A 144,179-nucleotide genomic window follows, 5' to 3' on the forward strand; every position below is an offset into this window, starting at 1 on the left:
TTTGAGTTATGTTAATCTGGCACAATTCTTTTTGCTGTCTGCTTTTGGCTAGTTTTATCTGGATCCATCATATATTTTACTATTCTTCTGCAAGAAGCCTCAATAAATTGAAAAAGGGAGCCTGTCAGATGCAGTCTAACATGGTATATTAACACTCAATCCAAATTCAGGCAAATGTCACCCATTAATCATAGGCCAACATAACAAGCAAGAATTGTGATGATATTAACCAGGAAAAGGTTCAAGGATAACTCTGAAGCAGAACATCTGACCTACTCACCCAGGAGACGATCATACAAATTAATGTGCTAACATTAAAACTGGCATTGCTTCCAAAGCCCATCCAGGTTTGCCGTTCAGAGGACACTGGTAGGAAGACCCAGACATAATTTCATCTTTCAATCTTGACATTTCCAAGCTTTTAAAATTTTCTCTGCAAATTTTACTAGATGGAGTGTGGTAGAGATCATGTATCATTTACATGTTTAGACTCTAAATTGTGAAATAAACAAAAATCATTACTAATATTTTTATTAGTGTCTATGAACCTCTCCATAAGGCATAAAGTCTGTGAGTCATGCACCAGGAGAGAGAGAAAAAAAAGAAAATATCAAATCTTCCCCCACTTCCACCCCGAGAAATGCTTCTAGCCTCAAAAAGGAACTTAGTTCTCGGCAACTTTAGCCTAAAACGCTTCTTCAGCTTTTCTTAGACACTGGCCATCTCAAAATGCAAGTGAAGACAAAATTGGCCCATAAGATTAATTTTTGGTGATTGAACTTATATCTTAAAAACTAAGCTGTTTCACTTCCTTATGAAAAAAACAAATTTCTTGAAGATAGGTTTCCATTCCATGTTTGTAACCCATAAAGTGCCTAATTCTTTATGCGTGTTTTGTGGAATGAATGAGACTGTCCCGTGTCTTCACAAAAGCAAGATGCTGTTATTACTGGCACTGCCCGTAGTGAGGACAACACCCAGATGTGTGGGGCTCAAAACACGCGGCTTCTCCCCCTGCCGTTCCGGTTGGAGCTGCGCTCCTCTGGCAGGTTAACACGTCTCTGTGAACTTCGGTTTTCAGGGCTATAAAATGATGATACAAATTAACTTTTCTCCTGAGAGTACAAATTGTTTGGTGATCAAGGAAGATAAAATAATAGAACATGGTGCCACCCGATTAGTACATTTTAAACAAAAATTATTATTAATGGCATTATTATTTTGTTCAAGGTGTTATAGTTTTTCTTATGGAATTTCTTATTTCCCAGTGTTGAGGTTGGAATGGTGACCTAACTTAAGTCAATCCTCTTTGGATGTAATGTTTTGTCTTAAATTTTGTATCTAGAAATTTTATTTATATATGTATATATATATATTTATTTATTTATTTTACTGTATTTAATTCTTTTTTTCTCTTTCCTTTAAAAAAAAATGAAGGATAACAAAATTGCAGAAAAAGTGCTCAAATCCTAGGTGGAGAGGCCCATATAAACAGCATCTTTGCCCTGGCCGGTTTGCTAAGTGGTTAGAGCCTTGGCCAGTGGATCAGAGAGTCCTGGGTTTCATTCTGGCCAAGGGCACATATCTTGGTTGTGGTTCTTCCCAGGCTCCAGTTGAGGTTGTGCAGGAGGCAACCAATTGATGTGTTTCTCTCACATCGATGTTCCTCTCTCTCTCTCTCTCTCTCTCTCTCTCTCTCTCTCTCTCTCTCCCTCCCACTCTATCTGCAGATAAATAGAAAAATATCCTCAGGTGAGGATTACAAAAATAAATAAAAATAAACAGCATCCTTATCCAGGGGTCACACTCTTTCTAACCTGCTACCGAACTTTCCTGCCCCGAGGGCAGCAGGATCCTCGCTTCCAACACAATTACTTTGTCCCCGTGATGTTGTGCCAACAGGGGGTGGCATCGGGGCACCTGCTGAGCTGTGTGATGCAGGAGGTCGCTTGGAGCCTTGTGGTTTCAATTCTCATCTTTAAAAGTCAGGAGGCTGAACTTTTAAGGATCTTTTTTCCCGTCTCAACATTTAACGATTCTTCTAAAGGACACTCTATTTATCTAGGTTAGTCTTATTTTCGTACATCTTCTGTGGTTTGTTAGTTCAGGTGGAGCTCACTGAAGCTATGTTCTAGAAGAGAGGTGTCCAGTTGACTTTATCCTCTAACCCAAGCATGAAAACCTGCGACCTCACCAGCCATATAAACACAGTCCCAGGGGAGTTGGTGAGAGAGGACTGATGAGCTCCACCTCTCCCATGACCCTGGAAGAGTGACTTCAAAGCAATCCCCTTTGCTTGCTGCACTGAGCAGCATCACATCCCATGAGGAGTGGAAACTTCTCTGTGATTTGATTGTCTCCGATCCATCACTCAGTTGTGGGAAGGATATGGACTTCTGCCACTTAGCAATTGAAATACTGTTTGGGTAGCAATACCGACTACTTAAATGCTAGGACTGAAATATCCTTTCTGCCGTAGTGATCTATCTAGAAGGCACCTGCTGGTCTATGACTTCTGTCCTCAGCAACTGAGAGATGAGGAAGAACAAAATAGGATAACTTCCTCTAAAAGTCAACCCAGTAAGCGTTGGCACCTTCCTCCAGTCTTGTGCCACGTGCTCTGCCCCGGGTTGTTTTCCGCAGTTCTGGGGCATCTTAGCCTGAATGATTTATTTAGATGCTTTTATTTTATAACCTTTCTTGAATGATTTCTTCAAAGAAAAAGGTTCATTTTGACAGCAATCAAATAGATGAGTGAATGAGAACCTACTTTCCAGTCGGCCTGAAAAACCCAAGATACTATGCCCCCGATGGAAAGCGTACAAATTTCAGGACTCAGGGGACATATTACCCCAGTACTTCCTGTACCAGTCCCCAGCCAGGACACTGGCCTTTACCTGTGACCCAAAGTAATTTCTTCCCCAAGATGCTCTTGTGGTGAGGTAAGAACTCAAATTTCTTTTCCTTGAGAAATACTTGGTAGAACCACATGGCCCAAAGGAACAATAAGAACTTAATTGCTCCCAATCATAATGCGTCCACGCATATTTGCAGTTCATGGCCACGGCTGCCCAGGATAGGGAACGTGGCAAGCCACAGATTCACAGTATATATTGTGCCACATCTTGATTCAACTTTAGGAAAAGTGGGAGCCACATTTCCTCCTGCAGACTGTTTTGGAAAGTGCCGTTCAGCTCCTCCTGCAGGGGAAACCTGTGTTCTCCTGGAGATGGGCACTGTCCCCTCTGCAGCCTTGTTAGATCCGAAGAATACCTTCTGCTTACTTTTGTCAAAATTGGTTAAATACAGTTACTCCCAACAAGCATTTCCCCCAGCTCCTCCAATCTCAAACGAGAAACCCAACCCCCAAATCTAAACACCAGACAAGTAGCTTGAAAAATGAAAATAAATTTTCGAATCCAAAAGCTGTGTGCTTCTGTGATTGAAAATCTTTTTCTTAGCGAGTGGGAGTCACTTTCATCATTGCTGGTCATATGTTTTTGTTTTTCATTTCTGGTGGAGAAGTTTTCTAGGGTATTTTTCAAACTTTCCAGCTTAGCAAAGCGTTGGCTAAAATTGAAAAGAGAACTAGGCGTTGGGTTGGAGGCAGCATTAGGTTTGTTCTTGCGGGGGGTGCGGTGGGGGCAGGTTGCTGACACAGCGAAAATAAGACAAAACATTTGAAACTTCTGGCTTTGTACTTCTCAAATGCCTCTTTTAGAAATCGCTTAAGTCGTTATTAACATCCACCACCCACCTTCCCTTTTTGGTCCTGACATTGGGTAATAATAGATAATGTTGACATATGTTCCCTGCTGGTCCGAAATACTATACTTCTGTGAAAGGTAACATTTTCAAGCTATGACAAAATGTATTTTACTTGGACAGAACATTAGTTATTGGACTAATCTTCGAATGTGGGCTGTGGGGTAAAAGTTTTAACATTTTCGTTGTGGGAGAAAGTTTGTTGGGAGAGTAAAAGCATCAGTATGGGGTGTGTTTAGCTTTCACCATTTCTAGAGGTATTGGCTTCATGTCAAACTCTTATGTCCTTAGGAATGTGAAGGAAACATTCCCAGTATGTATGAAGAACAGCTGTCCATGGACACAGCAACTTTTAAAAATGATTGTACCCAACTTTACTGCAGTATGGATTATGAAATCAAAATATATTTTTCACTGTGTACCAAAGAATTCTGTTTTATGGGCCAGTTTTAAAGCTTTTAACTGCATGAGACATATGCCGCAGTTCTGTTGTTTGTTCTCCATGTGATGTAGTCTGAAATATGTTGGGGGGGGGGGGCAGAGAGAGAAGGCATGAAATTCTTCTGATCAAATGTGGTCCTCAAAACCACTTTTGAAACGAATTTAGGGGATGAATAAGGAAATACCTCAGCTGGCTTCCATGCTACTGAAGACTGAACAGCCTTCTGCAAAACTGGAAAAATTGATTTTGTTTTGAAGTCTCACACAGACTTCAGTGTTGTGAGAGTTGGACAGAATTTTTATTGAATCTGGTCCTTTGTGTTTTATGACAATCTGAATGGGTGTTAAGATTCCACGAATACAGCTCTTGCCGTTTCTGAAATTTCTGATATAAACATGGGCTCCATCAATTTGTTCTCTGCACAAATGTCTTTCAAAATGTTAACAAACATGGTGCGCTGATGGGTGGGCTGGCCAATGGGAGAGCAGTCTGCCTTACTTGGCAGGGCGTATGTATGATTTTTCTTTTGTTTCTCATTGAGCCATTGAGAACTAGGGCCTGCTGCGGGGAGGTGGTGGTGGTGAAGAATGAGATTCTATGGTAAAGAAGAGTCAGATCTAGACTATTGGGGAAGTATTTGTTGTTCATGGACTTCGATCAAAAGTCTGGCCAAAACACTACATCAAGGGGATTGTGGGTTGGTCCTCAGGAGATGAATGAATTATCTTGTTCAGTGTCTCAGGTGAATCACTGGGAGGAACATAGGTAGCATTGGCAAGAATATACTTTAAAAATATAGTCTCGCTACATTCCGTGTCAGTTTGTGATTTTGAGTGTCCTTTACATTCAAATGTCAAATTGATAATACCCTAAAATTAGTTTTTAACTAAATACTGTAATTTAAAGCAAGCAAGCCAAAAAAGTTTCCATTTTACGATAAAAAATTAGGTCACGCTCTATATCAACACTGTTGAAGGAGAATCGCGATTGTATTTCAGGAAATGTTATGTTCTGTGATTAATGGTACTGAAATGTTGCATATTGTAGAATTTGAAGTTTTCTACTGTACAGCTTTCATTCTGAATCTAGTATTGGGTTTTCATTTTGAAGCGCAAGTGGGCTAAATCTTCAGATATTTAATGCCCTGGTTGGAGTTGTGATGGCTCCATTTTATTTATTTATTTTTGAATCAACAAGAATTTATTTTGGGGTTAAACTTGCAAACAACATCCAGCTCTTTCCTTAGTTTATTCATTGCTGCCCTTCTAGAGCAGTTGTCTGGTATATGGAGCCGTTCCCAAGCTATATCGCCCCCTACACACTGCCCTTCATAGAGACTTGGTAAAGGACCTGAGTAGTCATTGTGGTTAAATTTATGTTCATGGTAAAATCAACAAGCTAACAGGGATGCTTCAAGGGAGATGTCAATACTCTGTTATCGGCATTCTACTTTTGGCCAGTTACTTGATGTGCTTCTCATTCTGGGACAAATTATGCTCTCTGTTTCTTCCTTGAGAATCCCACCGAAGTAGTAGTTACCAAGTGGAAGAAGCTGCAAGTGTTCGGCCAAATTCTGTCCGAAGTTGCTATCATGTAACTCCCAATGAAGTTCATTACAACTTAGTAAGAACCGGTGCTACAATGTCTTAAGGGCTTTGGAAGTCTGATTTGTCATCCAAGACACCAGGCCAACAGTCTGCCTTTAAATATCTCATTTTAAAAGGCGAATTGACTCCGGTGAAGGTAAGAAATGGCTATGCCAGTAACTACATATGCAATGGGGTTGAAAGAATCGATTTTAATAGCTTTGAACTTCAAAAAGTTTGATCTTTTTGCAGCTTCCCTTTTTGGGAGAGAGTCTTTTTCATAGAAACTGTAATTTTCTCTTGCACTAGAGGAGTCCATTGGTGTGAATTACCTCCTGTCCCATTCTCCCAGCATCTCTTTGCTATAATGATATGTAATTTTTATTTCCATTAATTGTAAAACATTTGTTTAAGTCATCACTGCTTAGCTATTATTTCCTGGAGCTAAACCATTATCTTCCTTAAATACAGATGTTTATATTATGCATAATATAATTTCTGTCATAAGAATTCATTATAACTTTTCAAAATACTTTGGCTCTCATTGAGCATATGTCTCAGTTTAGCCTTTTATTATTTTTTAATGGAAAAAAAAGGGTCTCGTGACCTATTGAATTTGTAGGCTTTTGTCATTTTGCAAATAGGGTAGAGGGGGCAGGCCCTTGCCCATGGTTTGATGTGAGCAGAACACATTGCTTTTGGGATGGTTTACTGGGTTGTCCCAGGTTAAGATTCCTCTGAACGTTGATATGTAGAGATGTCCAGCTTCCGGGAACTTCCGGTTTGTATCTGAGATGCTGCTGGCCCAGAGAGTAATTTGAGGTATGTATTAGAAACCAGGCAAGTCAGGGAAGATAGTTATGTATCCTGTGGGAGCTCAGAGATCAGCCTGGATTCATAGGAAACCCTTTCCATGTCAGAGCCCTGCAACAGTCGGCTCATCTTCACAGTAAACTGGGCTTCACAAGGACCGATCTTAACTGCCTTCAGGGTTGCCCAAGTTAAAAGCTGCCTTTCTGTATGTTGCTAAAAAGATATCAAGGCAAAAGGGGCAATGATAATTCATTTTCAGAATTAGAAGCATAGAATAGTAGGGTTAGAAGGAACTTCCTTCTTTCCTCCCTCTTTCTTCTTTTGCTTTCTTTTCCCCTTCCATCCTTCCTTACTCCCTCATATTTCCTTCTGAGTTTAAGCATTTATTGAACTTCTAGTATTTGACAGACATAATGACAACTGGGAATAAACAAGGAAAGCCACAGTTCCTGTTCAGGAGGAATTCACATTCTAGTTGGGATGCTGTTCAAGAAAAACAATGATCAAGGGTATTTTACTTATGTGAGCACTAAGGAGGGGTGCCCAGGGTGTGCCACTGAGAACATGATGTCACACGTACTCTTTTATAATTAAACATCAAAATAATGTGTAACATTAAAAGCAGTGCAATGAAGACCAGCAACATTTTGATTTTTTTCCCTGGGATAAATGTTTTGTTGCTTAAAAAAAAAAAAAACTAAAAAGATTTCAAACTAATATTTATTTCTCAGCTTTTGCCCCGCACCCCCTTCAGTGCCATTAGCATAATATGGATCTATTAGATCATCTAGCAAATGGACATTCCGGACCCAGGCTGGGTTTTCAAAGAAGACTTCCAAGAGTAGGTGATACTTGAGATGAATCTTGAAGAACTTGGAGTTATGTAGCTGATGGAATTGGTGAGGTGCTCTGGATGGGTGCAGGACAGGATTCTGAGGGTGATGTGTGTTATGGGCAGGTAGGTTCTCCATGAATATGCATTGAGAAAAAAATGGTGCCCATGGTTTGGTGTGGGTGGAGGTTTGTGGAATTAGGACATGTTACGACATGTTGAAGAATTTGGATGCCATCTGAAACATACGAGGACACACTGAGAATTTTCAGTAAAAGAACCATAGCTTCGTGCTTTAGAATGAATGACTCATGTGACAGTGTGGATTAAGTTTGGTGGTGAGAGACCATTTAGGAGGCTATTGTAATACTCCTGGCAAATAATGGAAGGGCTTAAAAAATATTTTAATGGTTGAATCATCAGGACATGTACACATTTAAATGCTGGAGATGAGAAAAGGGAAGCATCTCAGACTAACATTCATGTTTCTGGATTTTTTTTGACTTGGTGGACAGTTATTCATTAAGATTTTAAAATTAGAGTTAGAAACCTAAGGAAAAACAATGTATTTGCTTTCCCACACATTGGACTTGATGTCCTTTTGAGACACTGAACTAGCCTAAGAGAAAAACCCCGTACCAAGAGCCACAAAGTTGGGGCTGAAGATGGTTGTTAGGGCTTTGTCTGTTCCATAGTAAGGGATTTAAACTTTATTTTTGTTCTCTATTTAATTTATTCATGTTTAATTCAATTTACTCAGAGTTTACAAATCTCTACTAATACATGCGGTTTGTGTGTTAGCTAGTAAGAATCTCTATTAATCATGGAATATTCCTTTTCAGCTATGAACCAAGTCCTCTGCTCTCAGGTATACACAGAGAAACTCTGCCGTTTCCCGTCACTCATGGCCTGGTGGGTAGCAGCGCAGATGGGAGTGGGAGTGGGATTGATGGTGGAAACTGGATTAGCTGCCAAATGAATACCTTCCATTTCAGTGTTGGTCCCGCTCTGTGTAATCTCCACATGCTGGTCCTAGACAAATACTTTATTGATGGAAGAATAAGAATGTGGGAGTAGGCAAACAGACTCATTCTTAGATGAGGGCTGCTTAGCTGGGGTCCATGATCTACCAGAGCCAGACGTTCTTGTAAGGAATGGTTAGAAACATGCTCCTTGGGATCAGCCTAGGTTGGAGTCCCAGCTCAAAACCCAGCAGCTGTTAAAGAAAATTTCCTGCAATCATGTTTCCTCCTAAGTAAATAGGGATGAGAATATCTACCTCATAAGGCTATTGCTGGGATGAACGAGATAGAGCATCATACAGTGTTTAACAAAGTTTCTGGTAGTTGGCAGCAGGCAATGAAAAATTAGTTGTATGAAGGGATTTCAGGGAGTTTGTGAAGACTGGATATTGTATACATTGTTTTATGAGACTATGTGCAAGTACTATTATTTTTTTGGGAGGGAGAGAATATATAGCTGTTGTAGGAGTATCAAAGGGGTCATAACTTAAAAACAACAACAATAATGAAGATTAAAAACAAAACAAAACAAAACAAAAAAACCAAAGTAAAGATTAAAAAAGACTGTCCTAGACAAAGTTGTCAAACAGTTGCTTTAAAAAAAAAAAAAGAATTTATTTTTTAGGGCAGTTATAGGTTTACAGGAAAATTGAGTGAAAAGTACAGAGAGTTCCCATATACTTCTTGACTTCACACACTCAGCCTTCTCCACTATCAACATCCCACACCAGAGTGATACATTTGTTACGACCAATGAACCTACACTGGCACCTCTTTATCACCCTCAATCCACAGTTTACCTTAGGGTTCACTCTTGGTGTTGTGCGTTTTGAGGGTTTGGATAAAGGTATAATGGCACGTATCCACCATGGTAGTATCCTACAGAGTAGTTTCACTGCCCTGAAAGTCCTGTGTGTTCTGGCTATTCACCCTCCCCTCTCCCGACCCTGACAACCACGATCTTTGTACTGTCCCCATAGTTTTGCCTTTTCTACAATGCATATACTTGGAATCACACAGTGTGTAAACTTTCACATTGGCTTCTTTCACTTAGTAAAATGCATGTAAGGCTTCTCCATGTCTTTCATGGCTTAGGAGCTTGTTTCTTTTTGGTTTTGAACCATACTTAATTATCTGGATGCACCATAGTTTATCTGTTCACCTACTGAAGGACCTTTTGGTTGCTTCCATGTTTGACATTTATGATTTAAGATGCTGTAAACATCCTTGTGCAGGTTTTTGTGTAGACATAAGTTTTCAACTTTTTTGGGTAAACGGCAAGGAGGACCATGGCTGGAACACTTTTTTTTTAATCCTCACCTGAGGACATTTTTTGCATTTATCTTCAGATAGAGCAGGAGGGAAAGAAGGGGGAAGAGAGAGAGGAACATCGATGCGAGAGAGACACGTGGACTGGCTGCCACCCACATGACCCCAACCAGGTCCAGGGTTAAACTGCAACCAAGCTACATGCCCTTAGCGGGAACCGAACTGGGGACTCTGCGGTCTGCGGGCCGACGCTCTAACTGCTGAACCAAATCGGCCAGGGCTGGAACACTTTTTTCCCTTGTGTTTTATAATAACACTGTTCAAATCACCCTTTCCCCTCAAACGCTCCTGACAGTGCCCATCCAGTCCTCTCATTCTTTCATCTTGTCCCACCTCACCCAGGAGACAGAGCCATGTCATTATCCACAGCAGCCCGGTCTCTACCAGGAGTCGGTTTCCCTAAGAAGGATTCCACTCTGAATGCTTTTGCTCTTTTGTTCCCCACCTAACTCACTTTCCGCCCTGCAGCCTCTTCTCTGCGGTTCCAGGTGATTGTTAGGGAACTGAGCAATACATTCTTCCTAAGGAGTTGCTGGCTGGTATTGTCATTATACAAAGAATGATATTTACATTTTAATAGGTCAGACTTTTCAAGGGGTAGGAAGGTTAGAGTGGAGATTCAGGCCACCTGGGCCTACCGGTAATGGAGACATCTGGGGGTCTGAGGCCTTTATGGATTGCTGAGATCCCACATTTTGGATGACCGTGTCCTCTGTCTTGAATAAGAACCTCACCTGTGGATTTTCATTCTCCTGCAGCCACTAAGACTTTGTTAAACTTCAAGAAGGTAACAGATTTACTTGACCTCAGGCATTTTTTCGGCAAAATGGGAATAGCTTTAGACCCGCTGCCTAAGAATTGTTTATTGGTCGATTCTTTTATTTTCTCTTTTGTTGAAGGCACCTGGAAGATAGAAACTGCTAAGTGTTCCGATTTTAAGCATGAGATTTAAAGTACAAAATATCACTGCATAAGGACAGATCAGATTTTTCAAGATATCCCCTTGGGGAAGTTAAACTTCCATTTATACAGTGAAGGTAATATTTATCTTGCCCCTTAATGTTATTTTGTAAAATCTACCTTAAAATAACACAAATCGGCAAAACTTGCTTCCTTAAGAACGCTTTAAAGGGAGTGAAAACAGTTGTAACACTACTTTTTGTGTGGCATGTGAAAAGAAAATCCTGGAAACACATGTTTATTTTTTTCAGTTCCTGACCACTGTGTTTGGAAAAACTGCCAAGTGTGACTTAAAACTTGCAAATACAGTAACTTGCTTTGAATTTTGGACCCATAGTGTCGTGGGCTGTTTTTTTGCAGAAAAGCAATTGTTATGTTAACTTTGACTTCTGATCACTTTGTTTCCCTGAAATCAGTTGCATGCAGATTAACAGAATGGATTCCAATGAATGAATGCACTAAATGTAACTGACAATCCTTAATATACAAATACTGAACATGAGACATTATCAATTCTCCAAAGAAGTACTTTTTATGCTTTTATACAAGTACTTAAGAACAGACTTTAAAAAAGGATGTTGAAAACTTGCCAAACCTTCTTTGTATTTTGAAAGCCCACATCAAGAAGGGGTAGTAAATAGTCATTGAATATAGGAAAAAGGAAACTATTAGCATTGTTTTCTTTTAAAGATAAAAAGACAGTCCCAAGAAAAAGCTTCATAATCTTTGAAATATGAATATGTTGTTTAATCAGTTTGAAACAAATGTCAACTTAAAATTTATGTGTCTGTATAAATAGACAAAATATCTCATTACCTGCTAATTAAAAAAAAAGTAACTGACTGTTTTATTGAGGTCATATTTCAAGACCATTTTCTACTTTACACCTTTTGGCAAGTTGCAGTCAGAGTGAGACAGACATTCATTTTGAATTTTCAAAGCTAAAAATATACAAATTAAAAAAAATATTCTTAGCTCTGAAAAATGTGTGTGTGTGTATATATATATATATATAGTCTAAATATACCAAAATACATCTATGTTTCTTTCTCAAAATACAGTGGCCAATCTTCAAACTTTTTCTTCTCAGTTCCTCATTTTTATCTCATAGAAACTGGCCTGTTAAATGTTAACATTAAACATTTTTTATTTGATTTGCCAACAAACATCACTAATGCAAATTTAAAAAATAATTCTACAGAATTTTTATTCAGAAACTAAAAACAGAGATTTAATAAAAAAATTTTCAGTATCTTCTTATTTACTAATTTTCAAAAAATTTGCCTTGAATTTTTACCCATTTAAACCAACAGGATTTTCTTTCTTGTTTTTATTGTGGTATAACTGACATACAATATTATATTAGTTTCAGGTATACAATATAGTGATTTGATGTTTGTATATATTGTAAAGTGTTGACCGGAATACATCCAATTACCATCTGTCACTTTACAAAGTTAATACAATATTATTGACTATATTCCCCATGCTGTGCATTCCACACCCATGACTTACTTATTTTATAACTGTAAATTTGTACTTCATACCCTTCACCCATTTCATCCCTTCAATCCCCCCTCACTTTGGCAACCACTAATCTGTTCTCTGTATCGATGACTTGGGTTTTGTTTTGTTTTTAAGTTTTCACATATAAGTGAAATCATGCCGTATTTATCTTTCTCTGCCCATTTATTTCACTCCGCTTTATGCCCTCAAGGTTTATCCATGTTAACCCAAATGGCAAGATTTCATTCTTTTTAAATAACGGAGTAGTATTCCAGTGTGTGTATGTGTGTTTGTGTGTGTGTATACACATCTTCTTTATCCATTCTCCCATCCATGGACACTTAGATTGCTTTCATATCTTAACTATTATAAATAATGCTGCAATGAACATAGGGATGCATATATCTTTTCAGTTTAGTGTTTTCTTTTTATCCTTGGATAGATACTTGTAGTGAAGTGGCTAGATGATATAGTAGCTCTATTGTTAATTTTTTGAGGAACCTCCATATTGTTTTCTGTAGCATCAATTTACATTCCCACCAACAGTGTACAAGGGTTCCCTTCTCTCCACATCCTCACCAACACTTGCTATTTCTTATCTCTTTGATAATAACCATTCTGACAGATGTGAGGTGCTATCTCATATACCTCATAGTCATTTTGATTTGCATTCTTTCATGACTATTGATGTAGCTCATCTTTTCATGTGCCTGTTGGCCATCTGTATGTCTTCTTTGGAAAAATACTTCTTTAACTTCTCTGCTCATTATAAAATCAAATTGTTTGTATTACTACTGCACATTTTTGACCAGCATGAAAATATAAAAATATTTGTAAAATTTTCTGTGATCCAATAATAGCACAATATGCTGAACTTTGAGTTGCTGCTGATAAATGAGTTTTCTCTGAGTAACAAGAACACATTTTACAAAATAATTCTTTATAGTTTACCAAGGACTCTGATGTGTATTATCTCATTCAAGTTTAACCACAGCCCATACAGCATGTGTTATTACTCCCTTTTTATAGATGAAGAAAGAAGATAGAGAAATTAAGGGTGGAGGTAGAGATTTACCCCCCCCCATTCCTATTGTCTTTAAGAAGCAGCAAAGAAATGAACAAACAAGCTCATATTTTAAAATCATCACTTCTGTCTTCTCTTGGAAAAATTCAGAATAAAGAGGTTGCCCTTTCTCTTCATATTACTGGCATCTAACAATGGAAGGAAGTGGGTTTTGTCTGATTACTAATCTAAATCCAAGAACAGAGATCCCTGGTGGAGTTAATATGTGAAGGTTCATTTCACATGTGTTATTGAAATTTTTTGAATGTATATGGATCACCTAGGCATTTTCCGAAAATACTGGTTCCAATTCAAGAAGTCTAGAGTGATGCTTGCGTTCGCATTTCTAAGAAGCTTCCAGGTGCTGATGCTGCTGGCCCAAGGATCATGCTTTGGGTAGTGAGTTCCTAACGCGTCTTCTCTCCCTTTTCTACTGCTGCTCCCTGCAGGCAAACAGTGTTTCCCATTTTTGTGCTGTGGTGGAAGGGGCTTTGCTTTTCCAAGTCTCCTGCCTGCTGTAGTGAATGAGTTTGATTCAGGGGTTGGCACAGGGAAGATGTGGGGTTGCCGCGTTGTTTTGGATAGCAGCAGCAGTCTTCGTGCACTTCATCAAGAATAAAGTGATCAGCCGTGGCCAGTTTGGCTCAGCGGTTAGAGCGTCGGCCTGCGGTCCAGAGAGACCCGGGTTCGGTTGCCGCTAAGGGCACGTACCTCGGTTGCAGTTTGTCCCCGGCCCTGGTTGGTCGTGCGGGTGGCAGCCACTCGATGTGTCCCTTCACGTCGATGTTTCTCTCTCTCTCTCCCTTCCTCACTCTCCCTCCCACTCTATCTGTACAAAAAATGGAAAAATATCCTCGGGTGAGGAAAAAAAAAAAAAAAGAATAAAGTGATCATGTCAGAGCTCCTTCTGCCCTCCTATCTTATTTTCCAGTTGGTTCACAACTGGGAAGGAAAAGGATTGGGTTATCATGAGCAGACTAGTGGTACATTTTTAAAGACTCTGCTTTTGTGCCATTGGGCTATTACATTCTAGAAGAGAGAAACAAATAGTAAAAATACAAATAAATAAGATGTATTGTATATGATAGGGGGTTTTGATTTTAAAAAAATATATTTTTCTTTATTGATTTTTAGAGACAGAGGAAAGGAGAGGGAGAGAGATAGAAATGTTGAAGAGCAAACATTGATGAGTTGTCTTTTGCATGCCCATACTAGGGATCGCCTGAAACCTGGGCATATGCCCTGACCAGGAATTGAACTGGTGACCTCTTGGTCCATGGGTCAATTCTCTACCATTGAGCCACACAGGCTGGGCTGGGCTAATTTTGATTTTTTGACAGGGTGATCACAGAAAGTCTCACTGAACAAGGAATTGCTGAAGATTTAGATGATAAGATTGAAAGAGACTAGTTTAGGTGCTGAAAAATGATTCTTCTTCTTCCCTCTGCACAGCTGAAGGCATGGCCTGTATTTGTCTCTTGTGTTCAGGGCAGGGAAGAGCGTTTCCCTGTTGGTTGGAGCCCATATGTGCCTTGTCTCCTAAGTTATACCTTGGAGGTCCAATGGCAGTTGGAGAATCTTTAGTTGGGATGTTACCAGGTTCCCTGGCCTTTTAACTCCTTTATGACATGGAAAATTTCCATGAGAGTCTGTTGTAAGTGACTGATGACTATCCTCCTGAGGAAATTTACGTATTCCACTGAATAGTTAAAGGGAAAATGCATGAAAGTGTACTGTTAAGTCAGGAAACAGCTTCTAGTTCCTTTAGTAGTAGACATTCTCCTGGGCTCCTTAGGTGCCCTGAGTTGAGAGAATGAGTTCTAGAGATTCATGGAGTGCACAGCACAGTGCCTGGCACATGGAATCATTCTTTTTTGAAGAAATAAGAGAGTAGATGATTGAATGCTAAATAGGCACCATCTAATGAGCAAGGCATCTAAGATTCCTCTTTGATCCTGGGCCCGTCCAGTTAAGGACACTGTTCTAGAAAACGTGGTGGTGGTGGTGCTGAAAGTATGTTTCTGGTTAAAATGAGCGACGTGCAGTTATTGTTATGATCATCACTTACGCGTACTGGTTTGTTAGTATGTAACAAGTTTGGTTATAAGTGCAGACTCTGTTCTAGTTTTCTGTAGTTTGACAGTAAATTAAGCTTGTCACGCTTACACGGGAGTTTCATGGAAGTCATCAACTGGTCACCGAGGAACTTCCCTGGAAACCACTGTTAACAGCTATTTGTTTTAGGATTGACTCTTAGCTATTCGAATATGTCTTTCACTTTGTTTTCATTATAAATGTATTACACATATTTCTAGGTCAACATTAAAATAATCTGCAACGAACTGAGCTAATTTGCCACTCAGACACACAATGTGTTAAAATGAAAGTGCTCTGAATTCTGGATTTGTTGTTTCAGATTTGAGACGAGATCAACTGAGATTCTGTTGACTCCCTCTTTCCTTTCTTCATATGTAAACCGGGCATAGTGTTTTATTCCTACAGAGGAGGCTTTGACCATCAATTAGGTACTTGTTGTAAAGGGCTTTGATAACTTGAAAGAATGACCTTTTATAAAAACAGGATACATTGTATTTATCCTTACAGTATTTTCTTGATTCTAATTATAACTCTTTTTTTTCCCAACCATAGAAGGAGAACGGATAAGGGAAAATGTGAGCACAGAAAGTGGCACTGATTTCCATCACACAAAAAGATTCCACAAAGCTCTGAAGGAAAGTCACGCCACAGCATAGTCTGATCCTGGGTGGGTCTGGCGTTAGATTTAAATACTGCCTTGAAGTAAGTCAGTAGGGACTCCTTTTGAGTGCCCACTTCTGACTAAAAAATAACTAGATTAAAAAAATAAGGTTATTTTTTATTTGTAGACTTAAAAGTTTATAGGTTATCAAATTATAGGAGGCATGGTAGACCTTTTACTTTAACCTCAACCTTTCATAGGTGAGGAAATGCAGATTTAAAAAGTTTTCATAACTTACCCCAAACTACAGTAAATTGTTCTGATCTCAGTTCAGTGGTCTTTAGTTTGTGTGTGGCCGGGTGGCAGGATCCTACAAGCATCACTTTCAAAAGACCTAATAATACTGAGATGAACCCTGGCAAACCAAGCTGAGACTTTGGGACATATTTCATTGTGGCACATGAACATGACTTGTTTGATCTGAGCTTCTTTGAGTGTCTTTCAGGCTAAGTTATCAGTGCTTGGGGCCCTGGTACCTGTTAGCATTCTCGGGTTTCAGAAACGGACTCTGGCTAACTTGAATATAAATAAAGCAAAATAAATAACTAAAGTAAGGATATTGTTGGTAAGATGTGCTGTAGCCCAAAGACGAAAAGCAGCTGAACAATCGGGGCTCAGAAAGCTCCTGACCCGCATGGCTGTGGGAATCCATAGCAGCAGAGCCTACCAGAGGGTCGTCACAGCTCGGGGCCGACAGAGCATCTGCAGGCATTCCCCTTCCATCTTGTCAACCCAGGAAATACTCCTATCTCAGGGTCAGCAGATCTGACTAGTCTAGCTTGGGTTGTGCCTACACCTTGGCTGGGCTTGAGGTAGGGGGGTTGGGAATGACTGGGACATTTAGATGGTCAGATTGTTAAGACTGGATGCACAGGGAAGGGATAGTTCCCAAAAGGGGAACATTTTTTTGAACCATTGTTACCAAAAGAGGGACACTTTTAGGGCAACAGAAACATACATATGTCCTAGACCCTGTTTTATTACCATAGATAGAAAAGAATGCTACGTGTATATGTTTTTTACTTTGTAAAATGACCTCTAAAAGCTCAGATGTTGGCATTTAGTTATAGTTGATATTTCCACTTGTTTATTTCTTTAATTCCAATTATATTTATATTCTGAGATCCCATTTAATTCAACTAGAACAAATATTACGACTGTAATAAGGATTTTGTTCAGTTGGTTATAGGTAGTCATTTATTTGGTCAATTCATTTATTCAACATATCTATTTATTTTTATTAAATTTATTGGGGTGACATTAGTTAATAGGGTCATATAGGTTTCGAGTGTACAATTCTGTGATACATATATTGTGTGCCCATCACCCAAAGTCAAATCATCTTCCATCACCATATATTTGGCCCCCGTTACCCTTTACCATGAGTTTCTGTTTTATATCTCACATATGAGTGAAATCATATGGTGCTTAGCTTTTCCTGACTGGCTTGTTTCACTTACCATAATATTCTCAAGGTCTATCCGTGTTGTCACAAATGGCATTATATTTATAATAGACTTTGAAAATAAAGGATTCAGTTTGTGACACTGAATAGGCAGGAGGAAGAAACAAAGATTTTTTTTTTTTTATTAAACTACATCACACAGCAGACGAAACCCCTGGCTTTTAGGCAGCACTCTGGGGCGGCTGGAAATTCCCAGTGGCCTTTGTCAGGACGTGGGTAGAGAGCCAAGGGGCTGGGCGGCGGGCGTTCTGTGCCTCCACCTGTCCCCATTGCTATCACCTGGTCTCACCCAACCTCTCCACTTACTTCGACCAGAACAGTCCCCATGCTGTGTGTTGGGTATCCGAACAAGAATTACTAAACAGTATGTGTTACCATATTAACTGTTAGCATACTTATCTGAGTTATTAAACAAGTATCTTTCTAGTCCTAACCCCAAATGATAAAGAACATTATCTAAGCATGAAGAGCCCATCTTCTTAATTAAAACAACAACAACAAAAAAAATCCTTTGGACTTACTGGAATTAACAAATGAATAGAGAATACTCACAGTGGATGAGGCTGTATAATACACACTTTGGGGGACTAATAAGAGAAATAAAAGAAAGCTCCTTAGCTTAACTTACTTGGAAAGATAAAGCAAACACATAAAATTATAAAACCAGTGGAAGAAGAACTGATTTCAGGAGGTAGCACCTGGCAATCATACACTGGATTACTTCATCTCTACCTAGAGCCGTGGTCCTCAACCTTCCTCACTCCGCGACCCTTTCATACAGTTCCTCACGTTGTGGTGATCCCCAACCATAAAATTATTTTTGTTGCTACTTCATAACTGTAATTCTGCTACTGTTATGTCTTAGGAGACCCCGGTGAAAGGGTCATTCAACCCCCAAGAGGGTCGCGACCCCCAGGTTGAGAACCGCTGATCTAAAAGGACAGGACGTATGAAACAAAGTTTGTGGGTGCTCAGCCCTGGCAGAGTAGGCCTTTTCTATGATGTCATATTCTGTTTGGATTTAAAGTTCTGTGAGTCTAAGGATTTAAAATATACATCAGAAAGTCCTTCTTTAGTTATGGATTATTTTTGCATCTCCGAATTATCCGAATTCCTAAGTGCTTTATGGGTTCGGGTCAGATACAAAAACAATACTTAAAATAATCTCATCTTCTATGTCTTCATTTAATTTGATGTTGGGTCTGAAATGATAAACAATGTCACTTACTTTTATTTTTGCATGGGAAGTAAAATGTTTTTATTTGGACTATTAAAAAGGGACAATTAATGTTACATTAATAATAATAAAAACTGCACAGAAAATTGGAGTGTTTTGTAACTACAGATTTTATTTTGAATTGGATCTCTGTCATTGCTTGCCGGGTGATGTCTGACTCTACGGTTTTCCATTATGTTTGTGTTTGAAGGCTTGGTTCTGTTCTTCCTTTATTTAACATTCCTAAAGCCATTTTCCAGTGAAACCCCACCCCACGAATTGAGTCACATCAGAGGAATTCCAGAAATAAGAACAATCATGCCCTTTCTGTCATTGATGTAATGGCGTTTTTCAGCTACTTTAATAGTCATGAGCAATATTTTGGCAGGCAGCTGAAATAACCCTACATATTTGCCTGCATTACTGACTATTACCTTCCAAGAGTAGCTCAGTGGAAGGGACATTCATTTAGGGACATTCTTTATTTTTTAACTTGAGAATGTTATCTGTGAACAAAATAGATAAAAAATAAAACAAAAACAGACATGAAGTTTTTTAGTTTTCTTTTTACGTGTATCTGAGAAATAGATACTATATTTAACCCACCACGTTCTAAACATGCAGATTCCTGGTATACAAATTGTGATGACTCCTGGACTTGTCCTTTTAAAATAGCTTTAAATTGCGGCAGTATTAGAATGTTTACTAACCAAAATGACAACATTTTAAAAGAGTTTAGTTTATAATTCTATGCCTTCCTTTTATGTGATCTTTTTTTTTTCTCTAGAAATTATTCCTTCCTAAAAGCTTAGATAAAACTCTTAATTGTGTTTTTTTTTGTTTCATATAATATATAATTTGTAAAACTTTCCCTCTGTTTTGCATAGTTTGGAGTTCTCTCTAGGAACTTTGTGTGACCTAGAATTTCTTCCAGGTATTGTGAAATTGTGAGTAACCAAGGTTGTAAGTGCTCAGTGTGTTTGGTACAGTTCACCGAGTTTCTCTCCTCAGGTAAAAGCTCTTGCTCTTGATCTGACAGTTTGATAAGCTTCACACTTAGTCGGACCTGAGGTGAGTTTGAGCAAAAGCAGACTGTTTTGGTTAAAATAATCAGTGTGCCCTGTTCTACCTGGACCTCTGGGAGAATTGCCCAGAGAGTCTCCAACATTTCATTCAGAAGGCAGAGTCGATGAAACTATCAGTTTCTTTGAAGGCCAATTTGACTTTTCCATGGTTCTAACATTTTATTTATTTATTAAGAAATTAACTCTAGTCTTTTAGCATGACATTTTGTACTACTTTTATTTTAAAAAGCATCTTTTCTGAAAGGATTCTTTCCCTTAAAAAAATTTTTTAATTATGGTTTAATTGTAATTGATTAAAACTGTAAGTATACCCATTTTCGTTAGTGTCTAAGCCAAAGTGTTCTATATATTTTGTCAGCAATAAGAAATTAAAATACTTATCCCAGATAGAGGCAGTAAATATCTGACCAAGAGTTAAAAAATAGTAATTATCTGAATAGTAATTGCCGTCAGTGATGCTAAACTACCTGAAAATAATTCATTGTCTCAACCAAAAGTAAATTATAAGCTAACTCATGATAGGTCCTTGTTTCCATGGACCACAGTATTTAAAAGCAGAAACTCTGGAGGCAGAACAATCTGGATCACATCTGCCATTGCCCTCAACTGGCCATGTGATACCAAAATACTTATTTCAGCTCTTAAATACCTCAGTTTCTCATCTATAACACATTAGACTGATACCTACTTCACAGAGGAATTATTTAGCACAGTACTTGATTCAAATCAGAGTTCATTAAATGCCAGATCTTATAACTATATTGATTTTATTTTGCATCATCATCTAAATTTATTTCACTGTTTAAAAATCTTTTGTCACAAAAGTGTTTTGTCCATCCAATCACTTAAGAACGTGGTGGCCAATACAACTGACTATTTTGATATATTATGAGTTAAACATAAAATGACTTCTCATTCTACAATCGAAATTTGCTATTGTCTGAATGTTTGTGTCCCCCCCACCCCCCATTCATGCTCAATGTGATGGTATTGGGAGGTGGGACCTTTGGAAAATGATTACATTATGAGAGTGGACCCTGCATGAATGGAATTAGTTCCCTCATAAAAAGGGCCTCCCAGAATTCCCTAGCTTTTGCCCTGTGAGAACACAATGAGACGTCTGTGACCCAGAAGAGGGCCCTCACCTGACCATTCCAGCACCTTGATTTCAGACTTTGAACTTCCAGAAATGTGAGGAATAAGTTTCTGTTGTTCATAAATAACCTAGCCTATGGTGTTTCGTTATGTCAGCACAAGTGGGCTAAGACAGAATTAATCCCTACTAACATATTTGCAATTTTTCTTTTATTTTTCTATGAATGTATTATGTACTTACTGCTTGAAAAGTGAAACTTATAATATGTATCTGGCTTTTAGTTTTCAGACTTGTATTGTGAGAAATGTTCCTTCAAAAAAAGTACGTTTTTATTGATTTTTTAGAGAGAAAGGAAGGGAGAGAGAGATAGAAACATCTATGGGAGGGAGAAACATTAATCGGCTGCCTCCTGCATGCCCCATACCAGGGATCGAGCCCGCAACCCAGTCGTGTGCCATCACCGGGGATCGAACTGGGATCTCTCAGTCCATGGGATGATGCTCAATCCATTGAGCCACACCAGCCAGGCAAAAGAACTGTTTCTTTAGATGGTCTTCAAAAACACAATTTTAAGTGACTAAGTAATATTCTATTATACAGAATAATAAGAATATAACTTATTGAAATATTCCCCTATTGTTGAATATTTAGGTTGCTTGAGTTTTCATTCATTATAACAGTTTCATGAACATCCATCTACATATGTATTTAAAAGTATTATAGATACATTCAAATATATAAATATTTTAATGCATACAGTTAGCCCTTGAACAGGGATTTGAATTGTGTGGGTCAACTTATATGTGGATTTTTTTCAATAAATATACAGTCGGCATTTTGTGTCCCTGGGTTTTGCTTCTGTGAATTTAACCAAACACAGATCAAAAACAGTCCTTTCCACTGGTGGTTAGGAATCCCCATCTGAGGGTGGCTGACCGAAGTTATTCAAGAATTTTTGACTGCAGGGGGGTTGATTGCCCCTATTGAATTGTTCAAGGGTCAACAACATTCTAAGTGCTTTCCTGAAAATTTGTGCAATTTACCTGCCCGTCAGTCTTGTTTCATAGATTTGTGAACCCCAAATCAAGACTATCTTTTCTATTTTGACCTGTTACCCCTACATGAGAAATGGGCAATTTCTTGCCATTTTTCCCTGTAGTTAACACACATACAAAATCTGTCCTAGCTTATTATGACAGGTAGCTGCATATCTTGAATCATATTGAAGTTTCAGTCGTTAAAATTAATTTCTGAAGCAATGTTAAAAAATAACAGAAAATGAAAGGGATTAAAAAGAATTATGTCATTGGATATAAGAACTATATGGATTTAAATATGGCTAATTATTACAAAGAACAGAAAATCCAGGCAAAAATTATTTGTATTTTCTGCCCTCACTTCAAAAGCAAGAGGCAACTAAAATGAGTAACTGATCATTATTCCAATACTTGGTCCTTCATGTGAGCATTTCCTCTTTGAATCATTACCAACAATGACCTTTCCAGCTAAAATAGTTTACTGGACATCAGGTGTAATGTGGCCTGAGCTAGGATTAGTTCGTTAATTAATTTTTTTCACACATTCTTTAACTATTTATTGAAGACCAATTGCGTGTTGAGCCCCATTTTAAACACATCAGTGAGTCAAAAAAATGAAAACCCTTGACTTCTTGGAACCTATATGTCAGTGGGGGAAGATGTTAATAACACAAGAAATTCATTTGATAACACATTTGGAATTAATTAGTACAACAGAGTGAAATAAGGCAGGGGAGGGAATAGCTTGGGTAGGAGTAAAAGCCAACATTTAAGAATGGTTAGTCAGGTAAGACCTCTCTGACCAGATGACTTCTGAGTCAAAGTTGAAGGAGGTAAAAAAAATGAGCGATGCAGAACCCCTGGGGGTGCAGGCATATCTAGTCTAATTTGGAAAGAGGGTCCAAGAAATCAGAAAGATTACAGATCCTAAGGGAAGAAAGCTGCATGCATGATTAGCTTGACCCATGAGCCACTGAAGAGGAGGAGAAGAAAGATCTTATAAGTGGTTCATATTTAAATCTGGTTCTGGATATGGCTAGAAAGATCTTTGTTGCCCAAGCAACACTGAGTTAGCATCAAGTTTATCATAATAGGGGAAGACCCATCTCCTGTCCTCTACAGACATCAGAACAGAAAGAACTATGCCAGGAGAGCTGGAGAAGCTAAATTGTCAGAGTGGAAAGAATCCTAAGTTAGAGACCAAACAAGGCAGAGCACGGTAGACATGAAAAGAATGGAGTACACAGGAGACGCCTCTCGGGAAGTCCCAGGAATACGTGTGAGGGCTTTATAGGAGGGAGAGCTCTGGCACAGTAATTTATGTATGAAATTTATTTTAAGGTAATTTGTCCACACAGGCAAACATGTAGAGTACTGGATAATTTCTTAGCATTTTTTTCAGTGTTGAACCAAAGTCGTCCAACAGAAAGACATTTTCATTATTGTTTCTTTCCTTAGCCCAGTGACTTTGAAGACCAGCTCATCAAGTTGGTAGCAGGAAGGATCGACGGTAAAAGCCAGTATAAATCACCGTAGTGGGAAAGTGTGACCAACACCACAAATCTGTAGTTTAACAAACTCACCTAGAAAACCTGAATGTGAATGACTACAACTCTTACATACTGTTATTTTTCCTTGGTTATTTCAAGGTCAGGTCAGCAAGAGAGACTTCCATCGGAGATGCAGGATTTTCTTATTCACAGCTCAGCAAGCAGCGTGAGCAGCGGAACATCTGGCAGCCTAAACCCTGCATTCTTGCTTAGCTAGCCCACGGGATTCTACCCGCCTGTAGGTATGCAGTTAGTTTGTGGTATAGGATAGAAATCCTACACTTAGAGAATCTGAAAGTTTCATACTGGGCAACCAGCTTGCTGGCCCCTTGCTCGAGAGGGAGTCTATCTTCCATGACTGTTCACTATACGAATATCCTCGCCCAGATGGTGGAACAAAGGAAGTCAGTGCTTCTGCATGCAAGATAAGCAGAATATTGCCCTGGCCAGTTTTTCTCAGTGGTTAGAGCATCAGCCCACGAACCAATGAGTTGAGGGTTTGATTCTGGTCAAGGGCATGTACCTCGGTTGTGGTTTGTCCCTGGCTCTGGTCAGGTGGTGCAGGAGGCAACCAGTTGATGAGTCCCTTCCGCATCGATGTCTCTCTCTCTCTCCCTTCCTCCCACTATATCTGATGATAAACAAGAAAAATATCCTTGGGTGAGAATTTAAAAAAAAAAAAAAGTTATGCAGAATATGGAAGACCTACCGAGAACTGTCTCTCAACATCATTCACAATCGGTTTTAAGGAAATAAGCCCAAAAGTGAACAACAAGCCTAAAACTTTCTGCTTTTTGAATTATATCTGGAAAAACTCTGCCACAGTGAATACAGTCTCAAGTTGCTATGACCTTAGGACTGTTAGCCACATCATCTGTGGGCAGTGTGGCCTTTTCTTTTGTGCTACTGAAAAACATGCCTGTGGGCATATATCTCCTGTGTTCTTTAGCCTCAGTGGCTGTAGGTAAATAACCTGTAAAGAGTGGCCCCTCACTCACCATTTTCTTTCAGCTGTTCTGTCTCATGTTCTGCAGGAGTAATGGCGTTTGGTCCTAAATGGGAAGATCCAGCTATCTGGTTACTTAAGGTCCTGGGGTGAAGTCTGAGATGGAGAGGAGATTGCTGGAAAGCAAGCCTGACACAAGGGCCGGAGCATAAACCATAACTCCATTAGGTTCTCTTTTCATATTGACTAGGCCATGAAATTGTATTACCTGTCCCTACAATGAAAAGAAAGATCAATATATATGGTTCCTTCATGTAATGAATGTCCCTCTCTATCCACCTTGCTGTCCTTCCTCTCAGCAGTTTACATTAGCATGACAAGAACATTACAACGTGGGATGAGCCTATGTCTTTAGAAGGTGATTTCTCATATCAGTCAGTGAAAGTAGTTTTTAAACCAGCATTTGTCATTATGTCCTAGGATGTCGGGGAATTTTGGGTGAATGTGGGTTGTGTAATAGAAAAGTGCTAGACCTGAAATTCACTTCGGCTCCATGCAAATTAGTTATGCAGTCTTGATTAAGCCACGTAAATCTCTTATTTTCAGATGTTGATATTTCAAATGGGGAAAATAATCTCTGTTTTGTTCTCCTCACAGGTTCATAATGATGATTAAAATTAACAATGTACTATATGCGTATGAAGGTGCTTGGGTCAGATATAATTGTAAAATAGTCTTGCAATTATGGTAATATTCAAACTAAAGTAGAATCTTTTCACAATATTGACACTGAGGAACAGGATTAATGTTTCCTTGGTTTTAGTTTTTTGCACCATAGGGAGCATAATATGATTGATAACAGACAAAATCCACGTATTAATAAATGACATTCTAGAATATGTTAGGGCAATCTAAGTAACAACTTTCTGACATTGTTCTCACTTTTCACTAATATGTTTTTCTTAGTTGTACATTCCCAATATAACCAAGGGATAACCATGTAGTGTATTCAAACTTCCTGGAGTATCTTCTATGTTCTCTTTATCTCAACCTTTGGTGGTAACATCACCCTCAACTTATGACTTAATCATAATACTAATACTTTTTCTTTCTGACAACTGGAAAATTAAATAGGAATCAGCAAATATACTTGGGATGGGTAGTAGAAAAAAGGCTTTGTCTCTACATGTGACTATTTATATAAGCTGTGACTTTCAAAGCAACCTATAAAATATCTGCTTTTGTTTTAAATTTGAAAATAAAACATGGGTCCACAGTGATTTCCTGGATGTTAGCCACAACTGGGAGTCAATTCCCAAAAGTACTGACTTTTTAAAGTACATGTTCACTTACCACTAACTTCTGTAAGCTCTCATCTTGAAACTAGTGATGACTGACACGGAACTATCTCTAGGATCAAAACTGAAAGCAGCTAGGTGCCGTGGCTGTGTCGCTAAGAATATAAAATCTTCCTGAATTGAATAATATTGAGGTTGCTGAGATTTGGTTCATTGAACAGTTGGGTGAAATACCTATCGTAGTTCAATAGTTCAGATATGACTGCACACTTGGAATATCTTTTAGCAACCAAATAGGTGCACTGTGTGTGTGTGTGTGTGTGTGTGTGTGTAGGGGAGCTACTCAGTGTGGTTAGTTTAAACCTCAGGTGTTACTTCTTTCCTTGCATACCAAGAACCAGTGGTCTCACTGTAGTGGTAGCTAAATCAGAGGGAACAAGAGAGTGATGTAGAAGATAAAAGGAAGCCGAGTGAAGGAGTTGGGCTGAGTCCTGTTTCCTGGATGAACTTAGGTCAGTGAAAAGCGTTCCAGAATATCTGCCTGCTAATACCCAACTTGCACAGGTATGAGTCACCTTCTTGGACATGATCTAATGCTGAGACCAAGTATTCTTGAGGTCATCAACTTTCCTGAGCAACGAAAACTCATGATGGTATATGTCAATAGTTTAAATCGGTGGCTCTTAAATTTTAGCATGCATCAGAAACATCTGGAGAATCTTTAAAACACAGATTGCCTTGACCCATCCCAAGAGTTTCTGCTCCGAAGGTTGGGGCCAGAGCCTCAGAATTTGTATTTTTTAACAAGTTCCCAGGTGAGGCAGATAATGCTGGCACTTCCTCATCCACCGGAACTACCCTATTTCCATACATATGCTTTATAATAATCGAGTCAAAATCCATATTCAAATCACCGTGAGTGAGCTCCCACCCCTCAAACAATAAATGCCCATGAAGTCAAGGAAAGCTTTTGAAAGTGATCTGTGAAGAGTCATGGAAAGTAAGTGCATGCTCAGAGATGCTGCTCTTTTTAGTTGGTAAACTGACTGGCTCATTTTGAAATGAGGTGAATTCTAGTGCTTGTGGCAGAAACTATGAAACACAAGGTCCTTTAATCACAAAAATGATGGCAACTCATCCCTAGATGTTCGTCTCTTAAGTATTGTGGCATTGGGAAGACTCAGAGGAGGACTTAGAAGATCCTGGAGGAATAAGTGGAAAGCCCGGATGCCAAGGAGCTGCATATTCCCTCTCGCTCTGTAATAGACTCCAGAACTTCTTATTGAATCATTTACTCATCAAATCATACATCAAGTGGTTGTTGATTGCCTATTAAATGCCAGGAATTGACCTAGATGCAGGGATCACAACTGGTAACAAGATAGACATCGTTTTAGCTTTCCTGGGGCTTACCTCTTAGTGAGGGTAGGAGGAAGGAACAGGAGGGAGGAAGAGAGACAGAACATAAGCCAAGAAATACCGAAATCCATAAAAATATCACATAGCAATAACTGAAATGCAGAGAAATAAAACAGTGATTTGATAGCAAGTGACAGGTTACAGAGTGGCTATTTTGGGTCAGGTGGTCAGGGAAGGTCATTCTGAGATGACATTTAAGCTGTGATTTGAATGACAGAAAGGAGCCAGCCATGTGAAGGATCAAGGGCAGGAGCCTTCCAAGCAGAGGGAGCTGCAAGTGTAAAAAGCCTCAAGGTGGGAGAGTGCCGGGCAAGGTTAAGGAATGAAAGATCAGTGTGACTGGAGCATCAGCGGCCAGAGAGTGAGCGATACTAAATTAGGCTGAAGGAGAGACAGGGGCCACTTTGAGAGTCGTTGATGAGATTGAGCTGGAGGTGTGGTTAAAACACAAACCACTGTGGTGATGTGATCGGTATTATAAGGCTGCAGTGGAGATCCCATCCTGCAGGACAGAGACAAGCTAGAAGCAGGGGAATAGCTGGGAATCTATGATAGTACTACAAGGAAAGATAATTGTGGCATCGACCAGGTCTTGTGAGTCAGATTCTGGAGAAAAGTGGTTGAGGAAGCATTACTTTTTGAGTGTGTATGTGGGAATGAGCATTAAGGCACCAATAATTACCCCCCCAAATCCTTGCTATTCAATAATGTTGTTGGAGAAGCGGCAGCACCACATCATTTGGAACTTGTAAAAACATAGAACTGTGAGCCTTCACTCGGACTCAGCGCTGAAGACCACCCTGCTCCCAGTGATTCACATGCACGTTCACGTTTGAGAAGCCCTGTGCTAGATGATTGTCTTGATCTCCAAAGGAGAATAGTGCTACTTATCAAGATGAACCCTCAGCCAGGAGTCAGATGGGGTGGGGATAGTGAATCAAAAATTTCCTTTTAAGCCTATTGATTTATTTGACATATAACTGGAGACCTCAAGTAACAGTTGGTTAGATGAGCTTGGATTTCTGAGTAATGGTAAGGCTAGGGATAAAGATGTGGGATTCTTTAGCATTTGAATGGTGCTCACTATTCAATGAATGAATGAAGGGCTCCTAGATAGAGCAGAGGGCCAGGAATGAATGAGGCACAAGGTTTAGAAGTCTTAGGGTTGCATACACTTTTTTTTAAAAATTCTCCCTCAAGGACATTTATTTTGCCTTTATCTTCAGAATGGGAGGGGGAGAGGGGGAAGAGAGAGAGAAACATTGAGATGAGAGAGACACATCAACCAATCACACCCACAGGACCCCAATCAGGGCCAGGGACAAACTGCAACCGAGGGAGGTATGTGCCCTTAGTGGGAACTGAACCCAGGACTCTCTGGTCTACAGGCTGACGCTCTAACCACTGAGCAACCTGTCCAGGGCCATATACTCTTTCTGATTGGAGTTTCAGGCTTCTTGGAATATATTTTGAGAAATGGAATCACTCGGTCAAATGGGAGTTACATTTTTAGTTTTTTTTTTTATTAATCCTCACCTGAGGATATTTTTCCATTGATTTTTTAGATAGAGTGGAAGGAAAGGAAAGGGACAGAGAGAAAGAAATATTAATGTGAGAGAAACACATTGATTGGTTGCCTCATGCATGACCCCAACCAGGGCTGGGGCTCAAACCCCCAACCTAGGTATGTGCCCTTCACCAGGAATCAAACCTACCACCCTTCAGTCTATTTGACGGGCTGATGCTCTAACTGCTGAGCCAAAATGGCCAGGGCCCATTTTTAATTTTTTGAGGAAACACCATGTTGTTTTCCATAGCGGCTGCACCAGTCTGCATTCCCACCAGCAGTGTATTAGAGTCCCCTTTTCTCCACACCCTCGTCAACACTTGTTGTTTGATGAGTTGTTGATGGCGGCCATTCTGACAGGTATGAGGTGATACCTCATAGTTGTTTTATTTTGCATCTCTCTGATGATTAGTGATGTTGAGCATTTCTTCATATGTCTCTTGGCTATTTGTATGTCCTTTTTGGAGAGGTGTCTATTTAGGTCCTCTGCCCATTTTTAATTGGTTTTTTTGTCTTCCTTTTGTTGAGTTGTATGAGCACTCTATATATTTTGAAAGTTAACCCCTTATCTGATGTATCATTGGCAACTATGCTCTCCCATACAGTGCGAAAAAAAAAAGGAGGGACATATGCAATACTTTCAATAGTAAAGATTTAAAAATAAAAAAGAAAGAGTCAGCAAAGGAGATTGAACAGAAGAAAGCCATGACAGCATGGTATCAGAGAAGCCAAGAGAAGAAGTGTTTTAAGAAAAACACTGAGGTGAACTACTCAAAATGGTGCTGATAGTTTGAGTAAGAGAACAGAGAGTATTGGATTTGACAACATAGAGGTCAGTGATAATTTTGCCCAAAGCACTATCAAAGTCATGGGAATGGTTGCATTTTGGAGTACAGAGAATTTGAGATGATGGGTTGATGGGTTGAGACAATGCTTACAGATGACTTCAAGTTTCTGTTGGGGTGGGAAGGGATAACAAGGGGAAGGATAATATAGTTTATTTCATTTGTGGTCAACAAATGATGATGATTTATTGATTTATTCTTCTTCCATAGTCAAATTCTCAACTCTGTCCTTCCAGATATGTAAAATACAAAGCATACAAGATCCTAGCCATTGCTTTAGAGAAACTCACACTCGAGAGAGAGAGAGAGAGAGAGAGAGAGAGAGAGAGAGAGAGAGAGAGTTGCATATAAATAATACAATGTCCTGATAGCTCTGCATTAGAATTATAGAGGTTTAAGGCTTGGGAGAGAGTTAATATTTTTTGCTTGCATTATGCTATGCATATTGAATATATTATTTTATTTAATCCTCACATATTCCTCTGAGGTTATCCCAAATTACTAGTAGGGAAATGGAAAGTCAAAGAGGTTCAGGACTTGTTTTTATGTCAGAACTAGTAAATGAAGAAGCTAAAATTTGAATGCAGGTCTGCTCACTCCAGTGCTGTATTTTTGCAATACCATGTTACTTTTCATGGTGCAGGAAGGAACAACAACAACAAAATTCTGCTTAGCAAAACTGTGAGTGATCCTGCAGAAATCACAGTACAAGGATTCCTTACTGTATTATAACAGCAGTGTTACACCTTATACAGTGCTGAGGGATAAAATTCGAAATAAAATTTTAGGTGAAAATTATCCTAAAAATTCCACTGTATCCCTTATATGTCCCTGGGAAATACTCATATTATGGCAGCCATTTAGGATTTCAGCTCAGCTCAAGAAATGTCAGACTTGTATCTCCCTTCTCATTCAGGGAAACCCCATCACTGAGGGCACTCATCTGTACTGCTGTTCTTACTATTTGATGTGTACATATGGTTCTATTAACAAGTTAAATTCACATAGCATGCAGATGTAGTAGGAGTTGATATTAACTGCAAGCCTACTCTGTATGGTCAGTGTATTAGGAACATTTTGTGCATGGTATTATCCAAAATTCAATACCATGAGGTAGGTACTTTTATCTCTATTTTGCTGATGGGGAGACTGACGTTCGAAGGTCAGAGCTAGTAAGTTGGAGAGTTGTTTTCCCAGCTCCAAATGACTCTGATGTGAGCATGCCTTCCACCGTGCACATAGTCTTTGTGGCCTGCAATGTTCTGTAGCAACCAAGCCGATCCTTCCTTAGATAACTCGCAGGGCTCGCTGACCATGTGGCCTGCCTATTCACCTGTGATAGCTGCCCCCTTCCTCCCCATCCCACACTTGTATTCCTTTCTTGACTAAGGTTCCCGAAGGCTTGTTTTCCTTCTTAAATCCTTGCTGGAGCTCATTAGTATCTATGTATCATCTAGGGAATTTTCATAACTGAGTGTGTGAGTAGGAAACAAACTCTGTCTGAAGACAGAAACCATGTGACCTGATTTAATGTAAACACATTAAACATATTCCTGTCAAAGTAAAAATCAGTTTTTTTTGCCTTTCAAATTGTCAGAGCAACTGTCTTAAAAGTTTAGATGTTTGTAAGTGCCATCGGAAAGGCTCAATAAAGTACTGCTCAGCTCAATTCAGATATAATTTGATGTTTTTATTCACATAAGCCTCCTTTTGAAAGATTATTATGACTTTTGTTTTTTCAATTCTTTTTAATAGCCCTCTGGATAGTTTCTTATTTCTTAGCTAGCTAATGGACATTTGCCCTGGTGCCTGTTTGGGTAATGCAAACCTGAATTTTAGGGTTTTACCCAAGGGATTATTTTTCTCCCACTCTCTGACTCTGGCCTTTCTTTGGATATTAATTCTCTGTTTCTGGAAAATGCCATGAGCATTGTGAGCAGCCATTGTCTTCCAAGTGTCTTTCTTGGTGAAAAAGAGCAGCTCATGATGTAACTTAATTCACTTCCTTCAAGATCAAAGTATAATACACAGTGAGTAGTGAAATCAGAGCTCGGTGACTGGAGTGACTTTTGCATCTTCGTTTGTTCACTCTCTTGTACTTGATGCTGAAAGAAGGCAGTGATGACAACTATACATGATCTCCATCTCGTGAGGTTAGGCTTGGAAATTAATTCTGAGACACTGTTTTAGACCAGAAAGGCTAAGTAATGTTGAAGTTACAATTTAACAGCAAAATCTCAATGGTTAACCAAAAGAGTATTTTCCATCATGTGAACCTTCCGCTGGCCCAGGTGTCTCTCCAGGGGTTCTCCATGTGGGGACTAAACATTGCAGGCTACTTCTATCTCATGGCACCTTTCTCTTACTCTGACGCTTCAGGGTTTGTCTACGTTGAGAAAGAAAGCATTGGGGAGAGAAATTTGTCCTATCTTGAAGATATCCACCAATGTCTTTATCCATAAGCCTGGATGCTGAACTTCCAAACATTTGCTAGCATGCCATTTTGGCACAGAGACCATTAAAGAAAAACAGACTAATCTCCTTAGAGCCATGAGTAAATAAATACAGTTTTACGAGATATTTTATAAGGTTGTCAAGGGCTTTTAATTGAGGGCCTAGATCTGGATTCTCCTAGCTACAAAATAGGCAAGTGTGGATTTACATATTTTAAATTCTGTTCCCTCCAAGGTTTGTTGTAATAAAAATGAAAATAGAGTCCAGGTAGCAATGATGACTCGGAAAAAGGAATGCAGAAAGCTTGGGCACATATGCAATGTATAAACCATAAAGCTGACCTTCTCTGAAGGGCAGGAATGGGATCTTTCATTTAACACATCTTAGTTTGTTATCCTGGGAGCAAGTTTGATACGAGTTTCTTGTGGGAATTGTGATGAGGCCCCATTGCCTTACAAACATCATACATATGTGTATACAGTCTCACCTCGGAAATTTCAAGGTAATAGAAAGTAATCTAATTATGTGGATAATTAAAAACAACCAAAATGCAAGTTTAAAACTTGTACTTTTATGACTACAAAGCAGGCTGTCAAAGTGACAGGGCGTCTGGATGTGCTCGTTGCACGCACTCAGATTAAATGAGTGCATTAGTTGATTGTTTCTGGTACGAAGATAAGCATAGAAAAGTATAATAATGTTGGCATTTAAGTGGACCTAATTAGGCTTCAAGTTTAACACTCCATTAAGATGAATGGGAAAGGGTCACCCCCTGTTCGAGCTGTGGCATTGTCTTTGTGTGTCTGGATTTTGCCTCTGAAGACAACAGTCTGTCAGCATACGTTCTCACAGTCACCCCTGTAAAAGCAGACTGGAAATTTAATTCTTTTAAAATTAAATCTCAGGTTCTGGAGGCCACAGTAAAATCCATGGGGAGATCGTAAATCTTCACGTTCTGCAGCTGTGTAAGTCATAAATAACAACAATAATAATGATAATACTTTCCCTCGTCTATATGAACGTTCAAGTGCAGACTTCAGTGGTTCCTGAACAGGATCTGGTGAAACCCATGACCTCCAGTTTGCCACGAAAGGACCCTGTTCGTAGAAGGGTGAGTGGCTTGGGTAAAGTTACAGTGCATGTCACTGGTAAAGCCAGAAATAACATGGAAAGACTGCTCAGTTTTTGTTACAATAGTCTGTCGTCCATTAGGGGAAGGGAGTAAGGAGCAATGATCTTGTCTACCACACTAAGTGCACGTTCATTTGAAAGGAAACCCAGGAATCAAAGGGCAGCACAGCACAGTAGATATGTTTACAGGGAGATGACCGGGTACATTTGGCTCAGTGCTGTGCAAATAGGAAAAATTTAGACATGACAATGACACAGATCTGAATGGATGTGGTCTGAAAGTTATGAAAGTCTGGAACTCATTCACAATTGTCACACGAAGAGCCAAAGAGTCATCCTGTACCTTTTGGCCACTGGATTCAGAAACTAGATGTCTAAGGATTGGGTAAGGAGAAGCCAACATGGCTTGAATTGAATGGCTGAGGAATGATGGTCATGATTTTCTGATTCTTTCAAAGGTATGATGGCTATTTTTCCAATTGCTGTCTCAGGATTGGTAGCTTATAATTCTGCTTATGCTCTGGACTTGCTGCATGCCATTGGACACATAATTTTCTCTCGCTAATATTTAAAAAAATTATTATTAAGTTGAAATATGGCCTGCTGATCCAAATTCTAGGTTTTGTGTCTGTGTTACTCAGTAACATTGTGGAAAGAAAGTTTTAGTGTACAACTAGTGCCTGGACAGACCCACGACCATGTCCAACTCTTTTCTAAATGTGAAATTATAACTTTGAAACTGTTTAAATGGGTCCAATTATGTTAGAATAATGGTCGTATTTTTAAAATAAATCATTTATCTTAAGATTTTGGAGTTGGATGGAAGGAAATGTAGTTCTTTGAGCCAACTTTTAAAGAAATTCATTATTTCAAGTCCCTCACTCATGGTACTTCATTGCTTGAACATTTCAAATAATGGAGAGTAGAGAATGGGACATCCTTTTCCCAGGGTTGGTCATCTCGGGTTCTTCTCACTCTGCCTTGCAATACTCTATACCAACTGATACGAATCTTGTCTCTGAGAATACGTGTCTGTTCCTTTTGCAATTTGATAGCGTTCAGTTGTCTGAAGCAAGTGATTTTGTTAATTATGAAGCAAGTGATTTTGTTAATTACTTGGTTTTCTTTTTCTAATTCATTGTAGGGCATACAGAAGTTTTCAGAAACTTTATTTCTTGCAAGATTTCCCTCAAGCTTTAGTAGTACATGAGGATCCAGCCTATCTTACAAATGTCCTATGTCATATCATTAATGTTTGGTTATTCTCTCTCGGTGAGAACAATAGGTTAATATTTGTAAGGTATTCTTTTTCACAGTATATTTCATCTTTTATATTACTTTTGGTCTAGGGGAAATCAAATTAATTTAGGTTCATCCTAATTAATTTACAAATTTATTGATTTGTGACTTGCTTTGCTCCAGAATTAGTCATTAAATGCCATTTCCAGCAATGCACTGACAAGATAAAAAACATAAAAGTGGCAAAAGGGAATAAAAGGCAGAAAAATAAGTTAGAAATGGGGAAAGCTCATTATATAAAATACATTTATGTGGTTATTATATAGTTATTTGTGGTTAGTCCAAATGTGATTCTGAACTTGCTAGCAGCCAATTCAAAGACAAAAGTAAAAACAGTTATGAGATGAATAGCATCTAATGTTAAAAAGACAGTTGGGCCGTGGCCGGTTTTGCTCAGCGGTTAGAGCGTCGGCCTGCGGTCCGGAGAGACCCGGGTTCGGTTCCTGCTGGGGGCACATACTTCGGTTGCAGTTTGTCCCCGGCCCTGGTTGGTCGTGTGGGTGGCAGCCACTCGATGTGTCCCTTCACGTTGATGTTTCTCTCTCTCTCTCTCTTCCTCTCTCTCCCTCCCACTCTATCTGTACAAAAAATGGAAAAATATCCTTGGGTGAGGATAAAAAAAAAAAGACAGTTGGGAGGAACTCAATGATTCTTTACGCTGAGTCCTGAGAACACATTCTCCCAAGTTCTCATAGAGAGAACTCTATATGAGGAAGTAAAAATGCCGTTAATAACATTCCTATAGTGAATTCCACAACTTTCATAGGATTTTTATCACCATTGATAAAATTCCCAAGTGCAAATGCCTGGTACTCGATAAGTACTTATAATGGGTTGAATTGTTTCCCCTTGAAAGATGTTGAAATCCAAACCCCCAGCGCCTGTGAGAGTTATTTATTTGGAAGCAGTGTCTTTGCAGATGTAATCAGGATAAAATGAGGTCTTCCTGAATTAAGGTGGGCTCTAATGCAATGTGACTGATGTCGTTAAAAAGAGCAGAAGAGCCCTGGCCAGTTTGGCTCAGCGGTTAGAGCGTCGGCCTGCGGTCCGGAGAGACCCGGGTTTGGTTCCCGCTAAGGGCACGTACTTCGGTTGCAGTTTGTCCCCGGCCCTGGTTGGTCGTGCGGGTGGCAGCCACTCGATGTGTCCCTTCACATCGATGTTTCTCTCTCTCTCTCTCTTCCTCTCTCTCCCTCCCACTCTATCTGTACAAAAAATGGAAAAATATCCTCGGGTGAGGATAAAAAAAAAAAAAAGAGTAGAAGAGACACGGAGGGTGAAAGGCCATGTGAAGACAGAAGCAGAGGTTGGAGCTGGCTGCCATCTGCCAAGGAAAGCCTGGGGCTACCAGAAGCTGGAAGAGACAGGGACGCATCCTCCTGAGACGTTTCAGAGGGAGAGCATGGCCCTGCCAGGCCACTGATTTTGGATTTCTCGCCTCCAGAACTGTAACAGGACACATTTCTATTGTTTTAAGCCACTTGATTTGTAATGCTTTGTTACATACACAGCCTTATGGAACTAATACGGTGCTCAAAAAGTTTCTATTCAGAGTACAAATAAATTTTATGAACCAATTGACTGATGGAAAAAGGCTGCTCAGAAATTTAAAGATACTGCTATGATCAACTAAGAAAAATAATTGAAACAATCTCACCAGATATATTTTTACTAAGTTTCTATTTTTACTAATGTCAGTATTTCTGCAGAGGAGATTTATTTATTGTGGGTTTATAATGAATAACCTGTGTTCATGAGGTTTAATGTGTAGATTTGGCCACTACCAGGAGCCATTTTATTTCCTGTGATATACAACTCTTCTTAGAGCTTTGAGCACTATCAACCTTATAGTAAGTATTCAGATAAACTTTTAGAGAAATAAGATATATAGTAAATTCTACTGTTACATGATTAATAAGGAGGGTAGAGAAAGGTCCTGTTCCCAAATGCCATTAGTATAAAGGGGACATGCTACACTTATATATTTTAATTAGCTGGATCACAGGAGTCCTGTTATCTCCCCTTGTAAATTTTGCTATGTATGGGTGTTCCTGCTTCTTTTTCATTAGTCCTTTTTTCAAAACACATTCCCATGACTTCAATCCTTATCATCTCCAAGTATCTATAAGCAATCAAATAAATCAACGACTCCCTAAATGTGGAGAAGAAAAGAAGATGAAAAATGAGTCAAGAGGAAAAACAGTGTCCGGATTCTGATTGGAACACAATCTACCAAGGTTGTTGCAAGTCCAGCTTCATTCTCTCGGGGACTGGCTTCCCCTCCTACTCCATCCTCAAGGAAGTCGAATGTTGTGATAGGATAAAGGCAGCAACCACCACAAGTTATGAAAGCTCACAAACACAGATGAATATCATGCTTGATGAGCTAGTTTGGGGGGGGGAAAAGCACGTACTTTTCAATAACCTAATATTTTATTTGAAAAGACAAAGCTTTTGAGAATCATTGAACTCCTATGAATATAATACCTTCAATTGAAAAAGCAGAGATAAAATCTCTCAAATTATCAACACAAGAGGCATCATTCTGGACCTGAAAGAAAGGAGAACTCCCCCACCCCTCAAAACAAATTAAACATTTATAATAGTGTCAACAATAAAAATAAAGTCATATATATGTATGTATGTGTGTGTGTGTGTGTGTGTGTGTGTGTGTGTGTATGCAGTGGGCATCTCTAGTGGATCTACGGAAACATGGAGCGCTTGAGTGTTCACATGTTTGCAAAGTTCTCTTTTCTATTCATCTCTCCTGGGCCCATCCCACAGGCAGTCCCACCCCTGTTAGTAATGTAAAGGAACAATCTCGGAGCTGCCCTGTGTTAGTAACATTCGCAGGTTCTCTCTCCCCCCAGATTGGAGCTGAGGCACTTTTCCTTTCTAAAGAGCAGCATCTGGCCTCTCCGTGCGCTCATTTGCATGCCAATACTGGGTTGCCCTCCCAGCACACAGCTATTTAATAGTGGTACTGGTGTCCGAGCTCTGGGAACAAACCAAATGGTTTGGGTGTGCTTTTGTGTGCAGTGCGGGTCGTTGCTACAGTGTGCTTATTAAGAATAGTACACATTCATTATAACAAGATTGCTCTTTTGCTTAGGGGCCATCATGGCGCATTCTGTAAATGAATTAACAGTAGCATGCATTTGTGTATTATGGGCCCAGAAGATGCATTTGTTTATTAAATAAATCTGCAACATAGAAAGTATGGTTGAATAAAAAATCCTAGAAAATAATCAGAGTGCGCATGTACAGTAGCTATTTGTTTCTTTCTCTTTTTAAATTCTCAACGTCTTGGCGAGTTTTCCTCCTTTGTTTCTTTTAAATTACCAGAAATCACAGGCCACATGATAGACTAACAGCCTGCAACGAATGATGTAAAAAAATGTAGAAATCAAATTTGAGTCACAGAAGCACAATACATTTCCAGAAGTGGTATTGTAAATAGTCGTGTAACTTTAAAATTGTCTCTAAAAGTCGCTACTATTTTTAACTTAATTTTCATTTTTGGCTAAAATTTAGCTTGCATCAAATATGTAGATTTCCCCCTGAACTTTTTTTTCCTTTGAAAGATAAACTCTGCGTTTCGGCATTCAGCTAATATTGATACATGCATTTCCAACCTTTTGGTCCAGGTATAGCTCGTATATTAATAAACATGAGTCGTCCTGTTGGATTTTATTCCTGTTAATTAATGATTTTTGAAAAGCCACTGAGAACTCAGAATATGTTTTTAGATGTAGCTATTCTGTATCTCTCTCCATTTACATTTTTTACTTGCTGTTTTTACTGTGTGATCTAATATGTTGTGCACTTCAAGTAAAATGAAAAGAAAATGGAAATATTTTAAGATGACATGCAGAAAGACTCTGCAGCCCCAGCAGGGTTGGGAGGAAATCTATTAAAATGAGCTGAGGAAAAAAGAAAAGAAGAAACAGTCATATTCCCCAATTCTTGAAATTTGTATGCTATTTAAAGGGCAAATGTCTTTTAAAAAGATAAATGGAAGCCTTTCTACAAAATCCAGGGGTACTAAGTAAAATTTGCCAAAATATTTTAAAAGGGAAGGCTTGGTAATGGATTAGGCTTCATAGATTTTTAGCTTAGTAACAGATCTATGACACTATTAAAAAACATACCTGGCTAATTAGTATATCTGCAATATAAAAATTGTGTTTTGTAAGAAACATGGCAGGATTTAGGAAAGAGATTCCACATGCAGCAAACTACATACTGTTTGAAGCGGGATTACACTCTCCTCCCACAGGGAATCTTAAATACTTAGCATTTTGCTCTTAAAGGAGTAATATTCAGCTCTGTAATTTATTGGAGAAAAAAAGAACCAACCTACCACGGTAACAATTGATTTGATTATTATGAAAGGGAGAGGAAAATATTTGAAACCCAGTTTCCTTTCTTTCATCTTTTCTTTCTTTTTTTCCCCTTCTCTTTCTTATTATTTTGGTAAAAAGCTCTATTTTTCCAGAGCATTTTATTTATTCTGTTGCAGCTTTTAGCGAGGCCAGCCAATCAGAAAGTCTGTAAGGGCCCAGGCCCAGACTCAGTGCTGAGCTCCAAATGCGATTCCAGTCCTGACAGGGGGATTATAGGAAACAGATGACTTACGCTTCTAATTTGTGGCCTTAAATTGCAAACAGAATTTCAGGAGTCGAGCAGAGTAATAAATGGCAATAGAAAAAGCCACACACAGCCAAATCAGTATGTGGTGGTTGTAGGTTAAACTAAATGGGAAGAGACAGGTTATGATGGTTCAGTGTATTACAGAGAAGAAAGTCTTAAATTACCAGTGCTGAGAGGTATTGCTCCACGGCAGACAGCATTGCATTGTGCAGTCTACAGATATCCCAAGCAGAACAATAAAAAAGCAGGTTTAACATAGAACCTGTTGCTGGACGAATCATTCCCACCCCCCCTCTTTTAGAAATGGAAGTGGTGTTTTATGTTTGTTTTGACCTCTGCTGTATACTTGGCCCCTTAACATCTGTTTTCTACCGTTGCCGTTTTTCACACCAAATTAAATGTCGAGGAGTCAGATAAAATAAGTTCAAAATATGTCCAAATTATTTTTGTTGACTTCCAACAAATGTCTCAGTAACTCTTTTCACACGGAACGATACCATTTAAATGCCAACGTAGGAAATTATTTTCCTTGCAACATTTTAGGAGCTGAAGAAAGGACTTTTGAGGTGGACTTAAACTCGGGAAATATTGATTGCATTGGCCTTTTGGGTAACTTGTATGACTATTTCAGACTTGCTTTAAGGCTCTTCCGTCATAGAAAGTTATGTGCATTTGTTGGACAGAAATTCCAGGAAAATTGTTTAACAACAGCATATAAAAGAGCCATTCTTCAGAGCTGCTTCACACCATAAATATCAGTTAGAAATAAACGGGACCCACTGTTTATCATGTGGAAACCAACATATATTTGATTTCCATCACAATCTGTGTGTGTGTGTGTGTGTGTGTTTGTGTGTGCATGAGTGTAGGAGTAAGAGTTAAGACAGTAATGACATGAATTCCCACTGTCAAAAGAAGTCTGGCTGTCATATGTCTGTAGTATAAAATTTTAAAAAGCCCCTCATTTTGAACTTCTAATTCAATAAATATTTTAATAACACAGAGCTACCTTTCTTTGCAAAGAATACCATCCTTTAAGATTCAACGTATCTACACATCGGAGTTTGACAACTTATTCATAACAAAGATTGATTCAAAAATAATTATCCTATTCTATATTATTTATTGCCAATATATCAAAATCGTCGCTCCTGGTGAAGGACAGAAACGGGGTTCACTTTAGTTCACCATGCTGTGCTCGAAGTGGGGCCAAGTAGAATCAATAATTTTTCTTCCACTTTCCTTATGGACAAGAAATCTATCACACTAACATTTTGATCTTTTAACTACTATATTAACTTTAACCTCAAACCTTTTGTTTTACCTGCTGAAGAAAAGCTGTTATGTGACAGGTATCCTGGAGAAAAAGAAACTATTTTTGTTGAACTATTAAGCAAGTCTGTTGATAATCATTGGAGATGACTGGCTAAATAGATTTTGACTAATCACTTGCAAAAATTATGCTTGTTAGAAGCACTTTATATTCCGTGTCATGGTGATATCCATGTTGGTTATAGCTAGTTCATTGTAGATGGTGTTCTTTTTTTTTTTTAATCACCTGGCCAAAAGAGAAAACAAACCTCAGATGAAAGCTTTCGCCTCTGACAGAGAACTCTTTTCATGCCTGTCTTCTTCTTCTTTTTTAAAAATAAATGCTCAATTATTATTTGTGTCATAGTGGGAAGACGGGGTCTCTATAGGGCCTGAACCTTTTCAAACAGAAGATAGCTTTTGTTTTTGTCCCCCATCAACACCAATCACCTAATTAAATCTGATATCTCTGGCTGAAGCAAAATGATTTGTAATAGTTCTTTGGAGTTTACTTAATCAGTTTCAATGTCTTTTGTGTGGTGAATGTGGTGATATTTTACAAAATGGAGCTGAAAAAAGAGGAGGCACAATGCAGTCTCGCAAGGGCTGGGAGGGAGGGGAGGCGAGGCGGAGGGCAGACCAGTGTGACCAAACCGTGAAAGCAGGGTGTAGTCCAGCGAAGGGCTTGCCGACAAGTCATTCATTAGTTGAGATCATCAAGCAGATCTAACCTGGAAAAAGGCTTCCTGTCAAATGTAGGCCTGGGCATCTGACAGGGCCTCAGATTCTACACCTTGATCAGCCCAAGCTACTGACACTATTTTCCTTAACAAACACCAACAGCTTTTTTTTTCTCCTTCATTTCAACATCTCTCAGGGGTTGGATTCCCTTTCTTCTCCCGCTCTGTAGAGAGTAAAGGGAGCTTGTTAACTTGCTTAGATATTTTGACTGCGGATGCTCTTTGGCCACTTGCCTGTGGTAACAGTGTCAAACCCTAACTTGGTATAATTGCTGTATTTGCAGTCAGAAGAGTGTTCTGTCTTTATGTTCAAGCTGCTGAATAAAAAAGAAGTGTCATTTTGGAAAATCCTATAAATTATCCTCAAAGTTCTGTCAAAATACAATGTGTGACATACCTGGTATATTTTGTGTTCATTGCCCAGTTACAGAAGAGTAAAACAATGGGGTTTTAACTATGGCAATTAGAAGCTAGTAAATCCCTGTATTCCTTATGCTGAGATTGGAGAACAATAAAATAAAATGAAACTTAAAAAAAACGAAAGCAGCAGAACTGGGCGCTTTATCATTTAAAAAGTGACTGGAAAGCATTAAAAATTTTAATTATCCATTGTGTCACAGTTTTTCTACAGTATGGATTAGAAGTGACAATTTTTGATGGGCCTCCATTTAATAGAGGCGTGCATAATTTACATACATTAGCTATATCCATTCTGCAAGTGGAAATTAAGATTGTAATGGAACTTTATCTTATTGATACTTAATAACAGGTGGCAATCGAGAACCATATTTATAATAAAATGCACTTTCAAAATGGTAGAGTTTTATTCACTCTGTATTTTGTACGTTTTCAAAGACTCATTATAGTAGGGAAAACTGCAAAATTGGCTTTGTGTCCCCCCTTAATACATAACAATGTGAAATTGGAGGCAAATAGTAATGAATGGCAGAAAACTCCGGATGTCCTCCTGGCCTCCTCCACGCGGAATGCATGTGAGCGCATCTTCAGGGATGATCCTCGCAGAATGAGTACCAGCTGAACGTTACGTAACACCGGCAGGCGCAGGGCTGCCAACGCTGGCATTATTTAGTCAGAGAAAAATGATCCTTCCAGTTAAGTAGACCCTCCCTGTATCTCACAAACTGTACAAAACTGCATGCTGCTGGCAGGTAATGGCTTGTAATTAGCGTGGCAGGCAGGTAATGACTTGAAATCACCTGCCAATTGTTTCTGAGTGTTTGCTCTGTTTCAAAACTCTGGATGAGTGAGAAGATCATGGGGGGCTATAAGCATGCAAACAGAGAAAAGAGGAAGAACACAACCAGGGAATCTCATTCTGAATAGAATTTCTCCCCGTTTGTTGCTTATTTTACCCCCAGGTCCTCCCTCAGCAGCGCCAAAGAGGCATTGAGAATTGGCAGGTTGCTTTACCTGCCTGCTGCTCCGACTGGGAGAGATGGTGCCTGTTGAGAAATTCTTTCCTGCTTTGGAATCAAACCAACGTTCATAGCTGCAGCCTCTACACTGGAAAATTGGGATTAGGAGAGCAATGGCAGCTCAGCTTGTTTGAAAAGAAGCATGAATTACTCAGAGACAGACTTTACCTTCCTGCTGAAGCCTATTTCTTTCTTTTTCATCAGCTTCCCGGACTTGATGGAGAGCTGTTGGTATTGACGTGTGAAAGGCTGGGCAAGGAGTCTGTGCAAAGTCGAGGCTGGACCAGTTCTCTAAGGATCCCACAAATGCTTTGGACCAGCGCTTAACTCTCGAAAATGCGTATAGGTTCCAAGTGAGTAACGTAACTGAACATATTGAAATGTGGTGGGGAGGAAGGAAGTCATGGCAAGCAGGACAGTATGTGGCCTCTCTAAATTTGAGTGACATCCATTTTGCTCTAGCCAATTGTTAGACTATGGGTACCGGGTGGCCAGATTTCCCAAATTCTTAAGAGAAGCCAGAAATCTGGAGTTTAATGAAAAAATACCCACTTTTTAAAGCGTTGAAACGAAATTTAAAAAAACATAAACTTTTGTGTGGTTGAAACAAGATTTCAGGCCCCAGGCTACTAGTTGATGATCTCTGTTTTAAATTATATTTTTCTACTTGGTACCTTTTTTTTTTTTTTTCTTGTAATCTTGTTAGATTAGTAAACGGGAAAAAACAGAGGTGAATTTACACATGCAACTAGTTCTTTGGCTTTTAAATTTTTCTTGTGACTGTTATGTGTAAACACTTGGAAAAAGACCTCTTAGGAAATCTCCCCATTCAATGTCTGCTCATTTCGAGCTGTCCCCAAATGCAGAGGGCTTCCTTGGGCCAAGCCTGTGGGGCTCTTTCAAACCCCCATCTAGAGAAGAACGTCTCTGAGCCCTGACTGACTAGTTCCAATAAGTCATTATGAAGGAGAACCGACTGATCACACCCAGGCCAGCAGTCCAGTGGACTCCCAAGAACACACTTTAGGAGTCTTAAAGGCCTGAATTTAATCTGATCTGGGATCTGCCTACTTCACTGCTGTGACCTTGGGCAAGTCACTCCATGGACTCAGCCTTCATTTCCTCACTGGTCAAATAAGAGTGATGTACTTACCTGGTAGACGTGTGGTCAGGGTTAGAGAAAATTACTTAAATTGTTCCTTGTATTCATCTTTCATATGACAGATGACTAGATTATAGTCATTGGACTCAATAGCCAGATTCGTCCTTTACTCTAGTCAAAATCCAAATCAATAACACACTTTATATTTATTTGAAATCAAAGCCTTCTATACTTTTCCAGAATATTTAAAAAATATTAGTAGCCCTGCCCGGTTTGGCTCAGCAGTTAGAGTGTTGGCCTGTGGACCGAAGGGTTGGAGGTTTGAGTCCGGGTCCAGGGCACATACTTGAGTTTCAGTTTTAATCCCTGGCCCTGGTCGGTGTCCTGCAACCAATCAATGTGTCTCTCCTCCCTCCCTTCCACTCTATCTACAAATCAATGGAAAAACAGCCTTAGGTGAGGATTAACAAAACAATAAAATAGAGAATATTAGTAAACTTTCTTGATAAAGTTCATTTCTAGTTTGAGCAATATCAAACAAAATCATGTTCCAACATCCAGAACACTAGTGCAATTATACAGGTTTTTTTTTTTTTTAAGGGTCAAAAGTTAGAATAAAATAAATCTAGCTTTGCAGTATAAAATCTGAAGGGAGAAATTGCTTTGATTTGGGGGCCTTGGCCTAGTGAACAAATGATGAGAGTGATTAAAAAAAAAAATTAACCAGGTTATTGTTATTTTACATTCAAGTAAGAAATGCTCTAGTAGAGCAAGGTTAATGCACATTAGTCATACAGAGACAGACTTCATTAGGTCAGTGTGGGTGACAGCAGTAAGTCAGGCTGGTCCCGCTGAGTGTGCCAAGGAGCAGAAGAAAAGATCTTGCCTTACAGATGCCTTGTAGAAAGGACCAGATTTTGGAGCTGGCTTCAACACAATCTTAAAAGTCATCATGTCCACGCTGGCTTTTCTTTCTTTGCAGTTACTGTAATTTTAGAAGCGAGGTTTCCAGCTGTATTACCTCAAACTGTAAAATAGGTGCTTATTTGTTAGGTGAAGTCTTTTCTTTTTTATTTTTTTCAGGAGTTCCGAAAACTTTATTCTCAAACTGAAAATCTATATGAAGGCAAAAGTGCAATTGGCCTCATTGGTTCTTTTCCCCAAAGCTTTTTATAGATAGCTGACTAAGCAGTTCATGGACACCTCTATCCTCTTTCTAGCTGTCATTATTCGTACATAGTTTGTCTTTAAAAATAAAGATATTGCCCTGGCCAGTTTGGCTCAGTGGTTAGAGCGTCGGCCTAAGGTCCGGAGAGGCCCGGGTTCGGTACCCGCTAAGGGCATGTACCTTGGTTGCAGTTTGTCCCCGGCCCTGGTTGGTCGTGCGGGTGGCAGCCACTCGATGTGTTCCTTTCACATCGATGTTTCCCTCTCTCTCTCTTCCTCTCTCTCCCTCCCACTCTGTCTGTACAAAAAATGGAAAAATGTCCTCGGATGAGGATTAAAATAAATAAATAAATAAATAAATAAAGATATTAAAATCAGTCTTGCATTTAGCTACTAACTTAGAGTTTTTAGAATTTGATTGTTCAGTTGCATAGTAATTAAGATAAACTTCTAGCCCTAAAGTTCTTTGAAGTTTCTTTTCTCAGGTTAAAAAAAAAAAAAAATTGGCACCTAAATTGTTTAAAGATCTAGTTTAAGTATAGCAAAACCAAACCATATGTGTAGAGAACTATAAATATTATCTGGATATATTAGTTGAATTACATGGGCTATTTAAAGACAAGAGAGGATGTGTTTTTAAATACATTACTGTTATTTTTTCTAAATATCTGACTATAACAGAAGGGACTTAATAATAATATAGCATGATTTTTGCATAGTCTGATGGCAACTGACCCTGACATAGTTCTCATATTCCTCATCTGTTTGCTCTTATATGTGTTCCTCTTAATATTAAATAGAATACTAAGTGATAGTTTTAGTATTCCATGAAGTAGGACTCTAGTAGAATTTAAACAGAAATCCAAATACACATTATAAATGATTACATATAAAAATTTCAATACTTAGGTAGTTTATCAACGCACAAATGGAAACATAGCTCATCATAACTAGGTACAATCCCCTTAAAGACAGATGAATTGTTTTGCTAAATAACGAGAATTTTCTATTCTAATTTGTGAAAACTTAAAAACCAGAACTGATATCATGCGTACTTTCAAAAATTTAAATAATTTACACACAGATTTTTTCTGAGTCATTATCAGAGTTTGTGCATTTCCTCCAACTAAATTATGTTCTTTTAAAAAGCCAGCTTGTTGGGAGTGGGGTGGGAGGAGGAGGGTGGGGGGAGAGCTCAAGAGGCACATACAGAAATTGTCTTAATTTCTGAGAAATGTGGTTCTGACAATCACTTAAGACAATATAGTTGATACTGCTGTCAGGATGGACTCTTTTCAAAAGAATGTTTTTATAGAATAACATTGTGACACTGTGCTCAGATGGATGTCTTTAGCAGTATTTGATTAATGTAATGTAATAAAAGAGAAGCACACCGAACTGTCTGTACATGTCTTGTTAAGTATGTTTGATTCATTATATGTGGTTCTCAGTTCTCTCCTCTTTCTGCAGTTCATTTTTTATCATTTCAATAATATATCTATAAATATGAAAAAGTTGGCACTTTCAAAGTCTTTGACATATATGGCTATTAATTCATAACTCTAAAAAATTGTATCTTTCAACCTGTCATTTTAAAGCTTGTAGAGTTTATTACAGTGGTAACCGGTGTTAGAAATTAGATTCTGAACTTTAGCAAGAAGGAAAATAAGCTCATGGACCTAAAAGTTAAAGAAAATATACCTAGACTTAGTTCTAAGATACAATTACATAAACAGATACATTATTAAAGATTATCTTCTTAAATTCACTGATGATATCATTGAGGTTTATATTGGTTACTGGTTTCTAACTTACTTTGTTTTCCAACTCCAGATATCAAATATTGAGCAAACTTATAATGAACAAAGCTATCCAAATTCAATGTCATGATTATCTTTGTTGCCATGGGTTAATGGGTTAAACTTCATAGCATATATATTTATGAAATAGAATACTTACATGATTCATTGTAGGTATTCTGATGGCAAAATAATAATACCACTTACTTACTTACATATACATTCTAGGTATTATTGTTTTACTAAGAATAAGCCCTATAAGGCAGATACTATCTGATTTCCATTTACTGATGAGGAAGCTGAAGACGGGGCAATATGACCAAGATCACACATATGCTGAGGCAGAGCTGGGCTTGGAACTCGGGAGTCTGGCACTAGAGCCGTTGACCCCTTCTAGGGAAAGCTAACCGTGGAATGTTTTCTTCTTGGTGCCTTTGGTCTTGCTTCATATCCTTCAATGCCTAAGTAGCAACTTGGCCCCCTCATTTCCCAGGTTCCTTTCTTTGGTTCAATTAAGAAAATAATGTCCTAATATTAGGATAGTAACTCTGAAGTGTTCCATGTAATGAGCTCTGACTCATGGATGATTTGGGAGTTTTGGGTGCCAGGCGAGCACATCATGTGTGAATAAGCTTGTGGCAGGGGCTGAGGGTGAGGCCTGAGGACATGGTTTATGTTGGAGCCTCACTGTGTTCTGGGTGACTCATGTGCACTAAACAGCAGAGTCATGGACCATTTACACACACCCAATATCAGGTTCACTCCAAGGTTGTTCTCCCACAGCTATTTCACAGCTTTCTAAAAGCACAGGACTTATTTTGGCCTTTCCACTGGAGGATCATGAAAGAGAATTGGAGAGCAGATGGCCTTAAGGTCCTGACGGTCCCTTGCTGGGGAGATTGTTCTTCCTCTGATTTCTGAAAGACACCCAGATGGTCCTTTCCTCTCTCTTGTACTTATGGAAGGAGCGGGTTTGTGGTCAGTTGGTTGGTGGCCTAGCTGTTGGCAGTTCTCGCCACCTCTGAGACCTTGGGCAGGTCACTTGTTATTCTGGGGTATGCCATTTTTTGAAAACTGTAAAACTTAGAGAATTTGATGGAGAGTTGTTTTTATGCATTTATAGGATATCAATACAGACGAGATTTTAACATTATTTTCAGTGGTCACTTAGCCAGTTGCTTCAGCTCAAAAATGACCAATGCTAGAGCACTAATAAGAGATGTGAATTTTATTCATTTTTGTATCTGTTTATGAAAATGACTAAAATTAACTTTGTCAAGTGAGAGGAAGAGGTGGTTTTAAATGTGCACTAGTAATTTTTTTTTTTTTTACACAAGGCTTTTGAAACTATATATAAAGTCAAGAAACCTATACAAAGACTAAAAGAGGGTCAATACTGTAGGCTTAAAGCACAAGGGAACTTCCAGTCCTGGAGAAAGCATGGTCCACTCTGCGCTGATCACGGGACGGTCCGTCTGTGGCTCAGCAGCAGCTTCAGGCCTCTGAGCTCTTTTGCTGTCCTGGGATCTGCCCCTGCTCATCGTCACAAGGCTGGACAGAGGAGGCGGCCACAAGGGGGTCAACCATGCTGCTTAGGGTTGCATGTTTTGGGGACACATTGGCTAAAATGAATCATAAAATCATAGATCTGAGTGATCTTCTGTTCTTGGCGATAAAGAATTGGAGAGGAAAGCGATGTTTGTCATTTCAGAGTACCTAGGTCTGGTGCTTACTTTAGTTTGCATTTTGGGCAAGTCCACTCACTTTTCAGAGTCTAACTTACTGCCCTGCAGAGCTGAGGGGATTGGACGCAAGCATCTCTAAGGCTCCGTTTGAATGTGCATGCCACTGAACTTTTCTATATAAACACTAAGTAAACTTACAGTTACTACAGAGACGGGATGTGTTCTTGCTGATAATCGTAAATGTCCATGATGTCAAAATGCAGGATGGTAAAAAAGTGAAGTTGAAAAATGAGGAAGAGGTGTAACAGGGTGTAATCGAAATAATTTTGAAGGGTGTGCACTTTTTAGGCTGCCTAAGGTCACGGCTGAAGCGTATGTCTTCCAGCATATTCCAGAGTTGTCCGAACTATATTTTCGTTAAGAACTAACTTGTCCAGAAAAAAAAGAGGGTGATAATTAAAGAAAGATGAGCCCTGTGATTCAGATGATTCTTTTTTTCTGATGGAGGAAATCCTTGGTTTGTTATTTTTCTGTTGAGTCTTTAAAAGAGAACATTAGATTTAACAAAGGGCCAAAACCCTCACCGAAGGAGGCACAGAGGAAAGAGGGAAAGAGAAAAGACTTAAAAGACACTATTATATTAATAAATTATATCAACTTTATTATTGAAATTTATGTTTTAAACATATACAAAAATATAGTCAAGAGTATGATGAATCTCCTTGTTCTTAAGATTCAACAGTCAATTCATGGCCAATCTTATTTCATCTATATCTTCAATTAATCTTGTTTTACTGAGATTATTTTGAGACAAATCCCGCACATAATTTTATCTGTAAATATTTCCAAATATACCTCTAAAAGTTCAGGAGTCTTTTTTTTTTTTTTTTTTATCCTCACCCGAGGACATTTTTCCATTCTTTGTTCAGGTAGAGTGGGAGGGAGAGAGAGGAACAGAGAGAGAGAGAAACATCGGTGTGAAAGGGACACATCGAGTGGTTGCCACCCGCACAACCGACCAGGGCCGGGGACAAACTGCAACCGAGGTACGTGCCCTTAGCGGGAACCGAACCCGGGTCTCTCCAGACCGCAGGCCGATGCTCTAACCGCTGAGCCAAACCGGCCAGGGCGGAGTCTTTTTATTTAAAAGGTAATTGCAATAGTATTAACACTCCTAAAATTTTAACAAAATTTCTTAATATTTAAAAAAATAATACTTAGTATCAAGTCAGGATTCAGATTCTTCCAATTGTCTTATATATATTTTTAACAATTTGTTTGAATCTGGATCCTAATGGGTCAAAGATAGCTGCTGGTGAATATATTCTTATCTCCCTTAATCTGCAGGTTTCCTTCTCCCCTTCTCCCCCCAACACTCCCTAACTTCTATTTGGCGAAGAAACTGGGTCATTTTTCCGGAGACTTTTGTGATTTTAATGATTAAATTTCCATGTTATCTTTTGACATGTTCCCCAGTCTCTTCTGTTTCCTGTGAATTGATAGTTAAAGGCATTATTAGATTTGGGATTTTTTTTTTTTTTTTTGCAACTCTATTTCATAGATGTATTTCTATTAGGAGACAAATAATGTTTCGTAGCCTCCATTTTTGTGATACTAGTAGCCATTATTGATCATTGCCTAGATTTCTTAATTCATTATCCACTGCAATATATCAATTCTATTAAATAAACATATAAATATAGTTATTTAATAGAATTATATGTATATAATTCTCTCTCTATATAGAATTAATTTAGTTATATATAAATAAATATATATATTTTAAAACCTAGTAGCTGAAATATTTATTTCTATTAATAGAAACTTAACCTATTTGGTTACTCTCAGGAATTATATGTTCATTATTATTTGTATATAAAACTCAAGGTAAATACTGAATTTAACCTTTTACTTAACAGCTTCAGCTATTTTGTAGCATTCTTTATAGGTGGCAAATGAAAGCTGTCTCTGAGTTTAAATTGTATTATTTTGAACTCATGGATTTAAAAACATTTGGATTGTAAACTTCTAAGTCAGGTGGATGGATGTCAATTTGAGTCCTGATACCACCCTGCTATGCCAGGAAGCCTCTCCCCCTTTCTGTCCATGATTAAATCTTGGTAAGCCACTTTTAGCTTTCTCCTGCAATAATATTTTCTCTAATTTTCCTCACCAGGTTAAAACCTCCCAAATGCACAATTTGACACTCATTTGTGTTGATGTTTGTTTAGAGCCTGTTTTAGTTATTAGATTATAAGCTCCATGGGGGCATGAACCATGTTTTGCCACATTCTATCTATGCACAGTGCCTGGAAAACCGAGTTGTGCTTGTAAATATTTGCTAATTGAATGCTCAAAAATATATCTCTGGAGCTTCAGTTTTTTTCATCAGTAAAACAGGGGTAACGATACTGACACTATGACATTATTGTGACGATTAAATGAAACAAAGGTTGTGAGACACATGATTCATTGTAGGCATTCTCAAATGGTAGCTAGTTTTATTTACTGTTTCATATCTAATAACCTTGGACACTCGACTCCTGTTGTGATTTACTTTGCTGATATGGCTGTCTAAAAGTATTACCTGAGAAACAATTATGAAAATATAATTGTCTGCTTTGCTTATGAAATGCTAAGCCAGATGACAAATTAACAGCATTCACAGAGCTCTGAAATGTTCCGAAAGGGAGAAGAGAAAGAAACTGAATTCAAATCTCCTGCCTTCAAAGTGTTGTGGGGGAGAAGAGGTAATCATTGAGAATGATATCAGAAGAACCATAATTATAGGAAGCAAATAAATCTGAAGGGATGGATGGACTAAAGTTAGGAAAAGGTCTCCAGGTATGTTGGATTCTAAAAGAAAGAATATACTTTGGAGTAGTCTTTGAGAGTGGAAGAGAAATTCTGAAGTTAAGGCCGGTCTTGTTCTCAAAAAAGGAAGTTGCTGCTCTAAGAAGGCTGACTAGATATCTTCACAACACTCACTCGACTAAAAGTATCTCCGGTATTGGCTTTTCTGTCACTCAAATCCGATGTATCCTGATGCAAATGCTAGTACATTAGATTTTTTTTCCTGCTCATACTACACTTATCTCATCTCCAGAATTGTGCTTAGGCTGGTCCTTCTGGAATGCCCTTCTTGCTTTTTGTTTTTATATCATGTCAGGAGTCATTTCTTTAGGGTGTCTTTCTCAGGTCCTTCCCCAATCCACCAGGAGAGTTAGGAATGTGCACGTTATCAAACTAAATATGCTAACAGCGTGGAGACCAGAGATCAGTTGAAGTATCTACGGAACAGTGATGTCACAGTCCAGGTAAAGGATGATGCCCTGGACTAGGCAGTGGGTTTGGAGAAAAAAGAGCATATGAGAAACAGACTTAGTAGGTAGAAGTAATAGTATTTAGGTGCAGTGTTTTGTTTGAGCCTCTAAGCTTAGTGTACAAATAAATAAAAATGTTAGTCCATTAGTAGAATCCAGGCCTTCTTTTATAAATATTTTTAAATTACATTTTACATTCAATATTATTTTGTATTAGTTTTCAGTGTATAGCATAGTGGTTAGACAATCATATATTTGACAAAGTGTTTCCCCTGATATTTGCAGTATCCATCTGGCACTATACATTGTTGTTACATTATTGACTGTATTTCCCATGCAGTACTTTACATCCCTGTGGCTATTTTGTAACTACTATTAATTTGTACTTCTTAAACCTTTTCACCTTTTTCACCCAGACACCAAAACCTCTTACCTCTGGCAACTATCAGTTTGTTCTCTGTATCTATAAGGGTTTCTGTTTTATTTATTAGTTTATATCATTCTCTAGCTTCCACATACAAGTGAAATCATATGGTATTTGTCTTTCTCTGAATGACTTATTTCACTTAGCATAATGCTCTCTAGTTCCAGCCATGCTGTTGCAAATGGTAAGATTTCATTCTTTTTTATGGCTGAGTAATATTCCATTGTGTAAATGTATCATAGCTTTTTTATCTACTCATCTATTTATGGACACTTGGGTTAATTTCATATCTTGGCTTTTGTAAATAACACTGCAATGAACATAGGGGTACATATTTTTTTTTGATATAACCCTTGTAATATTTATGTACCCAACATAGAAGCACCTAAATATATAAAACAAATCTTTATGAACATAAAGAGAGAGATTGACAGAAAGACAGTCATAGTAGAGAATTTTAACACCCCATTGAGATCAATGGATAGATCTTCTAGACAGAAAAGTAACAAGCAAACAAGAGTTGTTTTGTTTTTTAATCCTCACCCAAGGATATTTTTCCATTGCTTTTCAGATAGAATGGAAAGGGGGGAGAAAGAAACAGATGTGAGAAAGATATACCAATTGGTTGCCTCCTGAACAATCTCAATCAGGGCCAGGGATTGAACCGCAACCAAGGTACATGCCCTTGATCAGAATCAAACCCATGACTCTTTGGTACATGGGCCATTGCTCCAACCACTGAGCCAAACTGGACAGGGTACACCAACAGTCTTAAATGACACACTAGACAAGATTGATTTAATTGATATTTTTAGATCATTTCACTCCAAAGCAGCAGAATATACATTCTTTTCAAGTGCACATACATTTTCTAGGATAGACCAGAGGCTAGGCCACAAAACAAGTGTTAATAAATTTAAGAAGATTGAAATCATATCAAGCATATTCTCTGCCACATTGTGATTGATCGAAACTAGAAAAAAACAAAAACAAAAACAAAAATGGAAAAACATACAAACACATGAGGCTAAATAACACATTAGTAAACAATCTCATTTTACGAGGGCAGCATTATCCTAATTCCTAAATCAGATAAAGACATTACAAGGAAAGAGAATTATAGGCCAATATCCCCGATGAACATAGATGTAAAAATCCTCAACAAAATATTAGCAAACCAAAGCCAGCAATACATTAAAAAGATCATACACCATGATCAAGAGGGAATTATTCCTGGGATGCAAGGTTGGTACAATATCTGCAAATTAATTAATGTGCTACACCGCATAAACAAAATGAAGGATAAAAATCCCATGATCATTAACAATAGATGCAGTAAAAGCATTTGACAAAAGCCAGCACCCATTTATGATAAAAACCCTCAGCAAAGTGGGAATAGAGGTAACATGATCTCAACATAACAAAGGCCACGTATGACAAACCCACAGCTAACATTGTACTCAATGGGAAACCACGGAAAGCATTTCCAGGCCTTCTGATGCTTAGACTGTTGTGTGATTAGAATTACCTCTGCTCCTATTCTTTTCCATAAAGCTATGTGAACTTGACTTTTCCCCTGTTTTTCTAGTACATCCTGTATATATCCCTATTACTGCATGTACCACACTGTTTATATCTGCTGACTTCACTGAACTCTGAGCACCTGGAGGGGAAGAACTCTTAGTCATATCTGTAACCTCAGCAGAATGCCCAGCACACATTTAGAGTTTAAGAAATAACAAATGGGCTATTGAGGTCTTATCTGGTGACTTGTACATTCAAATTTCAATAAGATATCTAGTTACTTGGAAGGATAGATCAGTAATGAGTTAACACAGGAACCTAAGTTATTTTATCTGATTGACCCCTTTTCAGGAGCAGGAACAGAGTGGTGGCGAGGTGGCGAGGCACAGCAAGCTGACTTGGGTGTAGGTCAGCGGTGGTGCCGACTTGCAGCTCTGGCTGAGCTTCAGGGAAAGAGCAAAAGTAACCTGCCTAGTTTGTAGTTTTTTCTTTTTTCTTAGCATGGCCCTTATGGGAAAGAGAAATGGGAGGAAGTAAGAAGTGTTTAGAAAATGACAGTCAGGTTTTAGTGTTTCTTGACTAGGTTGTAGAAACCGAGCAGAGGCCGACTGTGTAGAGGTTAGAGGGGGCTGGACAATTGTTGGTGAGCCTTCGACCGCGGACATGTGACTGGGTTGTATGCAGAACTGTCTACCGTAGAAATGCATAATAGTCTTTTCAGAAAAAGGCTGCCTTGTATTCCCAGTGTTTTGTATATTTGCACAGAGAACTTGCTCGTTCATGTAAGTTCTTAAAACACCCAGTTATCTGCCCAAGAGAGATGCTTTTGACATAAACAACTATCTACCTGGTGTCAGAATTTCTCAACAGATAAGACGCACTTGTGCTCAGGAAGGAACTTCTGCAGTTCGATAACACACCAAACTTTTATTGTTAATATGGGAAGAAAGGCATGCTTCAGAATAACAGGAAAACCCACTCCGGTGTATCTGAACCTGACGTGGGGGAGGGGCTGTCATTTTTATCTGGCACACTGAAAGCAGCAGTTTTTGCAACATGGACCGACCTAGATTCTATTGCCTCCTGAAATAGTACTATGGCAGAGATTAAATGAAATCTGGGATTTTTTCAGACAGGTTTAGAAATGAACAATAAAACGTTTATCATTAAGTATCAGACTGATCTTATTGAATTTTATAGGATTTAGCACTGTCTGTGTTTGTCTGATTAAATATCTCCATCCATGACATGTGTCCCTCCTCCCTCCCCCCCCCCACCCCAGTGAAAGGATGGCAGGAGTGGATCTTTTTCTATAATTTTTTTCTTCTATTATGTCTAAATATGTAAAATTTATAGCAATTTTTCAATAGTTCTGTAGTTACTAAATAAGGTTGTTTAAATACAAGTGACAATTTAACTTTTAATTTATATGGAATCTTAAGAAATTATATTAAATAAACTTTAAAAGTATACTGATTAGGAAGTCTGATAAAATTCTTCCCAAAAGAAAGTAAATATACATATATTTTCTCCAATTTTTATTATTTTATTTTTGTTACAGATGTTTCTCCTTTCTCCCCCTCCCCCCAGCATTGTCGTCTATGCCCATTGGTTATGCACACATGCATATAGGTTCTTCGGTTCATCACCTCCATCCTCCGCACCCCCCCTTCTCTGAGGGTTGTCAGTCTGAACCATACTCCTTTCTATGTCTCTGGGTCTATTTTGTTCATCAGCCCACCTTGTTCATTATATTCCACAAATAAGTAAGATCATGTGGTATTTGTCTTTCTCTGATTGGCTTATTTTGCTTAGCATAATATTTTTATTCTTCTATTTAAAAAAAAGGTATTTGACAGCACCTCAGCCTTATGGCAGTGAAGAGATTAAATAAAATGCCAGTTTGTAGTAACTTTTATATTTTTAAATTTCAAATCCTAATAATTAATACAGAGATAATTTCTGGGACACTTTATTCCCTGGTAAGTCAAAGGTTTACCATGTTTCTTATTATTTGCTTTTAAAACTGTCATGGACTTTATTTTTCTTTCATTTCTAAAGTTGACTGAACTGTTTAACCAAGTAGATCTTAATAGGGTTAAAAAGTCTTATTATATTCCTTGTTAAAATTATTTCTTAAGGACCAGCAGGAAGTCTTCCAGTATTCAGTGTGGTTTTCATCCTCCGTGAGATGGACAATTTACAGAATGCCAACTGGGGTTGAGACTACCATAGGCTTTTTCAAATATAATGGTTCTCACCTCCTTTCCATTTTTATGAAGTTTTGTTTGTTTCCTTATTATTGTCAAGCAGACTTCTCTTGAGAAATGTAGGTGGACAATTGAAGGGAGATGTGTTTTCAGAAAGACTTAGTGCCAACATTGGAAAGACGTCTTAGTGAAATATGGCAGAGGTCCCTGTAACACGGCCTTGAGTCTCACAACTCTGGAGGAAGAAGGTAGGATGTGGTGTTAGAGAAAGACACTGAGGTGTTTCTAACACAGGCACAGGAATATGTGGCAATGATAGAACATTACTAAAGTTTTCCTCTAGGATAAGTCATTGCCAAATATAATTTGAAGCTTTACGAAGACCGGAAAATACCAATATCTATGATATTTTATAAACTTGCACTTTAGAAAGGTAGTGAATAAACTTTCACAGTTGAAGTTCATATTATGGCTTCAATTTAGCTAGGTGTGATACCTAAGTTAGTGACATATGAATGTCTTTTCAACGGTCTGATTTGTTAGAAACAACATTGAAATAATTTGACAGATAGCTAAGCATTCTAGGCTTAACTTGGAGGCAAATTTTGCATTAGACAGTAGCTTGTCAAATGCAAATCAAGTATCTAACCACCCTAAAAAAACGAATTTTGTTGTGAAGCTGAAATGATTACATACTATATTTTCTAACTTAATTAGAGACAGATGTGCCTCTGGTCTAATAAGCTCCATATTGTTAAATGGCAATGCTAGCATTTTACTTGATCAGTGTTTTCCACAATTTATTCTTAATATTATTTTACTAAATCTGTACTGATACCTTTTTTTCTTTTTAGATGGTAGTCAGGGTGTGTGCGGGGGAGCATGTTCAGAAGGTTGGGAGCCAGTTTGTATGCATTTTCAAAGAATAACACCAAAATATTTGGTGGATTTATAACCAGAATTCTGTGTCCTCGACTTTTCATATCTGGGAAGCTTTGCTACTTTAAACAAAAATCAGAACAGAGAGACTGATATCTGTTCCCAGATGAATTATTTTCCTATAAGTACCAAGCATGATAAAGTGTGAAAAAAAAAAAAAAGCAAATTTTGAGATAGTTTTTTAGGAGCTTCATATTGTAGGTGGACATCTGTCAGGTTATTATACCAATTTAGTCTAAAAACTCTTACAATGCAATATAAAAGGCAGATAGGGAATCTTCTCCAAATAGCATAGGTAAATTATTCCTGGAAATGACAATCTGATATGGCCATACTTTGGCACTTTAGAGATATGTTGCTCTACAGACAAATCCAGTAATAGTGTATATTTTCCTTCTAAGCAATATGGTGGCCATGTTGCCTTCCCGCTAATGTTCAAATAAGATTGAATATTCTGTATATCAAATTTTGCATTTCTCAATCCTCTGAGCCCATGAAGACTTCTCAGCCTTTGCATCTCAACGGCCCCAAGATAATGCCGAAAAGGAGAAGTCCAGTTCCTTCCTCAGGCACGGCCAATGCCACCAGCAACCTTTGCCTTTTCCAGGGGCTCTGGCTGGTGTAGTTCGCAGGAGTTCATGGAAGAGTCCACCGTGTTCAAGTTCAACGCCGACTTAGCAGATTTAAAATACCACTTCCCCTCAGCCCAGGTCCACGTTCCCGCGATTTGTAGGGAGGCCTGACCTCCATTTAAAAAACAGAAAACAAAACCACAGGTCTGCGAAGGTCAAAGTGGAAGTTAGGAAAGCTGTCACGACTCAGACCGGACCCTGCTTGTTGACATTTCATTAGCCTCACTTGTCTTGAATCTCAGGTGAGCACTCTAATGACCTGTAATGTTGTTGGGTACTTTCGAAGGAGAGGAAAATGGCAGACATTGCAAAATGCATGAATAGTCAAAGCTGCAGTATTGCTAATTAGCTCAAGAAAATTAAAAATAGGAGTTAAGCTATCTGCTGGAAGCTTGAGTGCAAATTTAACAAGGCAAGGAAAATGAATTGGCCTCCAGCGAGAACTAGTTTAACATTTGAATTCAGAAAACTCCAGATTTCTTCCTTGTCGAGTCCTGTGAATAGAGAGTAAGAAAGAGAAGTAATTCACAAGTGGGGGTGGGGGTTGGTGAGTAAAGGGAAGATTTCCACGGAAATAGGCTGGGTTATTTTTTTTTTTATGACTCCCCCACCTTTTCTCTCCCCCCCACTTCTAAGCTATTGCTTTCAGTTTACTTCAATGCAGTCATTGAAGTAGCTTAGAAAGAAATCTTTGATATACCAGATCAACCAAAAAATTTAAAGTCCCCTTTCGTGCCTCCATTTATAATGCAAATAGTAAGCTGGCATTTTGGGTTCATTTCACCATCTTCTCTGAAGTGGGTGGACACAGATAGAGCTCAGAAGTGAAAGGAGTCCCACGAGAGAGAACATCTTTGATAGTTCAATAATAATAAAAAAAAAATGTATATAGGTCTTTTCTAAATACCTCTTGCCTTCTAAGAATATTTAAAAAATGGGAGGAAGAGATCTAAGAAGAATACATTGTGGTTGTCCTCTATGTTAGCTGAATGACTAAAGATATTACTCTATGAATTACCTACTACTTAAATATTCCTAAGTCTAGCCTTTATGAGCTCATAAAAAGACTTTGCTTATGTGTCTAGGAAAGGCAGTATCTTTATATACTGTCAGAACAGAACTAACATACTGTTTCAATATAAGTTTGAAAAGCAGCAGATATTTTGTTATATAAAGTAAGCGGGACAATCACCTTAAACCCATGTTTACGTTTTCGTTTTATCATACGTAAACATTCCCCAGCTGAAGTAGTTTTAAAACGTGGTAACTTAGGTTTGAGAATGATGGAAAAAGACTGAATTCTGGTTGAAACAGTATTGCCACTGTAGTGTTTTATTCATGAGAGAATCTCCAATCTTTCTTCAGATATACTAAAAAAGCCAAAATTAATTAATGTCAGAAACGCAAATGAGGGTTGTCAATGATCATACGTCCATGCTAGAAGGAGGGGATCCTGGGATCCTGTACAAACCCCACATTTCACTTTCCTGCTGAGCTCCTCTACAAAGGCTCTCATGCATTCTGAAGCCTCAGACTTTTTTCAGGGCAACTGATGTCAAAATACATTTTTCAGTAAGCCTCCCCACCCCTCCACTCCCCACCAAATGCGACCAGGAGCAACAATATTTGAGGGAGCTTCAGCTGAAGTGTGAGTAATAGCCATTGGATAAACAGAAGTTTTACCATCTTCTGTTTCATGATTGAGCTTTTCAAATGTAAACAATTTACAAGAAAAAAAGTGGGCCATGTCAGATTTGAGAAACAGAGAAAAACTTGACAGGAACAGCAGAGGTGTGCTTTGGCAAGAGAGGTAGTTATGATTCTAAATGGTTTGGATATATTCTCATCTTTGAAATAAAAATCATCATTCCCTCCTTTCCCCCGCCCTTCCCTACCCTCTGCTCTTGGGCTCTGGCTTTGGAATTCTGTTGCCTTTCTTTTCTCGGACTTGAGCTCACGTCTTCTTCACGCACCCCCTTTCTCCTCGTTCATCTCCCCATGATTGTTCTCCCGCTCTGGTTTGCTGAGGAACCCTTTCTCCCCAGGTACTCTCTTTATCTCAGCCTTGCTTGAGTCCCTCATATATATTTCTTGATGGTTATATTTCAGGAGACAAAAAGTCTCCCTGTAATCCCCTTTCTTTTGTTATCTGACTTGAATTAACTTTTACAGCTCTAATTAGAGACACATCTTTATTTTTTCACACTGCTACTCTTTCTGCTGTCTCATTTAACACAGCTTGTATGAAAGTGACCAAATGTTGAAACTCCTTAGCACATTAAGACCTATTTGCAGAAACGCTGATAAAATGCCATAAGAAGGCATGAGATATATACTCTGCAGTGGATGCTGTTGGTACATTGTCTACATCCCCCTTAGTGGCTGGTGCATGCTCCCCATCTGCTTTGAGGGTGGCTGGTAGGCTTACAGCTGCCTCCTCCTTTGGAGAATTGCCCTCTACCTGCTGAGTGACTGGGAAGGGGGGGAAGCAAGCCAAGGCCAGCCTCTCTGTGTCAAGGTGGACCTAATGCATCAAGGTGTGATCTGTATTCCAGAGCCTCTTTGTGAGATCAGCAGAAGCTAGTCTCCATCTGAGCCCATGTTCTTCTCCAACATTCTTTCCCTCTCTTTTCCATCCTCTCCTCAAACTTTTCTCCAAACAAATCAGTTGAACAAGAATTTCTCTTAATCTCTGTTTCTAGGGAATTTCACCTAAAACATACACCTTTAAGATGAAGAACAATCTTATGATTATTTAACCAAATTTTCAATACATATGAAATGACCAGTTTTGAGACAGACATTGATAGAGTAAAGCCTTCAGTTTAGGAAAATGAAATGAAAACTTGAGATATTTTCAGTTGTGGTAAAGCTTAAGAAGTATCGAGATATTATCTTTTGCCTCATAAAAAAGAGGAAATACTTTATAAGGAGTTGCAAATATTTAAAACGTTATTAGCCCAGAGAAATCCCAGGAGCGGGGCTGCAGCAGTCTCCTAAGTACTTACATTATGACTAACTTCAGAGTTTCCTAAGTAGTTTCAATTACATGACCTCAAGTCAATCTCATGATTGGCATGACGAACAGGCATAATTATTGGCCCCATTTTCTACATGTGATGACCGTGTCTCAGCGGGGTTAAATGCCTCGGCCATTATCCTACAGTTAGTTAATACCTGGCCCATAGCTGGTGCTCAAACCCAGGAGACTGTGAAACAGGAGTAAGATTTGTTTTTGTTTTTTTAAAGCAGGTTATAATGTTTATCAGAGGCCAGGCCTTCACAATTCTGTTAGTAAATCTGTTAGGGCTGCCTTAGTGATCCACCTGCTAACCTAGCGTTAATGCTGGGCAAAGGGGTCAAGTTCATATTAAAGGTGTATATTACTTATCCACTGATGTCTAACAAATTATCCTAAAAATCAGCAGTTTAAAACAACAAACGATGATTTCACAGTTTTTGTGGGTCAGAATCTGAGGGTTGCTTGAATACTTCTGTTTCAAAGACTCAAGCTACAGTCATCATGTGGGTCAGGGTGTGGTCTCATCTAAAGTTAGGTTTAGGGAGGATTAGACTCTAAGCTCACCTGGGTAGTCGTTGGCAGGCTTCAGTTCCTGGCAAACTATTGGTCTGAGGGCCCCATTTCCTCACTGGTTGTTGGCTGGAGACCTCCCTCAATTTCTTCTCACACGGCCCTTTGCATAAGACGCTCACAATAGGCCGCGGACATCCCTCAGAACGAGCAAGTGAGAGAGAGCAAGAAAGGACAAGCAAGATGGGAGCAGGGCTTTTGGGTAATAATCTTGGAATGGACATCCCTTCACTTTCATTGTTTTTCTGTTGGTTGGAAGGGAATCATGAGGTCCCGCTCATGTTCAGCGGGAGGGCATTGTACCAGGATGTGAATGTCTGGAGGCAGGAGCCATTCCAGAGGCTGCCTACCACAGTGGGACACTTGGCATTCACATGTCCGAGGCCCTGCAGCTTGACCCAGCCCCTTGTCCTCTCTGTGAAGAAGTGCTGGATTATTTTCAGTACGTTAATTTGATGGGTTTAGACATATGCTCTAGTTTAATGCTCTTCTCACTTGTTCTTCCTCCCACCCACTCTTCAATTTCTCTTCTCCTTTTGCTTTTCCTTTCTGGCTTCCTCTACCCTCCTGCTTCCATTTCTGCTCACTTCTCTTTTCAGACTCCCTGTTGTTCATTCTTCTCATCCTCGAAACAGCTGTCTTTCTTCAGAATCCAAGTCCTCGGTATTGTTCCTGCTACTGTGGCCCGTACTACTCCTCTGCTTATAGGAATCATGGACAACCAGCAATTTTAGATGCTGGCTTTTAAGTTACTAAAGTGTTTTATTCAACAATTGACTCTAGTCTTTCTTCCAAGTTCCTCTAAGAAGATGACACCATGATGAAGTGAGACAACATGCTTTTTATAGAACATCGAAAATCCCATTTGAGAGGGAGGCGTGTGAATCTTTTCTCTATTTCCCCAAGCATAATGTTAGGTTTCAATGGTCTCTGGTGTCTAGTCTTGAATGTTTTATGTTAAATTTTTAAAAACATAACATGATGATGATGATGCAGGCCCCAAACATCTATCTATCCAACATCTAAAATGACCTGTTTTATTCTTGAGGAAAAGGACTGCAAACTTTATCTCTATTTCCAGTATCTAACATTGTTTGAATGAATAAATGAATGCAGCACCACAGAACTACAGTATACTGGATAGGTTGGCTATTTCAGCTACAAAAGACAGGATAGAAAAACGGTTTTCCCAAATCGTATGTGAAATTACAGAAAAATGTGTTTAGTATCACCATTTCTATCTTTCAGCAATTGAGGATGCTCAAAGAAAAGAGTCTACGTGACTCAGCAGAGAGCATGTTTCACATGTGGGGGGGACACACAGTAGTTAGCCAGTTTTAGTCTAGGACGACAGATTCCGTGAATGGTTTTGTGATGTTAGGCAAAGATTCTTGGGGTAAAGTATGATTAGATGAAGGTCAACTCAGTGACATAGTATGTTTGTCAAGCTTGTTGGCACATAGCAACTAATTTCATTGCATGATCTACTGGCTAGAAACATCAAAAGTAGAAGTCACATCATTTGGAGAACAGTAATTCAATGAGTTAGAATGAATGAAGTCTTTAGTGAGTGCCAACATCAAATTTTGTCCTAGTTTGTTGCTTGTCATGCCCTATTCTCCATCTGGGATGCCCAAGGCACTCTTTTTCAGGACACTTGACCTACCAGTCATATTTTAGAAACTACCCATTTGGTGCTTGCTGATGGAGTTTAGACTCTGAGGAGTCTGGCTGCTGGATTACATACAGACTAATGACCCATCAGATGCTAAAGGCAAAAGCTTAAAGTGCACTAGTGAATTAAACCACAGTATTGTCAGAAAGGAAGAATTTATTATGTCATTAAACTTGATTTAATAAGTTTTGCTTCTTTAGATATACTGCATTAAGGAAGAAGTAAGAAATTAATTTTAAACAAGTGTTATCATCTTTTCCCACTTTCACAGGTAAAGGATATTCACATGCAAGTACGAAAAAGAGTATTTCATTGTGATTGAAGGGAAGCCATTAAAAGGAAAGATCAATTGTAAAAACTGGGCATGACTGCCTAGCCAGAGCTGTGCTTTGAAGATCAGAGACTATGTGCTCCAGTCAGTAAACAGAGAAAAACCAGCCTTGCCCAATTTAATGATAACTTGGGTGTGGTCTTGAGGGCTTTGGGTAAAAATCTCAGAGGCTCGTTGACACAAGGATGTCAGCAACAATGATGGTAAATGCTTAGAGTTTTATCTGAAAGTTAGAGTGGGCACATAATGAAAATGGAAAAATGTTTGTCTCAAATGTAGAAACTATTATAATAATATGAAGAAAAGGCTCTTAAAGATTACTATAAAACATAAAAATACAAAATATTTGGTGTTGAATTTTTGTACATATATCTCATGGTTGCTTTATAAGATTGAATGTTTATAAATTTTACCTAACCAGTAAGTGAGGAAATTGCTGAGCCTTTGTATCTTTTGTTGTTCATCAGTCAAAATGATCAGACAATCCTCCCAGGGATTCTAAAGGTTCTAAAACAAATCCAGCATTATAGAAGTAAATGTTAATAAAAATAAAATAAGACTTATCATATCTACAATGTCAATTCTAATAATAGAGAGACACTTTTGGTATTTGTGTTCCAGGTAATAAGGTATATTTTTTATTAGTAATTATTATGTAGTGGGATAAGAGAAAGAATTCATATCCTCAAAGAACAGATTCTGGTCATAATTTTAACTGAATAAATTCCAGAGCAGATGGCTTATGTCAAATAAATAAAAAAATCCTAAGAGGTAAGTCTGTGTCCAAGGAACTAAGCATTGTAATTTCACTAGAATTCTTCTCTATCCCAGGATATGTAATATTCCATGTTTAAGATGAACACAGAAATAATAACCAATGGAGTACTTTTTTTTTCCTTTTATTCATTCATTACTAAAGGTGATGGCTTAAAAAAAATTTTTTTTAAAGTAGGGTTTTAAAGCCAATCTGATTTGGAATATTCTTTATTTTTATTTTTATTTTTATTTTTTATCCTCACCCGAGGACATTTTTCCATTTTTTTGTACAGATAGAGTGGGAGGGAGAGAGAGGAAGAGAGAGAGAGGGAAACATCGATGTGGAAGGGACACATCGAGTGGCTGCCACCCACACGACCAACCAGGGCCGGGGACAAACTGCAACCGAGGTACATGCCCTTAGCGGGAACCGAACCCAGGTCTCTCCGGACCGCAGGCGGACGCTCTAACCGCTGAGCCAAACCGGCCAGGGCTGATTCTCAAATTTTAATGTTCACAGGAATCATGGGGGAATCTGTTAAAATGCCGATACTGGCTCAGTAGGTCTGGGATCCAGATGATATCAGTGATGCTGATCCACAGACCACATTTGAGTAGCAAAGATTTAGCTAGTGATCAATCTAGTTGTTTAGTTACAACTGTGACTATAGTCTGTGAGGTCTTAGTCCTGACCGGCTACGGTCATCTTCTACTGAGGATCTAGGAGTCTATGAGAAAGCAGTTACACAATATTTTTATATGTATTTTATGCCCACAAATTCTACTGAAATCTGAAGGAATATATGATGCATCATGGAAATAACTGTAACGTGTAATCCAGAATCTAAAGTCTAATCTGTAATCCCACCAGTCCTCCAGGTGACTCCCATGTGCACTTTGGAAACCACGAAGGTGTTTGGGAGGAATGGGTGTTCTGAGGGAGTAAAAGTTTGTTTTGTAAATTCAAAAACAGTTCTAGTTGAGACTAAAAAAAGTTTTCATGATGAAGCCTATGTGGTATATCTCTGGGAAGCCACTTAAGAATCTTATTCCAGGGAAGGTATTTAGTGAGATCCAGGTGCCCTTCATGATCAGTAACAGGTTGCTCCAGGAACATTGGTTGCACAGTTATTCATTCAGTTCTGAGGTTTAACCTACTGACCAGTGTTGCCTGTATCGTTATTTCAGGAATTTGGCTGTGAACATTATGCATGGGCTTTTTCTCTCTTGCCAACACGTTCATCCTTTTCTCCTTGCTTGTTATACACGTCCCTAGATAGCAGTAGAATCTTATCTTTGGGATTTATTATCTTTTCTGGTAGCGTGGTTTCTCTCCCACTTTAGCTCTAGCTGGATTGCGCTGGTTGCTCATATAGAGACAGACTAATTTGGAAACGCAAACAGGAAAATTGTGAAACAATAATATTTATTGGTCCGATCCTGAGTTTCTAATGATCAATGAATGTAATGAAAATCCAGTTAAGAATGAAGATTTGGCCCTGGCTGGTTTGGCTCAGTGGTTAGGGTGACGGCCTGCGGTCCAGAGAGACCCGGGTTCGGTTCCCGCTAAGGGCATGTATCTTGGTTGCAGTTTGTCCCCGGCCCTGGTTGGGTCGTGTGGGTGGCAGCCACTCGATGTGTCTCTTTCACGTTGATGTTTCTCTTCCTCTCTCTCCCTCCCACTCTATGTGAACAAAAAATGTCCTTGGGTGAGGATAAAAATAAAAGAATGAAGATTTGGGAATAATCACCTTCTAGAAACTGAAACGAGCATTGCAAAAACAAGCGGTGGTGGAGAGGGGAGCGAAACCACCCAGCAGCTCTACCACCTTATTTATGGAACAGTCTTAAATTTACTTTAACTATATTATTCTTTGACCAGTCCTTCTTACCAGTTAACTAGTTCAAATGACCATGGTAGGGATATAGATTTTTGTCTTACTTATGTATTTCACTCTATGGTAATAGCTCACCTATTGAAAAATGTGGATCAAATATATTCAGAAGTTTATCACAAATAATGAACTCTACAATGTATATCTGTCATAAATGTAATAAAATCATGTACCTTGTTCATTGACAACAGCATAGACCTTGACTCATGACCAGTTCAGTGTTTTAGCTCAGGTCTTTGGTTTCCTGGCTAATGTACTAGAAGCCAGTAGGTGGAAAGGAGTAGAGATTGCTCTAAGAGTTGCATGGCAGCTCATGAAAAGGAGAACAATTTTTTTTTTTTATCTTCACCCAAGGGCATTTTCCCATTTGTTGTTCAGGTAGAGTGGGAGGGAGAGAGAGGAAAAGGGAGAGAGAGAAACATTGTCGTGAAAGGGACACATCGAGTGGCTGCCACCTGCACGACCAACCAGGGCCAGGGACAAACTACAATCGAGGTACATGCCCTTAGCGGGAACCGAACCTGGGTCTCTCTGGACCGCAGGCCAACGCTCCAACCGCTGAGCCAAACCGGCCAGGGTGGAAGAACCAATTTTAAAGGTGTACAAAATCAGATACAAAAATGAAGAAATAAATTGTAATTTGAAGTATTTTCTCAGGGGGCAAACAGCCCTCTTCATATCAGAGCTGCATTATCACAGATTTCCATCATACATGGATATAATAGTGGCCCAGAGCAGTGAACTTGAACTGGTGTACCTAAGAATTGTTGAGACATGCAACACCTGACTACTTAGCCAGGGGCACTGACCTCTTTTCCCTTAGACTGCCAAATAAAAAAATGACAACAGCCAACACAACAATAGTTGTCCAGTGTGAATGAACCAAAATTATATCTACTTTTTGGCCAGATTGGCAGAAAATGTAACATTTTTTGGTGTGCCGCAGAATTTTAGTAATTATGTGTGCCATGAGATGAAAAAGATGGAAAATCCCTGGCCTAGAGTAATGAAGAAAGGTTAGACTCGTCTTTGGTGCACTGTGTTAGAAAACCAGAACATTTATTACACAATTTAAAAAGATTTCAATGAACATTATTTTTAATATTTGATAATGAAGTTTTAGCTCTTCAAGAAATACACCTTTTCCTGATTAGGGCAGGTAACTCAAGCATTAGTTTGACTCTGATTTTTTTTTTTAATGAATTAATTTATTTTTGTTACAGATGTTTCTCCTCCCCCCCCCACTGATTACCCCCTCCCCCTTCCTCCCCGCCCTGTCCCCAGCTTTGTTGTCCATGTCCACTGTTCATGCATACATGCATATAAGTTCTGTGGTTTATTTCTCCCCCACCATCCCCTCTTCTGGGAATTGTCAGTCTGGACCCCACTTTTTTTCCCCAATATAGAAAAGAGAATAAATTTTGCGTGAGAGAGGGTTAGAAGTTTACATTTCATGGGAGTTTTATACTTTTTACTTATCTGCAAACCTTGTGTGGAAAATTAAAACTTATTCTTGTTCTGGGAAATGAAGTAAAATGGAATTAGGGAGTAATTATGACTAAAACTGTGAGTTTACAAACTCCAAGTGCTACAAAACTGACGGACTCTGGAAGTTAATATTTATTCTGCACCTTGATACCTTCAGATGAAAAGTACTACACAAATATCAAGCACTGTGAACTCTGTGGAATTTTCAATCCTTACAATGTGTTAACAGCAAGCTATTCAGTGGCTTATTATGGAAGGTGATCCTTTTAAAGGACCACAGCAACACTGGTGTCTGAATTCATCGGTAACGTCACAGTTCTTTCCTGTTTTCTTTCTCAGACTCTTTCTGAATTTTATTATGACCGATGACATAGGCTCTTACTTTTAAGTTTAAAATATTTTGGCAGAAACCTTATGTCTGAATAGCAAGAGTGAAAAATGTATTTGAAGTCATGTCAGATGAGTTCTATATACAGAGTATATGCTGTCCTATGTTGGTTACATAAAACTTGAGGCTTGGCCTTGACATTGGTGCCCAGCTCTGGTGGTAGCTGCCTCTCAGAGGTGGCTCTCTAAAATGTGCACTGTAGGTTTTTTTTTGTTTTTGTTTTTTTAACTGTCAAGTACAGGCAGGGAAAGGCAGCTCAAAGTGGTCTTCTCTAGCTGGTATTATTGGAAATGACGTGTTGATTTATCTATATGTTTTGTTTAAGGAGAAGATAATCTATAATGTACAACATTGTTCTGACGGCAAAATGCTACACACAAAAATCTTTCTCACTTCCGGAACAGGTTCATTAGTTATATTCTAGTAGATAGCTTTGGAAATCCAGCGTTTTAATGGCCACAAATCTCCATGTAGAAAGCTGTTCAACAAACACTGAACCATTGAATTTTATTAAGCAGAATGAACTAATAACAGACTCTCACTCACCCACACACTCATGCACCGCCCCCCAGACACATGCACAATCCCCAAAACACTGGTTCTTGCTCTAAATACTTGAGTATTTTGCACTATGGTAATAGCTCACCTATGGAAGGATGTGAATCAAATATATTCAGATGTTTATCATTAATAACAAACTCTACAATATATATCTGTCATAAATGTAATAAAATCATGTACCTTATTTACTGGCAACAGCATAGACACTGACCCATGACCAGTTCAGTCTTTTAGCTCAGGTATCTGGTTTCCTAGCTAACATATTAGACTAAATACACAAACTTCACATAGAAAATGAAAGGTTAAAATTCTCATGGGAAATCACTAATTTTAAAGAAAAGTTGGATTTTGAATATAAGGAGCTGATAAATAATTGTCAGGTTGAAAGTGTTTGTATAGATAGCTTTAAAGACTAGACCAAAGTGTTAACCCCAGATTTCTACTGTATTTCTGTTCCAGCCACTCTATCTTTTCCCCGCCCCACCTCAGAAGCTGAATTATGTTCTCCCCTTGGACTAAAATAGTTTTTATACACATGGTCAATATCTAAGAAACAGATATTGAAAAGCACTGGAAAATTAGGAGAAATAATTGTTAAATTAGTAAGTAGAACAGTTAACCGAATGTATAAGGCCATATAATGGTGTCTCATTTTCCCCTTCCCGCCTGCCTTACACCATCCGCCACCCCACCTGGTGTCATCCACGCAAATTCACAGAATTTTTGTTGTCTTTGCATTAGAATATCCCCCAGATCATGATCTCTTCTGACTACAGCTTTCGAAATTGTTAGTTTTTCTTTCTTCCTGAAGAAGCTTTGAGAACACTGTTTAGAGCCGTTGATCTGCAGGCTGTACTCTGTATTTTTGTCTTTGAGTCTGTCGGACATTGTGATGCTAGTTGTTGAAGCTTGGAGCTATCCAGGTGGTAGTTATTAACTGCCGTGTCATGGTTCATGGTGAACAAGCTAGGTCAACAAACTTGTTTTTCATCACGGCTGGTTTTAATTTGAAAGGGAGCTTGTTACCTATTTGATAATGCTTCACTGAAGTTCACCTATTTCAGGTAGATTAATAGCTTGTTCAGGGATGAGAAGCCTAGGGGGGCCCGGTTGTAACTGTGCATTGTAGGTTCAAGGTTCAAACTTCACAAAGTATAAAAGTCCTTGTTTTTTTTTTTACCTGTTTGCCAGTGCATGCCTTAGTGAACTTTTATACTTGGTAATGCTTGAACAATCACAGGTTTGAGATCTTATAGTACTGTTAAGAGCTGTGTTATATAATTAAGAAAAAGATGTGCTACAGTAATACTTTCTGTATTAGAAGACTTTTCAATTTTGAAGAGCATGGATTTGGTGGAGATTTAAAAATACACGCATATCGTATCTGAACCATTTCCTAGGAAAAAGATAAAAAAATATCTCAAAAATGGAATATTAGATGTCATGCAAACCCAGGTATTGTAGGTAAGTGTTAGATTGAAATAAATAGATGAGAAAAGGCTGTTCCTGTTTGGACTTATTCATGATGGGGTCATATTATTAATTCCTTTAATTAATATCTACATAAATATATTTATAACACATTTTAGAATTGGTAGTAAATTATTCTTTTTATAAAGGGGAGTTTCACCACATTTGTTTTCTTTTTAGCTATTCATGAAATAGCTCATTGGACACAAAAGGTGTATCAGCTAGCTCTACTCATCTGGAGAAGAAAAAATTCCACCTTTACTTCCTTCGTGACATGATTCTTATGAATTTCAACGTAGCTGAAGTTCCCACTTAGATTTTACTCCTGAAGCGTTTACATTTAACACTGCTATTTGAAGAGTAAGTCACAATGGAAATATTAATGATGTCTTTGTACTAAAAACAGGTTGGCAATCTCTTAAATTGATAGATTTTTAAAGAAACTCTCCATTTCAAATAAGTATCTGATATTTGCATCTCCTAACCAGTTTGAAATATAGTTTAACTACATAGATTGGCTATCTAGGAGCTTGTAAACAAATTCATAAATTTGTCATGCTGATTACAGTGTTGGCAAACACAATGGCTGATCATGTTATAAATGTTTATCAACACCCGCACTCACCCACCTGCTAAGAGGTGCTACGCTTTAATGAAATTGTTTGAATATCAAGGCTGGTTGCTAAGATACAATGTTCTTGTTACTAGGGATGTGATGCTTGCAGATTTCTGTTATCAAATAATGATTAGAGATGTGCTAACCTCAAGGTGCTCAGTGCAGTGCAAGGTTTACCGAGCTACAAATTAGTAAACTGTCTGCTTGAGCAGGTACTGGCAGAAGAAACATGTGCCTCATCCATACACGACTGGCATTTTCAAAGAAGACAAGAGAGAACAGGGAGCACAGCCATAAACGACGGGTCCTTGAAAGTTTGCCATGGAAGGTTTATCTACTCTGTTGCCCAGCATGATATATCTTTAGCCAGCTGGGGAATTTGTTGAAATTCATTGCCAATAACTCATTCCTCTCTTATGAAAAAAACCATTCTTTACATTCATTTTAATTGGTTGATATAAAAGTATTAACATTAAGCACGTCACATATTTTTGTGAGAAATAAAAGTAAATAAAAGTGTAATCCTATAGCATGAAGATGTGTTTTAACATGAACACATTTTTAAGATACTGCCAGATTTAAAAGATTTATTGGTATAAGTGTCATTTACTATGATGAATTCTGCAAATAATAATGCAGCTTTTTACTATTGAGACTGAATCCTCCAGAATATTTAATATAATATAAAATACCATCATGTAAGTGTTGGGATGTTTCTCTTTACTTTCACCTTATTGAAAATAATGCGTTGGAGATTACCAAAGCCAGGTTGTCTACTTTAGTCTAATCTACATTTGTCTAATTGTTAATCTTGTAAAAACAGGACCTGAGTTGCAATACTGCATCTATGCTAAGGATACTTTGAATACAAAACTTTCACATTGAAAAAATTCTGTGATTTTATGATAGTCCCCGGGAATCCCAAGGGCTCTACTACTTATGACTAGTAGTATTTCAGAAACGTGTGGGCAACTATATTTCTGGTGTCATGTGTAATTTTTTCTCTTGTTACTTTATAAGAAATTTCAATTATTCGGATCACAGATCTGATGGATTTTAAATAGACTCTTGAAAGTTCCCTCGATAAAAATTGAAATTATTGATATATTTTAATAATGAAAGCGTTAAAATAAAAATATTTTCAGACGTAACTTCTGGCCTTCCATTAGGTTATGAATACCATGAGAGTGGAGACAGCCTATTTTTGCTCACCGTTCTATCACCACCGAACAGAAGACTCCCTGAACGAAGGACGCACCTTATGAATCAATGAATGATGCCTCATTTCAGGAAATTTTGCTAATATTCCTAACAGATACTTTAAAGCTTGTAAGGGAAATTTTCCTGCTTTTTGTTTAGAGTATAAAAAGAGCCAAAGGACAATAGGTCAATATTTTACCTTTGTGAAACAGATTTTACATACCCTAATTTTACAGATGAGGCAAAAAAAAATTTAGAGGAATAAGAAAATACATTTCTTAGTCATCATAACTAATGTGAGGCAAAGGTGGATCCAAAATCTAGGTCTAGTTCTGTTTTCAGAACCTCAGTTGCCTCTCTGATACCGTCAGAGCTGAGTGGAGAAGAAGGGGCTAACGGATCAGTATATGTGGAAGAGAACACATGTAAATGTAGCAAACATTATATGACTATTTTGTGCCAAACATACAGGTAGACAAGTGAAGGATAGAAAGAAATAATTTATAAAGTTCTTGACAATAAGAAGTTTTGAGGGTATTTGTTGAAATATGACATGCTCACTTTAAAGAACATGAGGACTAAATGTGAGTTCCAAGAAAGGCACACTTAGCCTGAGCATGGAGACGGATTCTCACTGAGGGTGAAGTTAGGAAAGGACACTAAAAGGGTGGGTGTTTGGTTATGAGATGTGGCTCTGTTACCACCAAGATCTGGGTTTGAATCCTTGTTTCAGCATATATTGCCTATATAAACTTGGGCAAATTTCTTAACCAGTGTATGTTTTCTTGGTTGTTATTATAATTTTCTTATGTGGATTAAATTAGTCTGGTAAGGTAATGGCCTTAGCATATACTAAGCATTCAATAAATGTTGTTTTAAGACATACTCATGAACTGTGCCCTGCAGAATAGAGCTATATTATACTATATTATACTTGTTCTAGTTCAAAATTTGTTACTGAAGCTTAATTTAACTCTTTAATGAGATACTCAACTTGTTTTTATACTGCCCAAAGGTTGATTCAATGAAAGGATTCATATTTATTGACAGATCCAGAAGAGGCATTGTAAAATTGTTTTGGGGGTCTTAAGACTTTTGTGCTTTGAATAGATTTATAAGCTAACACGTGGTTAATTATAGCTGCATAGAGACACATGGGAGTTTTGCTTGGGCAGGTGTGTGCTATCATGGTAAGAGTGACCAGCACTGGGTGTGCTCACTGGAAGAGATTTGTTCTCTTCCTACTCAAAGGGTTCTTATGAGGCTTGAGTGAGAAGCTAAATCTGATGTCAAATGTGGTATCCAAAGCCAAGGTAATTCAAATTAAAATGTTCCACCCTATTCCAAGGAGAAAACCTCAACAAGCCTCTTAATGTTCTCAGGGCTATAATGCTGGCCAATAATACCATAGGTCCTAATTTTTCCTTGGAAATTAACTGTTGTGATATTCAGCAACACATCTCTTCACTTTCTCCAACTTCTTGTTTTATCATAATTCAATGATGCTTTCTTTTTTTTTTCTGAGCCTTCTTAATGCCTGTACTTGCATTAAGTGTTTTATCTTTAGTCTAAAGAAGAATACTAAATATTTGGCCTACTGGCTCACAAGCCAGCTTGTCTAAGCCAAAAATTGTCTCTACTGTCGAATTTGTAAAGCTATATTTTAAAATGCTTCTTCTTCACCAGTTATTAAATTACAAAATGGACTATTAAAAAAACATGAGGTTTTTGCCACTTAGAGAATGTATTCTATGTACCCATACACCCATTGTTCATATTTAGAGATGCCCCTAAATATAGATGTACCGAACTACCTACATATAATTCACATCATGTTAAAGCACCAGCCCTTCCCAGGGTGGGGTAGTGTGGGAATTTTGTTATCTACAGCAGCTGTTGACTCTTTTTGAGGAGAAAAAAACCTACTCCTTTTAAAATTTATGTTACATTGAGCAAGTTGTATTGCTCGCGGTTATGTGTGGCTGAACTGTGTCACGTGGCATGACCTGCTATAACCTGACTTAATGCAATCCACATGGCATCCTGAAGGACACACTGAAACATTCCACTTCTCCATGGAACTGTGTGAGCAGGTGATTTCTCCAAATGGCAGACACTCCCATGCTTATATTTTAAACCTCCACCACTTTAGCTAAAAATATCTACAAAATCCCACCCCAAACATTTCCCTTGGTTATTTTTGCAAATTGTTGGGAGACTTACAAAGTGCAGGGAATGATACACAAGGGGAAGTTTTGAATTATTTACATAATTTGATAAGATGGTGCCTGCTTTAAAAAAATCCACTTGGTGGAGGTCATAAATGTATTTACTGCACATAATCAGAGTCCATGAGAGGGGACCTAATCATATGATTATTAGTTTGCTGCTTCTTGAATTCCAGCAGTTGATGCTTATATTTCTCATCAAACTAAACTTAAAGAAATTTATATGAGAATTACTATGTTCCAGCAGACAGCCCTCATAAGAATGCACACTATGTATTTTGACCAGACCATTTATTCCTCCTCTGTGAGAACAATAAGCACCATTGGAGCTGAGTTCAACCTGAAGTGTTTGGCCATCAGTGATAAAGTTTTACACTGGGCCATGCAGACATTTTCACGCGGTTGCCAGAATGAACAATGGAACACATTGGTAGTACATCTGGAGTAGAATTCTCCTTTTCATTAAGTGAACTGGACAAATGGAGATCTACTGTTTAGTCCTGGTTTCTCCAGCACCGTGCTCTAACCAAATGAGTCAATTAGCCAGGTGTACAGGTCAGAAAACAGATCCTTGGAACACAGGTCTGGTAATTGGACATACTTCCTGCACATGATAGCTGGGTGACCCAATGCAAGTCACTTAACGTCTCTGAGCCTTTCCTTCTTCTGTAAAATAACATGATAGTATTATGTATACTGTAGGATGATTATGAAGAGAAAATTAGCTAAATAATGTGAACTGACCTGTAATAACCTTGATATATAGGAAGCACTCAAAGCAAATGAACAGCCATTAGCTTTATTAAGTTCAATTAGAGAAAGATAAAACCAACAACTCCCCACAAGTAAACTGAGAATAATAAATCAACACATTTACAAGATACTCAAAGCTTAGCTTTGCTCCTTTTTCTAGAGATGTTTGGAGCTTCGTGCAAGTTAATTTTTCTGGGCACAAATATTCTGAGACATTTTGTTACAGGCTTTAGAGCTTCTTACTTTTCCATTTAACAATTAGGAAGACTTTATTTAAAGTATTTGAAAATATGAAAGATTATAAGACTAAATACCACACCAAAGGCAAGAAATAATGCCTTTGCTTACCTAAGACATTAATTTTCATGATGTAATGTATACATCTTTAACCTAGTGTTATCAAGATCTCCAACGTTGTTTGACTTGCTGAAGACAAAATGTCAGGTTAATTGAGCCTATCAAGAAAGGTAATGATTTCTCAGTAGAATACCTATTAATGATTGAATAATTTACTAGTTGTAAAGTGCATTTGTACCAAGATATGTACATTTTGGATAGAGCATAGGAGATAATACAGCAAAAACATAAATCTAGTAGGCTAGATTGGGTTGACATTTGACATGAAATAATTATTGAATAGGAAAATGTCTCTACTATATTGAAAAATTTACATTTTACCTGTAAAGAATAAGATATAAAGAACTTAACAGCTATGGTTATTTCTTTCAAATAGAGTATATGAGTAAAGTTGATATTGAGTGTTTTCAGTCATTCCTGAGTACATGACTTTACCCAATACAGTAACCATGATTTTCTTTTTATATGCAGATTAAGTTAATGTCTTCCCTACTCTTAGTTGTTTATTTTTTATTCTTTTATTTTTTAAAATTACCTTTATTAATTTGTTTTTGTTACAGATGTTTCTCCTTTTCCCCCATTGACACCCTTCTCCCCATCCCCAGCTTTGTTCTCTATGTCCATTGGTTATGCATATATGCATATAAGTTCTGTGGTTTATCTCTCCCCTCTAACAGCCCCTATTCTGAGGTTTGTCAGTCTGTACACTACCTCTATGTCTCTGAGTCAATTTTGTTCATCAGTTTGTTTAGTTCGTTATGTTCCACAAATAAGTGAGATCATGTGATATTTGTCTTTCTCTGCTTGGCTTAGCATAAACACTTAGCATAATACTTAGCACTTAGCATAATACTCTCCAGGTCCTTCCATGTCATCTCAAATGATAAGAGATCTTTCTTTCTAACAGCTGCATAGTATTCCATTGTGTACGTGTACCACGGCTTTTTTATTCACTCATCTACTGATGGACACTTGGGTTGTTTCCAGATATTAGCTATTGTAAATAATGCTGCTATAAACATGGGGGTACATATATTCTTTCTGATTGGTGTTTCAGGCTTCTTAGGGTATATTCCTAGAAGTGGGATCACTGGGTGAAATGGCAGTTCAATTTTTAACTTTTTGAGGTAACACCATAGTGTTTTTCATAGTGGCTGCACCAGTCTGCATTCCCACCAGCAGTGTATTAGAGTCCCCTTTTCTCCAACCCTCGCCAACACTTGTTGTTTGATGATTTGTTGATGGCAGCCATTCTGACAGGTGTGAAGTAATACCTCATTGTCGTTTTAATTTGCATCTCTCTGATGATTAATGACATTGAGCATTTTTTCATATATCTCTCTGCCATTTGTATGTCCTGTTTGGAGAGGTGCCAATTTGGTCCTCTGCCCATTTTTAAATTGAGTTTTTTGTCTTCCTTTTGTTGAGTTGTATGAGTACTCTATATATTTTGGAAATTAATCCCTTATCTGATGCATCATTGGCAATTATGGTCTCCCATATGGGGGGTTCCCTTTCCATTTTGATGGTTGTTTCTTTTGCTTTGCAGAAGCTTTTTAGTTTGGTATAGTCCCACTACAAAGAAAGAAAACTACAGGCCAATATCCCTGATGAACACAGATGCCAAAATCCTTAACAAAATATTAGCAAATTGGATCCAGCAATACATCAAAAAAATTATTCTTCATGACCAAGTGGAATTCATCCCAGAGATGCAAGGATGGTACAATAGTCACAAATCAATTAATGTGATACACCACATATACAAATGAAAGATAAAAACAATATGATCATATCAATAAATGCTGAAAAAGCATTTGACCAAATACAGCACCCATTTCTGATAAAAATGCTCAGCAATGTGGGAATAAAGAAATCATATCTCAACATAATAAAGGCCATGTATGAAAAACCTACAGCCAACATCATACTCAATGGGCAAAAACTGAAAATATTTCCCTTAAGAACGGGAACCAAACAGGGATGCCCACTTTTGCCACTCTTACTTAAAATAGTACTGGAAGTCTTAGCCACAGCAATTAGACATGAAGAAAAAATAAAAGGAATCCAAATTGGAAAGGAGGAAGTGAAACTGTCATTATTTGCAAATGACATGATATTATACAGAGAAAACCTTAAAGACTCCATCAAAAATCTACTAGAGTTAATAAATAAATTTGGCTAAGTAGCAGGATACAAAATTAACGTCAAGAAATCAACAGCATTCTTATACACCAATGATGAACCCACATAAAGAGAAACTAAAAAAAAAACAGTCCCATTTATCATCGCAGCAAAAAAAATTAGGGTACCTAGGAATAAACTTAACCAAAGAAGTAAAGGACCTCTTCACAGAAAACTACAGGTCATTGAAAAAAGCAATAGAGGAAGATATAAAAAAGTGAAAGCATATACCATGTTCATGGATTGGAAGAATTAACATCATTAAAATGTCCATACTACCCATAGCAATCTATAGATTCAATGCAATCCCCATCAAATTACCAATGACATATTTCATAGAATTAAAACAAACACTCCAAAAGTTTATATGGAACCAAAAAAGACCTCGAATAGCCACAGCAATCTTGAAAAAGAAAAACAAAGTAGGAGGGATTATATATATTTTTTTCTTTGTAAATGACTTCTGGAGGACTTTTTTGTATAACTTAAATATAAGCGTTTTCTGCTTTCCTTCTATAGTTAAATTTTCTTTTCTTTCTTTTTTTTTTTTTTTTTTGCATTTATCTTCAGATAGAGTGGGAGGAAGAGAGAGAGAGAAACATCGATGTGAGAGAGGCACATCGAGTGGTTGCCAACTGGGGCCAGGGGCAAACTGCAACCGTGGTACGTGCCCTTATCAGAAACTGAACCTGGGACTCTCTGGTCCACAGGCCTACTCTCTAACTGCTGAGCCAAACCGGCCAGGTTAAATTTTCTTTTCTTTTTTTTTTTTTAATCCTCACCCAAGGATATTTTTCCATTTTTTGTACAGATAGAGTGGGAGGGAGAGAGAGGAAGGGAGAGAGAGAGAGAAACATCGACCTGAAGGGACACATCGAGTGGCTGCCACCCGCACGACCAACCAGGGCCAGGGACAAACTGCAACCGAAGTACGTGCCCTTAGCAGGAACCGAACCCGGGTCTCTCCAGACCGCAGGCCGACGCTCTAACCGCTGAGCCAAACTGGCCAGGGCTAAATTTTCTTTATGTTGTTTATTTTTTGCATTTATATAGCACATTCTAGACACAAAATAATTTCTTGCACTTCATCTAATATCACAAAATTGAAACTGAGTAGCTGGATCAATTGCTGATTCATAGGAGATACTCAGTAACTTTATATTGAATGGAAGAATGAATGAATGGATGGGTAAATAAAACCATGAATAAAAGGAAGCAAATATAAAGAAAAAATGGTTTGTAATAAATGCTGTGTGCCATTTTAACTATTATATCTCTCACGATTATTATTTGTGTTGCTTTTTTTTTTTTTTTATAATATCCTCATCTGAGGACATTTTTTGATATTTTGTTCAGATAGAGTGGGAGGGAGAGAGAGAGAGAGAAACATCGATGTGAAAGGGACACATCGAGTGGTTGCCACCCACACAACCAAACCAGGACCGGGAACAAACTGCAACCGAGGTATGTGCCCTTAGCGGGAATCGAACCCAGGTCTCTCCAGAGCAGGCCAATGCTCTAACCGCTGAGCCAAACCGGCCAGGGCTATTTGTGTTGCTTTAATTAAAAGATTCACCTCTGACATATGATCTCACAATACATATAGGTATTTCCTATATTAATAGTAAACTTGTTGAAGCCTCTGGTTAAAAAGTTTGCATCCATCTACCACCTTGAAACATGTGGATGCCTTAAGTGACAGCTAAGGAAAAGCTACAGTGGAAAGAAAGACAATTCAGTTAGTGAGATGGAGCTCACTTTGACTCAACTCTTGCACATGAACCTATTATTTAACTCATAGAATATTATGCATAGGTGGAAGTTTGAGTTTCAAAACAGAGAACACTGATTTTTGCTCAGAAAACATATTTACTGAAACAGGTGTGTTTAATATATCTGGGTGAGTCTATGTGGGTTTACTTTGGGAAACTAGCTATATTTTGAAAAAAGCTTCTGTTAATGTCTGCATTTTTCATACTGCATCGGATGGACCTTATCAATGGAGTAGAAGATACTGGAAGGAGTATTATCTCTGGGTGGAGAAAAACTTGGATGAGCCTGGCTGCAAAAGTACATAGCCAGCATTATAACTTTTTCTCTTTAGAAACACAATTCAAAATATATAAGAATAAGCATTCTGTTTGGGTAACATCAAGTCTAAATTCTTTCTTTTACAGATGAAGAAACTGAGATGCACTAAAATTATATCAGTTGTCCCAAATGACACAACTAGTTTATTGCCTAGAATGTCAACTGAGGTCTCTTGACTCAGTCTAGTGCAACTTTTGTACATGACATCACCTCCTAATTTATTATAAAAAAGTCAAATGATAAAATTCATGAAGATGGAGACATAATTAGTATGGCATAGACTTAGCATTTTCAATAGCACTGAGCATTTGTACTATACTATGACATATCAACACCAAGGAGAAGAAGGAGAAGATGAACTGGGGAATTCAAGGAACACTAAAATACAAGAATTTATGTGACTGGGATTGAAATAATAGTGTACTTACAAAACAGTTCAAGAAAGGACATACCTCAAACTAATTTATGCTCACAGAAGCCGATTTATGCAATTCACCGAGAGAGGAATAGGCTGGTGGGGAAGTGAGACTTCATGTAGAAAATACTTTTGAAGGGAGAGTAAGGTTTGCAATGTTAGTGAGGGAGGAGGATTATCCAATCGGGGAAAAAAAAACCTGATGTGAAAGTGTGTACAGTGTACATGGGCCTGTTGCAATGAGATCCACTGTTGGTAGATAGTAGCCAAAGGTTTGAAAAAGAAAAAAATAGGTTTTAATGTGTAGTTATAGGTGAGAATAAACTACATGGTATGTTGGGAAGAGCATAGACTTTGGAGTCAGATAAACCTGAGTTTGAATGTAGCACATACTATTTAATAACTTGGCAACTCTGCACAAGTTACTAGAGTCTCTGAGCCTTGGCTTCCTCATCTGTATTATGGATGTAATATCCACAGGGTTGTGTCAAATGAGATAACATATAAAGTGTTCAAAGAGTCTTCCACATTATAGGTATGCAGTAAACATGTTGCTTTATCTTCTATTAGTTCATTTATAATGCATGACATATAATTCTAAGACAACTGATTAGTTCATTTAAGAAATATATATTAATTATATATGATGAATCACTAGATCGATGCTGGGAATATTCTAGAAACAATGCAGGGGACTGCCCAAGATCAGGACTGTTCTGTGGCAGCACTATAAAGAGTGACCATAGCTGAGCCACATAGGTAGAGAATATACCATCTTCATCAACTAGTATTCTACCCAAATGAGCTAAACAAGGTTTGATATTAATTTGTAGGAGATAAATATTTGATTGATCTTTTATTTTAGCCAAGAACTATCTGCAGAGCATGACATAAATACTACATTTTGCATCCAGAGGGTGATATTTAACAATTCCAGGTACATGGTTTACTTTTGTGGAATAGTTAGCTTTATGGGCATTTGAAGTCGATGAGGTACATCTATGAGTATTATTTGATTGATACAATCCCACCAAGTCTTGTTTTTGCTACTTGGAAAAGTGTGCATAAGGAGTTATGTGAAGGGTCCTATCTACGTTGGAAATTTTAGCTAAGGAACTTGGACAGAAAACATCAAATCAAATGAATTTTGGTAGTGAGAACCGATTGGATTGAATTTTAAGGTTTCCATAATTTCGCAGCTTAGCCCAGTCTCTCTCTTTAGACCAGTTAACATCAATCCATACTTTATTGTTGATGCTGCCTGTTCTATGGGACACACATGCATTGACTGCATCATAACTGGATGACAGTTTAAGGATCCGGATGACACCTGTAGATTGTAGTTGACGAAGTACATGGAATACTTTTCCTGTGGGTTTGGAAATACCCACTTCTAGGTATTTTCAGTTATTCTCATCTATGCTGTTGGACCTATGTTTTTGTAAACCAGGGCTTGTTATATAATCTTCCTCTTTTCTATTTAGAGTAGTGAAAATGTTAGAACCCAATATTATGAAATAGGTATTAACGCCATTCTGCCAGAAACTAATTTCTTATATAAAAGGCTAAAATTTAACAGAGGTGTAAATAAAACTTACTTTTAAAAATATGAGAATTAATTATTATAAGAAAGGTACATTAAAACAAATTCCAAGAATAATGTCAGTTTAGGAAACCTTAATAAGGCAAGTTTCCTTTGTTCTTATTATTCAATTTCCTGTAATTTAATGACATGAACCTTTTTCTGTAACACACCTGAGTGCCTGCAGGTGAGGCATACCTGTGTGGAGGTCTTTAGGCCCTGTTCTGTGTAAATATTAAGTGTTTTCCAGAAGTTACAATGTGATTCTGTGTTTATAATCTGGTGCAATAGGCATTGTTGTGGTAAAGATCTCACCCCTGATGGAAAGTAATGAGACCACATTTGTTCCTTTTTCACTTTTCATTTGGAGGCTGTGAATGCAGGTGGTGTTGGTTTTAGAAGGCTTTTCTCTCTGGCTCTGTATGTTAAAGAAGTCATATCGGATTTGAGAGCCACATTTTTCATTTTATGAAAAGATTTTGACATTCAGGCACATGACAGACAATTATATCTTGGTTTCCCAGAGTTTATTTTTAATTGGGGAAGGGACCAGCTGATGAGAAAAATATTTTAAAAATGCATTACTAAATTAAATATTCACCTTTATAATTTTGTTTTTAAGGTTGAGATTGAGTGTGTTGATAACTCCTTGATTTGAGCAGAGAGAAAAATTTCTCCAATTTTTTTAATTGGATACATTTTCCTTGCTTACTGGTATTTTGAAGGTATATTTTTCACATAATGATTGTCTTTCTTTTCTTCCAAGTCCTCTGTATGTATTTTTATTTCATTTTCTGATATCTTCTCTACTAGATATCATATGGTTACTTACTGGATGGTGGGCTGCTATATTCAACTTACCTTACTGCTACATCATCAAAATTAAGAGGAAAAGATTTAGAAATTGCCTGTGTCCAGGTAAAAGGGGGACCAATTAAGCTGTATTGCATAACATAACTCTTCAGAGTTCCAGTGGCTTATAGAACAAAGTTTTATTCTCACTCATGCTCCTTGTACATCACAAATCAGCAGGGGTGTCACCCGCATTCTTGAACATTTTTAGATGTAATACGAGAGGAAATAGAGAGAGGGCTCTGAAAGGTAGTGAAATAGACATTAAATATTCCAATATGCAAAATACAAATTCACTTATACCACAACACATCGAGCAGAACTTATCACAGGTTTATAACTGAAGGGGAGGAGGACTATAATCCTATTTTATGCCTGGAAGAGGTTGTACTGGAACTGCATTAAGTAAAGTTTGCCAGGCTGCCTTTGTTCCATGTTAAGGGTTATAGATCACAGATGGAGGGACAGAGAGGCTGGACAGTTGTGAAGATGATTGACATCTGACAATGTCGTCGGTTAAGTTGCACCGTACCTTGGACAGTCAACTTTGAACTCTGAACAATTGAGTGAAGGCAGTATGACCTAATGATGATAAACATGGGCTTTGGGGCTAGAGTCCTGGATTTGAATCCTAATATCTGTCATTTACTATCAATGTATTCACTGGAAAGTATTTAATTATCTGTATATTAGTTACTTCATCTTCAAACTGAGGATGATTATAATAATAATAATGAATAGGTTTAGTCCACCCCTTTACCCACTTGACTAGAATGTAAGCTCTATAAGGGCAGATATTTTTGTCTGTTTTTTTTCACATAATTTCTAAATTCTTAGAACATTGCCTGACACATAGAAGGTACATAATAAATCTATACTGAATGGATAAATGTATGTACAGGATTTTTATTAGCATCAAATGTGACCAGATATCTGAAATCCATTACACAGTGGCTGGTGCATATTTAGGGATCAATTAATAGTAGCTATTATTTTTATAATTCTGGAAGAAAATAAAGAAATAAATTGCAAATAATGGGGAAATATTTCATAGGTATGTTCGTAACAGAATGTACTTCAGGCTTGGAAAGTCCAACTTGATTCTTTTTTTTGTTGTTGTTAATCATCACCTGAGAATACTTTTCCGTCTCTCTTCAGACAGTGTGTGTGTGTGTGTGTGTGTGTGTGTGTGTGTGTGTGTGACTGGGGGGAGGAAGGGGGAGAGAAAGAGAGAGAGAAACATTGATGTGAGAGAGACACATGGATCAGTTGCCTCCTGAATGACCCTGTCCAGGGCTGGGACCAAACTGCAACCAAGACACCTGCCCTTGACCGGAATCAAACATGAGACTCCTTGGTCCACAGGCTGATGTTCTAACTGCTGAGCCAAACCTGCCAGGGCAGTTTTAAACTAAAGAAATTAACTTTTATCCTAGAGAACATCCAAAATGTGGAACATTCTTATAGCTGGCATTGTTTTATAACTCTCTGGCATTATTCTATAACTTTTCTTGGGGGACAAGTCAAACTGTTACAAATTTCATCTGTTAGGAGTTCTTGAAGGGCTGTGGGGTTGGCATTGTACTGTCAGAATTCATAATTCTCCATCCATCCATCCATCCATCCATCCATCCATCCATCCATCCATCCTTCCACCCACCCACCCATCCATCCTACCTCTTTATACCAGGGAATAAAACCTTTTCCTAGGAGTTTCTCTTATTACTACTTCATTTTCTGGTAGGTTAGCAGAGATTACAACTTCAATATTGCAAGTAATGGTAATTAAAGATCCTATAGTTTGGATAAAAACAGGACTCTTCCAGTAACCAGAGTGTCATGTTGTATGCTAGCACATTCTTGTCTACAGAATGAAGACATATATGGAACAGTTCTGTAGGCAAGCTAAATTAAACCAGAGAGTCAGCAAATATTATAGCAAAAATGGGATGATTATGATGCCAACTTTTCAGTTGGCATTACCTCTAGACAAAGGGCCCAACCTGATTACCCCCACCACTAAACTTTTGGTTCTAAGTGTAGCTAAATGCCATTTGAAGAGTTTAAACTCCAGGAATTTTAGAAACATATTTTTTCTTTTATTTTGAATATTTGTAGATGGTTTGGCACAAATACAAAAAAATTCTCCTCTGTATTTATTTATCATGCTTCTCTGTTGGGAAACAATATTCTTTCTGCTTCTTAATCTAAATTGAACTGCAGTATACCAATAAAACAAGTCACAACATACAAAGTAAATTTTCTCTGTATAAATAATTAACTCTTTAAGATTTATTGGCCTTTCTCTATTTCCCCTTTTCTCTGAGTGGTGTAATTCAAATAAAATGTTGCATTTATTCTCATTCGATAAAATATTCGTAAATTAAACCACTACCTTTGAACTTGGATGAAGAAAACATAGTTATGAATGTTGACCTTTCCCTAAGCATTACCTAGAGCCTTTTTGCTGAAAACACCCCTTTGCAATGAATCTCTTTTTACTTTACCTTCATTTTTGCTCATTGGTTCTTGTTAAAACTTTCATTGACTTTTATCTACTACATAATGCTTTTGACACAAACAGAAGTGAATGACTAGTTTGTATTTTCATCATGTAAATGCTTTGAAAAATGAGCCAGGACTTGGTTAGCAAATGTTTTTGGATGATCTGAGTGACTTTGGAAATAATGAGGGCAATCAGGACAGAAGGTTCCCTCTGTCCCAGCTGAGCAGATTTTGCTGCTGTCGAAGTAAGATTTAGGAGTATGATGTGGATCTTTCATGGTTATTTGTTGCTCTCTGCTATGAGAGATGAAATGTATCTGTATCAATCCTCAGATAAACTTGCTGCCATATGCCTTGGGTTTTCATATCCTGGACAGTAGGTATATCTTGATTTGGGCTGTCATCTAGGGAAGAGGATTCCAGCAAGACTAAAGGGATTCTGGTGGCCAGCTAGGAATCTGAGCTTACTATGTGATGAATACTAATAGTGAATATTTAAAACACCCCAGATTCACAATCATGGACAGTAGTGTTCTTGGAAGAGAGAGATCTCTGGTGCTTCTTTTACCCTCCAGAAGAGTTTTAGAATTAATTATCAAATAAACAATTACTTGATTGTTCTTTGGAGTACATCAGTTCTGGGGAACAAATAAATCTTTGTGCCTTGGCTCGTTTTATGATACATTCCTAACTAAGTTCAACTGTGAAGTCACCTTAGCCTCCGAGGGAAGCCTCCCAGAGTAATTAGCTGACTCAGGAGTTCCCAAATACCAATCCAAGCTTACCTCCGTTTGGTGATAACGTGTTCACTGGATGGTGTCACACGCGTGTTTGGGTGCGAGACTGACAAATTATTTTTCTTGAGAAGCTTACTGTTTTATTTTGTGATCATGCCCTTATTTCTTCATGTAAAAATGGGCTTTCTTTTATAAAATGATGGTGAGATGGTGAGCAAAATAAAGATTTTAGCTATGTTTGTCCCTTAATTTTTCCTTGCAATAGGCCAATTCATAAAATTTAAAAGTTTGGGAACGAATGAACAGAACAACTTTAGGTCTAGAAGGGGCCTCTGTATTCTAAGTGCAGTCTCTTCTAATTTCAGAGATCAGTTGCCCTGTTGTAACCCCGCCTAGCCAAATGATATTGAAAGGTTAGAGTTCATATTTAGTGTTTTTTTAAAAAAACAAGTTAAATGTGTCTAGAACAGCAAGCCCAAAGAGGATCTAAACCAACAGGAATGGACACAGCCTTTGCAGTTGAAGGGTCAGAATTTGGCTACCTTAGTGTGGGAGAAACACATTTTAATACTAGTGTCAGGGTTTTGAGTAAAATTCTTATTTTCTGACCTAATTGAGTCCTTGAGTTTTTCAAGATAATTTTTCTTTCTTTATTATATAGTGATTGAGTATTAATAGATGATGTTTTATTCTACTTAAGAAATGATTGCACCCAGTAGTTAGATTTCCTAAATCCTGAAGAAAGATGTAAAGTCCTGTGTATGTGTATATATTTTATATTTTTAATTATTTGTCTATTGAGAAAAATTTAGAAATAAGTGAATAAGAAAATGAAATGTATTTATATACTTATGGCCCAGAAATGACAACTGTTAACTTTTTGTAACGCACTCTTTTGGATATTTATTAATTTTGGATAATGCTGTATGCAAGATTTTATAATTTAATCTATTTTTTGCTATTTTACAGTATGCAGTGAGTATTTTCTTTATAATTTATCAGTCTTTAGCAACATGATTTTATTTGTAATCCTCACCAGAGGATATGTTTTTATTGATTTTCAGAGGGAGAGGCAGAAAGGGAGAGAGAAAGAAATGTCTATCAGTTGCCTCCCATATAAATCCAGACCTGGGATTGTACCCGCAACCTAGTTACATGCCCTGACCGGGAATTGAACCTGCATGTTTTCGGTGTATGGGACGATGTTCCAACCAACTGAGCCAATGGCCAGGGCCAGCAACGTGATTTTTAATAGCTGCATAATATTCTATTTTACAGTCTCATCTTGCCGGATATTTAGTTTGCTTCCAATGTTTCACACTTGAAAATAATACTTTGATGAGCACCCTGTATCTATTTTGATTATTAAAGGATGGCTTTTAAGAAGTAGAATTACTAGGTTAAAGGATATAAATGTTTTCAAGATCTGAAGAAAGATTTGAACATTTTCTGAGAGAGGATAATACAAGCCAGGTACTGTTTTTTGAGACATATAAATCATAAATCAGATTAAAAGTCTGCACAGTAAACATTCATATTTTCTGCTGGAGATCCTCAGAGTCTGAGAAAGGGAGAAGGTACGGACCAGACAAGAATGCAGCAGCACAGAAAAATATTGACCTGTTAGTCCTTACAATGATGTTGAAAAATGTTCACATAGATAATCACCTTTGGAGGTGACATTTATATTTACAGGATTAAGAACTACCGCAGAATAAATAGTCCAACAAAGTGAACCCAAGATCAGTTAGTTCCTGATTGCGGAACACTTAACTTGTATACACTTAAGAGATTTCAGTTTCTACCTGCTGAGTTTTTTTTGTGTGTCACATGAAATATGAACTACAGATTTGTGGTCCTGTGCACGGGGGGGAGTTGTTCAATCTGAGTTCGGTTGATGAAGAAGCGAGGCTTTAAGAGGTAATGGGAGATAAAATGCATGTCAAATATCAGGTTTCATGTAATTTATATCTTATTTTGTTGTGCTATTCTAACCTGCAGTTCTTCTCTCTACACCTTCACCGGTGAAACATGATAAGAGTGCAACATGCTGGGTAAGCATCACTCCACCGTCCACCACTCGATATGCAATCCGAGCACACCCCCGGATTTGAGCTGTGGCCATGGTTTTCAGTGAAATCACTAGACTGCCATAAATCTGATTTTGCACTGAATTTCATGTATTTTAATTACAAAACCACTATTTACCGATCCCTAATGAGAAGTCATCAAATAATTCAAACATCAGTACAGATACTTATATTTTAACTGTAGGTAGAGCCAAATTAAATGGAAGTACATCTTTATGAGAAAATTTGCACCAACATAGCACAAAAACATTCACTCTGTTGTATTCAATAAGCAAAAGGAAAAAGTTATCATGAATTTATTTTCAACACCTTTATTTGGGACATGTTTGAACTCCAAAACTAATTTTATAGCCTAGTTGACCTAAATTCTCCTCCAACAGCATCTCTTCTTAAAAGTTTCCTGGATCACCAGGAACAAATAGGCACTTACTTTTCCGTTCAGCCACAATACCCTATGCATGCTTTATCAGTCTTTATATTCCGGTTGCTTGTTTTTCCAGGTGTTTCTTTCCTTTTAGGCTGTGGACTGGTGAGATCTTGTTCGGAGTTCTAGTTACTTCTGTTTTCCAAGTTCCTGGTACAAACAGATGCTTGAAACATGCTTACTGAATGCATGGTGCACATGGAGGTTGGCAATGTTGTAAACTATAACCTAAATGCAACTGAACTCCAGAAATGTTCTGTGGCCAGTTACTTTTCTTTTTTCTCTTATCTATCTTCAAAGATGGCAGGTACAAAACTTTTCAAAATTTGAATGTTTTGCGCTACAATTTGCAGGTCCATGTACAGCAATGAGGGAGGAAAATAATGACTAGTACCATTAATATATACATATTGGAACCCTTTAAGGTACAGTACACCTCATTAAATCCTTAAAGATGAAGAGTCTAAAAGGAAAAAAAGTACGGCATTTCTCAATTTGCGTTAAAGAACTGTGCTGTTTTGCCCTGACCAGTGTGGTTCAGTGGTTAGACCATCGGCCTGCAGACCCAAGAGTCATGGGTTCAATTCTGGTCAAGGGCACATACCTTGGTTGTGGTTCATCCAGAGCCTGGTCGGGGTCGTGTGGGAGGCAACCAGTGGATGTGCCCCTCTCACACTGACTCTCTCTCTCTCTCCCTCCCACTCTATCTGAGGATAAATCCTCGAGTGAGGATTTTAAAAAGAAAAAAGAATTGTGCTGTTTTATCTGATAGCCACAACATCACCATCATGTCTTCCAGGGTTGCCAGGGCACAGAAAGGAGAGCCTAGGATACCAAACCCTTAGCTACCCTGTTCCATAAGTGATGCATGTCACAGTCACTCAGTGTATTGGTCAGAAGTAATTACGTGGCTTCAACCAGACTGCAAAGGAGAATGGGAAGTGATTCCATATGCCAAAGAAGAACAAGTCCTGGAATTTTTAAATATTAATAATCTCGAAGACTAAACTGTAAACATTTAAAAGATAAATTTAATTTTTTAATTTTAAAAAATGATAAATGAACAACAACAAAAAAATCCCAGTGGCATAAAAGAACACAAAGCGATTCACAAAATCCTTCCCTTAATCCAGATACCCCACTGTGTTAAGAGTGTTTGTATATCATTTTGGAAATTTTCCATTTTATTTATATATGTAGACATATTGTATATATATCATGTTATAGATGATACCAAAATAAGATTATACCATAGATCATAGGTGTTTTTTGTGGAACATTTTTTTATTCAAATAGTGTATTATGAGCATCTTCCTTTATGAGCATATATGGATCTATCATTATTTTTTAGATTTTTAACTGCAAGGTTTTCCCTGTTAAGACAAAACTGTAGATGGAGCCCTGGCCGGTTTGGCTCAGTGGTTAGAGCGTCAGCCTGCGGTCCAGAGAGACCCGGGTTCGGTTCCCACTAAGGGTACGTACCTTGGTTGCAGTTTGTCCCCGGCCCTGGTTGGTCATGTGGGTGGCAGCCACTAGACATGTCCCTTTCACGTCGATGTTTCTCTTTCTCTCTCTCCTTCCCACTCGATCTGAACAAAAAATGGAAAAATGTACTCGGGTGAGGATAAAACAAAACAACAACAACAAAAAACTGTAGATGGAGAATGTGTGGTCTAATGAGATAGTGATGGTGATGGGGAACTGGAGGAGGAAGAGAAGGCACCTGGTAATATCTGGTATTAGTCAGTGCTATTACAATGGGTCAGGCTTTAGGCTAAGCATTATATAGGCAGAATCCCTTTTAATCCTCAAAATGTTAGGCAGTGTCAGGTAGGTTGTGCTGTTATTATCACCTTTTCACACATGAGGCATAGTGACGTTAAGAAACGTGCCTACAAGAACAGGTATATAGACCAGTGGACAGAACAGAGAACCCAGAAATGGACCCAAGGCAATATGCTCAATTAATATTTGACAAAGGTGGCAAAAGCATACAGTGGAGTAAGGACAGCCTCTTTAATAAATGGTGCTGGGAAAATTGGACAGCTACTTGCAGAAAAATGAAACTAGACCATCAACTTATACCCCACACGAGAATAAACTCAAAATGGATAAAAGACTTAAATGTGACTCATGAATCCATAAAAATCCTAGAAGAGACTGTGGGCAACAAAATTTCAGACATCATACGCAGCAGAATTTTCACTGATACATCACCTAAAGCAAGAGAAACAAAGGAGAAAATGAACACATGGGACTACATCAAACTCAAAAGCTTCTGCACAGCGAAAGATACAATCATCAAAACGGAAAGGCTACCCACTGTACGGGAGAGCATAATTGCCAATGATATATCAGATAAGGTGTTAATTTCCAATACATATAGAGTGCTCATACAACTCCACAAAAGGAAGACAAAGAATCCAATTAAAAAATGGGCAGAGGAACTAAATCGACACCTCTCCAAACAGGATACACAAATAGCTAAGAAACATATGAAGAAATGCTCATCATCACTAATCATCAGAGAGATGCAAATTAAAACAACAATGAGGTATTACCGCACACCTGTCAGAATGGCTGCCATCAACAAATCATCAAACAACAAGTGTTGGCGAGGGTGTGGAGAAAAGGGGACTCTAGTGCACTGCTGGTGGGAATGCAGACTGGTGCAGCCACTATGGAAAACAATATGGTGTTACCTCAAAAATTAAAAATTGAACTTCCATTTGACCCAGTGATCCCACTTCTAGGAATATACCCTAAGAAGCCTGAAAAACCAATCAGAAAGAATATATGTACCCCCATGTTTGTAGCAGTACTATTTACAATCGCTAAGATCTGGAAACAACCCAAGTGTCCATCAGTAGACAAATGGATAAAAAAGCAGTGGTACATATACACAATGGAGTACTATGCAGCTGTAAGAAATAAAGATCTCTTATCCTTTGAGACTACATGGAGGGACCTCAAAAGTATCATCCTAAGTGAAACAAGCCAAACAGAGAAAGACAAGTTTCATATGATCTCACTTATTTGTGGAATATAATGAATATTAACAGTCTGAGGAATGGGGTAGTCCCAGAGATGCGGAAGTGGGGTACAGACTGACAATCCCCTAAAGAGGGGGGTGGTGGGGGAGAGATAAACCACAGAACTTATATGCATGTGTGCATGAACAGTGGACATGGACACTGTTCTGGGGAAAGGGCAGGGAGGGAGGGAGGGGGGAATCAGTGGGGGAAAAAGGAGAAACAACTGTAACAAAAATTAATTAATAAAAATAAATAAATAAATAAATAAATAAATAAATACAGATAGGAAACTGAGGGCCAAGTGTAAAGTAACTTGCCCAAGGTAACAAAGGAAATAAAGAAGCTGGATTTGAAAAAAAAGAAAAGAAAAGAAACGTGCCTAAAATCACATGGCAAGGAAATGACAGAATAATAATATGATTCAGTTTTTTCTGGACCCAGAGCTGGTGCTGATAACTACTGGGATTTAGTGCCTCTCCAGGGTATGAGACTTTAAATTTTGATGGATATTTCAAAAATACTTCCTGAGCCCTGGCTGGTTTGGCTCAGCAGTTAGAGGTCAGCCTGCGGTCCAGAGAGACCTGGGTTCGGTTCCCGCTAAGGGCATGTACCTCGGTTGCAGTTCGTCCCCGGCCCTGGTTGGGTTGTGCGGGTGGCAGCCACTCGATGTGTCCCTTTCACGTCGATGTTCCTCTCTCTTCCTCCCACTCTATCTGAACAAAAAATAGAAAAATCTCCTCGGGTGAGGATTAAAAAAAACAAAAAACTTCCTGATATTTTAACACCATATTAGATCCCAGCAATAGCAGAGTGCTTATTTCCCCACATGTTCACCAACCTTCAGCTGGTTTAAAGTTTGCTATCCTGACACATGAAAAATTCTCATGTTAAATACTGTGTTGGTTTATGAGGACTTCCAGAGCTATGAATTGGAGCATAAAAAGAAGCAAATGTCCATCAGTAGATGAGTGGATAAAGAAGCTGTGGTACATATACACGATGGAACACTGCAGTTGTAAGAAAGAAAGATCTCTTACCCTTTGAGACGACATGGAGGGACCTGGAGAGTATTATGCTAAGTGAAAGAAGCCAATCAGAGAAAAACAAATGCCACATGATCTCACTTATTTGTGGAATATAATGAACAGAAAAAGCTGATGAACAAAATAGATCCAGAGACATAGAAAGGAGTACAGTTCAGACTGACAAACCTCAGAGGAGAGGGGCAGGGGGAGGGATGAAATAAACCACAGAACTTATACACATGGATGCATAACCAATGGACATAGACAACAATGCTGGGGGGCAGGGTAGAGAGGAGCATGTCTGGCGGGAAAAAGGAGAAATATCTGTAACAAAAATAAATTAATAAAAAATAAGTAAATACAAAGAACCAAGAAAGATGCTAGACACGTCTTGGAAATGATACTTGTTTTTCGGGAATCTATCAAATTTGTTGGAGCAGAGGATTTGACGTGATTTTCACTTACCTAATTGTGCATTTGCTGCTCATCTGAAGCTGAGTTCCTTTCCAGTGTCTGCATCAACCCAATCTTCAACCATTCAGTTACATTTTGTTTGGGGGTTTTAGGACAAGGAATGAGAGGAAGTACTTCCTTGGTTGCTAAAGGGAGTTAATTATGAGACTGGATATTCAAGAGTACAGGTTGTACGGTATGGCTATGTTCTGGAAGTCACATCACAGGGGTGTACACATGTTCTGTAATTACCCTTAGGAGATCTAATGGAAGACAGGTCAGATAGTGTGTGTGTGTGTGTGTGTGTGTGTGTGTGCGCACGTGCATTGTATGAAGGGAGGCTCTAGAGAATGGGATCACAGCAAAGGCCCATCTTACCAGGTCTAAGGGCAGTACTATATACAACAATCGTTTATTAAGAACTTATTATATGCCACACCCCATGCTGAGCACTAGAAGTACAATGAGATTCAAAAGAGGTACTGTTCCTATTCTCATAGAACATGTATAGCTTTCAGGAGAGACAAAGAATTAAATTGTACAACCAAATATCAACTGAGTTGAGGTGCAAGCTAGAGTAGTACATGATACTATAAGAATATCTGAATAGTCATGAATGTCTTTCCAGAGGAACTAATGCTTGAGTTAATGTCTGAATGATGAGACAACAAAGAATTTTCTTTCAGAAAGGATCACATTGCACCCTTAGGAGATCTAATGGAAGACAGGTCAGATAGTGCTGGGAGCCTTGATGTCATTGTCCAGAAAGAGACAATGATGGTTGAGGTTCAGGTATTGGTGGTGAAGATGAAGAGAAGACACATTCAATATATGTTTGCTAGAGAACGTCAATAGGATTTTTTGATGGCTTTGATTTGGATGATAAGGGAAAAAGCAGTATTACAAATGATACCAGATTTCTGGCTTACATTCTTGGCGGTGTCATTTTCAGCTGTGGGAGTCACTGAGGGAGAACAAAGTTTGGGAGAAGTGCATTATGAGTCTGGTTTTGGACAGATTGAACACTCAGTACCCTTGAGACAGCATGAAGACAGGGATCTTTCTTATTCCCTGTTGTACTCCCAGTGCCTAGAGAGGTCCTAAATTAAAATAGGCACTAAATAAATTTTTTTTTTTTTTTTTAGTTATTTCATGAAGACTGCTCTTTTTGATAAAGTTACTTTACCATTTAAAAATAATATTTTATTCATGTAGCCTTTATACAATTATTAATATTCTTTTTTTTCATGTTTCATCTGTTTCGTTACTATAGTTAACAAGATCCACCTCCCATGATAATCTCTAATGGCTTATAATTTTTGAATAAAAGAATGTTATTTACTTTTTATTTTTTAATACTTATTCATTTTATTTTTGTTACAGATGTTTCTCCTTTTTTACCCCATTGACACCCTCCTCCCCATTCCCTCCACCCCATCCCCGGCTTTGTTGTCTGTGTCCATTGGTTATGCATACATGCATATAAGTTCTGTGGTTTATCTCTTCCCTCCCCCCACCACCCTCTCTTCTGAGGGTTGTCAGTCTGTACCCTACTTCCTCGTCTCTGGGTCTACCCTATTTCTCAGACTGTTATGTTCATTATATTCCACAAATAAGTGAGATCATGTGGTATTTGTCTTTTACTGCTTGGCTTGTTTTGCTTAGGATAATACTTTCCAGGTCTCTCCATGTTGTCTCCAAGGATAAGAGATCTTTCTTTCTTACAGCTGCATAGTACTCCATTGTGTATATGTACCACTGCTTTTTTATCCATTTGTCTACTGATGGACACTTAGGCTGTTTCCAGATCTTAGCTATTATAAATAGTGCTGCTATGAAAATGGGGGTACATATATTCTTTCTGATTGGTGTTTCAGGCTTTTTAGGGTATATTCCTAGAAGTGGGATCACTGGGTCAAATAGCAATTCAATTTTTAATTTTTTGAGGTAACACCATAGTGTTTTCCATAGTGGCTGCACCAGTCTGCATTCCCACCAGCAGTGTACTAGAGTCCCCTTTTTCTTCACACCCTCACCAACACTTGTTGCTTGATGATTTGTTGATGGCGCCATTCTGACAGGTGTGAGGTGATACCTCATTGTTGTTTTAATTTGCATCTCTCTGATGATACTTTTTAAATTAATGTATCCAGCCACTATTAATTCTCAGATTTTTATAATGATTTTTTCAATAAATTCTCTGAGTTCTTTCACTTATAAATTTTACTACTTGAAAATAAAGATAATCTTGCCTCCTATTAGTTCTTACTAAAAATACTTTTAAGCGGATATTATCTCATTCAATCCTTCTCATGACCTAAATCAAAAATTCTCATGAGCTCCTTTTTTTTTCCTGTAAACCAGTATACAACTTTACAGTATATCAGTTATATTCTATTTTTAATGGATTAATCTTAAAAAGATAAGTTTAAAAACATTGCTTCTTCCAAAATTTATAATTTTGATTATAAGAATCATTAAGAAAAATCAAACATTAATGATAAGACTGTAGATCCTGTAAATGAAACCAATGCCTGGAGTCATTCATTCATGAATAGTTACTGAAAACCAAGTACCTATCAGGAACAATTCTATGCTCTAGGGATACAGAAGTTAAAAAAATAATAAAGGTAAAAATTCCTGCCATGATGGAACTTTTATTCTAGTGGAGATAATAGAGAATAACTAGGACACATACAGAAAATATATGGTTTATTATGTAGTGAAAGTGCTAAAGATAAAAATATAGTAGAGGAAAATATAAGGTATCAAGGAGGGATAATGAACTTTTAAATAAGCTGTCTAAGGAAGGCCTCACTGAAAAGATCCAGTTTAGACAAGAAAAAAATGAGAGGTGCGTCATTTGGCCATCTGAGAGTTAAATTTCAGTCAAAGGGGCATGTTTAATGCAATGGCAGGACTGGTCTATTCTGGAAACAAAGCTATGGCCAATGTTCCTGGAACAGAGAGATGAGGGAGTAATCAGAGAGTTCAGAGAGGTAACAGGTGTGGGTGGTAGGCTAGAGGCAGTTAGCATTGGGTCTTGTAGGTAACAGTAAGGATTTTGGATTCTCCTCTGAGCAATATCAAAAGCTATAGGTGGATTCAGATAGAAGGAATGACAGGATAAATTTATGACTGAAGGGGGTCCCTCTGTCTGCTTTGTTAAAACCTAACTACAGGTAGGCAAGGAGACCTGTTAAGACCTATTTCAGCAATCCACAAAAGACATAATGGTGGCTTGGACAAGGTGGCGGCAGTGGAGGTGATGAGAAATGTTTGGATTATGGACATACTTTGAAGGTAGGATCAACAGGATTTCCTAATTAATTATATATGGGGTATGAGGAACAGAGAACTGTTATTATACATCACGGTGTAGTTTGAATAACTAAGGATGGAATCACCCTTACCTGAGATGGGTAGACAGTGCAGGGAGCAGTGTTTTATTTTGGAGAGATTTGGTTACTAGAAGCTCTGCATTGCTGTTTGAGCCCTAGAATTTTAGGGCTAGGCAGAGGGGTCTGACAGAGGTTTGCCACTCCGTTTCTTCCACAGTTCTGACTCTTAAGCCTTCAACCATGGCAGTCTACTGATGAATAGGTGTCATTCAGGATGAAGAAAAGTGGGGAGAGAAAAGATGAGACCAATCTCAAAATGAGCAGGGGGTGGGGGGGAGAAAGAAATGGAAACCTGGCACCTGTTCCTATGTTCAGAGTTTTAAACATATTTACTTGCCATGTAGTGTTTGTTACTGAATTACAGAATGCATTCTTATTCATAGATATACCCTTTATAAGGAGCACTATGTATCTGCAATTTTATTTATTTAACAAATACTTATCAACCATCTTATATGTACCAATTTCTGTGCCAGGAGTTGGGGCTACAGGGAAATATTAGGTTTGGTCCTTGCCCTAAAGCAGCTCACAGCCTTGAGGGCAGATACACATAAATATACAATGAGAGATCTTATTATAGAAGGGTGATCCCAAACTAAGAGATTAGGAAATAGGGGTGATGAACTGTCAGGTGAGCTGGGCTGTGTATTTCTCCTCTGCTACTTTATTCCATTCTTTTGTTATTTTTATCTTCCTTTATGAATCAGGAGTTTAACTAAGAGATTACAGGGTAATGGATCACAAGACTCTTCGTTGCCTGAACTGAATTTCCTTCAGGACTTGCAAAATCTTGGGTCATGAGATTCCAACCTAAGATTAAGAAAAAAAAAGCCCAAGTTTCTGTTCCTTGTTTGCAATTCTCCTAAACACGATTATCTAACTTCTTCTCCAAGTGCCGTGACAAAGCAAAGTTTTTCAATAGGGGTACCTGTGTGCAAATTGAATGTGTTGCTCAAGGTCTTCGTAATCAGGTGCTTGAGAAAAAGCAAGACTCATAATATGCAAGACTGAACAGTTCAAGGAGAATTTTTATTGACGGCGGAGAGTTGAAGACACCTAAGTATGTTGTACTTTTATTATTCACCTATTTGAAAGGGCTCTATGAGCACCGTCATTCATTCCTTGGAACATGTATTTATTTCCCATAGAAATGTCCTTTTCTATCTTTGCTGTAGACCAGTGATCCAATGAGATTTGACTATTGGTTGCTGTAAGATGGTTACAATCCCTTCAGTTTCTGTAGCAAGCTATTACTTGAAAGAAACAATCCACTGAATAGAATGGGAAAGAGCCAGATTAAGAAATAAGGTATTATATATACTTATTTCTGACTACCAACGAACCTTAAGTATATGCAGTTATGGCCAATGTGTTTAATTCACAAAGGACAGCTTGTACAACTGTCTTTGGAGCCTAAGATGGTCTCATCTTTGAGTTATTTTATTTTCAGCATCTTCTTATTTCTATCATCAGTGGATAGAGAAAAGCAGAAAAAATGGGGAAAAATAAAATGATGATTAAGTGGTATTTGTTCATTTATCTGCATCACAGTTGCTTTCTAAGTTCCCAGTACATATGGGAGTCATTTTGTATGGTTGATTTGTGAGAGCCAACCATTAGGCTTGTGCCTGAGGCAGGTTAAGAGATTTCACCCCCTGTGTTTGTGTTTGGGGAAGTGTGACTTTACTTCAGTGTTCCACCACCCTTATGGAGCCCACACCCCTGCAGCTACCAAGAATTTTAGAGGTAGTGGGTTTATGTTCTTCCTATGCAGTTCTCCTCCCACCATCGCCCCATCTGGCAGCTAATTTCTGACTTCTGCTCTACTTTCACTCAATCTACCTACCTAGGCTAGAGTAACCTGCTTACAGTGTGTTTGTGATTACTTCTAATGAAATCATGGTGCACTGATAACAAATAAACTTCTTAAAACACTGAATAGGATAGGAAAGAGCCAGATTAAGAAATAAGGTATTATATATATATATTTCTGACTACCAACGAACCTGGGATATATTTTAAACTAAACTGAATCATGTTGCCCCAGGATTATTTTTACAATAAACTTGATTTAAAATCTTCTACTTTTTGTCTCCAATTTTTACATTTTAGGTATATTTAGAAGAATGTATTCAGCCTAGTTCAATAAACAATTTTCAAGCCCTACTATGTGTCAGACACTATGCTGGATGCTGAGTAACAAACAAGAGTGATACATGATAATTGCTTTTCAGGAGCTCATGCTCTAGTGGGGAACATTTGTATGTAATAATAAACATCACAAAAGTCCCTGTGTTTGATGCATCTATAGTGTGCCAAGTATTCTGAAATTTTTCTTATATTAAATACTTATGATACTCATGCAAGGCATATATTTTCCATGTTTAACAGGTGAGAAAATGGAAGCTCACTGAGGTCTAGGCACTTGCTCAAGGTGACAGCCAGCCAGTAATAATTTAGGGTTTCATATCTGGATTATCATATTTCAGGACATGCTCTTACCATTATGACACATGGCTTTCTTTGTAGTGCAAAAAAATCCACACCTTTACAGCAGTGTGAAATGGGTTGATGTGCTCGTGTCTAATGAGGCAAACAATTTCTACAGGGTAGCCTTACTTAATTTTTTTTAAAGGGAAAAATAAATTAACTTGAGGGCTCTGTTTTCTAGAAAAACCAAGATGTGAGGGGAAAATAATATATCACTTTAGCAAGCATACAAAATTTACAAAGGAATGTTGTCTTCTCCAGGGAAGTCATGTTCAGTAGACGACATTTAATCCAGTGGTATTTGCAATTGTTCAAAATGTTTTGCACCTTCTTTTTTTTTGAAATTTTCTTCAGATTCATATCTCTGTTCCTCACAACAAGTTAATTTTATTATCTAATGATCACATTTGTTTTTATTTAAAAAAAAAGACTTGATCAATTTATCAGCAGACTTGGCTCTGGTTAAGCTTTGGTTGTTTGCAAAAATCAAACCTACCTTTTAAAGGGGGCAATTTTGCCACATTTAACATTCAAAACAATATAAGGAGCTTTGGATGGCAACTCCACACACATTTCCTAAGCAACCAATAGAATCAATGTAGAGTTTGCCAACTTGTCTACTTGAAAGTGGACAATACTTCTTGCTTTGAGTTCTATTTTTAATGAGTGATAACTTCATAGTTACATATTATCCAGGTAGATTCACAGGAATGAAGTAATGTCTTGAAGAGTCTGCTTAATGAATGTGATTGTTTTAGCTTCACCTCTCCTCCTTGTCCATGAAGAAGAGAACAGCCATTTCAGGCAGCATCTTCCAAAGGATAAGAATTCAATTAAAAAACAAAAAGAAACAGGGAGGCAGTATGAACAAGAGCAAAAGAGGGAGAGAGAGAAATTATCAAAATGAGGAAGTGATTCCTCTAGTTATCAGAAAAAGGAGCAAAGTAACAATGGCTGAAATTCACCTCCCCACGGGGGAATGAATCATCAAAATAACCGGTGGAAAACAAGGTTGTGCAACCTTGACCAGCATGTGTCACCGGCTGGTGGAATTTTTAGAAAGGCAGCAGTTTGGGTTCATCACTGCGGTTCGTGATTGCACACACCTGTTTGGGGTATGGATTTTGCAACCCCCCAAAAAGGGGAAACTGAACTCACTGCTCCTCCCGAGCTGTGCAAAAAAGCAGAAAACCACAGCTGCTCGAGCAGTTAACAGATATCAGTAAAATACCCATGTTACATAATTAAGGATAACGTTCTTGAAGCATATGGGCCGGAGGTATTATACTCTCATTAAAACTTTAGGTAGGAAACAATTTAGCATATTCCCACACATTTCTAGGGTTGAATTCTATAATAAATGTTTGTAATTAGGCATGCTCTAAACAGTTTATTAAATAATACATGAAGAAAGTGGTTGATGAAATATAGAGGGCTCTGCATTTTGTGTACAATGACACAGAGGCATCAAGACAAGACATAAAAGATTTCTTCTCATTGACATGATAACTAGTCACTGAGACGCTTAAGTAAGACTGGAAGAGGTTTCATTCATCAGAGCAGTCTGTCTGTAATCTTAAAGAAATAGGAATGGATGCCTCTGGGTTTTTTTCCCCCCTTTTCTTTTTAAATACATTAAATGTAGCAGTCTTCTTTGAACTGCTACTCTTGAATAGAAAGAAGTGCTTTTGACGAGAGAAATGCAAAAAATCTCATGCAATTTATTCTGGCAAGAATAGACCAGCCTGATAGGGAATAATAGGGATGGAGAGAGCCAAAAGGACCTAAATGAACATTTAAAAAATTATACCTTGGCCAACAGGTGCTGTTTTTATAAACTGGAAAGGAATAGGGAAGAAGTCTCTTGAGATTGCTGAGGCAGGTGTTTGGTCCCTGGGGAAGTGGGAGGAAACCGGCCTCTGAGATGATATTAGATTCAGGAAAGGCATTCTTTCAGTTCTGCAGCCCCGTTTGATATTTGAGCCAGGTGATTAATGGTCAACAATTCTTATTCGAATGCAAGCGTGTGTGATCTATGGAGAGTGAGCTTGGATGGTCTCGAGAAGTCCTCAAGGGAAGGATGCCCGCTTTCTGATTTCATTAAGGCCAACTAGATACTTTGTTTTTCTAATGCAGAGAAATAAGAAATCTGGTAATGGAATAAACATGAGATTTGGAAGGCCTTCCACAATATACTTGTGGAACCTCGGCAAGGTGGACATCGCTGTTACTGATTTGTCTGCTTAGTAGGTAAATGGGGCTGCCAGTCTGGCAGTTGGCACTGGCAATAAATCACCACTAGACATTTTATTTAAAAATTGGCACTGGCTTGGGGGAGGTAAGGGATTGTCAATTTGCTTTTATTTTTAGGCCAGGCACAATCATAACACACGCAGGCCACCTGGAAACTTCAGCCACATGGAGAAGCATGGCTCAGGTCTCGATGGCTGCATTTTTGCAGGCTTGCCGAGTGCAGGGCTAAATCAGAGTCTCCGGATTCTGACCAGAAAGATCCCGGCCGTCTGGCACAGCCTCGGGACATTTCTTTTGGAAACTGAGTTGATTCTAGAACTAGGATGTAGGAAAGATATCATAGATTTGATATAGGAGAGAAAATTTGGTGTTTTTTTTCTTTTACTGGTGGTGGTTGGGAATGTGGGGGACCCACAAAGCCCATGCAAAGCACGCACTAGTGCATTCCAAAAATCACTCCAGTTTTAAAGAATAGGGTAGCTCTCTATTTATTTACTTTTCTGCCTATTTTGCTTAGAAGCTTACCTTTTAAATTTGTGATATATCGAGTTATAGTTTTGAGAGAAAAAAATATACAGAAAGCATCATGCAACTAATCTCATGTGCATAATGATAGGTCTCCTTTCTTTAAAAATCAGTGCAATCGAAAGATGGTAAAATGGAGAGGAGGGACGGTCACACTGGACTCTACTAACTGCTCTAATAGAGGTAGTTGAGGAGGATGTCCTTCCTTTTGTCTGTGTCCAGATTCCCTGAATATTCTTCAGAGCTTCACAACACCCCTGCACAAAGTACTTGGATTTCAGTGTATCAATTTTGAAAATATGAAAGCTAGTGTTTCAGGACAATCATACTACAAATACACTGATTTACCAAATTACCAATCTTTCTTCTCTGTTTACATGTAGTATTTATAAATCTTAATTGTCCTGCACATTTTATACTGTGAACACTATTAGAAAGGATCTGGTTGCCCTGGCCGGTTTGGCCCAGCGGTTGGAGCATTGGCCTGCGGACCAGAGAGTCCAGGGTTCGGTTCCTGCTAGGGGCACGTACCAAAAAAAGAGAAAGGATCTGGTTAAGGTAGAGATGTATTGGCGTACATTTGGCCTCATGAATAATTCAGTTGGTTCACTTACTGGAAATACCCAGTTGCTGTTGATGCTACAAATATTTGGATTGGATTCAACTTACCCATCAGAGATTCTTTTCCCTCTCTCCTGGATTTCATACATGTAATGCATGACACCATCTAACAAAAAGTAAGAAAAATATACATTCTTGCTTCTGCTTGGTAGAGTCATTCAAAGTGACATGAAATGTCAAGAGTACACAGGGAAATCGCTCCAGTGAAATGCTGAAGCAATCAGCAGTTTTCCTGGGACATGGGAATATTTGGGACATGGGAGTATTTAAAGTTTGTGGCCTTAATTATTCATCAACACTGGAAGCATCAAATATCTGACCTGGCAGGGCTTTTCTTTGTGTTAAAATGCATAATATTAGATCCATTACCAAATATTTACAAACGTTCTGTTATAAATGCATTGAGTCGGTATAATTTAGATCACAGTGTTCCACAAACTGCCTGCTAGGCAATGCTACATTCATTAAATGGAAATGGAAAAGAAAGGAAGAAAAATGAGAAATTCCCCAAAGCAGTCACTTATTTAAAAAATTCTGCAATTCTTTCAGTATTCAATGTTTGCATTAAATGTCATGCCAGCAAATCCTCACTCAAAAAGATCAAGAGCCCTGGTTTGTTTGGCTCAGCAGTTGGAGTGTCGGATCTAGGACCAAAGAGTCGTGGGTTTGACTCCGGTTAAGGGGACATACCTTGGTTGCAGTTCCTGGCCCTGGTTGGAGTTGTGCAGGGGGCCTCTCTCACATCAATGTTTCTCTCTCTCTCCTTCCCATTTCCATTCTATCTGAAGATAAATGGAAAAGTGTTCTCAGGTGAGGATTCAAAAAAATAAATAAATAAAAAGATCAAGGTACTGCCTATATAAGACTAAGGAAGAAATAATGTGTTAACAGTCTTTGGGCAGCCTCCAAAATGATGCAGGTAATTAGCAGGTGTTTTTATTTTTTATTTTGATTTGCCCACAGGTATTCATTTCACACTATGTTTCGGAGATCGTCATGTAAAGGTTTTTATCTTGGCATGTGCTTCTACCATTTGTTTGAATTTAATGTACACATTAATTTGGAGTGAAATTTTCTGATCTAGATTTATCATATTTGGGGGCCCTAAAAGATGATATGTTCATATTTGCAGTGTCCCGGAGTTTTCTAGCTAACCTGTTAATTTCAGGGTAGTTAAGCTTCAGTGTGTTTACCTTTACTTTTTCTCCTTTTGTTTGAGAGTTATTATGGGACACAAATTGTGTGTATGTGTGTGTGTGTGAGTGTGTGTGTATGTTTCGTTTGTGAAGAAAATGCTAACTCACTTTGTGGAGATCATAGTTCTAATTGTATTTTCACTGTTTTGTTAAAAGAAAAAGCCCTTTCTTCTTTTATCCTAAAGTTTTGAAGTAGATAGCATAGTATTTTTTCTATAACATTATTAAAATATGAGCTCTATTGGAGATAACAATGATTCAGGGGAAGAGAATATATTTTTAAAGGTGTTTTATTCTCCACGAAAATAAAATGTCATTAGCGTTCACTGAGTTCTTGAAACACAAAGCCACTCACATGCAAGTTCGCTCTCTCTCTCACTTGCTAGCCAACTCGAGCAAAAACAGTCTCCGAGGGAAGAACTGCAAGGCTTGTGCCAACTTCCCCAACATACCCAAGCATTTCTTTATTTAGAACCTCCCTTGTGCTATTTTTTTTTTTTAATCTCTGGAATCTTAGGGATTTTCCCATCCCTCTACATGCTTGAGACGTTTCAGAGCATGGTAACCCCCTCTCGGAATCCTCTAACTCTTCTGTTTTATTTTTAAAATGTGGGTAGCATTAATATACAGGGAAGTGACAGTTCCTATGACAAAGGAGGGTGAGATTCCCAGTGTGCATAGCAACACTTCTGAAGATCATTGTTGGGTAGGGAAGTCCATACTACGAGCCACCAAGGCCTTTTTGAAGGGGCCCTTAAAAATCATGAGATTTTAAATCAAGAGTGTTATTTAGGAGAAGACACAAAGAGCCCTGAATTACAGAGTTGATAAAACACTGTGTACCTCCTGATTGTGCGTTAGGTCACAGTCATCTTTGCCCAAATCTCAAGATATCATGCGTGTCTAGTCTTTCATTTTCAAATTTTAATAGACTTAGAGGACCTGAGATTTGGTAATCCATTTGCTTTCAACACAAGTATGGCAACTTGGCCCTCTTTGGACCAGACTGTGATAATCTCTGAAGCAATTATTCTGGTATTTTCCCCTTGCACTGGATGGGTGAAACTATTAACATACATTTAAAAATCATACCATCTATGAGTATTGTGGTTCTGATATAAACACACTACTGCCTTTACAATAAAGCACAATGTGCCATTGCAGAAAACTCCATGTCACTTATGAACGTCTGCGTCTGAGATTCACACAAACCACACTTTTGTTTGACTCCAAGATGTGGGTGCCAAATGAATCTACTGCACTAGGCTTATGAACACTACTGCAACTGTGCAGCCACCATCTCTCTATTGGGAGAATTGTTTCGGCAGATAAACCATCTGGCTTGAAACACAGCCCTCTTTGAAAATATTCCCCATTATGTTAGCTCTGAAACAATGTGTACAACTATGCTCTAGTGGAGGACATGTTAGCAGAAATTCAATGTCAAACAATATCTGCTCTGTAACCTTTTGCTAAATGTAAAAAAGGTAATAAAAATGCAAGATTTTTATTCTTTAAAGAGTCATTGTGAATGTGGCATAAGAGGAAGAAAATTCAGAAAAATATTTAGTAAGAAGCTATAATAGAGGAATGTTTAACAGAGTGACTTTTTCCTTTAAGGCTCACCCATAGAAAACGTGGCTCTTTTTGTTGAAATATCATGAAGATGGCACATAAACACTTTGGGCTCATTCATTTTCTTCTTACTAAGTGTTTCCAAACACGGATTGATTACACAGAGTGGGAGTCTTGTTGAAGCTGGTATTCACAGCTAGAAATCCTGAAGTGAACTCGGGTGACTCAATGTAATTTATGAGTCAGGAAAACCATGGAAAAACTAAAACCAACGATACCAGGTAGAGAAAATTAGTATGCAGTGGGAACAGGCAACATTGACAAGCAGCTAGAGGAAATTTGATAGAAGTTTTAAGAATCCAAACCAACAATGTTATTGATGGAAGAAAATTAGAGGGAAACAAGAAAACTAGAGGGAAACTATATATATATATATATATATATATATATATATATATATATATATATAATCTAGGTTTGAAACTATTTAGGATGACATAAAAAAAGTTGAATGAAGTTATAAGATAAAATGTTGAGCACATCTGAATCTATGAGACCAAAAAAGATCAACGGTAGACATGGTTGGTCATCGGTAGGGGTGGATGTAAGAGCAGTCAGCGTATGCTAAAATGAAGTGCAACTGAACTCAGTTGTAGGAATTTATAAAACTTGTATAAAATGGGAGAAAGTCTTAAGGAACATAGTTATCTGGTCAAATGATGAAAAGACTAATGTTATATGATGGTAATTCCCATGAGGCTAAAATGAAATGGTACCTGGATGGGAAACACTGATATTTTTTCACTCTTCTCATCACAAAGTTGCCTGAATTTAAAAAATATCAAGTTTAAACATTTTTACTAAATAGAATTTAGTCCTGGTTACTTTGTCCTTTTCCCCAGGTCCTTTCTTTGTCCTTCCTTCTATGTTCTTCTTTCTATATTCTTCCTTTACTAGGAAGGTTTTAGCTATGCAAACAAATGTCTCAACAAAAATCTCAACTTCAGACTAATTAGGAGCCATGCTGTTTATTTTTTTTCAGGTACTTTTACAGATGAGAGAACTGAAATCTGTAAAGTTCAAAATACTTTTTTCTTTTATTATTTTATTGTACTGGATAACCAAGAACTTGTATTAATCAAAGGCTTCATTACACATGCTCTGCTTCCAAGGTGACTTCTGAGTAATGGTTTCCAACAAAGAGGCCTAGTGACTCATGAGTTGACTAAAGGACCCAGAGGGATCCTCACGGAGGACTAATCTATGAGCTATTGTAAATAGAAGAACAGAGGTCTGTCCCTAAGTGGGAGTATGGCTCTTCTGAGGGTTAGGATGGTGACCATGGGATTTACTTATTTCTCACAATCATCTTAGAAAAACCTACAACTTTCTGCCACATGGGAGCCAATATCAGTGATCTAGAAATAAATAAATAAATAAATAAAATGGACAGAAACTTTAGGCCAGGCCCAATTCTACCCTTTTTCTTGCTGAAGAGGAGGGGTGTATAATAAATTGCCTCTGTGTGCTGGGGAATATACTAAGCAGTCCTAAAAGTGCTGGGATTTTCTGTCCATTCATAGCCATTAGCTGGAACGGGCACTCTGTTAAGTTATATTGTTTCAATGTTTATGACTAGGAAGTGAACTCTGTCAGGAAAAGAACAATCAGCAAATTAATGTATTGGACGACTATAAAGTCTTCTTTGGTAAAGGTTAATTATCACTCTAACACTCTAAGGTCTGCTGCCTCGAGGAGTGTACTTAGCACATGAGTTTCTGTTTGCATTTCTCATGTTTTTCTTACCAGTAGTGGAGACACACTGTCACGTGTAAGGACACATCTTTGTTGGAGAGAACCTGAGGCATGGTTAAACATCAACAGACCGTTAGATATTGGGGGGGAGCTCCTAATACTTCTATAATTTTATAGATTATCTGTGGGGTGTGTGTGTGTGTGTGTGTGTGTGTGTGTGTGTGTGTATTAAATTGCCAAATCTCTGGCAAGTTTTAAAGGTTCACCAGAAACATTCAGAAGTTGATATAGAATAAATGTTTAAATTTTTAAAAAAATCTCATCTGAGGACATTTTTCCATTTTTTTGTTCAGATAGAGTGGGAGGGAGAGAGAGCGAGCGAAACATCGATGTGAAAGGGACACATTGAGTGGCTGCCACCCGCACAACCCAACCAGGGCCGGGGACCCTGCAACTGAGGTATGTGCCCTTAGCGGGAACCGAACCCGGGTCTCTCTGGACCACAGGCCGACGCTCTAACCGCTGAGCCAAACCGGCCAGGGCTAAATGTTTAATTTTTAAAAGATAAATGCGAGTAAGTTCTATTAGAAAAGTGAGAGAATGTGACTTATCTAAGGGATTATCAGAATTCTATGAGAGCATGCATAATATATATGTACATGACATCATCTTCTCCATGGTCTTGGTTAGTATTTTAGGTGAAGAATTTTAGATCTGAAAAAGCAGTTATGCCCAATGATCGCAGTCCTAATAAGGGGATTCTGAGGACATCTGAGGAATTCTTGTCCCCACAGGACTAGTAAGAGGACAATGGTGAATGACTGCTTTGCTGCCTTGCGCAGTTGGTCAGGTGGACAGTGTCTCCTGACCCTTGTCAACTTGACAAAGGAATACAGTGAAACAGATCCAGGTAGGTTCCCTCTGTTGCAGATGAAAAAAGGAAAAGTAACCCAGCCATCCAAAGCAGGGTTTATAATTGGATGGTCATCACCGTTTACCCAAGTAAATGAAGCAATAGTTGAGGTTTAAAAAAAAACCAGAAATGAAAACCAGCCCACCAACTGCACTGAGGTGGGCGAGCTGTGCTCAGGGCAGGTAAGCAGATTAATCACAGGCCACTCCTAAGCAGGGTCAGGCTCTCTCTGTCAGAGGGCAGTAATTAATGATCAAATGTTAATGGAGATACTGGGCTGTTGATGTCGTTAATTCAGCTCAGTGGAGCCAGTTCTGCCCAGGACCTGCCACAGCTGTCACTGATTTGCTTAATTATTCAATGCCTTCGGGCTCTTTTTATTTCATTTTTCCCCCTCGATCCTTTCCCCCCCACCACTAACTATAGGACATTATGTTTTCACTGACGCAGGATCCTGCTCTCCGGGCAGTGCCAGGCCGAACATACGTGAAAACCCAGAGGCAACAAAGGAGGCCGTAACTTTTCACTGCGATGAGAAGATGGAAAATGCCGAAGAAAGGCCATCTTTAAATAGCCTGATTATGCTGATATAATTTTGGGGTTCTTTAAGGATTCGGAGGTCGAAAGTGAACTCTGAGCTGTCTAAAATGTCAAAGTGCTCACCCTCTCCCACAATCGAACAAAGAGAATATACAACAAGTGGCTGCGGCGTGTTGGTGAAACATAAGGTCACGCAGTCAGTCATCCAAGAGGCAACCAGAAAGTGAGCTCTGCGGGCCATCGAGGCAAGGGAAACCCTGGCGAGGGAGATGCCGCAAGGATTAGAATTCAGCCGTGGGAGGACATGAATACGCCTGCTGTGCTTGCGGGACCTTCCTGCATTTCTTTAGCTTGGTGTCGCTTTCATCTGCCACGTTGCCTGGAGTTGAAGGGAAACCATTTTTGTAACCACAGTTTGGATCTTTCTCCCTGGCCTGGTAATCACCGCGTTTCTCACTTGACTGTTTCCTAATTGGAAGGGGGTGTTTCCTCGGGTTTTTAAAGACCCCACCTTTCAAACTGTGTAATTGAATAATAATAATAAAAAAAGTAGTTCCTTGGCTTTTAGGTGGGGATGAGTGTTGTGATGTCAAACCAGGACAATGTGTCTCGTGTCTCTGTCGGAATGCTGCTTGACTCCTTTCCAAACTGAAGCACTTAAAAAAATGCGAAGCGCTACAACAATCTCAAATCTCTCTCTGAGCTGCACATGGTGATTGAAAATAATTGAAGCTCTTAACATTTTTATATGCCCTCAAATTTGGAGGTGATGGTTTCTGAGCATGTGCAGTACACAACGCTTTCATGCTACTGGAATCTCTCAAATTTATTGTATTTCAGCTTGAGAGTGAGAGGGGAACCTGGACTTCAGCAGTTAAAAGTGATTTAAAATGATCATCACACTCAAATGTTATAGGGGTGGTTGGAATTCTGGACACTTGTACGTTGCTTTTTTTTAACTCATTGTTAAAATGACTCATTTTTTTTTTAGACTCAAAAGATATTATTAATTAGCCCAGCAGAAGAAGCATTTAAATAAGCCACTTACAATGCACCATAACACACGTTTTCTTAGCCCCCTTTGATGACCTGATATGATGATGACTATAAAACCAAATGTTCAAATTGGGCAAGGAAAACAACTGTTCTTTTCTAGCACATGCTCTGAAAAGAAATGTACTCAATAAAAGCACCTGATGCGATATGGTCATGACAAGGAGAGTCTGTAGTTGATCTTTATAAATTATACTGTTTTTGCTTTAAATAACAAGGGGCTTTCTGAACTGTTGCATAAATTATTACTCCTAATGCATGATCACATTTGTTTTTTATTTTTCTATTTCAAACTAAGTGCTTTTATGAAAGAATATTGTACATGGTCAAGTTTGCTTTTTATTTGAATATTTCAAATAAAGTGCTTTTATTAAACATTATTTAACTTAAATATTTATATTATATCATCTCTGAGATGAAATATATGCATTCACTTTTAATCCTTTTATTTGCTTTGGATATTTGAATAGTGAACCAAATGCAAAGGTAGGTAATTATGAAATGTACAAGATGGAATCCTCACATGATTTACTTGGTCACTTGATGGCTATTAAACATTCCTCAGATCTTTTACCAAAGGATATTCTCTAAGCGGGAACATTGAAACTTTTTCTGAGTGCTCAGTGCCAAGATTCAAGGATGTAGGGTAGATTTATGGTTCAAAAGTTAATAATATATAAGAAGAAATCCAGTCATTAAGGAGTCAGCGAAAATTCTTTACATGTTTTATTTGTACCTTTGAAAGCCACATGGACGTTCTCTGACTTGATTTAAATGGAAGTGACAAAGGTGAAATTCCAGCATGTTTCTCAGTCACTTCCCTTCCTCAGTAAATGTTTTCATTTTGATAAAAATAAGGATAAGTTGATTATAGATTTGAATTTTTAAAAACCCAAACCTGGAATTGGAGTTTGAAATATTCTGGCACATGAAAACTTTTTGATCTTATAAAACAGCTTCATGAATCTCTGTATTTTTATGACAGCATAAATTTAACAGGATTAGAAATAGAAAATTCTAATAATAGAAAATATGTTGTATTTGGGATTTCGGTAACTCTAGGGATTTAGGGCCCTGAACTATGCAAAGTCCTTCATTTCGTATAGTAGTCAACTTTGCCCTCAAATTTATTATTAGTTTTTAAAGTTTGAAAATTTTCTTGTTTTGATATATATTTTTAGTTTCCACTATTACATTTCTCTTTTGTGCTTAATTTTGACAGGCAGAAAAAAGCTAAGGAAGTTTGTTTCATTATTTGTGGCTGTGCTAAATTAAGAACGAGTCAGTGGACTGGTGTTATGCTATTAAAGAATTGAATTAAGCCTTATTTAGGTCACAGGTAGAATGAGCACAATTATAACAAGAAAGAGTTTGTTGAGCACGTAAGAATGTGTAGAAATTGTTTCGTTACAAAGCATGGTTATATGAAGTACGAAGTTCTTCCTTTTAGCTCTCTCAGTTTGGGTGTCCTTGGGAAATGGAAGGTTATTTGGAAAAACTAAAGTACTGTTTGTGCTCAAACTCTAAATCTTTCAGTAGTGTTAGCTCAGCAAACCAATTCAAATAAATATCTGATATGTATTGATGCATCTCTTAAAATAACAAGTGCTATTATCCCATATTTTAGTATTGCCTGCAGGGACAGCTGGTATTTTTTTCAGAAATAATAAGGACTTTAGTTACCATTTCAAAAATAACATACAGTAAACATCTCTTGGCCTTGAGAGATTGGTAAGGAATTTTCTCAGGTTAAAACTCACTGTCCTTTTAAACTTTTTTTTTTTTGCACTTTTAGAGAAAGATCAGTTTAGTAAATCCTTTTTCATCACATACAAAATAAATTCCAGAGATAATTAAAAAAATCGAAACTTAAAAAACACTTAAAAAAGAATGATATAAATTAAATGTGTTCGTTCTGAAGATGTAAAAGGACTTTTAAAGAAAGTCTAAACTGAGCACTCAATTTGAAATAAAAATGAAAATATCAAAGTTGAAATACAGATAAGTAAGGAATATTTTTATAGATATCAGAGATGGCATTTTATCTATAATATAAAAACACTATATCCAAATTTATGAAAACAAGTAAAGTCTCAGTAGACATACAGGAAAGTTTAAAAATGGATAGTGAAAATAAAGAAATTATAAATGGTTAATAAATGTATGAAAATAAAATTTAATGAGACAAATTATATTTAATATATTATCCAATAAAATAAATAGGTTGAAATATAAGATAGAATTTCCTAATTATAAACCACAGCCATTAAACAATCCAGCTGTTCATCTGATACATGTTTGTGAATGTCTGCAGGGCACTGTAGCAGTCCTAGGGATGTAGTTATGAACAAGATGGAAACAGTCAGGAGGCTGGTAACCCTGAGTGGATTACATAAAGTTAACAGGCAAAAGCAGAGTGGTGTGGCCATCACCCTGCCGTCTGAAGAGCAGGGCGGTGGAGTATCATCTACTCCAGAGTTGGGGAGTCAGGGAAATCCTCTCAAGAGATTGAGGCTCAGGCCTAAACATTAGTGTCATTCTTGTCTCTACTTTTCCTCACAACCCTCATCCAAATCCCTCAGCAAACTCTCATTTCTACATTCAAAATAGACTGAGAATATGACCACTTCTTGCCCTCCCCATTCCTATCACACTGGACCAAGCTGCCCTCACCCCTTCCCCATAATATTGTAATAGTTTCCCAATTGCCCTCCTGGTTTCCACCCTCCCACCATACATTTCTATTTTCTGCGGAGTTTCACAATTCATTCACAATAAGACCCAAACACTTCAATGACCTCCCAGCCCTACATCATCTGTCCCAGGAGCTTGGCTGGCCTTAATTCCTCCATTTACCCCATTGCTGCCTGAACTTCAGCCCTTTCATTCTCCTCTTCCTCCAAAACACGAAGTGTTCCATCTCCTCATGGAGGTTTACACTTGCTATTCTCTATTCTAGGAATATGTTTCTCTCAAATACATATAGGACATTAGTTCCTCACTTCATTCAGGCTTCCAACGAAAGATTGTATTGTCAGAATTCTTCCTTGGCACTTTCCTTAAGATGGCCATCTCTGTCTCCTCTGTGCCTTTACCTTACTAAACTTCTCTTCATATTATTTATCACCTCTTGGTATGTTTGCTTGTTCATTATCTGTCTCCTCCCGCTAGAATGTAAGACTACTGAAGTCAGGGACTGTATCAGACAAAGCTCAACCAAAGAAGCAGAGCAAGTGGGAGATTATCTATCATCTATGTATCTATCTGTGTAGCTTGATAGCTATCATAAGGACTTGGGTCAGGTGATTGTGGTAGCTGGCTAAAATAGTTTTAAATCCATAATGCAGGCCTTCAGAAAGGATCTTGTTCAGGATACTTACAAGCACAGGCCTAAGCTGCTGTCCATAGGCAGAATTCCCACTCCACCCCCCAGCTTTATTGGTGTATAACTGGAAAATAAAAATTATATATATATATATTTAAGGCGTACAACATAATGATTTAATATATGTATACATTGTGAAATGATGACCACAATCAAGCTAATTATCACATCCATCACCTCATATAGTTACCATTTGTAATTGTGTGTGTGTGTGTGTATATCTTTGTTCAGAACACTTAAGATTTACTCTTGTAGCAAATTGCATGTATAAAATGTAGTATTATTAAATATAGTCACTACTCCGTACATTAGGTTCCCAGAAGTTGTTAATCTTACACTGAAAGTGAATCCCCTTTTACCAACATCATCTCATTTCCCTCACTCCATCCCCATTCTACTCTCTGCTTCTGGGAGATCATACTATATTGTCTTTGTGTATAGTCTTATTTCACTTAGCATAATGTTCTCCAGGTTTATCCATGTTTCTACAAATGACAGGGCAAAGAACTTGAATAGACTTTTCCAAAGAAGATACAAATGGCCAACCGTTTTGTGTAAAGGTGCTAAACATCATTCATCATTAGGGAAATGCTTATCATAACCACAGTGAGATACCACTTCATATCTAATAGTATATCTATTATCAAATAGATAAGAGATAACAAATGCTGTGGTATGTGGGAAACAGGCAAAACTTATACACTGTAGGTAGGAACTGGTACAATCATTATGGAAAACAGTATGAAGAGTCTTCAAATAAATAAAATATAGAAATACCATATGGTCCAACAATCTCACTCTGGGTGTATATTTCAAGGAAATAAAATTACTATCTCAAAGAGATATCCACACTTCCATGATCATTGCTGTATTATTCATAATAGCCAAGATATGGAAACAACCTAAATTGTTAATGGGTGGATGGATAGCAAAAGTGTATAACTATACAATGGAATGTTATTCATTCATAAAGAGGAGGCCACTCTGCCACTGGTGACAATAGAATTTCTTCTTTTTCAGGGAAGCATCTACCTTACTTTTAAGGCCTTCTAATAGATTGAATCAGCCCATCCAGATTATCCAGGATACTCTTCCTTAAGTTAAGTGATTATAAATTTTATTTAAATCTTCAAATTTATTTACATCAACAACTAAATTAATGTTTGCTTAGATGACTGAGAACAGCATCCTAGCCAAATTGGCACATCAGAAAAGCCATCACATTGAGAAGATCTCATCTGGGTATAAAAGGGACCCCAGACACAAAGGGAGCATTTTTGCATGGGCTTATCTGCTGAGTCCTCATGAGAAAAATTGGGAAGAGGGAGGAAGACTGGAGAGAGTCCCCTTCAATGGTTTAGGTGTGACTGGCTGCTTGCGGGGTGGTGCAGAAGGCCCAACTCTGATTTCTTGAGTCCTTCTTTCCTATGATGGGAAAGCCTGGCCAAGAAGGGATGGCAAATCCTCTTTTCAAGGTACAAGTATTGCTTCTGTGAGATAAATAGAAGCAAAACTTGTCTGTTTTTGTAGGAAACAATCTCTTAAGAACAAAGCAAAAATCATTTGTTATTGGAGAATGTGGAAGCAAAAAGTGCCTACTCCGAGGGGAGCAGCAGAAATCCATCTTGGACCCAGAGTCCTATATTCATAACAAGTAGAGATCTGCTACTTCTGGGGGAAAATTCCATCTAAGTGCAATGGCAGACACAAAGCAGAGTTTCGTTGCCATGGGTGGGAGGGACAGGAATGCTGAGAAGGCTCAGACATAGAGAGCCTGCTTAAGATGAGGCTGGACCAGGACAAAGGAGAACTTTCCTACCTTCTCCAACAGACTAAAGCTGAATAATTAGCAAAAGCAATCTACTACTAAAGGAGGGACAGGGCATGGAAGGAAATCCCAGTGTGATGTAGTCCTTGTGATAGACCAGAAGTTGATAGGAGAGCAGGAACACTGAGAAGAACCATGTAGCACTCTAGCCACCACTCTGAACCCAACATGACATCGGTCTATTGCTAGAGGAATGTGAAACTGAGGTGTACTGAAGTTATGACTAGCTAGCCATAGCAAAACCTAAACTCAGCTGAATTCCTGACTGGACTTTTTCAAAACACTATTCTAATCACTTTATAGCAGAAGATGGATGTCCAGTTCCAAGCATAAACCCTACTTACTCCAGCCTCTATTATTCTTCTACATGATGTCTAACATTCAACTCTAAGAAAATTACAGAACATACACAAAAATAATGAGAATAAGCAACCCATTCATTGTCAAGAGATAAAATAGTCAGCACAATAAGATATGACACAGATGTTCAAACTATCAGAAAAGGATTTAAAAATAATGTTTATTGTGTTAGAAAACTGGTAGAAAATTTGGACAATATGCATAAATAGTTGGAGAACTTAGCAGTGCACAAAAACTATAAAAAAGGTCAAATGGGAAGGCTGAAGGGAAAACATATCAGAGGTAAAGAACTAATATGAAGGACTCATAATTAGCCTGGACACAGCTGAAGGAAGATATACTGAAGTTGAAAACAGGACAACAGAAATTATCCCAAATTAAAGAGAAAGAAAAAAAGAATAATAAACATAACTGAGCATTGAAAGTCTGTACAACATTTTGAAGTGGTCTAATGTATGTGTAATTATCATTCCAATGAGAAAACAGATAATGGGGCAGACAATATTTTAAAGAGATAATGGCCAAGAATTCCCTCATCTCCCAAAAGAAGATGTCAGACCACAAATCAAAAAAACTAAAAAAAAAAAAATGGCAACAAAGATAAATATCAAAATACAACAAAACTAAACCACAGCTAATAGACATGTCATAGTGAAAGTACTGAAAATCAAAGGCAAAGAGAAAATCTTTAAAGACATGAGAGAAAACAAGAGAAACATTACACACAGAGGAAGAAAGATAAAGATAACACCAGAATATTTGTCAGAGACTATGAAAGCCTAAAACCAGTGGATTAATATCTTTATTTAAAGAAAAACAACAACAAAAACCTGTTATAGTATTCTATAACCAGAGAAGATATATTTCAAAAGAAAGTGAAATAAAAATACCTTTGGCCAAGAAAAAGCGTAGAAAATTTACTGCCAACATGCTAACACTGCAAGAGACACAGGGGAGGTTCTCTAGGATTATAATACCAAATGGAAACTTGCATCCACACATAAAAATTAAAAGCAGAGGTAATAAAGAAAACTAAACTAAGTTTAGAAGATTTAAAAATATTTAATAATTTTAGAAGAAAATAGACAACCTAACCCCAAAATAATAAAAATGTTTTGTAGGATGTATAAAATAAGTAAAATAGATGTTTGACAAAAATAACACATAGGATGAGGAAAGATTTGGGAGTATATTACTGTACAGTTGGCCCTCGTTTATCGTTTATTGCGGTTAATCAGTTCCAGACTCTACCGTGATAAATGAATTTCTGCAAAGTAGGATTCTTTATTTATAAATCAAATATTTTCACCATTGGAACATAGAAAACCTGTTTACTACCTTCTAAATATGTTTTTTAACATTATTATAGCCCTCGAGACATGAAATATCACCCTTTAGTTATCATTACACTCATATTACCCAATATATTAGACAAAATAAGAGAAAATAAGACATATTAGATGTTACAGATATCATATTTTTATTATTGTACATTTAATTACACACACACAGTTCTTACACACAACCACTAACCTATGAAAATAGTGCAACTTGTTCGATGATGAAGCGATGAAAATGAAGAGGTGAAATGCACAGCAAAGAAGAGCAAGGTTATTGCTCCTCTGAAGGCACGACCTCAGTAGGAGAGTCTTCAGGTGGTGCAGTATCTTCAGCAGGTGCATCGTCACCTTCCGCTAAAGGAGTACCAGGAGTGGGCAGTGGGTGTCTGGGTGTGTGGCTGAAGAACATCATGCTAGGCAGTTGCTGACGCTGTCTTTTCATATGCATGCGGAGGGTTTCACAGGGTTCTTGTGCTCCATCAAGTGCATTCCGAAACTGCAATGCACGCATCTTTTGTGGGTCCCATTCACCAATCATGTCCTGTACTACCTTAATAGTTCTCACGACTTGTGAGAGATGCTCAAGTGTAAGGCCAACTTCTTCTTCCTGACCCCCAGGAACCTCTGGCTGCTCTTCCTCCTCCACACTCACAGGCTTAGTCATCTCCACCAGATCCTCATCAGTTAAGAGATCCAAATATGTCTCCAGCAGCTCATCCACATCATTGCAGGTCATATCCGTGAAACCTTCTCCTCCCAGCATCCGAGCTAGCCTAACTGCCTTATCCAGCCGAGTTGCTTATATCCTCTGGGGTGAATCCTCTGTAGTTGTGGACAATTTCAGGCCACAACAGCTTCCAGCTGGCCTTCATGGTCTCCGTCTTTATGTTGTTCAATGCAGCCTGGATGTTTTTCAGACAGGTCGGGAGGGTATACTGCTGCCAGTACTCCTTCAGCAGGAAGTTCTCCTCAAGGTCCTGCCCTCCACAAGGTGCTGCAGGGTGTTTTGTGTGCAGAGTGCCTTGAATGCACAAATAACACCTTGATCCATGGGCTGGATCAGCGAAGTGGTGTTGGGAGGAAGGAACTCGATCCGCACACCGTTGTAGGATAGGTCTTATGCATGACCTCCAGCATTGTTCATGAGGAGAATGACATTAAATTTGAGTCCCTTTTCTATGAGATACAGCTTGACTTGGGGGATGAAGCACTCGTGGAACCAGTCCGATGACAGCTGCTTCATGATCCAGCCCATGCCATGCATCCAATGCACAGGCAGCAGGTTCTTGTTTTTATTCTTCAAGGCCCTAGTGTTCTTGGCCTTGTAGATAAGGGCAGGCTTGAGCAAAAATCCCTCAGCATTTCCACACATAATGATAGTCACATGATCCTTATATGCCTTGAAGCCACGGACCTTGGCCTCATGCTTGAAAATGAATGTCCAGGAAGGCATTCTTTTTCAGAACAGTCCTGTTTCGTCCATATTGAACACATGTTCTGGATGATACTTGCCCTCCTCAAGGATCTCCTGGACCATGTTGTTCACGTAGTCCCCTGCTGCAGGCTGGTCAGCAGAGGCAGCTTCTCCATGGAGAACGACACTCTTCAGATGATACCTCTTCTGGAACTTCTCGAACCAACCCTTGCTTGCTGTGAAGTCCATGAAGGTTGCAGAAGAGGGTCCTGGTTGAGGTTCGTTTGCCGTAAAGCACTGATGGAGCTTCCTCGCCTTCTCCGGGTTGACCAGCGAATCCAACAGAATGTTTTTCTTGTGGCTGTTGCTGATCCAAACGGCTAGGGCAGACTGCGTTTTCACTATGAACTTACTACGACTTGTCACGACACGCTTTGCTTCCTTGTTGAAAGAGATAGTAGCCATTGCACGGATGTTCTTTTCATTTTTACGGATGGAGCGAAGAATAGACTCTTTCAAGTTGTAATGGTGGGCAACCTCCATGATTTTCTTGCCATCTTTCATCATATCCAAGCATGTCACCTTTCCCTGAATGGTAAGCATCTTCCTCCGGGCGCTTAGTTTCATCATCAGAAGGCTTAGAAGAAGCAGCATGTTTAGGAGCCATCGTGGGGCTTAGATAAAAGTTCTCAGAAATCGCAAACACTTACAAGAGCCAAGATGCTTTCGATGCGTAGAGATGTAGAAGCGTGTATGAGAGAAACAAACTTGCATGAAGCTGAGTCAATCAGTGGCCAGGATAGGAAGGGGATAGGATAGCCAATCAGTGAACAGCACGCTCTGATTGTCTTAGTTTCGCCACACCCAATTTTTTGGAAAAAAAGTTATTGCCCACACACAAGGAGTGGTCGAGCAGTTGCATGTGGCATTGAAGGATTTGCTGGGGTGCTCAAATACATAGGCCTACAGTCCATATGTACAGTAATTTTAATTTTAATTGTAATGCAGGGGTGTAGAATTGACTCAGACAACCCAGCGCATGCTGTGTCATTTTCACTCTTGATCCACTTTTTAATGAATATATTTCAAAAAACTGCACTAGAGTGAAGCCGCAAAAGTCAAAGCACAAAGTGGTGAGGGATGACTGTAATATTTTATACTAACTCTGAAATGGTATAAAAATTACTTTAAGATAGATTATGATAACCTATCAAATTAAAAACAGGCAGATGATTTGAACTATTCACCAAATAAGCAATACGAATGGCAAACAAACATCTGGATAGATGTTCAGCAACATCAGTCAATAGGGAAATGCAAAATAAAACTACAATGAGATACCAACGTTTAAAACAAAAAAATATAATACCAACTGCTGACAAGGATGTGGAGCAACTGGAACTCTCACAAAATGGTACAACTATTTTGGAAAACAGTTTTTATTTTCTTACAATATCAAATGTATACTTGTTATTTGATTTAAATATCCCACTTAAAGTATATACCCAAGAGAAATAAAAACATACGTCTAGTCCTGGCCGGTTTGGCTCAGTGATTGGAGCGTTGGTCTGTGGACCAGAGAGTGCCGGTTTGGTTCCCACTAGGAGCACGTACCAAAAAAAAAAAAAAAACCCAAAAAACAAAAACATACGTCTACACAAAGGTTATGTGAATATTTATAGTCACTTTATTCATACTCTCCAAAAACTGTAAATAACCCTAACGTCCATCAACTGCTGAAAGTATAAACAGTAATACAACCATGCAATAAAATATTACACAGCAAAAACAAAACAAAACAAAACAACAAACTACTAATTCATGCAACAACATGAATGAATGTCAAAAGCATTATGTCAAATGCAAAGAGTCAGATACAAAATAAAGTATACTGCCTTATTCCATTTACATGATATTCAGAAAAAGAAAATCTACTGGGACAGATACAGAGAGTGGCTGCCTAGGGTTGGGAATAGGTGAAGAGAATGATTGTGTGAGGGGCACAAGGGACTTAATGGGGTGTTAGAAACATTCTATATTTTGATTCTGTTGATGGTTACAAAACTGTAACTCATAAAATTGCATACCTAGAACTTGATGTTAAAAAATACAATTAAGCCCTGGCCGGTTTAGCTCAGCAGTTGGAGCATCGGCCTGCGGTACAGGGAGACCCAGGTTCGGTTCCTGCTAAGGGGACATACCTCGGTTGCAGTTTGTCCCCGGCCCTGGTTGGTCGTGCGGGTGGCAGCCACTCGATGTTTCCCTTCATGTCGATGTTTCTCTCTCTCTCTCTCTCCCTCCTGCTCTACCTGAACAAAAAATGGAAAAATGTCCTCGGGTGAGGATAAAAAAAAAAATACAATTAAAAATGTTAAAAGCTACATGAAGCTAAGAAATGGTCTAGGGTACTTTTCTATACATAATAATTTCTTCTGTTTGATCTATTCCTTTAAGTTCATTTGAAAATGAACTGCCGGTTTTTGTGATAGAGGTGTTGAATAAAGCTTAGAATACTCTCCAAGGAATGGTATTTTAAGCTGGTGTCTAGACTTCAAATTATTTAAGATGAGAAATTTGCTTGTGCTGGTAAGGGTGGATGAAGGAAAAGTTTTATAGCAGATGACCTGTTTCTATAATTCTAGCATCCAGGCCTAGATGCTGTGGCACATAGGGGCCATTTAAATTTTAGCATTGGTGTTTTGGATACTAACAGACCTAGAGGTGTAGCTGTGTGCATTTCAGGTGGAAGTATACATCTGTACTATGAGCTGTTGAAGGTTTTTCCACCCACAAAATGGGAAACAAGGACTCTCTAACAGCAAAGATGAGCTTGAACTTGGCTTTTCTAGCAGTTTAGTGTTGTTATATGGTCCAGAGCTTACTTACATGAAAACAGAGTTTAGCTATAGTAAAACAACAACAAAAAATGCAGCATCTATTATCTTTATACAAAATACATAAAACACTCAGCAAGAATACCTGAAGTTCTTGAAGCAAAACTAATCAATATTAGAAATTGAGTTTTCTTCATTTGTCAATGTCCAGATGTTCCTGAAATTGCAACTGTTGGTTCATCCTGCCAAGTTCTCACTTGCTTTGAAGCCATTGGTTTGGAAAGAGTAGTGGCAAGAAACTAACTTATCCTTTTGATGATTGAATGTGTTTATCAAATGGGACCCTATGCTTCAACTCTTTCCACTGGAGTGTATCTGTTAGCATCAGCGAGAGGATCATTAAAGACATTTCTGGTCATGACTAGAAATTACAAAATACAAATATTCTACATTTTCTTATTCTATGGTCTCTTAATAACAACTACTATTGATTTATTTCTTGCCAGGTGCTTTATATGCATTCTGTCATTAATTTCTTACAACTTGGCATGGTGGGTATTTTTATACCTGTTTATAGATGAGGAAACAAAGCTTTTGATGGGATTATGTGACTCAAATATGGTCACATAGTTAATAAATAATAAAAATTCAAATTCAATTCACAGTCCATGCTTTTCCCATTTACCATGCAGGGCTTTCGAGTAATTGACTATGTTGGCCTTTGACACCTTGGAGATGTTTCTTGCTCCATTGGCTTTGGTGACTCCCAGCAAACCATCTTAGTTCCTAATCACCCATGTTTGTAGTTCTGCAATAACATACTCGTTCATTATCCTTCTTCCACTGTCTCTTCAATCCATTCTACACACTTGTACCTCTACACCAATAATTCTAAAACATTCATTGCATTATGACATTTTTCAAGTCAAAACCTGTAATCTTTCTCCTGATGCAGCACATCTTTCCTTTTCTTATACAGTTTTATGCAGTCTTTTTACATTTTCCTTACCCTGTATTTCAGTTTTCTCCATATAATTCCTCACTCTAATCAGGTTCATCTCTCTTTCCTCAGCAGGCACAGTCTTTTGCATGAAGTCTTGTTCTTTGCCCTTTGCACTGTGTCTTACTTTCTTTTTCATCTTTTTACCTCTTCTGATCTTATCCGTTTCTCAAAGTCTATTTCAAGTCTTATCTCTTCCAGTATACTTCTTCCAGGTATATTGACCCCTTTCTTCATGAACTCCAAATGCATTTGGCATTTGTTTTGGGAATGGACAGGAAGTTGTTCCAAATGATTTTAATTGTATTAAATTAGGTAAAATGCCAAATTATTCCTTAAGGGTTGTTACAAAGCAATTGTATATCTTCTGACCTACAAAGTGTTTTTGGTGGATGGAAAATTTAATATCCAAGTATATTCTAAGTGATAGATTGTATTCTCAGTCATTGATATTGGGAAATTATTATATGTTATTGGTTATTATTATTTTTTTAAAGCAGTTTTTCTTTAACAAACTCCTTGGACCTTACCCTTAAGAAAACAGTGCCCACTATAACCAGCATTTTGTAGAATCTGATTGACACAGAGATAGGCAAGAGTTCATGGACCTTTGTTTTTGTATCACTATTTTTAAATGCCTTGAACTATTTCCCAATGATTATAGGTTATTCTAGCAGAATAAGTACATTTAAGATCAATCCCACCTCCAGAGAAAGAATTTTACTTGGATTATTTATCTAAAGTTCAAGTAATTTCTCTCATACTAATGATTTCTAAGAGCAAGTCAACTCATGAGAACTCTATTATTATGATGTTTTTGCTATGATCCTCTCCTGCCATCTTTTGTATTCCCAGGATATCCTATAGTTAAGGACAATGTGGTCCATGGCTGGCTCCAGGGTGCTTTCTTGAAGGAGACTAATTCTGACACTAGAACTGAGGAATGTATACCCACCAGGCTCTAGTAATAAAAAGTTTGTTAATCCAAAAGGAGGATGTGCCAACACACCCACGTTTTAAGCTCATTAAACATCTCCAGTTATTTTAACAATGGCTTGTTTTCAATAAAATCCCAAATGCTTTCTATCCCAAGTATTTCCTTCCCTTAATTATTTTAAAATGATGTCAAGGAAATCTCATCCATATGTACTTGTTTTCAACATATTTATTGAGTCAACTATTATTTGTAAAGATCGATATACTGTTGTCTCCTTTCAAAAGCGGAGCCCCAGATATGCTTTTAAAATGGGTTTCCCCTGTTATTTAGTAATCTATTTTTTGTTCAGGCAATCTTGCTTGTGACCAAAGGTTTGGGTTCTGAATCAGCTTTGAATTTCTTCATCATTCCTCTTTGTCACTTCCACGCAAAAATGCATGAAGTATACAACTAGAAACATTTTCAGATTAGGAATAACCTTAAGTAACCCACGCCTATTTTACCCTCCCAATCAAAAGATACAAGGTCAATTGTAACTAGAGTTAACATTGCTCCTCACAGACTAAAAGTACCGTGGATTACTTTTTTCTCTAAATTTAAGTTTCTTGGAAATTCCTATGCACATTTAGACATTTAGGCAAAAGTACAGAATTCACCAGCAACACGTGAATGAATGATAAATAAATTATTTGATGTTGCCACTCTAGACTTACAACTTTTTTGTTGTTGTTGTTAATCTTCACCCAAGGATATTTTTTCCTTTGTTTCTTTTTTTTTTTTTTAAAGAGAGTGAAAGGGAAGCGGGGTGGGGGTGGGGAGAAAGAGAAAAAACGAAGATATGAGACATATCAATTGGTTGCCTCCCACACAAGCCCTGACCATGGCCGGGATCGAACCTGCAACCCAGGTACATGTCCTTGACCAAGAATCAAACCCGAGACTCTCCAGTGCATGGGCCAAATCTCTTAACCACTGAGCAACGCCATCCAGGGCATGAAAATATTTTTATATTTAAAATGTTATGCCATAAATTTTATGAAGTTATCTTGTGAAATGCAAAAAGGGAAAGTTTTTTGCTGTGAAATGTATACATTTTGAAATGATAAATTTACTTTATTCTATTATTATTATTATTATTTTTCTTTTGCTAATCCTCACCTGAGGATATTTTTTTCATTGATTTTTAGAGGGAGTTGAAGGGAGGGAGGGGAAGAAAGTGAGAGATCAAGAAACATTGATGTGAGAGAGACACATTAATTGGTTGCCTTCCGCACATGCCTCAGCTGGAGCCCTGGGAACACACCAGCACCCCAGGTATGTGCCCTGACCAGGAATTGAACCCTTGATCCTTCGGTGCTTGGGCCAACACTCTAACCACTGAGTGACACCATCTGACCAGGTCAAGTTTACTTTATTTTAATATATTAACAAAGAAACAGTTAAAAGGTTCATGTACATGCTAGATAAGGTTTAGTTATCTATTTAAATTATTCCAGAGAAATAAAATCATCTCATCTCTTCAATCTTTTATAAATGATTTAAAATGCATTTTTCTGTTGACATTTATGCTAATATAATGAAGGACCTGAAATTATGCCTGTAGTGGTTTTGCATTTCAAGGTTGTGAAACTTGTCAAACATGGTCAAAATCTGTTCTTTAAGCTCTATCAGGAGTAGGAAATCTTTTTCTGCCAAGGGCTAGTTGGATATTTATAACATCATTCGTGGGCCATACAAAATTATCAACTTAAGAATTAGCCTGCTATATATGGTCAGGCTAAGTTGGTGAGGTGTGTGATGTTTGCTGGTATTGACTTTTCGGGCCTTATACGGCCCTCGGGCTGGACGCTCCCCAGCCCTGCAAGCTATCCAGAAGACACAGCTGATGAGCGGTGTGCAGAGCAACCTGCTGGTTTAAAACTGCTCCAGGGAACACAAAGTCCCAAATGATTTGCCACAGATGAAAGAGCTGCCGAGTGACCAGATATTATGAAAAACTGGAGAACGTCTATCAATGCTAAACATGATGGTGGATCACTGAAGGTATATCTTATTTTTAAATTGCAGGTTGATTTCTGTCTGCTCAGAGGAAGAGCTACACATAAAGACTTCTGTTGTGTCCCGGACTGCTAATTTTCAAGATATGTTCTATATATTTATACACAGACTATAATTGCCCTGGTGAAATTATTATCATTTATGAAGTAAATAGTATACTGACAATATCCAATTTGTATTTTAAAGGTGATTTGAATAGGCCCAAATAAAATAACTATAGTGAGTTAGATCAATGTGTTTCAAAGTCCGTGACAAGCATTTCCATAACCTGCATTTTAAAAAGTCCACACGTAAGTCTTTACACATCTTTAGAACCTTTGCCGTCTATCATGCCATCTCCTTTACACTTTCATGAGAAACTTCTTCCATTAAAAAAAAAACCAAAAAAAAAAACCTGTTATAAAAAGAAATTAACAACTTTTAAATAAAACTCTTAGAGAAAATCTCCAAAGCAGGGAAACTCTAAGTGAAGGCTAACACTTAATTCCTCACGTCTCCTGCTTGTTGCGATGTGTTGGAGGCTCTCAGATCAGTATGGTGGGAGCCATATGTGCTGCAATAACAAGATACAATGGGACGAGTTACGGATGGAGTGTCAGCTCGGTACGCCCTCCCCAAACTCCTCCCTTTCTCCTCTTTAGGGCAAACACGGAAGAAAAACACTTCTGAGGTGTATAACTATTCTACTTTTTGGTGCATTATAGTTCTAATGGCCTTGGTCATTGGATCAGATGACTTAAAAAATCTCTATCTAGAAAACGAAATAAAGCTCATCTGGGGAGTGAGCATGTGATTGCACTACCTGGTGAAACATGTTCAGCTGAATTATTAATTTTCTGTCTTGTTAAGTATTGGATTCATGGCTGGAAGTGAAAATGCATGCAATGTAAAAATATGCTGGAAAACAGTTGCAAAACCATCATTAGGTCTCCGTAGTGCATGACTTCTTGTGAGACAGAGTGACACGTTTCCTAAAAAGGATCAGCTGTCATTTTCGCAGGTTTCTTCTAATAGTTTATATGGTAAATTATATATTCTAAAAATTTAGATGACAGAAGGTTCACACAAGATCGTTTGTATACAACGAACGCTGGGAAGATAGGGGGAAATTGTACCTATGTGGGAAAGCTTACTTGATATTATCATGGACTGTTGGTCTGTGTTGGAGGAAACTCTTCTGACTCGTAGAGAGCTTAGCAACCGTTAGCATTAACTTTATAGTAGCCAAATCATGGCTTCAGGTGATTAGTACCTATTCAGCCTCACTGTTCGGTAGTAACCATTGAAAGTAACAAGAGGTCTATGGATGTGAGCGTACAAGAAAAGAATAATTATTTGTTGCTATTGTTTGTTTGTTTCTTTGGTACATTCTGTATGATTGCAGGATGTTTCTTAGTTACATTTTTACAGGTTATTTTGGAATAAAAAATATAAAAACATTCATTAGAGACATGTAAAATTGAGTCATAATACATTTACCTTTTCTTTCTAGAAGATCTATTATTAAAGTTTATACAGTCTTACTTTCTACACCAGGAAAAAAGTTTCTTTTTTAATATTGTAAAATGTGAAACTTAAAAAAAAAAAAACTTTAGCAAGAAGTTACTCAGGTTTTTAGAGAGAACACTGTGGTAAGAAAAAAGAAATTCTTGTCAACCCACTACTTAGCTTTCTGGACATAATACTCCAAATACTTTTTTTTCAATACTGAAGAACAGAGTTTCACTTACTGATGATGAACAACAGTGTACGTAAATTATTGGAAATGTGTGTGAATAAGCTCATTTTTAAAGGTCACCGATTTCCCCGTAGGGTACAAATATACAAAGTTCAGTATTATTGGATTTAAAAAGGAATTAGAAATACTCTCTTACCTCACAGATAAAAATAACATACTTGAGAGGGTCATCAAATTTTAATGATAGTAATTGGATAAACCACCAGTGTCCTCATAAAGAGGGGACAAGGATATTTACTTTTAGGGTTATGATGAGGATTATATAGGTACTTTGTCCATGTGCCAGATAAAAGTCATTGATACCAGCTAACAGCACCATTACTATTAGCATTATCATTGTCACCATCTTCATTTTAATTATTATCAACCAGATTAGCCTTACTGCTTGTGAATGTCAGGTTCTGCGGTCACTTATGTAGTGTTTTAGCTGATCAATATTTTAAGGAGTTTAATAAAAGTTTTCTAATTACATAATTCATTAATTTATTCATTCTACAAATATTGAGTCAGCACCTACACCATGCTGGAGCAGAGAACACCAAGCTCTGCACTGCCTGTGGAGTTTCCTGCTTATATATACATCTAGTGATCACACAGATAACTTTCACATTGGGATTGCAATAAGTGCCACAAAGAAGAGGTTTAAGTATGTTGTGACCAGGGCATATCGAGGGGAATTTGTCCTAGTCAGGGAAGCGGCATTGAAGCTGAGATCTGCAGGAGGAATCTACAGCGGCAGTAGGGAGTGTTCCGCAGAGGGAACCTCAGGTGATGCCAGAGGAAACAAAGCATGTTAAGGGAAGTTAAAGAAAGAAAGGGTAGGTGTGCAGATAGAATGGGAGGGAGAGTATAGGACATATGCTAATAAGGTGTGCAAAGGAGAAACAATTAAGAGCCTTGGTCTTGACCTAATAACACTTAGAGACTATGAAGGTGTTTTATGCACTGAATGATTTAGTCAAAATTTTTTATTTATTTACTTCAGTTACTCTGGCTTTAGTTTGAACAGAGCAAGAGTAGACATGGAAAGCCCAGGTATGAGACTACCTTCGTGGTCCAGCTAAGATACAATGGTAGCTTGAATGATGAATTCAATGAAAAATCAGGAGGGCATTTTATAGGAGTTTCTGATGATCGGTTATGCAGGGAAGAATTAATGAGAAGAGTTGCTGAAGATGACTCCCAGGGTTCTGGCTTTCACAGCTGGGTCAGTGCTGGTGTCCACAGGAAGCACTTGGAGAAAATCAAATGTACAGTAGAGAACTGCTGTGAGGTCAGAGCTGAACAATGTAAGTATGTGAATCTATCGGAGAGCTGAGTGGACATGTCGAGGCAGTAGGTTACCTGAAATGGGAGGTCTAGACTGAAGAATAAGTTTGTGATTTATCTGCATTAAAAATGCATGAGTTTCAAAGAGATTGTGTAGGGAGTTTGCACTGAAAAGAGAGCATGGCATAATACCAACACTCATATCCAAAGAGGAGAGAACGGGCCTGCTGAGAAGAATAGCCAGAGTGAAAGGGAACCCAGAATGACATGTCATGGAAGCCACGTGAAGTGAGTGTTCTACGAAAAGACAGCTAACAGTAGCTTACGACTGACTTAAGACAAGTACCACACGATCTCACTTAGTTGTGGAATGCTATGAACAAAATACACTGACGATCAAAATAGATCCAGAGATATGGAAGTAAGGAACAGACTGATAAACCTCAGAGAGAAGGGGGGTAGGGAGGTGGGTGGAAACAAATAAAGCAAAGAACTTATATGCATATATGTGTAACCAATGGACACAGACAACAGTGTGGGGAAGGCAGGGAACAGGGGACTGGAGCAGGGTGGAGGGTGTCAATGGGGACAAAAGGAGGGACAACTGTAATAAAAAAAAATCAATAAATTAATTAAAAAATTAAAAATTATAAAAAAGAGTAGCTTATGTATTTTTAGAGGCTAAACAAGATGAAGATAATGATAATTAGATTTGATAATTTTATTATTAATGTTAATTAAATCTGTACCATTGGTAACTTCAGGGGAAGCTGCTTCCACCTAGTGTGTGTGCTGTGTGTATATTTGGGGGAAGGAGTGGCAAAAAATAGAGTGAGCTGGATTAATGCTGAGGGGAGGTGAAAAAAAGGAATAACTATTTTATAGAACTGTTCAGAGAAACTTGGGGCTGCTTTCAAGGTATATATGTTTTGTTTCTTTACTACGGAGATTTTTTAAAAATCTGGGAGGTGGAATTTGATTAGTTTTTTCTCTTTAAGAAGATTCCCACAGTGAAGGCCACTCTGATAATTTGGCAGGGTTTTAATTTTTAAAAAATTTTAATCATCTCTGATAATAGATATGTCTCTAGGATTTACACAGCTGGGTCATTGCTGTGCAGACTAAACTTTTTATTTCTTCATATTAATAGCCAATCCCAGTTTATGATTAGATCAACTATATTTTAGTGTAATTAACAATTCCGTTTATGAGGCTAGCTGGTCACTTTTATATTAGGGACATAAGCTCTATGTCCTGGTAACTCGCAGTACCAGCACAAAAGTCACAGGCTGATCACTTAGAATTGGTCAGATCTATTTTTATTGGGCACTAACTTTTAGACTTACCCGATGGACTTCTCTTACATGTGATGTATTTTTTTATAGTATATTTTCAAAAAAAGAAAAAAGGAAAAAAAAAAAGCAAATACAGAATCACCTGAAATGAGTGATGAATATTTTTTAAAACTTCTGTAAATCTTTTTTTTTTTTTTCCAAATTTAGGGTTTTATAAAATTGAGATTTTTATATTTTCAGGTTCATAACCCCTGCCACAAATGGAATAATTGTTTTTCAAGATAAAATTGACTTAAAAATAGGATTCTTTCTTGATTAAATAGAAACCTAGATCATATAAACAATTCAAGCTCTCTTTTAAAAGTAATTCTGTCCCTGCTTCTGGGTCTACCAGGCTTATTAGGTAAAATACAACAACAAGGATTTGTGGCTGCTCAAAACTTCTGTACCCAGAGCAAACAGAATGAAAGAGTTTGAACTTCTAAAAGTTGAATCGATTTTGGTTGTTTTTTTTCAGTGCCTACTCCAAAGCATTACAGAAACAATATTGCCATCCCTAGCACCGTTAAATCAGCAGGGATATTGGTAACTAATGGCTATGTCTTTCTACTCTATAGTTTGAATAAATGACTGGGCTGTGCTATCAGTTCTTTTTAAAAAATTTTTTTTCTTTATTGATTTTAGAGAGAGATAGAAACACCGATGAGAGAGAACATCGATTAGCCGCCTCCTGCATGCCCCTCAATGGGGATCAGGCCACAACCTGGGCATGTGCCCTGACCGGGAATTGAACCGGCAACCTCTTGGTGCATGGGTCAATGCTCAACCACTGAGCCACACTGACTGGGCTGTGCTATCAGTTCTAATGACTTTGGAAAAGAGAGCCAGGCTCCTGGTCCCCTTATGAAGCCTTATATTGGATCGCACCATCTGAAACAACTGTCTTGATCCCTGATTCAAACCATGACAATGCATGCCTGCAAAATTCCAGTGAACACCAGTATCCCACATATTATGGCAAATTTCCCATAATGTCCTGCAGGCTGCCACAGAGTTCGTGGGAACAGTAGGAGGAAACGATTTTCCTGCATGGGGATAGCTCATGTGGGAAGGCTAATCACAGGTTCCCACAAGAATGGAGAAATACATCTGGTACATTTTTGAAGCACATCATAGAATCATTATTTTTTCCCTCAATGTTACACTTTGGGGAAGTATTTGGAATGAATAAATTTCTAATGGATGCTCTAGACTATGTGTTTATACATTGCACCTTCTTGCAATTAAGAAATTTGTCTCCCAAAAGAATGGTTGTAGCCCTAGCAATACTTACTTATGGACATTTCCCCTAACTGGAGGTTCGTTTTATTAAAAAAAAAAAAATTAATTTATTTTAAGTATTAATTTATCTTTATTGTTGAAAATAATACAGATGCCTCCCCTTTTCTTTCCATTGATCCCCTCCCCCTGCTCGCCCCAGGCCTTCATGAAAGCAGTTAGCATTGACTTCACAAGTACATGATGAGCTAGTCCTAAAGGCATCAGCTTTTAAAAGGGCGTTTCCCAACAACTTAATTGGTGAAAGTATTAGTTATAAATTAAAACATGTGGGGAGACAGTGTGTTTGTACTTTGTTCCTAGGCAATAGGACAATAAAATATGTTAGTGAGTAAATGAATTTTCTATTGTCCACTTTTACTATTCTGTTTCCTTCTGTACATGATAGAAGTTAGGTTTCTAACGGCAGTTTTATTCCTCTGACTGCAAAAACTTTGTGATTCCCCAAGTAGGATATATTTGCTAAGTAAATTATCCTTTTTTTGTGCTTGTTCCTTCCGAACAAGGGCAACTGCTCTCTACTGAACACTTTTACCCTCCCAAGCTGAGTTTGACATAATTACCATACTGGAGCTAAAATTCACAATCTGGTTGCCAATGTCAATGGAAATGAAGGCTTTCATGAAAAACAAAACCTGTTAAGTATACTCAAGGCTCAGCATCAATCCCACTCATGAGCAATTAACATACCAATTTATGATGCATTTGTCTTTTACTGGTAAATCTTAAAATCCTATGGATTTTTTTTTTTTTTTTTGTTCTTCAGACATAGATGTTTTAAGAAGAATGAACTCTAAGGACAGTTGCACAGATTCAGAGTTTGGATTAGGATTTCATTCCACAAACAACATTTTAAAGTGCCTGTTATATGTGAGAAAGGCTAAGATAAACTGAAATAGTTTTTTTCGTCTTCAAGATTTCCTTAACCCCAAATAAGAAAGAATCTTGGTTGTTTAAAGTGGTTGAATTTCCTGTTAATTTTTTTTTTTTTTTGCTTGTATCTGGCACTATGGTTCAAGATTAATCCTGAGGCAGGGGGAAAGCTACAATGTTTTGTGTACTTCTTATGCCCTAAACTCTTTGCTACTAGCTTTATTTATTCCATGCACCAATACTCTGAAGCAGGTATTCTTATCTTCATTAAAACAGAGGCTCATATGCATGGAGTTACTTTCCTAAGGCCACACAGTCATTCAAAGATAGAATGGGGTACACAGGAGAGCTCAGAGAAAGAAGTGCAATGCCAGGTTGCAGAGGAAACAGTGTGTACATCAGAGTTTCAGGACCTTACAAGTGGTATCAGTAGGAGTCTGTGTGTTATATGTAAGAACAGCTTCTAAGAGTATTTAACCAAGGAGGAAAAACACCATACTTGATTGGGTCAAGTCTATATAGTTGCTTATTCCTAGATTGTGGGGCTTAATCTGTAGGCTCCACCACCTGGGAATGATGTAAATATGGTAAATTAAAGTTAGATTCAAGGGCATGAACCTCCGTTGCAGTTCGTCCCCGGCCCAGGTTGGGGTCGTACAGGTGGCAACCAATCAATGTGTCTCTCTTGCATTGATGTTTCTCTCCCTCTCTTTTCCTCCCTCTCTCCTTCCCGCTCTATCTGAAGGTAAATGCAAAAATGTCTTCAGGTGAGAATAAAAAATAAAACTAAACTAGATTCAATGGTGGTCTAGCTTCAGTGAGGAGCAAACGCTGGTTCTCTTCTGGAATATTGTAGTGGAGGGCTCAGCGTGGTGTTAATGTTGGGATGAGTCTATTACACGCAAATCACTCAGTCACCTTCTTACATGTCTCCCAAAAGAAACTCTCTTCTTTTGAATATTCAGGTATATACTGGGAAGGAAAAACATTAGCCTCGGTGGTGGCTGTGCTTTGCAGGGTGGAGATGGGTGCATTGGCACTGGACTCCCAGATTTCAGTGGAAAAAATGGAATCACAGAGAGAAGCCACAGGTCAGCGCTTAGCTAGCAGAAACAAGATGAATGTAGTTTTTTAATAAGCTACCAGGATAGAGTGGTAATCAGAGTGCTTGCCCCACAGGGACTCGTGACAATGCTTCATCTGTCATGGAATCCCTAGGTATAAAATGATGTGCAGCTACTGAGGTGTTGCTTCTCACAAGTGGAAAAAGCCTGGTGGGCAGAACTTTGGCTCAGGTCGCTCAGATGAGCATTCATGGTCTTGCATTCAATTTCTAGACCTACTCCAGCTCACGGACCTGGAACCACTAGGTTGGTGGCAATTTGTTCCAGCAACAATAGGAAACTCATGCAGTGGCCAAATGTAAAAGTATAGGAAAAAAAAAATTAGGTGAAAGATCTTGTTTGGCTGTGAAAGTTCACATTAAAGTGAATGATGACCAATTACTTTCACTGGAGACCATTACAGGGCATGTATATAATTGAAAACAACAAGATCTCTTCTTTTAAGTAGAAGTTTGGGCATTGGGTTATAATTAAAGCTAGGAATGTGAGAATTGCTTTATGAACATTTCTCTGAAAGATGTGATGTAGTTGTTTTAAACAGCTAAGAAAATGCTGGGTCAATTCATGGAGAAGGGTATAGCCCTCTAGGGGAAAAATGTTCCTTTTGTTGCTTTTATAATAATCCTTGCTTCTCCCAAAGAAATAACGAGGTTTAGGAATCCAAGACTGATCCTAAGGAGGGGCTGGAGAGTCAGACCTGAGACCACCCCTGGTCCCGTCTCTCTCCTTCATCTTCTTGCTCCCACCTTTGCAGATGCTTTTACTCCCTTTCTTTGGAACCTTTCTTCTCTTCCCACAAGGCAGATAGGCTTCAGGCTTTTGTCTTGGCCTAGAAATACCGGGGTGGATGGCTTAAGTTTCGGGACCAATATTCTCACCGAAATTCCTTTCAAAAAGGAGGGTTGGTTTCAAAACCAGCCCATGTTGCAATTAGTGGTAAAATCTGAGACTTCAGTGTGGGCTTAGGAGAAATTGTAGGTCACTCAGTGTGCTTTCACGTCTGCCTCTATTTTACTGGTAATTAGGAGAAAGTTTTCCATTGGTCCAGCCCAGATGACTAAAGTTGAGGTGCTGCTTAGGCACTGGGAGCAAAATGCAAGTTAATAATGAAGGTTAATTTGCCTAGCCCTGCCATTTTTATTCATGCGTGCATTTACATGGAGACTTCATAGGCATAAGAGGTAGCTGGAACAAAGACAAGACGGAGATATTTCTGGCTTTCTACATTGAAAGCATCCCTTGAGCCAAGCAGTGAGAGTGTTAGCCTGAGGACCGAAGGGTCTCGGGTTTGAGTCCCAGCCTGGGTGGGGGTGTTGCGGGGGGGAGCCAATTGATATGTCTCTCTCACATCAGTGTTTCTCTCTCTCTCTTTCCCTCCCTCCCTCCCTCCCTTGCACTTTATTGAAGAAAAAAAAAAACAATGGAAAAATATCCTCTGGTAAGGATTAACAAAAAATAAATAAAAACATCCCTTGAAAGCCTCCCTTTCTATACCATCTAAAGAAGATATAGAAACTGTCAATTTTACTTTATCCTTAGTAAATGTCAAGCTCTGGAGTAGCATAGATTTTATTCTGATTTGTCCATTTTAAGGATACAATAGAACAGAAAAAATGTATATATATAAAAAAAGTGTTGAATTTACCAACTGAGTCATTTATTCAGAATAGTCTCAAAGACATGAATAGTGCTATCATCAGTTTATCATCAATTTACCATTTAATTATGCCTTTAAGATGAAAACAACCCGCAATGAATAGAGCTTTCTAATATTTATTTATTTTATACAAAATTATATAATGAGATGTAAATGTATGAACACTTTGAAAGATTTGATATGTTCTCATTCATAATTTAGTTAAAAATTTTCTTTTTTTTATTAAAATATATATTTTTTTCTTTATTGATTTTAGAGAAAGAAGAGAGAAGGAGAGAGAGATAGAAACATCGATGAAAGAGAACATTGGTTGGCCACCTCCTGCATGCCCCCCACTGGGGATCGGGCCCACAACTTGGGCATGTGCCCTGACCAGGAATCTAACCGGTGACCTCTTGGTGCATGGGTTGATGCTCAACCATTGAGCCACACTATCTAGGCTGAAAAATTTTAAAAAGTTAAAACTTACTCTCAGCCTATGGCAATTAATTGGTAAAATTTGGGATATTTTTAAAAATTGTGCATGCAAGCTCTCCCTCAAGGTTATATTATGTTTTACCCTTCATTTAGTAACTCCTGGTCATTTATTATTTATTTATTTTTTTGGTACATGCCCCTAGCCGTTAGGGCCTAGTGGGAACTGAACCCGGGACTCTCTGGTCCACAGGCCGATGCTCCAACCGCTGAGCCAAACCGGCCAGGGCAATTTATTTCTTGAACACTTTTTTAAGGAAGGCTTTTCTCATCTTAACCCACCAAATTTTCAGACTAAGCATTAAATTAAAAATTATTTGTATTTAAAAAAATATTAAGTGGCATTTCTACCCCACTTGGTGGCAAACATTACATGATGAAGAGTATAACTTCTTCTGCACGTACATTTAGGGAAACTGACTTTCTCACAATGGTCTCTTTTCCAGACAAAAGAAGTGATTTGTCATATCTTAAAGAAGTTGCCTTTATCTCCCTGTAATCAGGTGTTTGAGATGAATGTTTTTATTTTAATATATATATATTTTTTAATAAGCTGATTTTTAGAGACAGAAGAAGGGAGATAGAGAAAAAGAGAGAAACATTGATCCATTGCCTCCAGCGTGTACCCCTACTGGGGATCGAGTCCCAGCCTGGGCATGTGCCCTGAACAGGAGTTGAACTGGCGATCTTTGGTGCATGGGGCATGCTCAACCAACTGAGCCACACTGGCCGGGGCACTGTATATTTAGTCATTCCTCTTGCCTTCTTGGTTTTCTCTCCCTTTCTTCCTCCTTCACTCCTCTCTTCTTCCTTCCCTCCCTTTCTTCCTTCTTTCTTTCCTTTCTTCCTCCACCCCCTTTAAAATTTCTCCACAGATAAGATTTTTATATAAACTAATTTTAAAGTAGCAATAATTTTCCTAAGATTAACTTAAAAGCAACCACTCAGGGGTTACGTTCTGGGTAACATGGAGAAAGCACACTCCAACCCGCCACTCACAAAGAATGCAACTATAAACTCTGGATAGAATGCACGGAACAGCTATTTGAGAATCTTACTCCTCAAATTTGAAGTATCGCTGAACCAACAGTGACTTCACCATTTCTTCCCCTCCAGTACACCCACGGCTGAATTCAGATAGTCCAAGACATGGGAGGAAGCATCAGACTGAGAGAGGCCTTGGATGAAGCTCCCTAGTTCTGGATCCAGGGGCAGCAAAGAGATATCACAGCAACAGTGGTGGCTACAAGGGCCCAGGAGTGCTTCAAACCTTAAGGGATGAAAACATTCCTTTTTTGTTCCTTTTTCTGTCCTCCTTTTGCTTGACCCTTTATGCAGGTACAGTCACAGAAAGTTTGTGTCATGGTGGGTAACTAAAGCTCAAGACTTTCGGGGAACTGAAAAGAGAACCCCAGGAAAGCAGAGAGCATCAGAGAGATCATGGGTGTATAGGGATTGGGGAAGCAATGCCAGAGAATTGTTTGTGAACCCTGGGACTCACTTGAGCTGCACATGCATGGATCTCATTTTAGACAATATGACACATACTTTGAGAATGGAACAAAGAGGTGGACAACTGCCTAGGTCCTAGATTGGCCACTGGGTGGCAAACACACAAGACAGAAGTGAGTAACACTGCAAAGGCATTGAAAACAGGAATGTATGTAGAAATCACAAACCACCGAAGGCTGGTCAGAACATGGGGCCTGAACCCAACTGGATTGATTGCCTACTAGAACAAAATACCAACATTTTCCATGGGATTCAGAGAAGATTCAGAGACTCATAGATAATATTCAAAGTGTCTCAAATATAATTAATAATTAATTGGCAGAAATGAACCCAGGAAAACCCAACTGACATGAGAAAAGACAAAGAACAGGCACCAATGTTGAGGTGATTAAGATGTTGGAATTATCTGACAAAGAGTATAAAGCAGCAATTATAAAAGTGCTCAAAGAAATAAGGATGAACACTTTCTAAATAATGTTGCAGCAAAACAACAAAACAAAACACCAAAAGATATAAAGAAGTACCAAATGAAAATTTTAGAACTAAAAATATGTATAATAACCCAGACACCACAGAAATAAGCAAACAAATTTAAAAAACCCCAAATAAACAACAACAACAAAATAAAAACCCTCTCTGTAAGGGTGCAATAGTCAATTGAAAATGAAAGAAGAAATAGTGAATTTGAGATGAATCAATAGATATTATGCAATCTAAGGAAAAAGAGAGAAAAAAGGGAAAAATAAACAGAGCCTCAGGATGATATGACCAGGTCTAACATTCCTGTACAGAGTCCCACAAAGTGAGGGCAAGTAGTGCGGAAAAAAGTTGTTTGAAGAGCTAATAGCTGAAAACTTCCCAAATATGTTTAAAAGCAGAAATCTAAAAATTCAAGGAGTTCAGTAAACCTCAAACGTGCTGAACTCAAAGAAATTCAAACCCAGCAACATCATAAGTAAACTGCTAAACATTAACAACAACAACAACAACAAAAATTTCTTAAAAGCAGCCAGAGATAAATGAAGTTTTTCTTACAGGAGATGTACATGATTTCATCTTAAATCATGGAGACCAGAAATAAGTGGAAGAACATTTTTATAAGTAACGTTTAATGCTAAAAGAAAAGCACTATCAATTCAGAATTTGATATCTAGGAAAGATATAGTCTATGAATGAAGGTGAAATAAAGGCGTTCTCATATGAAGAATTTAGTAGGATGAAGTAATAGTATTTAGATGGTTTATTTAGAAGGACAAGACTGTCCTTCTCCACTTCATCCTTGTCTTAGTCCATCGGGTCTGCTATAACAAAATACTCTGGACTGGGTAGTTTATAAAATATATAATTCACGGTTGTGGAGTATGGGAAGTCTGAGATGCAGGCTCTGGCAGGTTCAGTGTCCAGTGAGGGTCTGCTTTCTTGTCATAGACAGCGCTTTCTTGTTGTGACCTCACGTGGTGGAGGGCGCTAGGGAGCTCTGTGGTATCTCTTCCACGCGAACACTAATCTCATACCCAGGCTCCACCCTCACGACCTAAGTACCTCCTAAAGGCCCCATCTTCTTATGCCATCATCTCTGGAGGTTAGGATTTTAACATATTAAATTTTTGAATTTGGGCGGGGGCACAAACATTCACACCGTCGAATTTCTAATATAGTCACAATTCTGTCTTTGTCATTTATGTGATTTCAAACAACATAGTAAACCTTAACATCTCGTTGCATCATAAGTAGATAGTACCATTTGCCCTCATTCTGTAAGACAGTGGCACTCTGTCTTTTTCTCTTACTGCTCCTCACCTTCTGCTGTCTTTGATTCTATCAGCCTTACACTCACTGGAAAGATATTTATTTATTCATATTAGTATAAATTTATGGATTCTTATTTTGTTTAATGAGTTCTAATCCACTATTATTATTTTGATGCTCAAATTTAGCCAATGGAAGCCCCTTAAGCTGTCTTTAAAAAAAAAAAATATATATATATATATATATATATATATTCTCATCATTCCCGAGGACTTCTTATTTTCTACCATGGCAAAATGTTCCAAGCTCATCTTATACGTTTTCTGATGCAGTTTTAAATCAACTTCGTATTCTTGAAGAGTGATATTTGGAAATCTAGTTCAGGGTACTCAGTTCATTGTTCCTGTTGTGTTATACACATATGCATATATATAAGCACGTGTATTTATTTTAATATACATATGCAAATATGTATATATGTATTCTTATATAGAGATAAAATATATACATACACATTAGAAATATAACATATATAACATAATTATTAACACATACAATATAACATATATAATTATCAATTATACATGATAATTATATATATATACCTACAACTTCAATTCAATACTATAGATGTTACCTTCACTTTTAGATTTTTGCACTTTATAACATATGCTTTCCATTTTGTAATGTTCCTAACAGAAGTCTTCTGTGATTTGTACATTTGTTGATTCTAAAAGTGGGAAAACAATGAACACATTTTGGATTGTTATGGTAGCTTAATTATTCATTGTGGAGACACATAGTGCTTGATGGGATTGTTTTTACTCTTCACATTTACATATCCAACACAGCTCTCTCTCTCTACTGTTCAAAGGAAAATGTTCTCAGGGATAAATTAAAATTTTTTTCTTTTATGCTTTCCACCAACTAACTTTATTAAATCTTCAGGTTCTCTCTCATCCGTAATAGTACTGGTTACCTGCCCACATTCTCTCGCCCTCATTTCCCTGTGAGTATCCAGTTTTCTGAGCTCCAGTTTTGCCTGGGAGTGCACATCACTGCTCTTTGGAATTAAATCCACGGTTTCCTGGATCCTTCAGGTTGCTTTTTTCTTTCATTTCGCTAAATATACGCCCTAAGAAGGGTCTATATATTTCTGAATGTTTAAATGTTGGGGAAGTGTCTTTATTCTGTCCTATGATAAATTGAGCTATTATAGATGGTTATAAAAATGAGTACAAATACTCTTCCATTGTCTTTTAGCAACTTATAATGCCAGTGTCTGATACTAATCTGATCCTTATGTCTTTTTAAGTGACTCTGAACATATTTAGGATCAAATCTTTCCTGTTAGTGTTTTAAGTGTTCATCCTAGTGAATCTAAATATGATTAACTTTTTATTCATTGTGCTGGACAGATGGTAGGCAGTTTCAGTCTTAGTCTTGACAGCTCTAAGTTTTTTTCCTGTTATTTCTTTCATAATGTCCTTCTCTTTTCTTTTATCCTCCCTCTGATTCATGTTAATCAGATGTTGGAATTCTTGGGTTGATCCTTTATATCTGCTTTCCTCTCTTACATTAAATATGAGAAAATTATTTTGCTTTAAATTTCTCTAATTTTTTGCTAAACATTCTATGAACATTTTAAAATTTGACAAAGATTAAACAATTATTTTTAAAGATCTCTAATTATTCAGTTGTTTCTTTTGTTTATATATAATTCTATTCTTTAGTTATTGTTCTAACACACCCTCCTTTTCCACAGAGATCATCCATTCTCTTTTAAAAAGAACTGTGTTTCTTCATTTACTTGTTTTGCCTGGGTGATGAAAATGCCTACTGCAGTAAATTCTGTGTATGATTTTTTGGGAAGAGTCATTCATCAGGGCCCCTGCTTCCTAGTCCATCCTGCCTGCAGTGTCTGAGTTCAGACTTACTGGAATTCTGTCCTGCAGACTGTTTTTCCTCCATTACAGTTCCTTTTGCACATATTCTAGGATGTGATTTTTGTCCACATGGCTAGTCTCCTATTTTGTTATTGCAGGTATATATATTGCATTTTGTTGATATTTAGATGTACATGTCCACCACATTTTGACATCTCTTAAATCACAGTATGTCTCATAATTTATGACATTTTAGAACAGATTAAACACATATATTGCTTTTACTTTTAAATGGGGTCTCAGATAAATAGGTAATGAACTCACATGCTCTATCTTGTATACTATCTTGAATCAAGTTCCTTTGGCTTCTATGTTTTGCAGTTCCTAGCAAAAAGGTAGCTAAGTATTACAGCATGGTATGTTTAAGACTTCTTATGTCCTTCCTTCCTTCCTTCCTTCCTTCCTTCCTTCCTTCCTTCCTTCCTTCCTTCCTTCCTTCCTTCCTCTTTCTCTCTTCCTCCCTCTATCTCCCTTCCTTCCTTTCTTTCTCACTCTCTTTCTTTCTTTTATTTTTGTTAATCTTTACCCGAGGATATTTTTCCAGTAATTTTTAGATAGAGTGGAAGGAGGGAGGGGGAGAGAGAGAGAGAGAAAGAAACATCGATGTGAGAGAGACACATAGATTGGTTGCTACCCACATGACCTCAGCCAGGGCCAGGGATTGAACCTGCAACTCAGGTACATGTCCTTCACTGGAAATCTAATCCACAATCCTTTGGTCAGCAGCAACGCTCTAACCACTGAGAAAAATGGCCAGGACATTATGGTTTCATTTCTAAAGAAGTTGAAGAACTATTATAATAGAATAAATATGATATGTAGAGACTGTCCATGCAGAAAATGATGAGAAAAAAATAAAATGAATGAAATGAAGGAAAAACAATTATTTGTCTTTAGTAGCATGCTGTCTTAATTTTATATGACAGAAAAGAAAAATTATTGGGAAGTTCTTATCTTGGTTCTCTAAGTTGCCATCTATCTGTATCTTTATCTCTATATCTAATTTCCTTTGTGAAATAACTTTAAGAAACTCGGCATGTAGGCAAATATTTCTTTTGTAGAGTCATAAAATTCATTAACTTGTTGAAGACTAGAGAGTCTTGTAATTAGTAAACCCATTAACATTGCTTAATCTAGTGTATCCCAAATTTTGATTATAGAAAATGTTTTTTTGGCCATAATTTATCATTTCACAATAGAACCCATCTTTCAAGAAACATCTCTGGATATGCTGGCCTAGTGGAATAAGAAAGAACTTGGCTGCTAGGCATGACCCTGGTGGACAGTAATAGTAAGTCTTCTGCTGCCATTTGTATTTTGTCCCCATCCCTCACTCTGTTCATTGGAGTCTGTTTCCTAGACTGTAAGTCTGGACACTCTCTGGCAAGTCTCTTTTTCTTTCTAATGTTCCACTTTCCCTAATATCACTGTGACAATTATTTCCAGAATTATTTGTGTTCTTTGCTACTTAAAAATTTAGATTTTCCACTGAATATATCTCACATGTCCATTTTATCCTTTTTAAAGTATGCTATATGGTTGGGAGTATATAAATATACCAATAACATAAAATAAATCAGTAGGCAGTGTTTCTTTGATCAATTTGTTGTTTTCTATCAAAAAAAGGAAAATGGTTGAAACAATGCAAACAAGAGAGGCAATTACCTGACCCTTGTCCTCTTACTGTCTCTAGCAGAGAAAAGTATTCATTTTGTTCCTTTTATTTTCTGAAAAGGTATTAGGCCTTTGCCTCAAAGGTGTAACATCAAATAACAAGACATCTTCTTTTGACTTCGAGCTGACCTTCTCTGCATCCTGCTCAGCCTTCACTGTGAGTTAGGTAACAGGCTCCCAGATACGATTCTCTCTTAGGAAATTCTTCCTTGAACCCTGCAGTAAACTTTCAGAAGGAAAAGACAAAGTCAAATATCCTTGTCGCATGCTGAATACGAGAAATATATTAGCAGCACTTTTGATTTTTTTCCAGAAATTTATCAGCTATTAATGTAGACACCTTATGCTGTCTTGATTTAAATTGTTAATTATTCTCAATTATTCTTAGTAGTTTGAGCTGAAATAATTTTAACCAGACTTCTTCAAAAAGAAAGAAGGAATGCTCTCTTATACTAAAAAGAACTAATTCTAATGCGGTCTTAATTTTTTGTCTTTGTATGCAATGATCAAAGTAATTAGTAATCATAAGTGATTCAACTGTTTATAATATGATGTTAACAAACAATAGGTCAGAAAGTGACAGAATAACTTATCTGTCGTTGAGTAGCAATATTTTTGTGCTTTGGTTACATAGCTAAGCAAACTAAAATAAGCAAATCTTCCTGCCAGGGTCTTAGTTAATGTCATTTTGCATAGCTGAGAAAATTTGAAAAATCTCTGAGAAGACATATTTTAAGAGAGCATTAGGACATGCATATTTTTAGGATGCTAATAGAGCCTATCACCTCCTTCGGTTTTAGCTGCCAGAAATTATGATTCATAGTTCTTGATAGCATAGAACAGAAAACATTATAAAGGGAAAAGAATTCTAACAGATTGCTCAGGAATGATTTCTGAGTGTCAGTTAATAAAACATTTCTATTTTATTCCTTTAGAAAAATGTACACTTCTGTTTTGAAAAATGGATCTCGAAAAATCTTCATTTTTGCTCTTTAATAGTCCACAATTATTGATGAATTCTTAGTAGTATTAGGAAAACAGGATAGAAAAAATATGTAGCATTGTAATAATTTATAATAATAACAATGACACAGCTGAAAATTTGCCTGTAAAGAATGAATGTTTCAAAGGAACAAAGAGGGTGTGTGTGTTTGTGTGTGTGTGTATGTGTGTGTTAAATTCTGGAGAACACAGTAATGTTATTATATTGTTTCACTCCTTCTAATTTGTTATTATTCTGGAGAAAAAAGTTAGTCAATTAATGAAGTACCTTTAATACATTTTTAAAACTTACTTTAGAATGTAAAAATTCCAAATATATAACCACATTTTGAATTAATTGTATTATGCTAGAAAGCTTTGCAATAATTTAGATTTAGGTATGGAGAAAGAATTACTTGCTATCATTTGAATTGGTAGTCAAAATACTCTGCATTAAATAACAACTCTTGCAGAAATCCTAAGTTATACTTGCTTTTGATTGTGAAAATAGATTTTTTTGATGCTACTGGTTTGTTATTAATGTTGACTTTACATATGACCATTTTCTGACAGATTCTAGCTGGCTGTACTATTATTACCTATTCCCCATAATGGATTTATACTCCTCTTTTCTTATTACAGCACATTAGAAATATATAGGAATGTGAAGAAAACACTATTGCCACTGAGAACCTTTCAGTGTGATGGTTAGTTAGTTTTGAATGGGCTTTTCACAAATGTAACTGTTTTTTTTTTTTTTTTTTTTTTTGAGAATTTTCAGATATAAGGAAGCATCTCACAGAGAAATCCTCTGATATCCAACTGATCAGTCAGTTAAAAAAATGCATGTGTGGAATATTGCAGATTGAAGTGTGCAAAGCATTTGTGTTTTAATTAAAATTTTGGAGGAAAAACTCATTCACTTGAATTAATAGCAAGATTTTTAGCAGGTTGCATAAATGGTGACAAAATTTGCATCTTTGTATTCAAGAAGAGTATGAAGTTACTTGGTGAAGATCACTACATATGTTAAATCCTTTCAACATGTGCTATAAATATTAAAGATCTGTGGCTATTAAATTACATGCGAGCAAATGACTCATGAGTAATTACAAATACCTGTTCTGCTTCTACTTATCACTTATTTTCTAAAAAGTAGCATGGAAATTAAATGCAAACATAACATAAAAGAGTATAACTTCCTGTTAAATGATGCTTTATCATATAATGGGATATTACAGCCTAATTCAATGCAGGACTAAACCAACATTTGAAGAAAATGAGAATCCCTGAAGCCAGGAGCCTCAGTATTCTGAAGTGCATGCTGTTTACATATCTTTCTAAAATTTGTTTTCTTTTCTAATTGTTGCTAAGACTTCAGATTAAATGGATTTCACAAATCATGGAAGTCAAAACAAGCAAGAAAATAGTAACATAAAAACAGCATAAACCTGTACAAAAACTCTTAAGAAACTGACAAGTGATATGAATGATATTTTATTCATCAAATATATTCTTAGTAATTCTCCTCTTTTTGTCTTTTAAGGGGGCTCCCTATCCCCTCACCTATTTGCTTTTTGAAGTTTTTTCATCTGACATTGATGAACGAGTGTGCTTTTTTCAATACAGTGTAAAAGAGAAGAACCACTGTCTAGTTCTTTGGACATATGGATACTTTGTTACTAAGAAGTGAGGGTGTGGCAGTCACAAGGTCATAGAACCTTGGAGAGGAAGAGACTGTGCTCCTTGAAGTCAAAGTCCTAAGATACTCCCTCAGGAGCCTCAGAACTCCACGCCCCTCAAAGGTAACTCAGCTCTAGTGGGTTTACATATTGGCCTTTCAACTCAGATGATATTTGAAGAAAGGAGTCACTGTTTAGGAGAAGACTGAAGACCTTAAAGTGCAGCCTGTCATTTTGTAGGTGAAGAAATAATACCTGAAAGTTTAAGTTGATAAGGGTAGGGTATGAGATGCTAAAGGGCCTCATGCTTGTCAAGGTGTGCAAAGTGGGGGTGATACAGGCAAACTCTTCAAGAGGAATGAAGCTCATGCCTTTGATGCCTTCCAAAACATTTCTTTTTCATGCATGAGCTCTAGCAGAGATGAGATCTCTCTCCGGAACACACAGCAAACGAAAGGGATTTCTGATCATTTGGAGTTTTCTTGTTCAGTGCTGCTGCCGGGAAGCTGGAGTACACCATCTTCACAACTCCTCCTAGAGCAGAAGCAAATGACCTGATCTGAGGGTGACGAGAGTATGGTCTCCATAGGTACTTGATACCTAATTGAACTGAGCAAAATTAAAGAATTGCATAAGCAGTGGGGATTTTCTCCTTGTCTTTCCTCTGTGTTTTGGGCTGGTGCAAGGCAGTGATCCTGGCTTGTCTACTTCTAAAACCTACATTTTCACTGTTTAACTATCCTAAGGCTAGAAAGGGAGATGGCAGGGGGATTGGGGGAAGTTTTATCCAGCCTTTTGACCACAGAGCTGAAGCTTAGTTCTTTAGTCAGCGTTATTGATCTTAGGCTGGCTGTTTTGTGTTTTTGTTTTGTCTTATTTTTCAATTCATTCCAAACCAAAGGAGAAAGAAAGCAGTTACATACTCGACTCTCTAAAATCTCAGATTCATATTATTTGATTATAACAAGGATGAGAAAGATAATATGAATATTACCCCAATCGGCTCTGCAAATTTATTGCATATTTCAGAGAATGTACACCTTAAAAGAAATAGTCCCCATCTGACTTCCTTTCCAAAGACAATGCTTTTTGACTGGTTATCCCAGAGTGCCAGTGTGTCTGGGCTATCTAATTAAAGATGTGGGTGATGTTCCTTCACCTCTCCATGGCTCCCTTCCAATACCTGGGAGTGGTTTTAGCTCCTATTCTTCTCCTCACCCATACAGCTAGCGAATAACCAACTCCTGTCCACCCACC

At 37.9% G+C, this 144,179-nt stretch overlaps 1 long non-coding RNA gene across 1 annotated transcript; it reads left to right on the forward strand.

The window, feature by feature from the left end:
* The first annotated feature begins 32,982 nt into the window (after positions 1–32,982).
* Positions 32,983–107,413, forward strand: LOC118624953. Its single transcript, XR_004958579.1, has 3 exons — positions 32,983–33,019; positions 42,829–42,977; positions 107,312–107,413. It is a non-coding gene; the product is annotated as an uncharacterized LOC118624953 (long non-coding RNA).
* The last annotated feature ends 36,766 nt before the right edge of the window (positions 107,414–144,179 follow it).

This window comes from Molossus molossus, unplaced genomic scaffold (genome assembly GCF_014108415.1).
Source record: "Molossus molossus isolate mMolMol1 unplaced genomic scaffold, mMolMol1.p scaffold_m16_p_11, whole genome shotgun sequence".
Classification (NCBI taxonomy): Eukaryota; Metazoa; Chordata; class Mammalia; order Chiroptera; family Molossidae; genus Molossus; species Molossus molossus.